Consider the following 143,136-nt stretch of genomic DNA (forward strand, 5'->3'; position numbering starts at 1 on the left):
ATTTCACTTCCTTGCTTCGCACCCAGCAATACTTTGACTCTCAACAGTTGGAGTCTTTCCATTGTGAACAAAGGCAGCTTGTGTGGGAGCAAAGCCAGCTGCTTTGGGTGCAGACCTAGGAGCAGAGTGCAGAGGAGAATGAGGCAAAGAGTTGTGTCTTCAAAAATCACATAATCGGGATTTGCTAAGAGTTTACTTTTCAGTGTGGGAGATTGGAAAAGAGGAACAAATCTTAGGTTTTTTGAATGTTGGGTTTGGGAATAGGAAGGAAAATCGAAAACTGTAGACTTTGTCCATAAATGTTAGTGCTGGAACCCCACTCTCAAAACTTCGTTCATTTGGAAAACACCTCCCTTCGCCCAGAAACACACACACACGATGGGCACCGAGTAGTCTTGAAAGACATGACAATATCACCAGACCTGAGAAGAAGCTAAAGAGCCAGAGGGAAAAAGTCAGAAGTGGACTACCTGGAAGGAGGGATAGACAAGAGACCAAACTAAAGGAAACTAAGGTAGGGGCTGAAAACAAGTACCATTTTCTTTTCTTTTTTTTTTTGAGACCGAGTCTCGCTCTGTCGCCCAGGCTGGAGTGCAGTGATGCAATCTCGGCTCACTGCAAGCTCTGCCTCCTGGGTTCAGGCCATTCTCCTGCCTCAGCCTCCCGAGTTGCTGGGACTACAGACGCCCACCACCACACCCGGCTAATTTTTTGTATTTTTAGTAGAGACAGGGTTTCACTGTGTTAGCCAGGATGGTCTTGATCTCCTGACGTCGTGATCCGCCTGCCTCGGCCTCCCAAAGTGCTGGGATTACAGGCGTGAGCCACCGCGCCCGGCACAAGTACCATTTTCAACATTAACTGATGCCTTGGCTTCATACTATGATGCTATGTTGTGTTTTACTATGACCTCAGAGTGAATGAAAGAGGAAAATGGAGCTAGTTGAAATTTCTGGCCAAACTAGACAGATTTTGAGACACTAAGTTATCTCAAATCAAGAAATCGCCCTAATGAGAATTTCAGTAACCTCAGGAATTGAAGGTACATGCATCCCCACCCCCACCCCCCTTTTTGAGACATAGTCCCGCTCTGTAGCCCAGGCTGCAGTGCAGTGGTGCGATATCGGCTCATCGCAACCTCCGCCTCCCAGGTTCAAGGGATTCTCCCGCCTCAGCTTCCGGAGTAGCTGGGACTGCTGGGGCCCACCACCACGCCCGGCTAATTTTTGTATTTTTAGTAGAGACGGGGTTTCGCCATGTTGGCCAGGCTGGTTTCGAACTCCTGACCTCAGGTGATCCGCCCGCCATGGCCTCCCAAAGTGCTGGGATTACAGGGGTGAGCCACCGCGCCCGGCCTTTTTCTTTATTTTTAAAGTTTTATCCCATTCATGTTGAACCATTCCTGATTTAAAAGTTGGAAACGTGGTGAACCTAGAAGTATTTATTGCTGGGTTTGTCTTCAGGTTCTGTTACCCGGTTTTCTAGTTCCTGACCTTGTCTGGGTTACTCCGCAGCTACTTTTGCATTACAATGGCCTTGGTGAGACTGGCAGACGGGATTAACTGAGAATTCACAAGGGTGGGGGGTGTGCCCGCCAGGAGGGGTGGGTCTAAGGGTGATAGAGCCTTCATTATAAATCTAGAGACTCCAGGATTTTAACGTTTTACTGGACTGAGCTGGTTGCCTCCTGTTATTGTGTAGGCGACTCACTTTATCCTGACTTCTTGATACTTCTGCTTCTGGAGGTCATATTTCTCTAACATCTTCCAGAAAAGTCTTAAAGCTGCCTTAACCTTTTTTCCAGTCCACCTCTTACATTTTTTTCTCCTCTTCCTCAATACTAACATGAGTGTGGATCCAGCTTGTCCCCAAAGCTTGCCTTGCTTGGAAGCATCCGACAGTAAAGAATCTTCACCTATGCCTGTGATTTGTGGGCCTGAAGAAAACTATCCATCCTTGCAAATGTCTTCTGCTGAGATGCCTCACACGGAGACTGGTAAGAAAGACATTTATCCTTGAAAGGCCAAGTTACTTAAGGGAAAAGAGAAGGAGAGAGGGTTAAGGGATCATTTCCCTCTTGAGCAATGATAGACCATTATTATAAGCAAGTGTTATTATCAACTAATCCTCCGGAAACTCCTCTTTCAATTGTAACTTGGTAGCACCTGTCCTTTTCCCATGTCCCAGGTCTCAGGAGTATGCACTGAGTTGAAGGACACAGAATTTGGCAGTTGAACAGTGCAGTAAATTTGAGAACCTACGGGCTTAGGCATGGTGGAAACAAAGTTAAATGAAGGTGATGCGCACACCTTCACATAGCACTGGACACACAGCTATAGAAGATGTTACTGCTAATTAACCAGAAGACCTAACATCATAGCTCAGGGACGAGCATGATGTTTTTGTTTTGCCAACAATGGCATGGCAGATCACGATGAGATTTCTGTAATTAATATATAATTTGTGTAATTCTTTCTACGTCACTAACGGCTGGCTCTTCTCCATTCTCTGGGTTTGTGGATGTTACCGGGCAGCTCTGAGTTTGGGAGCACCTCCCATGTGTACTTCTCCTAAGTCCTGGGAAGTGTTGACTCAACTTTACCGTAAAGATAATTCTAGAAAGTTTAATCTACTGACAGTCAAACAGAACGTAGCTAGAAGTCCAGTTTGCCTCCAAAACCTGTGCTAGTACTCGGGCTTCTGACTGGTAGCTGCAAGGGGTGGGGGATACTCGGGATACTCATTAAGCCACTACCACTTTTTTGAAAAATCAATTTTTCAGTAGTTTTCAAAAACTTAAGAATGAACCAACTTTACCAAGAATGCCATTGGTAACACTGACACTGTAAAATAGCTTAAAAAGTGCATTTACATTATGACTAATGTTGCAAAGAGTAGGTTGTGGAAAAGGAGTAAGTAAACACGATTGCTATATTTGAGCCTTAGATTTGAATGTCACCCTGCTTTTCTCTTTTTGAGAGTCAGGGACTCGCTGTGTTACCCGGGCTGGAGTGCAATGGTATGACCATGGATCACTGTAGCCTCAACCCTGGGCTGAAGTGATCCTCTTGCCTCAGCCTCCCAAGTACTAGGATGAGAGGCGTGTGTCACTATACTCAGCTAATTTAAAAATTCTTTTTGTAGAGACAGGGTCTCACTTTGTAGCTCGGGCTGGTCTTGAACTCCTGACCTCAAGCGATCCTCCACTCTCAGCTTCCAAAGTCGCTGGGATTACAGTCGTTGACCTACCCGCATTACTATTCACCCAGTTTTTCAAAAGTTTGCATTAATGTTCTTGTCTTTATACTTTTTTTCTTTTTTTTTTTTTTGAGACAAGGTCTTACTGTTGCCCAGGCTGGAGTGCAGTGGCGCGATCTCGGCTCACTGCAACCTCCGCCTCCCAGATTCTGGTGATTCTCCTGTCTCAGTCTCTCGAGTAGCAGGATTACAGGCGCCTGCCACCACGCCCGGCTAATTTTTGTATTTATTAGTAGAGACGGGGTTTCGCTATGTTGGCCAGGCTGTTCTCAAACTCCTTACCCCAACTGATCCACCTGCCTCGGCCTCCCAAAGTGCTAGAATTACAGGCATGAGCCACTGCGCCTGGCCACCTTTATAATTTCAGACGTTAAAAATAACAGTGCTGGGTTTGGGAATGAGCAAGTGGGCGTGTTTTCTTTAGCACACATCAAGTGACAGTTTATATAACTAGCTAATATTTAGGATTTTCCCCAATTCTAATCATTAGTTGAAAGGCTTCCTCTGCTTTTCAGATCTCCTTGCAAGACACAAGAGATTGTGAATTTTGCTCTTTTAGAGCCTGTCCATTTGTTCTGTGACTGCAGGTTAGAATTGAGAGATAAACACTGGGAAAACTAGGTATTCATTTCTAGTTATAAAATCAGTATATGCCAGGCCCTATGTTAGAGAATTTCAATTGGTTACCTCATTTAAATAAATAAATAAAAATTTTTGGAGATGAGGTCAGAGCTAGTAAACGGAAGGCCTGGATGGAAACAGAAACTTATGCAAATTCACATATCATGCTGGTCGTAGCATTAAGAACTGGGCAGTCAGTCACGGGTTTTTTATTTTTTGAGACAGTCTCACTCTGTCGCCCAGGCTAGAGTGCAGTGGCAGGATCTCAGCTCACTGCAATCACTGCCTCCCGGGTTCAAGCGATTCCTCTGCCTCAGCCTCCCCAGTAGTTGGGATTACAGGCATGTGCCACCACTCCTGGCTAATTTTTGTAATTTTTAGTAGACATGGGGTTTCACCATGTTGGCACACTGGTCTTGAACTCTTGACCTCAAGTGATCCGCCCAACTTGGCCTCCCAACGTGTTGGGATTACAGGCGTGAGCCATCACACCTGGCCGAGGTGCTGGTTTTATTGAATCCCCAGAATCATGTCATTTAAGCAATCATGAAGGTGTTGATGAAGATCATAAACAGAAAGTGATTTAGGGTGAGATGCAATAGGTGAAAATTGGTGGATATCTATTCTGACCTATTAACACCCAGTGTGGGGACTTTTGAGCATCAGTTTAAAGTAAAAAGTGGTAGCGCCGGCCCGGCGCGGTGGCTCACGCCTGTAATCTCAGCACTTTGGGAGGCCGTGGCAGGCGGATCACGAGGTCAGGAGTTCGAGACCAGCCTGACCAACATTGAGAAACCCTGTCTCTACTAAAAATACAAAATTAGCCGGGCGTGATGGTGCATGCCTGTAATCCCAGCCCCTCCAGAGGCTGAAGCAGGAGAATCGCTTGAACCCGGGAGGTGGAGGTTGTGGTGAGCAGAGACCGCCATTGCACTTCAGCCTGGGCAACAAGAGCGAAACTCCATCTTAAAAAAAAAAATGTGGTATCTTAAAAAAAAAAATGTGGTTAAAAAAACCGCTTAGCAATGCATTGGCCACTCTTGTAGATCTCTCCCAACGCGGTCTATTATATACAAAATGGAGATACTGATGACTTCTTGGATGAATACTGTACAAAGCTTGCCAAAGTGCCAGGGCTGGTTAAGAAGTTGCTTCTTATTACTTAGATCTGGGTCTCTGGGAATTATCAAAGTACTTTGAAAACACTTTTTTTAACAGGGTATTTTAATATTTGAAAAAAGTTTTAGACAAAAGTGTCCTTTTATTTGTTCCCGACAGTCTCTCCTCTTCCTTCCTCCATGGATCTGCTTATTCAGGACAGCCCCGATTCTTCCACCAGTCCCAAAGGCAAACAACCTACTGCTGCAGAGAATAGTGCCACAAAAAAGGAAGACAAGGTCCCGGTCAAGAAACAGAAGGCCAGAACTGTGTTCTCTTCCGCCCAGCTGTGTGTACTCAATGATAGATTTCAGAGACAGAAATACCTCAGCCTCCAGCAGATGCAAGAACTTTCCAACATCCTGAACCTCAGCTACAAACAGGTAGGCTTGTTTTGTTGTTGCAATGAGGTGAACAAAAATTAGACTAATTTGCATGGCTAAGATCTCTGTGGATGCACATAGATTTGTGTTCTATGTGTCAGCACATCGCCTCCTGCAAATAATTTAAGTATGAAGATGAAATGCTTTCGTAACTTTCTTCACCTCTTTCTTTCCTTAAATATTCTATTACGTGAATGTGTCATAATTTGACCACTTTCCTGCACAGACCAATATTGTGAAAATCTTTCCAACGTTTCCTTAATAAAAAAAGAAGTATGTAACTTCACTTTCCATGTTAGGAGGAGAATCCCTAACACACTGGTTCTCATTAAAATACAAACTTTATTTTATTCCTTTTTTTTCTTTCTGCCAGCAACCTCCAGCTTGTTTTGTTTTTTTCTGTGTGCACTTGCTTACTAATAAGTCTAATCATTGTTCATTATTTATTGGCCATTTTCTTTCATTAATTGGCTTATCCTCTTCCAGCCTTTATTTCCTTTTTTTCTCTTGTTTATTTTTGAGATGGAGTCTCATTCTGTCACCCAGACTGGAGTGCAATGGCCTCATAATGAGACATCATAATGACATTAGCATTACTTTGGCTGGTTTAAGTACAAATGAATGAAACCTCCACCTCCTGGGTTCAAGGGATTCTCCTGCCTCAGCCTCCCAAGTAGCTGGGATTACAGGTGTCCGCCACGATGCCTGGCTAATTTTATTGTATTTTTTAGTAGAAATGGGGCTTCACCATGTTGGCCAGGCTGGTTTTCAACTCCTGACCTCAAGTGATCCACCTTCCTCGGCCTCCTAAAGTGCTAGGATTACAGGTGTGAGCCACCACACTTGGCCCTTGCCTTTATTTTCTATCCCAAAATGTTCATTTCTCTGTTTTTTTCTGAGACACTCTGGTTCTGTTGTCGCCCAGCTGGAGTGCAGTGATGCAATCTCGGCTCACTGCAACCTTAACTTCCCAGGTGCAAGTGATCCTCCCACCTCAGCCGCCTGAGAAGCTGGGACCACAGACATGCAGCATTACACCTAGCTAATTTTTTGTATTTTTGCAGAGGTGGTGTTTCCTCATGTTGGCCATCCTGTACTGAACTCCTGGGCTCAAGCAATCTGCCCGTCTTGGCCTTCCAAAATGTTGGGATTACAGGTGTGAGATATGGCGCCTGGCCAGGAATAAAAGTTAGCAATATACTTTGATTCACAGTACATCTGTAGGCCGGGCGCGGTGGCTCAAGCCTGTAATCCCAGCACTTTGGGAGGCCGAGACGGGCGGATCACGAGGTCAGGAGATCGAGACCATCCTGGCTAACACGGTGAAACCCCGTCTCTACTAAAAAATACAAAAAACTAGCCGGGCATGGTGGCGGGCGCCTGTAGTCCCAACTACTCAGGAGGCTGAGGCAGGAGAATGGCGTGAACCCGGGAGGCGGAGCTTGCAGTGAGCTGAGATCCGGCCACTGCACTCCAGCCTGGGCGGCAGAGCAAGACACCGTCTCAAAAAAAAAAAAAAAGCAAAAAAAACAAAAAAAACAAAGTACATCTGTATTACTAATATTTTACAATTTCTGTCATTTTCCCCTGCAGGTGAAGACCTGGTTCCAGAACCAGAGAATGAAATCTAAGAGGTGGCAGAAAAACAACTGGCCAAAGAATAGCAATGGTGTGACTCAGGTAACAGGAAACTTTATTCTGTTCTTTCCTTTCAGTGATCTTTCAATCTTGTCCATCCCTGAAACACACAACCCCTGAAACACACAACGCCAGTCACAGACAGTGCTGGTTGTCCTTGTACCCTTTCTGTTAATCCCTCCTTCTCTTTCAGAAGGCCTCAGCACCTACCTACCCCAGCCTCTACTCTTCCTGCCACCAGGGATGCCTGGTAAACCCGACTGGGAACCTTCCAATGTGGAGCAACCAGACCTGGAACAATTCATCCTGGAGCAACCAGACCCAGAACATCCAGTCCTGGAGCAGCCACTCCTGGAACGCTCAGACCTGGTGCACCCAGTCCTGGAACAATCAGGCCTGGAACAGTCCCTTCTCTAACTGTGGAGAGGAATCTCTGCAGTCCTGCTTGCAGTTCCAGCCAAATTCTCCTGCCAGTGACTTGGAGGCTGCCTTGGAAGCTGCTGGGGAAGGCCTTAATGTAATACAGCAGACGACTAGGTATTTGAGTACTCCACAAACTGTGGATTTACTCCTAAACTACTCCACGAACATGCAACCTGAAGATGTGTGAAGATGAGTGAAATTGATAATTACTCAATTTCAGTCTGGGCACTGGCTGAACCTTCCTCTTCCCTCCTCCCCTCCCTGATAGGATTTTTCTCACTTGGAAACCACGTGTTCCGGTTTCCATTATGCCTATCCAGTCAGTTTGATGGAGGGTGGAGTATGGTTGGAGCCTAATCAGAGAGGTTTCTTTTTTTCCTATTGGATCTTCCTGGAGAAAAGACATTTTAATAACTTTGGCTGCTAAGGACAACATGATAAAAGCTGTCTCTGGCTATAGATAAATAGATCTAATACTAGTTTGGATATCTTTACAGTTTAGAATCTAACCTCAAGAATAAGAAATACAAGTACAAATTGGTGTGATGAAGATATTCCTATTGTTTGGGATTGGGAGGCTTTGCTTATTTTTTAAAAACCATTGAGGTAAAGGGTTCAGCTGTAACATACTTAATTGATTTCCTCACCCTCTTTGGCTCAGTTTTACTATATTCCCTAATTTGTTGGTTATGCTAATCTTTGTAGAAAGAGGTCTTGTATTTGCTGCATCATAATGACATTAGTACTACTTTAGTCGGTTTAAGTACAAATGAATCAAACAACTATTTTTCCTTGAGTTGATTTTACCCTGATTTCACGTAGTGTTTCGATAAGTAAATATATGCTTAAACATAAATCTTTGTTAAAATTTTTGGTTGGGGTGAAGAAGGAAATTAACTGAGGAGATTGTTGTCTTAGAAATAGATAGAAATAGCTGAGCATGGTGGCCCATGCCTGTAGTCCCAGCTACCTGGGAGGCTGAGGCAGGAGAATCACTTGAACCTGGTAGGTGGAGGCTGCAGTGAGCCGGTATCACACCATTGCACTCCAGCTTGGGCGACAAGAGCAAAACTCCATCTCAAAAATAAATAAATAAATAAATAATAAACAAATATGCCAGTTTTAGAAAAAAGGGCACTTACATGCATTGTAGCTAGTCTACAAATACACAATGGGTTATTTCAGCGTATGAATCTATAATTGATGCCAACATTTAAAGTTTCATCAGAGGCCAATATGCAAGTAAATTCTAAGGCTAGTTGAAATAGTTTTATGTTCTCACCTTAAGAGCAGCTACGCGGGCATCAGTGAATTATACTAATAATCCTTTACTGTCCTTTTCCCATCTTGTGCCTGCCCTAAATGTATCTGATCTGATAGCACTTCCCTTCACTCTGAAGCAGCATGATGCAGGTGATGAGAGTGGTTTTTTCCAGTCTTTTCGCTCATTATTTCCCCAATTGTCCAATGTTGCTCTCTAAGACTATCCAATCTGATTATCTAGATATTGGCCAAGAGAAAAGAAGTAAGGTATAGTTGCCAGTGTTTGGTTTTTTTTGTTTTGTTTTTTTGAGACAGAGTCTCTGTTGCTCAGGCTGGAGTGCAGTGGAGCAATCTTGGCTCAGCGCAACCTCCGTCTCGCAGGTTCAAGTGATTCTTCTGCCTCAGCCTTCCAAGTAGCTGGGACTACAGGTGCGAGCCACCACGCCCAGCTAATTTTTGTATTTTTAGTAGAGACGGGGTTTCACTATGTTGGCCAGGCTGGTCTTGAACTCCTGACCTCGTGATCCACTTGCCTTGGCCTCCCAAAGTGTTGGGATTACGGGCATGACCCACTGCACCTGGCCTATTGTTTGTTTTTTATAGACAGTCTCGCTCTATTGTCCAGGCTGGAGTGCAGTGGGGCAACTTTTTTTTGTTTTTTGTTTTTGTTTTTTTTTTGAGACGAAGTCTCGCTCTGTCTCCCAGGCTGGAGTGCAGTGGCACGATCTTGGCTCACTGCAACCTCCGCCTCCTGGGTTCAAACAATTCTCCTGCCCCAGCCTCCTGAGTAGCTAGGATTACAGGCGCCTGCCACCCCGCCTGGCTAATCTTTTTTTTTTTTTTTGGTATTTTTAGTAGAGATAGGGTTTCACCATGCTGGCCAGGCTGATCTTGAACTCCTGACATCGTGATCTGCCCGCCTCAGCCTCCCAAAGTGCTGGGATTACAGGCGTAAGCCGCCATGCCTGGCACAAATTTTTTTTTTTTAAATACAGAGTCTTGCTCTGTCACCAGGCTGGAGTCAGTGGTGCAATCTCAGCTCACTGCAACTTCCACTTCCCAGGTTCAAGCGATTCTCCTGCCTCAGCCTCCTGCATAGCAGGGATTATAGGTGCCCGCCACCATGCCCAGCTTTTTGCTACTTTTAGTAGAGATGGGGTTTCACCATGTTGGCCAGGATGGTCTCGATCTCTTGACCTTGTGATCCACCCACCTTGGCCTCCCAAAGTGCTGGGATTACAGGCATGAGCCACCTTGCCCAGCAGTTTTTTTTTTTTTGAAACGGGCACAGCATGGAGTGCAGTGGCACAATCTGGACTCACTGCAACCTACACCTCCCAGGTTCAAGTGATTCTTTTTCCTGCCTCAGCCTCTCTAGTAGCTGGCAGTAGATATGGGAATTTGCCATGTTGGCTAGGCTGGTCTGGAACTCCTGACCTCAGGTGATCCACCTGCCTTGGCCTCCCAAAGTGCTGGGTTTACATGTGTGAGCCACTGCACCCAGCCTTTTTTTTTTTTCGTTTTTTTTCTAAATGGCTCTTGCTTTGTCCCCAGGCTTTTGAGGACAGTGGTGTGATCATAGCTCGCTGCAGCCTCAACCTTCAGGGCTCAAGCAACCCTTCTGCCTCAGCCTCCCAAGTAGCTGGGATTATTAGGTACCAGCCAGGGCATTTTGCTCAAAGGTAGTTTCTGCTACAACACAAAGGACAATTCATTTCAAGTGTCAGATACTTCAGTTGCGTGCCAAGCCCTGTTTGTTATGGACCGAGGAGATAATAGGAAGTACTGCTTGAGCAACTAAAATAGTATGAAAATTCCATTCTCCAAGTCACTACTTCACACTCTTACGAGTTGAGAAAATTTGAGTATGACTTGTAAAGACCCCGTTGCCTATACTTGGCTTTTTAACTTTAAACACCTTATATTTTAAATATATGAGAAAAGAAAGAATGCCTGTAACAGATTTAAACCAGGACTTTTTGTTGTTGTTGTTGTTTTATTTTCAAGCAGGGTCTCTCTGTTGCCCGTGCTGAAGTGTGCAGTGGCATGTTCTCGGCTCACTGCTACCTCGACTTCCAGGGCCCAGATTGATCTTTCACCTCAGCCTCCCGAATACCTGGGACTATACGCATGCACCGCCACACCTGGCTAATTTTCGCATTTTTAGTAGAGACAAGGTTTCACCATGTTGGCCAGACTGGTCTCAAACTCCTGGGCTCAAGAGATCCAATCACCTCAGCCTCCCGAAGTGCTGGGATTACAGGCATGAGACACAACGTCCAGCCAGAATTTTTTTTAAAGATGGTGTGTAAGTAACTTTTTTTTTTGAGATAGAGTCTAGCTCCGTCACTCAGGCTGGAGTGCAGTGGTGCGATCTTGGCTCGGTGCAACCTCTGCCTCTCTGGTTCAAGCAATTCTCCTGCCTCAGCCTCCCACGTAACTGGGACTACAGGCCCCTACCACCAAGCCCAGCTACTTTTTGTTTTTTTAATTATTTATTTATTTTTTGAGACAGTTTTTGCTCTTTTTGACCAGGCTGGAGTACAATGGTGCGATCTCGGCTCACTGCAACCTCTGCCTCCTGGGTTCAAGCAATTCTGCCTCAGCCTCCTGAGTAGCTGCGATTACAGGCACCCAACACTACACCTGGCTAATTTTTGGTATTTTTAGTAGAGACGGGGTTTCACCATGTTGGCCTGCCTGGTCTTGAACTCCTGACCTCGGGTGATCTGTCTGGTTCGGCCTCCCAAAGTGGTGGGATTACAGGCATGAGCCACCGCGCCTGGGCATCAATTTTTTTTTTTTGAGATGGAACTTTGCTTTTGCTGCCCAGGCTGGAGCACAATGGTGCAGTCTCTACTCACTGCAACCTGCACCTCCCAGGTTCAAACGATTCTCTTGCCTCAGCCTTTAGAGTGGCTGGGATTACAGGCATGTGCCATCACGCCCGGCTAACTTTTTGTATTTAGTAATTAGAGATGGGGTTTCACCATATTGACCAGGCTGGTCTCGAACTCCTGATCTCAGGTGATCCACCCTCCTCAGGCGTGATTACAGGCATGAGGCACCGCGCTGGCCTTATTTTTTATTTTTTTAAGACGGGCTTACTCTGCTGCTCAGAATGGGGCTCCGTGGCACCATTTCACCTCACTGCAGCCTTGTCTTCCGGGATTTAAGCAATCCTCCTACCTGAGTCTCTCAAATAGCCCAGGCTATAAGTGCACACCACCATGCCCAGCTAACTTTTGTGTTTTTAGGAGAGACGGGGTTTCCCCATGTTGGCTAGGCTGGTTTCAAACTCCTGAACTCAAGCAGTCTACCAGCCTTGGCCTCCGAAAGTGCTGAGATTACAGGCATGAGCCACCAGCCCAGCCCTGTATTATGTTTTCTGAAAGTTGTTGTTGTTTTTAATCACCCAGTAGTAATCTTCAACCTCTTGGCATGTAAGAATTTAGAGATCTATTTGGAATAATCTTTAAAGTAACAGTAATAACTACAGTCAAAAGCAGTAAGATTAGTGGGCCAGGTGCTGTGGCTCACACCTGTAATCCCAGCACTTTGGGAAACCAAGGCAGGTGAATCATCTGGGGTCAGGAGTTCGAGATTAGCATGGCCAATATGGTGAAACCCTGTCTCTACTAAAAATACAAAAATTAGCTAGAGGTTTTGCCTCGCGCCTGTAATCTCTTGAACCCAGGAGATGGAGGTTGCAGTGACCCAAGATCATGCCACCCCACTCCAGTCTGGGCGACAGAGTGTCACTGTCTCAAAATAAAAATAAATATAATAGGAGATAAGGCAAAAAGGATAGTAAGTTCATGTGCCGGGCTCTCTGTTTCACATTTCTTCCTTTCCCTTAGAAAATTTTGCTTTTTCTTGTCCCAAAAGGAGGTGTGTATTACTTCTAATACTATATTTTAGTAGCTTTACCATATTTTAGTTTTTAAAATTCATTTTCTTGATTTTTCAGCTTTCATTTCCATTTCAGTTTGTACCCGAAGGAGAGAAGCATGGATTGAGTTTGCCTGGGTTTTCTGAATTTCATAATATAAATTTGAAACTCAGAAGTGGGAGGTATACAGGCCTTGATTAGTGAATTTCAAGCTCGGTTCTCGGGGTGAAGGACAAGGTTAGCTTTACTCCAAATAATCCTACCATTCAGAAAACCTGGTGTGTCTAAGGAAGAAAAAACAAGTTGTGACTACAAACCTAAAAGTAAAGGCAAACAACTGCCAGACCGAGGCAGGAAAGTGGGGGAGAGCCCTTGGTAAATATTGCACGCCTCCTGGGGCCCCCATGGACTTTGACTGAAGGGAGAGATGAAGGGAATTTGTTAAAGAAAGAAGTCACTGGGACAGACAAAAGCTTCTGGCACAGGAAGTTAGTTCGACTAAGGATACTGAAATGTAGGAATTTGAATGGGTTCCTGGGTGTGAGGTTGCAGTGAAACTTGATTGAAAAGAAGCTGCCGGTGGTGAGTCTCTCCTTAAGCTATTCCTGGCTTCTGGATAGTTGGCGTAAACTCAGGTAAACTCAGGTCCTCGAATAAAGTGTCCTTGAGAATTGTAAAAGGCTAAGCACCTGGGAAATTACTTAAATGCAATGGTAGCACTACCTCCAATGATATTACCAAGCAAGCTATTAGGAAACGGAGTAGGCCGGGCGCGGTGGCTCAAGCCTGTAATCCCAGCACTTTGGGAGGCCGAGACGGGCGGATCACGAGGTCAGGAGATCAAGACCATCTTGGCTAACACGGTGAAACCCCGTCTCTACTAAAAAATGCAAAAAACTAGCCGGGCGAGGTGGCTGGCGCCTGTAGTCCCAGCTACTCGGGAGGCTGAGGCAGGAGAATGGCGGGAACCCGGGAGGCAGAGCTTGCAGTGAGCCGAGATCCGGCCACTGCACTCCAACCTTGGCGACAGAGCGAGACTCCGTCTCAAAAAAAAAAAAAAAAAAACAGAGAAGCTCGCCAATCGAATTAGAATACTAGAATCGTATTAAATCAATTAAATACATGCAACAAAACACAGGCAAAAAGATGGGAATCATAAATCCATTTAGGATAAGGTGCATGTAGCGTAGAAAGGGTAGATATGTCCTCTGATACACTGGTGTAGTCACAAGAGCTAAGGACAAGAACCAAGGGTGAGAATTTGAGATTCATTTAGGGCCAGGAATCTGCAGAACAGATGTACCTGGAACATGGGTGTGAATGTGCTCTTATCAGAGAGACAAAGGGGCAGGTATTCCTGGCCACAAAAGTAGCTCTCCTTGGTTCATTGAGCAGCTATGAAATTTATTTGCAGGTGGGTCATGGTGTCTCATGCTTGTAATCTTAACACTTTGGGAGGCCGAGGTGGGTGGGTCACCTGAGGTCAGGAGTTCAAGACCAGCCTGGGCAATGTGGCAAAACCCCATCTCTACTAAAAATACAGAAAGTACCCAGGCATGGTGGCAGGTGCCTATAATCCCAGTTACTCAGGAGGCTGAGGCAGGAGAATTGCTTGAATCTGGGAGGCGGAGGTTGCAGTGAGCTGAGATCGCGCCATTGCACGCCAGTCTGTGAGACTGAGCATGACCCGGTCTTCGGAAAGAAAAAAAACAGTGAAAAGTAAAATGAGTTCCAATTTGGAGGTAAATACCTTTAAGAGTACCTTAGATTTACATAGTACTGGGCCGGGCGCAGTGGCTCACATCTGTAATGCCAGCACTTTGGGAGGCTGAGGCTGGTGGATCACAAGCTCAGGAGTTTGAGATCAGCCTGCCCAACATGGTGAAACCTTGTCTCCACTAAAACACAAAAATTAGCTGGGCATGGTGGCACATGCCTGTAATCTTAACCACTCAGAAGTCTGAGGCAAGGAGAATCACTTGAACCTGGTAGGTGGAGGTTGCAGTGAGCTGAGATTGTGCCACTGCACTCGAGACTGGGCAACAGAGAAAGACTCAAAAAAAAAAAAAATTTCCACAGCACTCAATTACATAGGAACATGTTTATAAACCGTATTTCACTTGAACCTTAAGCTGTACTCTGAGGTTAACGACCATTTGTGGGTTAAGAATCTAAAGCTCTTTTTTTTTTTTTAAGACCAGTCAAGTGCAGTAGGGAGAAGTGGGAAAGAGGTAGAACAAGGATTTCGATCTGTAATTCACTGTGAACAAACAATTGAGGTAACTCACTACCTTCAGACGAGGCTGGAAGTTTTTATTTATTTAGAGACTGAGTTTGGGCTTGTTACCCAGGCTGGAGTGCAATGGCGGGATCTCGGCTCACTGCAGCCTCCATCTTCCGGGTTCAAGTGATTCTCCTCCCTCAGCCTCCTGAATAGCTGGAATTACAGGCGTCCGCCGCCACTCCCAGCTAATTTTTATAATTTTAGTAGAGATGGTGTTTCACCATGTTGGCCAGGCTGGTCTGGAACTCCTGACCTCAGGTGATCCTCCCGCCTCTGCCTCCCAAAGTGCTGGAATTACAGGCATGAGCCACTGCACACAGCCACATTATGTATTTAAATTTTGCTTTAAATTTAAAATTTGAATTTTAACTTTTAAACTAAAATTTAAACATTTAAACTGAAATTTAACTTAAATTAAAAATTAAAAATTAAATTTAAATTAAAAGAATTAAAAACCCTGTTACCCAGACTGTAGTGCAGTGGTACATTCATGACTCACTGCAGCCTCAATCTCCCAGGCTCAAATGATCCTCCTGCCTCAACCACCTCAGTAACTGGGGCTGTAGGTGCACGCCACCACACCCAGCTGATTTTTTTTTTTTTTTTTGAGACGGAGTCTTGCTCTGTCGCCCAGGCTGGAGTGCAGTGGCCGGATCTCAGCTCACTGCAAGCTCCGCCTCCCGAGTTCAGGCCATTCTCCTGCCTCAGCCTCCCGAGTAGCTGGGACTACAGGCGCCTAACACCTCGCCTGGCTAGTTTTTTTTTTTGTATTTTTTAGTAGAGACGGGGTTTCACCATGTTAGCCAGGATGGTCTCGATCTCCTGACCTCGTGATCCGCCCGTCTCGGCCTCCCAAAGTGCTGGGATTACAGGCTTGAGCCACCACGCCTGGCCCAGCTGATTTTTAAAATCTTTTTTTGTAGAGACAGGGCTCTTGCTATGTTGCCCAGGCTGGTCTTGAATTCCTGGGCTCAAGTGATCCTGTCACCTGGGCCTCTCAAAGTGCTGAGATTACAAACATGAGCCACTGCATCTGGCTTCAGTAATAATTTTTATAGAAGAAAAAAGCCAAGAGCTTAAGCAACATGCCAAAGGTAGTACTGGTTGTATGTGGTAAAATCTGGATTCAAGCCCTTAATTGCTTGACTACAAAGCCCCAGATGTTGCTCTCTGTTGCACTATGTTACATAGCTTTGAAGTAACCCCAGAAACTTACATAGTTTTATGTGGAGTGACCTCCCCTCTTCCTTCTAGTCTGATGTCTTATTAGACACCATATGTGAGAACTTGGAGTGAACTCAAGTTTCCCTCAAGAATGTTAACGTCAAATTCAATCAGACCCAACCCCAAAGGTGGACGTTTTGACTTCAACTACTGAACTTCAAAAATACATATAAACTCAAGAGTTTGACAGACGCTTTGAGAGCCTAGGTAGTAACAGGGTTAAACTTTGTTGATCGCTTCTCAGAAAATCAAGAGTGCATGCTATAGGCAGGTGTGGCAGCTCACACCTGTAATCCCAACACTTTGGGAAACTGAGACGGGTGGATTGCTTGAGCCCAGGAGTTTGAGACCAGCCTGGGCAGCATAGTGAGACCCCAGCTCTACAAAAAATACAAAAAAAAAAAAAAAAAAGTGGCCAGTTATGTTCATGCACACCTGTAGTTCTAGCTACTTTGGAGACTGAGGCAGGGTGATCCCTTGAGCCCAGGATTTCGAGGCTGCAGTGAGCCTGTGCGGCACATGAAGACTTCTGGGGTTTTTTTGTTCTTTTGTTTTTGTTTTTTTGACGAGTGTGCTCTCTAATATGCTGCACTTTGCACTCAGCCCTCTTCTAGCCCCTGGGAGCTCAGCCTACAATAGGAAGATACTCTGTTAGCCTTGAAGCTAATCTTTATTTTTCTTTATTTTATTTTATTTTATTTTATTTTTTGAGATGGAGTCTCGCTGTGTCACTCAGGCTGGAGTGCAGTGGCGCAATCTCGGCTCACTGCAACCTCTGCTTCCCAGGTTCAAGCAATTCTGCCTCAGTCTCCCGAGTAGCCGGAGACCACAGGCACACGCCACCATGCCCGGCTAATTTTTGTATGTTCAGTAGAGGCAGGGTTTCACCATGTTGGTCAGGCTGGTCTCCAACTCCTGATCTCGTGATCCGCCTGCCTCAGCCTCCCGAAGTGCTGGGGTTACAGGCATGAACCACCGTGCTCAGCTTTTTTTTTTTTTTTTTTTGAGATGAACTATTTCTCTGTCTCCCAGGCTGGAGTGTAGTGGCTCACTGCAACCTCCATCTCCCGGGTTCAAGCAATTCTCCTACCTTAGCCTCCTGAGTAACTGGGATTACAGGTATGTGCCACCACACCCGGGTAATTTTTGTATTTTTAGTAGAGATGGGGTCTCAAAAAGAGAAAGAGAGAGAGGATGGTAGTATAAGATGGTATACACTAAAGAAACACTAAAATAGGGTAGGCAAATATGAGCCTTTAAAAACTTTAAGGAGTAACATACTTAGATTTGCATTTTAGATTGCTCTCCCTGTACTATGGGAAGGTATCGGAAGGGAGCAAGACCAGAGATTAGTCTATTTAAATGATTATGCCTATTTATAAGGGCCTAGATTAGCATTCATTAGGAAACAGTGTGTTGCGTATGACAGAAGTAAGGAGATGATCAAAGAATGATTTCATAGCTGGATGTGGTGGCTCATGTCTGTAATCCTAGAACTTTGGGAGGTCAAGGCGGGTGGATCACTTGAAGTCAGGAGTCTGAGACCAGCCTGGCCTATATGGTGAAACCCCTTCTCTACTAAAAACACAAAAACATTAGCTGGGCATGGTGGCAGGCACCTGTAATCCCAGCTGGTTTCAAGCAATCCACCTGCCTTGGCCTCCCAAAGTTTTGAGATTACAGGCATAAGCCACTGTTCCTGACTCAAGTATACTACACTAATCAAAATGATTTTTGGAGTTTTTTTTTTTTTTTCTTTCCTTCTTCAACAGCTATGTTAGAGATCGTGGAGTTTTTTTGTTTGCTTGTTTGTTTTGAGACGGAGTCTGGCTCTGTTGCCCAGGCTGGAGTGCAGTGGCGTGATCTCTGCTCACTGCAACCTCCACCTTCCAGGTTCAAGTGATTCTCCTGCCTCAGCCTCCCGAGTAGCTGGGATTACAGGCGTACACCACCACGCCTGGCTAATTTTTGTATTTTCAGTAGAGATGGGGTTTCACCATCTTGGCCAGGCTGGTCTTGAACTCCTGACCTTGTGATCCACCTGCCTTGGCCTCCCAAAGTGCTAGGATTACAGGTGTGAGCCACTGTACCTGGGCTTTTTTTTTTTTTTTTTTTTTCTTTTTAGATGGAGTCTTGCTCCTGTCTTGAAGGCTGGAGTGCAGTGGTATAATCTCGGCACACTGCAACCTCTGTCTCCTGGGTTCAAGTGATTCTCCTGCTTTAGCCTTCCAAGTAGCTGGGATTGCAGGTGCCCTCCACCACACCCTGCTAATTTTGTTTTTGTTCTTATTTTTGTGCAATTGATTGTCAGCCCATTTTACACATTTTTCTAGAATTGGCCATTTCTCCAAGAAGCATTGGTTACTTTTAGCAAGGAAGAATATTTAGAGATCAAATCTGATCGCTGGTGTTGCTATAATTAAGGGTAGTTGCAGATACTGACTTTATGTGCAGGCAATTGGAAAGTCAGAAAAATCTCAGAAGTCTTTCTGTGACTTCTCCTCACACATTATCCAAAATTGACAGAAGCCCGTGGTTAAACTAACAATTTGGCAAAGCAAATGAGATCATTACAATTTGTCTCCCACAACTGGGTATAGTGGCATACATCTGTAATCCCAGTATTTTGGGGGGCTGAGGCTGAAGGATCACTTGAGGCCAGGAGTTTGACACCAGCCTGGTCAACATAGTAAAACTCCCTGTCTACAGAAAAATTTTAAAAATTAGCCAGGTGTGATGGTGCGTGCCTTTGGTCCTAGCCAGTCAGGAGGCTGAGGCTAGAGGATTGCCCGAGCACAGGAGTTTGAGGCTGCAATGAGCTATGATTGTACCACTGCACTCCAGCCAGCCTGAGTGACAGAGGGAGACCCTGTCTCTAAAAAAATAGTAATAAAATAAAAAGATTTACCTCCAAAGTAAAAGACATGGCCTTCAGAAGAAGTTAAGAGAATTGTATGTGAATGGAAAACTAGCAGTTTCTGCTACATAGCAACCAGTGTATATCTGCTCTAGCACAACTACCACTAAATCAATTTTACAAGGTAGAGCGTCCAGGAATACTACCAAATATATATAGAAACTGCATATTTGATTAAGAATTCTAGTTTAGATCACTATATTATTAGTTAGAAAAACAGGCTGGGAACAGTGGCTCACGCCTATAATCCCAGCACTTTGGGAGGCTGAGGTGGGCAGATCATGAGGTCAGGAGTTCAAGACCAGCCTGGCCAACATGGAGAAACCCTGTCTCTATTAAAAATACAAAAATTAGCCGGGCGTGGTGGTGGACACCTGTAATCCCAGCTACTTGGGAGGCTGAGGCAGGAGAATCGCTTCAACCCGGGAGGTAGAGATTGCAGTGAGCAGAAATCATACCACTACACTCCAGCCCAGGTGACAGAGCAGGGCTCTGTCTCAAAAAAAAAAAGGAAAAACAAGGCACAAAACCATATGAATGATTTATTCTATTTGAATTAAAAAATACAAGCCACATAGATACAAACATTTTCTGGGAGGATAAAAATACGCCCCAAATTTATATTTCAGATGAATAGATAAATAATACATTATTTAGGAAATAGAAGTAACAATTCTCAGTTTGGGGGAAAGTTGATAGAGTCCTACTTCATTCTGGGTTACATGAAAGCTGGGTGCCATGGCTCACACCTGTAGTGCCAGCAATTTGAGAGGCTGAGGTGGGAAGATCACTTGAGCCCAGGAGTTCTAGACAAGGCTGGGCAACATAGCAAATTCCCATCTCTACAAAAAATAAAACAAATTAGCTGGACACAGTGGCACTTGCCTGTAGTCCCAGCTGCTTGGGAAGCTGAGGAGGGAGAATCAGTTGAGCCTGATGGTTGAGGCTGCAGCGAGCTGTGATTGTGCCACTGCACTCCAGCCTGAGCGACAGAGGAAGACCCTGTCTCAAAAAACAAACAAAAATAGGCTGTGCGAGGTTGCTCATACCTGTAGTCCCAGTATTTTGGCAGGCCGAGGTGGGTGGATCACTTGAGGCCAGAAGTTCAAGACCAGCCTGGCCAACATGGCAAAATCCCTTCTCTACAAAAAAATACAAAAATTAGCCGGGCGTGGTGGTGCATGCCTGTATTCTCAGCTATTCGGGAGGCTGAGTCAGGAGAATCACTTGATTGAACCCAGGAGGCAGAGGCTGCAATCAGCTGAGATCATGCCACTGCATTCCAGCCGGGGAGACAGGTGTGAAACTCTGTTTCAAAAAAAAAAAAAAAAAAAAAAAAAACCAAAAAGAAAATACACACATTAAAATCCCAGCTCCACCATTATGACCTTGGGCAAATTATTTTGCAGCCTTTCAGGTATTCCCTTTTGTGTAAATAGAAATAATACTTGAAGTGATTTCTGTCATCTAATATGTATTTTGTCTAGCTCACAGAATATGTGCAATTAATGTCAGTTACCTGCATGGAAATGTTAAATGTGATCATCCTTCGATACACCCCTAGGAATGTATGCCAAGGCATTAATTTGACTATGCCAAAGCATTAATCAAACAACCACATGCTCATTACAGCACTGTCGGTAATAGCTAAAAAATGTTTTATTTTTATTTATTTATTTTTTGAGGTGAAGTTTCAATCTGTCGCCAGGCTGGAGTGCAGTGGCGCGATCTCGGCTCACTGTAACCTCCACCTCCCGGGTTCAAGCAATTCTCCTGCCTCAGCTTTGCTAGTAGCTGGGACTACAGTTGGGCACCACCAAGCCCAGCTAATTTTTGTATTTTTAGTAGAGACGGGTTTTCACTATGTTGGCCAGGATGGTCTCGATCTCTTGACCTCGTGAATTGCCCACTTCGGCCTCCCAAAGTGCTGGAATCATAGGTGTGAGCCACCGTGCCCGGCCAAAAAATTTTTTAAAAATCTAAATGTCTATCAATAGGACTTTCCTTAAATGTGTTCTGATACACTGGAGTACTTATGTAGCCTAAAAAACAAAAAAGATGGCCGAGTGCAGTGGCTCACGCCTGTCATCCCAGCACTTTGGGAATCAGAGACTGGTGGAACACAAAGTCGGGAGTTTGAGACCAGACTGACCAACATGGCGAAACCCCGTCTCTACTAAAAATACAAAAATAAGCCCAGCATGCTGACGAGTGCCTGTATCTCAGCTACTTGGCAGGCTGAGGCAGGAAAATTGCTTGAACCCGGGAGGCAGAGGTTGCAGTGAGCTGAGATCGTGCCACTGCACTCCAGCCTGGGCAACAGAGTGAGACTCTGTCTCAAAAAAACAAAACAAAACAAAAACAAAAAGGATGAGGCAGATTTAAATGTATAGGAAAATTCCATTATTAAGGTAGAAAAGCAGATTCATTTATAGGTTAAGGTGATCCCATTCATGTCATATATGGAGATAAATTAAGTGTGGAAAGATGGATACAGATATAGAAATGAAAGTAATAGTTATCTCTAGGAAATAAAATTAGGCATTTTTTGCTTTTTCTCTATTTTTAGAACATATCAGACAAAAATAATATATATATCTATTTGGAAAGCATAAGAGTAGCCTCTATGGAAATAAATAATTGCTAGTAAAAGAAACATTTCCATGAACATTTCTGAAATATGAAAATAACTCAGGTACTTGTACTATTACCTTTAGGCAAGCTAGAATACTGGAACTCTTGCTTTTGAAACACAGATTAGACTGTCTGTCTTTGGGCAAAGCCATAAGTCAATGTCAAGCTCACTTAGAGAGTCACACCCCCCTCTAGTGGTCTATCATGGCGCTGGGCTCACCAATCTCCCAGCTGTTTTACAATGTTAGGGAACTTTCCTTAACCATCACATATTCAGGGGCAAGGGAATGGATGCCCAGACATATTCTTCAATTACATGTGGTTCAAGATAGAAATCAATTGACAATGATGGATTGACAATGATGGGTCAGATATACTCAGATGTACTTGATGAAGTAGGAGGTCCACTAGATGGAATAAACTGGAGGCCCTATGGAAAAAAAAAATAGATCGAAAACCTTAGCAGAATAAGTGACACTGCTTTTACAAGTGATTCATAGTGGTTATAAACCAAGCCAGGAGGCAGACATAGAAATGTTCTTGGAAGAATGTGTTTAGGTATTGTAATGAAGATACAAATTTGCTGAGGACATTGAAAAAAAGAAATCTGTTGCTGTGGAGTTTAACTAAAAGTATATCAGACTCTTTTTTTTTTTTTTTTTTGAGACAGAGTCTTGCTCTGTCATCGAGGCTGGAGTGCAATGGTGTGATCTTGGCTCACTGCAACCTCCGCCTCCTGGGTTCAAGTGATTCTCCTGCCTCGGCCTCCTGAGTAGCTGGGAAGTAGCTGGGATTACAGGCGCCGCCACCACGCCCAGCTAATTTTTAATTTTTGTATTTTTAGTAGAGACGGGGTTTCACCATGTTGACCAGGATGGTCTCGATCTCCTGATCTTGTGATCCGCCCACCTCGGCCTCCCAAAGTGCTGGGATTACAGGTGTAAGCCACTGCGCCCGGCCTCTTTCTCTTTTGTCACCTATTTAGCTTTAGAAAATTGGGTAGCAAGCCCACAGGTGTGTATGAACAGGGCCACGGTTGAATAAAGACAACAGAAGACAAGCTGAACAGAATGTCGGAGTCATAGGATTGGCTTCAGCTTCCCTCACAGTTTACAAGAGATCCTTGTGGAGATTTCATGGTCAAGGTCATGTGTTAGCTGAGGAAAATTCGGAATTTGTTAGAATCAGAACATCTAGCACAGCTATAGTATGGGACAGGTGTGGGGCATCCAGCAAGATGGCACCAAGGAGGTAGGCTCGTGGGATCTACCGCCAGTCTTTAGGAGTAGTTCACAGCCCGACACTTGTGGGGGTGATGTGAGCTAGTCATTTTGGATTGAAAGCTTGATGTTGTAAATATTATGTTGTGGAAATTCTGGATTCTCTTGTGTTCTTCTGCGCACTTTGTATTTTTGCTCTAGTAGGCAAAAACATGATCATCCCAGCAACGAGCAAGAGCTGATCTGTCTATCCTGATCTAGGGTTGTCTTCTGCTGCTTTTTGGCCTGAAGACTTACCTGTGCTTGCAAAATTCACTGGTCAGTCAGGAATTTGGGCAGAAAATATGATCAGACTTTTAGGAATGACTTTCTCTATGGTTTTTTTCCCCTCATTTTTAGTTGTTTTTGGTAGGATTCACTCATAATTTTTTTTTTGAGATGGAGTCTCACTCTGTTGCCCAGGCTGGAGTGCAGTGGCGTGATCTCGGCTCACTGCAAGCTCCACCTCCTGGGTTCACGCTATTCTCCTGCCTCAGCCTCCCAAGTAGCTGGGACTACAGGCGCCCGCCACCACGCCTGGCCAAATTTTTTTTTTTTTTTTTTTTTTTTTTTTTTTTAGTAGAGACGGAGTTTCACTGTGTTAGCCAGGATGGTCTTGGTCTCCTGACCTCATGATCCACCCACCTTGGCCTCCCAAAGTGCTGGGATTACAGGCATGAGCCACCATGTCCAGCCAATTCACTGCTAATTTCAAATTGCTCTGTTGGTCTTGGGCACTTCCAGCCATAAAATTTCAGCTTTCAGCACATGGCCCTGGGTTAACATTCCCCAGCACCATCATCAAAAAAGAAAAAAAATCAAATAATAGATTTCAGTTTTTTGTCACCTGAGCTGTGGAAGAGTGAGGAATACATTCAGTTTTTAAATCATTTTATTTTTAACGTTACTTATTTTTATTACTTTTTTTCAGTTTACATTTGCATGAGCATTTAAATATTTTTTCTGTCTTTCTTTCTTTCTTTTTTTTTTTTTTTGAGACAGGGTCTGGCTCTGTCACCCAGGCCGGAGTGCAGTGACTCGATCATAGCTGACTCCAGCCTCGAACTCCTGGGCTCAAGCTATTGTTCTGCCCTGGCCTTCCAAAGAGCTGGGATTATAGGCATGAGCTACATGAGTCAGTCCAAACTTAGTCTACTCTTTTTTTTTCTTCTCCCGGGCTGGAGTACAGTGGTGCTATCACAGTTCACTGCAGCCTCCAACTCCTGGGTTCAAGCGATCCTCCCACCTCAGCCTCCCGAGTAGCTGGGATTATAGGCGTGCACCACCATGCCCAGCTAATTTTTTTTTTTTTTTTTTGAGATGGAGTCTCGCACTGTTGCCCAGACTGGAGTGCAATGGCGTGATTGGCTCACTGCAACCTCTGCCTCCCAGGTTCAAGCAATTCTCCTGCCTCAGCCTACCAAGTAGCTGGGATTACAGGCGCATGCCACCGCACTCTGCTAATTTTTGTGTTTTTAGTAGAGATGAGGTTTTTCCATGTTAGCTAGGCTGCTCTAGAACTCCTGGTCACAAGTGATCCATCCACGTTGGCCTCTGAAAGTGCTGGGATTACAGGCGCGAGCCACTACTCCTGGCCTGACTGTAGGATTTATGAGGCTTTACCCTGTCTAAATTTATGGGTTTCTGCTCCTACCAGGAAGGTCCTACTCTTTCCCTGCTTTTCTCAGTGTTCCTAGCTTTCAATAATTAAAAAAACAATTGGCCAGGCGCGGTGGCTCACGCCTGTAATCCCAGCACTTTGGGAGGTCAAGGCAGGCAGATCACCTGCAGTCAGGAGTTCAAGACCAGCCTGGCCAACATGGTGAAACCCCATATCTACAAAACTACAAAAAGTAGCCAGGCATGACAGTAGGTGCCTGTAATCCCAGCTACTGGGAAGGCTGAGGCGGGAGAATCACTTGATCCCGGAAGACTGAAGTTGCAGTGAGCCGAGATCACGCCATTGCACTCCAGCCTGGGCGACTGAGAGAGACTCCATCTCAAATAATTAATTAATTAATTAAAAGAAAACAATTGTAATGTGAAGGGCTTGGTGACTTGAACCTGTTGTCCTAGCTACTCAGGAGGCTGAAGCCAGACAATTGCTTGAGCCTAGGAGTATAGCCCGGGCAATATAGTGATATTCTGTTCCCCTCTCCGATAAAAAACAATTATAATCCTTGGGAAGACAAATTTATAGCATAATACTTTTTTTTTTTTTTTTTTTTTTTTTTGGAGACTGGGACCCTGTCACCCAGGCTGGAGTGCAGTGGTACGATTTTGGCTCGTTGTAGACTCGATCTCCTGGACTCAGGTAAAATTCTCCCACCTCAACCTCCCAAGTAGCTGGGAATACAGGCATGTGCCACCATGCATGGCTTGTTTTCTTTTGTTTTTCGAGATGGAGTCTTCCTCTGTAGCCCAGGCTGAAGAGAAATGGCAGGATCTCAGCTCACTGCAAACTCCACCTCCCAGGTTCAAGCAATTTTCCAGCCGCAGCCTCCTGAGTAACTGGGATTACAGGTACCCGCCACCATGCCTGGCTAATTTTTTTTTTTTTTTTTTTTTTTTTGAGAAGGAGTCTCGCTCTGTCCCCCAGGCTGGAGTGCAGTGGCGCGATCTCGGCTCACTGCAAGCTCCGCCTCCCGGGTTTACGCCATTCTCCTGCCTCAGCCTCCCGAGTAGCTGGGACTACAGGCGCCCGCCACCTCGCCCGGCTAGTTTTTTTGTATTTTTTAGTAGAGACGGGGTTTCACTGTGTCAGCCAGGATGGTCTCGATCTCCTGACCTCGTGATCCGCCCGTCTCGGCCTCCCAAAGTGCTAGGATTACAGGCTTGAGCCACCGCGCCCGGCCTCCTGGCTAATTTTTGTACTTTTGGTAGGACAGGGTTTCACCATGTTGACCAGGCTGGCAGTGAACTCCTGACCTCAGACGATGTGCCCGTCTAGGCTTACTAAAGTGCTGGGATTACAGGCATGAGCTACCACATCCAGCCAACCTGGCTTGTTTTTGTATCTTTAGTAGAGACGGGTTTTGCCATGTTGGCCAGGCTGGTCTTGAACTTCTGGGCTCAAGTGATTCTCCCAATTTGGCTTCCCGAAGTGCTGAGATTACAGACATGAGCCACCATGCCGGGCCAGCATAATAGACACTAATGGCTTAGTATGTAAGTGTGGATTTCTATATCCACAGAGAGGGAATGAGGAAAGGAAATCAGATCCTCCATAATCAGAAAAACTCAGCAACTTGTTTTCAGTTTTAAAACAAAGGCCGGGCATAGTGGCTCACGCCTGTAATCCCAGCACTTTGGGAGGCTGAGGTGGGCAAATCATGAGGTCAGGAGATCCAGACCATCCTGGCTAACACGGTGAAACCCCGTCTCTACTAAAAATACGAAAAATTAGCTGGGTGTGGTGGTGGGCGCCTGTAGTCCCAGCTACTTGGGAGGCTGAGGCAGGAGAATGGTGTGAACCTGGGAGGCGGAGCTTGCAGTGAGCCGAGATTGCACCACTGCACTCCAGCACTCCAGCCTGGGCGACAGAGCAAGACTCTGTCTCAAAAAAAAAAAAAAAAAAAAAAAAAAATTAAATAAATAGTTGGGCATGGTGGCTCATGCCTGTAATCCTAGCACTTTGGGAGGCCAAGGTGGGCAGATCACAATGTCAGGAGTTCAAGACCAGCATGGTGAAACCTCGTCTCTACTACAAATACAAAAATTAGCTGGGTGTGGTGGTGGGTGCCTGTAATTCTAGCTACTCAGGAAGCTGAGGCAGGACAATCACTTAAACCCAGGAGGTGAAGGTTGTAATAAACGGATATCATGCCATTGCACTGCAGCCTGGGCGACAGAGCGAGACTCCGTCTCAAAAAAAAAAAAAAAATATATATATATATATATAAATCTAATGTGATAATCTTTTTCTGTTATTTGAAAAGCTTATTCCATTATTTGTTATTGCTTATATAATAAGATTTGTTTCTTTCATTCTATCATCGGTTTTCTATTTTGTACTGCTTTTTCTGTCTTTCTTCTCTTTCTAACCCCTTTCCTCTCTTTTAAAGGTGGTTGATTGTGTGGTATGTGCCTGTAATTCTAGCTACTCAAGAGGCTGAGGCAGGAGGATTGCTTGAGCCCAGAATTCAAGTCCAGCCTTGGCAACATGGCAAGACCCCATTCCCTTTTTTTTTCTTTTTTTGAGACAGAGTCTCAGTCTGTCGCCCAGGCTGGAGTGCAGTTGCACAATCTTGGCTCACTGCAACCTCCGCCTCCTGGGTTCAAGCAATTCTCCTGCCTCAGCCTCTCTAGTAGCTGGGATTACAAGTGCATGCTGCCACACCTGGCTAATTTTTGTATTTTTAGAAGAGACGGGGTTTCACCATGTTGGTCAGGCTGTTCTCGAACTCCTGACCTCATGATCCGCCCACCTTGGTCTCCCAAAGTGCTGGGATTACAGGTGTGAGCCACCATGCCCGGCCAACCCCATCTCTTAATAAGGATGGAGGCCACTACTACTCCTGCTGCCCTCCTCCCCCCACCTTGCCTAGCTCACAAGACAGGAGGCGAGAGAAAGCAAAAAGTTGGAAAAAAAACAAAAGTAAGGTAAATAGCCAGACAACCTTGGCACCACCACCCGGCCCTAGGAGTTAAAAAAAGTAATAATAATAACATCAACCGCTGACCTAAACTACTTGTAGTATCTGTAAATTCCAGATGCTGTATGAAAAAAGCATTGTAAAACTTTTTGTTCTGTTAGCTGATGCGTGTAGCCCCCAGTCACGTTTCCCACACTTGCTCTATTTATCATGACCCTTTCACGTGGACCCCTCAAAGTTGTAAGCCTTTAAAAAGGCCAAGAATTTATTTTTTGGGGAGCTTGATTCTTAAGACGTGAGTCTGCCGATGCTCCCGGCTGAATAAAAACCTTTTCCTTCTTTAATATGATATCTGAGGAGTTTTATCTGAGGCTTGCCCTGCTACATTAAAAAACAAACCAAAAAAAAAAAAAGCTGGTTGGTTTTTCTTTCATAGTTTTTTCCCCCATGTAAAATATTTGGGATTTATCATCTCTAAGGCTTATTCATTAAATAGTGATTGAGTTTAAGCGATTCTCCCGCCTCAGCCTCCTGAGTAGCTGGCATTACAGGTGCACACCACCAACCCCAGCTAATGTTTTTTTCTCTTCTCTTCTCTTTTCTTTTTTTTTCTTTTCTTTTCTTTTCCTCTCTCTCTCTCTCTTTCTTTCTTTCTTTCTTTTTTGAGACAGATCTCCCTCTGTCGCCCAGGCTGGAGTGCAGTGACACAATCTCAGCTCGCTGCAACCTCCTCCTCCCTGGTTCAAGCGATTCTCCTGCCTAAGCCTCCTGAGTAACTGGAATTACAGTTGAATGCCACCACACCCAGCTAATTTTTGATTTTTTGTAGAGATAGTGTTTCACCATGTTGGCCAGACTGGTCTCGAATTTCTAACCTCAAGTGATCCGTCTGCCTTGGCCTCCCAAAATTCTGGGATTACAGATGTGACCCACCGACCCCAGACACATATTTCGTATGTGTGTGTGTGTATATATATATATATATATATTTTTTTTTTTTTGAGATGGATTTTTGATCTTGCCCAGGCTAGAGTGTAATGGCGTGATCTCGGCTAACCACAATCTCTGCCTCCCAAGTTCAAGCAATTCTCCTGCCTCAGCCTCCCAAGTAGCTGGGATTACAGGCATGTGCCATCATGCCCAGCTAATTTTGTATTTTTAGTAGAGATGAGATTTGTCCATATTGGTCAGGCTGGTCTCGAACTCTCAGGTGACCCACCTGCCTCGGCCTCCCAAAGTGCTGGTATTACAGATATGAGCACCCTGCCCAGCCTAATTTTTTGTATTTTTAGTAGAGATGGGGTTTCACCATGTTGGCCAGGCTGGTCTTGAACTCCTGACCTCAGGGGATCTACCCACCTCCGCTTTCTGAAGTGCTGGGATTCCAGACATAAGCCACCAAACCTCGCCTCGTATTTCATAATTTTGACTACTTTGAACTCTGAGTTGGACTGGCATTCCTCCAGAAAAGATTTATGTTTGCTTCTCTCAGTTGTTTAGAACCTGCACTAACCTAGAACCACTTTAAGTTATATTTTCTGTTTGTAGATTTTTAGTCACACAGGTAGCATAAAATCAGACAACAAAACTGCATGGGGACCAATGTGTAGTTAAGAATTCTTGGGCTGGATGCAGTGGCTCATCCTCGTAATCCCAGCAGTTTGGGAGGCCGAGGCAGGTGGATCACGAGGTCAGGAGTTCGAGACCAGCCTGCCCAACATGGTGAAACCCCATCTCTACTAAAAACACAAAAAAATTAGCCGATGTGTTGCCGCATGCCTGTAATCCCAGCTTCTCAAGAGGCTGAGGCAGGAGAATCATTTGAACCCGGGAGGCGGAGGTTGTGGTGAGCTGAGATCAAACCACTGCACTCCAGCCTGAGCTACAGAGCAAGACTCTGTCTCAAAACAACAACAACAACAACAACAACAACAACAAAAGAATTCTTAGCGAGGTTTTTTTTTTTCCTCTTCTGTCCAGCACCAAGGTGAAAAAGCAAAAGACGACTGCTGTCTTCTGAACCATGGTTTTATCTCATGTTCATCCTTTATGCAGGGATCTCCTTTTAAATTACCTAGACTTTATCTTGTGGCCTCCACACTCTGTGACACCTTCCTGGGAAAACTCCAAGATCAATGAAGCTTCCCAAATCTGTGAAGAAGGAAAAAGCTACAATGTTTTAAAAAGAGAGATGATTGAGAATTTTCTAAATTTTTGTTGTGTGTACATATGTTTTTAAAAGTAGCAAAATATTTAAAAAGCAAGATGGAAAAAATTAAAAAGTAAAAGGTCTTCTCAATAAGATCTCTTTGCATTATTCAGAGGTAATTTTTTTTTAAATTTTTTTTTTTTTTTTTTGAGATGGAGTCTTGCTCTGTCACCAGGCTGGAGTGCAGTGGTGCTATCTCGGCTCACTGCAAAGAGTTAATCATTATTAACAATTTATTCAATATCCCTTGAGAAACTCTCTATATTTACATAAGCCTACATAAGTAAGATTCCTTTTCTTGTCTTCCTTCTTTTTTTATTTTAACAAATGGGGACATATTGAAGATGCTGTTCTCTAACTTCTTTTATTTACTCAGTGACACATCATGGATGTTGTAGCACCAAATATCTACCTAATTATGCAGAGTATCTGCATAGTACTACATTCCACGGACATTGCAAAATTTTTTTTTTTTTTTTGAGACGGAGTCTCGCTCTGTCGCCCAGGCTGGAGTGCAGTGGCCGGATCTCAGCTCACTGCAAGCTCCGCCTCCCGGGTTCACGCCATTCTCCGGCCTCAGCCTCCCGAGTAGCTGGGACTACAGGCGCCCGCCACCTCGCCCGGCTAGTTTTTTGTATTTCTTAATAGAGACGGGGTTTCACCGTGTTAGCCAGGATGGTTTCGATCTCCTGACCTCGTGATCCGCCCGTCTCGGCCTCCCAAAGTGCTGGGATTACAGGCTTGAGCCACCGCGCCCGGCCCATTGCAAAATTTATGTTTACCAGTTTCCTATCAGAGGATATTTTGGTTTTATATCTTTTCTTTCCTTTTTCAAGATAGGGTCTCTCTCTGTCACCCAAGCTAGAGTGCAGTGGTGTGACCTGGGCTCACTGCAACCTCGACTTCCAGGCTCAAGTGTTCCTCCTGCCTCAGCCTCTCGAGTAGCTGGGACCACAGGCATGTGCCATCACACCTGGCTAAATTTTTTTTTTTTGAAGCGGAGTCTCGCTGTGTCGTCCAGGCTGGAGTGCAGTGGCGTAATCTCGGCTCACTGCAACTTCCGCCTCCTGGGTACAAACAATTCTCCTGCCTCAGCCTCCTGAGTAGCTGGGAACACAGGTGCATGCCACCATGCCTGGCTAATTTTTTGTCTTTTTAGTAGAGACGGGCTTTCATCATGTTAGCCAGGATGGTTTCAATGTCCTGACCTTGTAATCTGCCCGCCTCAGCCTCCCAAAGTGTTGGGATTACAGGCATGAGCCACTGCGCCCGGCCTACATACCTGGCTAAATTTTAAATTTTTTGTAGAGACTGGGTCTCCCTATATTGCCTAGGCTGGTCTTGAACTCCTGGCTCAAGTGATCCCTCTGCCTCAGCCTCCCAAAGTGCTGGGATTACAGGCATGAGCCACTGCACTCGGCCCTCTCTGTGTTCTTCACCACCTCCTCTTCCCTTCCAAGGCCACCACTAACTCTGTCTTCTTTCTCTCTGTAGAATGGCCTATTTTGGAAATTTCATATAAATTGAGTAATATAATATGTGGTCTTTTATGACTGCCTTCTTTCACTTTTTCTTTTTCTTTTTTTGTTTGTTTGTTTGTTTGTTTGTTTGAGACAGAGTCTTGGTCTGTCGCCCAGGCTGGAGTGCAATGGCACAATCTCCGCTCACTGCAACCTCTGCCTCCCAGGTTCAAGAGATTCTCCCTCCTCAGCTTCCCAAAGTCCTGGGATGACAGGCTTGAGCCACAGCACCTGACCAATTTCCTTATTTTAAAAAATGTCAAATTTGCATGTAATCCCCTGAAACGTATCCTAAAAAAATCAGCATTCAACCCTATCAAACACAGTGAGACTCCGTCTCAAAAAAAAAAAAAAAAAAAAAAAAAGTAACACAGCCTAGAGTAATCCAGAAAGGGCAGCTAAATTCACTTACCTGCATTTGAAGGTAGGTCAAGGTCACTGGGTTCCAGGTATATCCTGGGTCATAGCAAATAATATTAGTGATTATGAGCAAAACCAAGTAAGAATGACAGGGTTAGGCCAGGCATGGTGGCTCACACCTGTAATCTCGGCACTTTGGGAGGCCGAGGCAGGCGGATCACGAGGTCAGGAGTTGGAGACCAGCCTGACAACATAAGGAAACCCCATCTCTACTAAAAATACAAAACTCAGCCAGGCATGGTGGCAGGCACCTGTAGTCCCAGCTACTCAGGAGGCTGAGGCAGGAGAATCGCTTGAACCCCGGAGGCGGAGGTTGTAGTGAGCCGAGATAGCGCCACTGCACTCCAGCCTGGGCGACAAGAGCAAGACTCCATCTCAAAAAAAAAAAAAAAAAAAAAAAAAAAAAAAGGGCCCGGCACGGTGGCTCACACCTGTAATCCCAGCACTTTGGGAGGCCGAGGCGGGTGGATTGTATGAGGTCAAGAGTTCGAGAACAGCCTGGCCAACATAGTGAAACTCTGTCTCTACTGAAAATATAAAATTAGCCAGGCGTGGTGGCAGAAAGAGACTCCGTCTCAAAATAAAAAAAAAGAAATACAAAAATTAGCCAGGCATGGTGGCAGGAGCCTGTAATCCCAGCTACTTGGGAGAATGAGGCAGGAGAATCGCTTGAACCCGGGAGATGGAGGTTGCAGTGAACTGAGATCCTGCCATTGCACTCCAGCCTGGGCGACAGAGCGAGACTCCGTCCAAAAAAAAAAAAAAAAAAAAAAAAAGCCAAAAACGAAAACAGAGTCCCGCAGCTGCCCACGCCTGCGCAGTGAAGGGGACTCGCGGGGAAGACAGCGCGGCCCAGACCCAGCCTTTTGCAGGGTCTCCAGTTTTGCAGCCCTACCCCCAACCCCCCCAGTCCGAGCCTCCTGAGGCGCTGGGGCGGTGGGAAGTGGGTGATCGCGGCCGCAGCGCCAAGTCTGGAGCTGGCGGGCTCGGTGCTCGCTGGGCGCAGGGCGGCGAACTGGAGGAAGAAGGTGGACGTTGCTGAGAACCGCAGTTTCAGCCACGCCAGTGCAGCGAAGGCCCGCGATCAGAAAGACAGATTTGTTACTAGATGATTCATCGGTGCCATTCTTTGGGTATCTGTAGCTCATGATGAGAGAGGACGGCATGATGAAGGCCGACGGCGCAGAGCCTCACCTGCAGCTTGGCTCTTGCATCTTGCAGCTCTGAAGCCCCAGGCCCAGAGACGCTCCCTCCACCTTTTCCTTGTCTCACTTGCCCAACCCTGGGCAGGCGACCCCCTGGCCCAACCTCAACCAACTGGGACCACTTGGAACCTTGGCCAAATTTCTGCAACAAACACTTGATTCCAAAAAGAAGGAAGGGGGGCTTCAGGGTTGGGGACAAGTTTTACCTTGAATTTTCTCTAAAAGCCCAGGTGGCTTTGGGAGGTGTGGAAGGGGGAAATCCCCTCAACCAAATCTCACTATTATCTACGCAGCCATCTGACACTTATTGTGCTAGTTATCAATTTACTGTCTGTCAGCTCCGAATTCATCCCTCAATACCTGCTTTTAAATGGATGGAATTCCTTTAAGCATTTCCTTTTTAGAGTACTAAGAACAATGCTTTCTCAGTAGATGGTGCTGGAAGGATACTCCAGGATGAAGGGGGATTCTCTTGCTGGTTCCAGTGGCTGCACCATAGGTCAGCAGTACAGATGAGAGGAAATTTGGTGGTGACCTGCCCCAGCCATGCCCTGGCCTGGTGGTCACTTTCCACAGGGATGCCACACTCCAGGCCTCCTACCCCTCTGGTGCGACTCCCTCTGCACATCTGCATGTCTGGTCACCAGCTGTGTGTTCCCTGCTTGCCCAGGGCCCGAACACCAGCACTGACCCAGGCAAACCACCACACTTCTCTGCTCTCCCGTGGACTGCAACTCTACATTCTCCAGTAGGGCGTGCACCTCAGTTTTGAGGAGATGGCAGTGGCCTTCCTTCCAAGTATGTCCTTTCTTGGATAATCTCCCTCAGCTCTAGGAAACTGCATTTTATCTTACATCTTACAGTTACTTTTATTGTAGTTTGGTACTCTTTATATTAACCTTTCCCTGTAAAAACAAAACAACAACAACAAAAAAAGTGTGATTTTTGTCTTCTGATAGGACCCAGACTGATACACGTAATAAACATCAATTAGGGCTCACACCTGTAATCCCAGCACTTCCGGAGGCTGAGATAGGTGGATCACCTGAGGTCAGGAGTTTGAGACCAGTCTGGCCAATATGGTGAAACCTCCTCTATACTAAAAATACAAAAATTACCCGGGCATGGTGACCTGCACCTGTAGTCTCAGCTACTCCAGAGACTAAGGCAGGAGAATTTCTTGAATCCGGGAGGCAGAGGTTGCAGTGAGCTGAGATCGCCCCACTGCACTCCATCCTGGGCGACACAATGAGCTCTGTCTCAAAAAAACCCAAAAACCAAAAACACAACAACAAAAACCACACAAAAAAGTCAATTAAATGTTAGATAGTGTTCTAGGCATGAATAAGACAACAAAGTATGCTTCTTATGACACTTATATTCTACAGAAGTTGTTAACTAAGACCTAATTCATATGATAGATTCAGTCATGAAAAACGGAGGCAGAATATTCCAAGCACCAGGGGACAAGTGCAAAAATAACCTAAGTGATAATGAATATGATGTATATGATGACTGGAAAGACAAATGGGGCTTGACTTCAGTATGCAAGGAGGACAATAAGAGGTGAAATTGAAAAGGCAAACCTTTTAGGTAGGGTAACTGTAACAGGGAAGTTTTGAAAATGAATCAAGGCAGGCTGGGTGCGGTGGTTCACCCCTGTAATCCCAGCATTTTGGGAGGCCAAGGCGGGAGGATCACCTGAGGTCAGGAGTTGGAGACCAGCCTGGCCAACATGGCGAAACCCCGTCTCTATTAAAAATACAAAAATTAGCTGGGCGTGGTGGCATGCGCCTGTAATCCCAGTTACTCAGGAGGCTAAGGCAAGAGAGTCACTTGAACTCAGGAGGCAGAGGTTGCACTGAGCTGAGATCATGCCATTGCACTCCAGCCTAGTGAACAAGAGGGAAACTCTGTTTCAGAAAGAAAAAAAAAAAAAGAAAACGAAAATGAATCGAGGAAATTTAAACTGGGACCTAAGGTCACTAGATTTGCTAGTCATGGTGAAGGAGTCTGGATCTTATTTTAAGTGGTAAGGTGTAATTGGAAGGCTTTAAGCAGCAGAGTGACATGATTCAATTCTAAAAGATCACTCTGGGCTGGGCATGGTGGCTCACACCTGAAATCCCAGCAATTTGGGAGGCTGAGGTGGGCGGATCACTTGAGGTAAGGAGTTCCAGACCAGCCTGGCCAACATGGCGAAACCCTGTCTCTACTAAAAACACACAAATTAGATGGACGTGGCCGGGCATGGTGGCTCACACTTGTAATCCCAGCACTTTGGGAGGCTGAGGCGGGTGGATCACCTGAGGTTAGGAGTTCGCGACCAGCCTGACTAACATGGAGAAACCCCGTCTCTATTAAAAATACAAAAAAATTAGCCAGACCTGGTGGTGCATGCCTGTAATCCCAGCTACTCAGGAGGCTGAGGCAGAAGAATCACTTGAACCCAGGAGGCAGAGGTTGCAGTGAGCCGAGATCGCACCATTGCACTCTAGCCTGGGCAACAAGAGCGAAACTCTGTCTCAAAAAAAAAAAAAAAAAAAAAAAAAAAAAAAAATTAGGCGCGTGTGTTGGTGTGTGCCTGTAATCCCAGCTACTTGGGAGGCTGAGGCAGGAGATCACTGGAACCCGGGAGGTGGAGGTTGCAGTGAGCCGAGATCATGCCACTGCACTCCAGCCTAGGCGACACAGCGAGACATCATCTCAAAAAAAAAAAAAAAAAAAATTGGTGATACAGAGAATAAATCATAAGAAAGCAAAGGTGGAAAAGAGGGAGCTATGACAATTGTGGAGAGGTGGGGTGCAGTGGCTCACGCCTGTAATCCCAGCACTTTGGGATGCCAAGGTGGGAGGATCATTTGAGCTCAGGTGGTTGGAGACCAGCCTGTGCAGCATAGCAAGACCTCATCTCTACCAAAAATTAAATTAGCTGGTGATGGGTATGGTGGCACTCCCCTACAGTCCTAGCTACTGGGGAAGCTGAGGTAGAAGGACCCCTTGAGCCCAGGGGGTCAAGGTTGCCAGTGAGCTGTGATTATGCCACTGCACTCCAGCCTTGGTGATAGAATGAGACCTTGCCTCAAAACAAATTAATAATTGTGTACTCACCAGACACTTTTGGGACAGTCAGGGTATTTCATCTTTTCATTCTTTCTAATATGCACAATTTCACGGTGTAAGGAACATTTTGGGAATACGAAGGGCTTTATGGAGCACATGACTGGGGTAAATAGAAATAGAAAAGGTGGCTCCTCAAATATTTTCACTATGTGGAATGTCAGAACTTATAAATGAAGGCATGGAGGTGTGAATGAATGTGGTAATGGGGAAGATGTTTTATATAAATAGGAGCTAAGAAATAAATGGTAAGTCAAACTGAAGAGGTAGCAGGGATCTTGTCTTAGAGGGGTTACATGATCCACTAGGGGGGTTAAGTTTTCTTCTGTAGTTAACTGGAAGCTATGGAAGGATTATTTATTTATTTATTTATTTTTGAGACGGAGTCTCGCTCTGTCGCCCAGGCTGGAGTGCAGTGGCCCGATCTCGGCTCACTGCAAGCTCCGCCTCCCGGGTTCAAGCCACTCTCCTGCCTCAGCCTCCCTAGTAGCTGGGACTACAGGCGCCTGCCGCCACGCCTGGGTAACTGTTTTTGTATTTTTAGTAGAGACGGGGTTTCACTGTGTTAGCCAGGATGGTCTCAATCTCCTGACCTCGTGATCCGCCCGCCTCGGCCTCCCAAAGTGCTGGGATTACAGGCGTGAGCCACCGTGCCAGGCCAAAGGATTTTAAGTAGGATAGTGATATACAGTCCGCCTTCTGTATCTGCAGATGCAAAGAACTACAGATGGAAAATATTTGGAAAGAAAGACAATACAACAATAAAAAACAATACAGTTTAACAATTATTTACATTGTATTAGATATTAAAAGTAATCTAGAGATGATTTAAAGTGCATGAGATGATGTGCATAGATTATTTGCATTTAAATCATCACAATAATAATTACATGCTTTTCTCTTTTTTTTTTTTTGAGATCGAGTCTTGCTCTGTCGCCAGGTTGGAGTGCCACCACGCCCAGCTAAGTTTTGTAATTTTAGTAGAGACGGGGTTTCACCATGTTGGCCAAGATGTTCTGGATCTTTTGACCTCGTGATCCGCCTGCCTTGGCCTCACAAAGTGCTGGGATTACAGGCATAAGCCACCGCGCCCAGACTATGTGCATTTTATGTAAGGGACTTGAGTATCCCTGAATTTTGATATGTAAGAAGGCGTCTAGGAACCAGTCCCCTGGGGACAGCAGGAACTATTGTATGTCACAAGGATGCCCTGACAGCAGTGTGGGATGAATTGTAGAGAGCAAAGACTGGAGGAGGAAGGAAGCGGAAAGGAACACAAGAGAAAAACAGAAAAAACAAAACAAAACTAGTTCTCACTGGGGAAAGAAAGCAACGTAATTCATCAAGTATGAAAAGCAAGGCACAAAGGCTTTTTCACTTAATCTGCATAGTAAACACATATTGCTATTCTCTTTTTTTTTTTTTTTTTTTTTTTTTTGAGACAAAGTCTCACTTTCATCCCCCAGGCTGGAGTCTAATGGCACAATCTCGGCTCACTGCAACCTCCACCTCCTGGGTTCAAGCAATTCTCTTGCCTCAGCCTCCCGAGTACCTGGGAATTACAGGCGCCTGCCACCACGTCTGGCTAATTTTTTTGTATTTTTAGTAGAGACAGGGTTTCACCATATTGGCCAGGCTGGTCCCAAACTCCTAACCTCAGGTGATCCACCTGCCTCGGCCTCCCAAAGTGCTGGGATTACAGGCGTGAGCCACCGGGCCCAGCCAAATATTGCTATTCTCTTATATGTATGAGACTCTAAGAACAGAGTCTCATATGAGTATGAGGGTCTCATACAAGTCTCAAGGTCACAACAGGTACTGAGTAGTCAACTCAGGATTTAAAGCAGATTTTGTTGTCATAGGAACGGCAAATAATAATAATGTGTCCGTGATGTCATGTACACTCAGAATTTTTATTTTAAAACAAAGAATCAAACTAACATTAATAATGGAAAATCCATCTGGAAATATTCACAGTCTTCTCAGTGAGGAATAGGAAAACAACTTCCCTGCCTTACTGCCAACCTGTTTGAAGAGCCAGAAGTTGACGTGAAGTTGGAAGGTCACCTTTCCAGCTAAACCCCACTCCATAGCTAGGTGCATTTTTATTCAAAAGCTCCATGAGCAGAGGCAACAGTGAGAACTGAGAACCAAAATACTGTCATTGGCAAGGGTTTGGCTAAAGGTTCTGAGATGTGTAAACACCAAGAAGGGAAAGGGAGATTGAGCAACATATGAAAATGGGGCTGTAGGAACAAACACAGAGAAAATAAGTCACCAATAACGTACTTGCACCCAGAGCAAAGTGACAGTGCACATACATTCATCCTCTCAAGTGTGGCTACACTGCACATTGACTCATGCTATCTCAAACGTGGTTTATTGGAAAGATTCAAGTCCCCTAAGGGCACTCGGCATCGGACCACAGTGACATGGTAACAGACATATGCAAGCGTGCCGTGACCCTAAAGCCACAACACACTGTAGATAATAATCGCTCAGAAAAAAATCCTCTCCCAGAGCTAAAGTTACAAATTCCAAGTTTGCTGTAAACATTCTTTGGGGAATTCCTTTAAAGGTATGAGTTAAAATAAAACAGAAAATCAACACCTAAAATCTCCTAAAGAACAAAGTAGAGAAATAATGAATCTCTGCCAAGAACCAATTATTTTAGGTTTCTCATTTGGATGGCTCTCCCACAAGATAGGTGGCAGGATTACTTCAAAAGTCATGAGACTACTACAAGAAGAAGGAGTTATTTCGTCCAGTGAGGGGAACAGGCTTTCTAGAAATCACTTTCCCTTCCCTCAACTCTGTCCAAAATTAGAACCCATCAACTGCCATTAACTACAATGCCCATATTAGTTAATAATCCTAGATTTCAAGTACTACTACATGTAAACTATTACCTTAAATTTCCAAAGGAAATCAGTAGCTTTATTAAATAGGCATACAACTTTTCTGAGAAATTAAAGAGTTTCCATCTGAAAGACAGAAACTGGTAGCGGTAACATGCAGACCTCAGGCACCACATCATTTACCCTCCAATAATGAACTACATTTCTCCCTAAATTCTACTTATTGCACCTGAACCTCTCCAGCATCAAATCTTCTACTCTATAACCTCTCTTTAAACACCTCCCTCTAATCTTAATTTCCTTCTGTTTTTATTATTTGGCAAAATTACACTTAAAAAATAAATATTTATGTAATTAAACCAGAGGATGAAATAAATAAGACTCAAGTTAATTTGCCGTGTAGAGCTGTGTGGAAGGGAGGAAGGTGCTCTTACATAAACCCCCTCTGCCTTCCACACTCATATGTGCATCTGCTTCCTGGTTAGTCTGAGCTTGGGGGAACTGCACCTTACTTTTCTTCTCCTGTATCCCCTAATGCGGCAATATTAGAACCCAAGGGAGGAAAAGCTGGCAAAGTTGTCATATGCCAAGTGGCCAATCCCTCCTGAAATGAAGGTAGGTTCACTCGGTCTCTCCTAAGCAGAAGAGAATGTCCAGGAAATAAAATCTTTAGAAAGCCATTGAAAATCCAACAAACCCCAGCCTTGGGGTGCTCATGGAGTGCGTGGGACGAGAAAGGAATCAAGTGGCAGCATTCAGAAGCAATCCTGGGTTCATCCATGAGGTCTCTCCTTGTTCAGGGAGAGATGGCTTTTCCCATGCTGGGAGGGAGGTGGAAGGGGGCATGACTTAGACATTGGTGGTGGTCTCCTTAGGAGGCTGGATGCTGTTCATCTCCATGACGGCGTCCTTCCCAGATCTATTTGCACCTTGCGCCTGCCCTTCAAAGGCCCGTGTGATATCCTCAAAAGTCCTGCCACGGGTCTCAGGGACTTTGAAGAAGGTAAAGATCAAGAAGGTAATGAGGAAGCCGGTGAAGATAATGAAAACGTAGGCTCCTAAATAGTGCTAGTGAGAGGACAGAAGAAAGGAAGGTTTCTATAAAAATCTGGTCATTGACAAACTCAATTTCCTTCACGTTCATATTTCTAATATGCTTCAAGCTATAACCCTTCCATATTTAATAAAAACAGAGGCTGGGCACAGTGGCTTACGCCTGTAGTGAGCTGCACCCGGCCTTGAGTATTATTTTTAAAATCTGTGTTTCTGAGCTGGGTGTAGTGGCTCATGCCTGTAATCGCAGCACTTTTAGAGGCCGAGGCGGGTGGATCACTTGAGGCCAGGAGTTTGAGACCAGCCTGGCCAACGTGACAAAACCCTGTCTCTACTAAAAAGACAAAAAAAAAAAAAAAAAAAAAAAAAAAATTGCTGGGAGTAGTGGCATGCACCTATAATCTCAGTTACTCAGAAGGCTGAGGCAAGAGAACCACTTGATCCCAGGAGGCGGAGGTTGCAGCGAGTCGAGAGTGAGCCACTGCATTCCACCGTGGGCAGCAGAGCAAGACTCCATCTCACATAATAACAAAATGAATAAAGTTCCCAGTTTTGCCATCCCATTTCAATTTTTCCTGCTGTCATTTTTTTTCCTATGTGTTATTGAAAATCTGGTTTACAGCCCTTGATGTCCAATCTTTCATGGCATCAGTAATTACAGTAGTCCCCAGTTACCCACAGGTTTTTTTTTTTTTGAGATGGAGTTTTGCTCTTGTTGCCCAGGCTGGCATGCAATGTCATGAGTTCCATTCACCGCATCCTCCGCCTCCTGGGTTCAAGTGATTCTCCTGCCTCAGCCTCCCGAATATCTGGGATTACAGGCATGTGCCACCACGCCTGGCTAATTTTGTATTTTTAGTAGAGACGGGGTTTCTCCATGTTGGTCAGGCTGGTCTCACACTCCCGACCTCAGGTGATCCTCTCGACTTGGTCTCCCAAAATGCTGGGATTACAGGTGTGAGCCACTGTGCCTGGCCACCTTTTTTTTTTTTTTTTTTTTGAGATGGAGTTTCACTCTTGTTGCCAGGTTGGAGTGCAATGGTGCCATCTCGGCTCACTGCAACCTCTGCCTCCCGTGTTCAAGCAATTATCCTGCCTCAGCCTCTCAAGTACCTGAGATTACAGGCGCCTCCTGCCATCACACCCAGCTAATTTTTTTAATTGTTAATAGAGACAGGGTTTCACGATATTGGCCAGGCCGGTCTCGAACTTCTGACCTCGTGATCCGCCCACCTCAGCCTCCCAAAGTGCTGGAATTACAGGCGTGAGCCACCTCACCCATCCTCTTTTTTCTTCTTCACAATTTTATGGACAAAAAATACATTCTTAGGCTGGGCACAGTGGTGCATGCCTGTAATCCCAGAGCTTTGGGAGGCTGAGGTGGGAGGATCACTTGAACCCAGGAGGTTGAGACCAGCCTGGGCAACATAGCAGGCCCCCGTCTCTATTCGTAAATTTTTTTGTTTTGTTTTGTTTTTGAGATGGAGTCTAGCTCTGTCACCCAGACTGGAGTGTCATGGCAAGATCTTGGCTCACCACAAACTTCACCTCCTGGGTTCAAGTGATTCTCCTGCCTCAGCCTCCCGAGTAGCTAGGACTACAGGTTTGTGCCACCACACCTGGCTAATTTTTGTATTTTTAGTAGAGATGGGGTTTCACCATGATGGTCAGGCTAATCTCGAACTCTTTTTTTTTTTTTTGGAGACAGAGTCTGGCTCTATAGCCCAGGCTGGAGTGCAGTGGCGCGATCTCGACCTCGGCTCACTGCAAGCTCCGCCTCCTGGGTTCACGCCATTCTCCTGCCTCAGCCTCCTGAGTAGCTGGGACTACAGGCGCCCGCCACTGCGCCTGGCTAATTTTTTGTATTTTTAGTAGAGACGGGGTTTCACCATGGTCTCGATCTCCCCACCTCGTGATCTGCCCGCCTCGGCCTCCCAAAGTGCTGGGATTACAAGCGTGAGCCACCGCGCCCGGCCAATCTCGAACTCTTGACCCCAAGTGATCCTCCCGCCTCTGCCTCCCAAAGTCCTGGGATTACCTGCTTGAGCTACTGCGCCCGGGTGCAATTTAAAGCTTATGGATTGAGGCCGGGTGCGGTGGCTCAAGCCTGTAATCCCAGCACTTTGGGAGGCCGAGAGGGGCGGATCACAAGGTCAGGAGATCGAGACCATCCTGGCTAACATGGTGAAACCCTGTCTCTACTAAAAATACAAAAAACTAGCCGGGCGAGGTGGCGGGCGCCTGTAGTCCCAGCTACTCGGGAGGCTGAGGCAGGAGAATGGTGTAAACCCGGGGGGCGGAGCTTGCATTGAGCTGAGATCCGGCCACTGCACTCCAGCCTGGGCGACAGAGCGAGACTCCGTCTCAAAAAAAAAAAAAAAAAAAAAAAAAAAAAACTTATGGATTGTTTATTTGTGGAATTTTCCATTTAATACTTTTACACTCAGGTAACTGAAACTGCAGATGAGGAAGGACTATTGTATTATTATTATCATTATATAGTTTTTGAGACGGAGTTTCACTCTTGTTGCCGAGGCTGGAGTGCAATGGCCCGATCTCGGCTCACCGCAACCTCCGCCTCCTGGGCTCAAGCGATTCTCCTGCCTCAGCCTCCCGAGTAGCTGGGATTATAGGCATGCACCACCACGCCCGGCTAATTTTGTATTTTTAGTAGAGACGGGGTTTCTCCATGTTGGTCAGGGTGGTTTCTATCTCCCGATCTCAGGCGATCCGCCTGCCTCAGCCGCCCAAAGTGCTGGGATTACAGGAGTGAGCCACCTCCCCCAGCCTGACTACTGTATTAATGTGTATCTTCAATATGTCAGCCTAAGTAGGCTGGTTTTAAGACAAGGTGAGTGGGACAGGCGCGGTGGCTCACACCTGTAATCCCAGCACTTTGGGAGGCCAAGGAGAGCAGATCACCAGGTCAAGAGCTGGTGACCATCCTGGCCAACATGGGGAAACCCCCTCTCTACTAAGCATACAAAAATTAGCTGGGGGTGGTGGCGCACGCCTGTAGTCCCAGCTACTCAGGAGGCTTGGGCAGGAGAATTGCTTGATCCCGGGAGGTGGAGTTTGCAGCGAGCTGAGATTGGGCAACTGCACACCAGGGCGAGACTCAGTTTCAAAAAAATATAGATAGATAGATAGATAGATAGATAGATAGATAGATAGATACATAGATAAGTTGAGTTTACTTACAGCAGCAGAGGGGAAGAGCAATCCGACTAGGAAGTTGGAGGTCCAGTTGGAGCAGCCGGCCACTGCCATCGCAGCTGGGCGGGGGCCCTGGCTGAAGAGTTCGGCCACAATAAACCAGGGAATGGGGCCTGGTCCAATTTCAAAAAAGGCCACAAAGACCAAGATAGCCCCAATACAGACAAAGCTCATCCCATTATAGGTATCCTGTAAGAGGAAGGAACAGAGAAAATTAAATTTAAAGACAGTGTAACCCAGAATCTAGGTTCCCAGAGGCAACGAATGGCAAGCTCCTCTAGTCTCTGACGTACAATACAATGAGTGGCTGTGGAATCAATAGGCTTGGATTTATTTCTGTTTTTATTTTTTGAGACAGGGTCTTACTCTGTTGCCCAGGCTAGAGTGCAGTGGTGCTATAACAGCTCATTGCATCATTGATCTCCTGGGCTTAAGCAATCCTTCCACCTCAGCCTCTCAAATAGCTGGGACTTCAGGCATGTGCCACCACACGTGGCTAATTAAAACACAATTTTTTGTTTTTCTTTTGGCTGGGCACTGTGGCTCACGCCTATAGTCCCAGCACTTTGGGAGGGTGAAGTGAGGGATTATTTGAGGTCAGGAGTTGGAGACCAGCCTGGCCAACATGGTGAAACCCTGTCTCTACTAAAAAACACAAAAATTAGCTGGGTGTGGTGGCGCGTGCCTGTAATCCCAGCTACCAGGGAGACTGAGGCAGGAGAATCAATTAAGCCTGGGAGGCAGAGATTGCAGCAAGCTGAGATGGCGACATTGCACTCCAGCCTGGGTGACAGAGCAAGACCCTGTCTCAAGAAACAAACAAACAAAAAATGTACTTTTTTTTTTTAGAGACAGTTTCTTGTCATGTTGCCTAGGCTGGTCTTGAACTTCTGGGCTCAAGCAATCCTCTCACCTTGGCCTCCCAAAGTGTTAAGATGACAGGAATGAAGCACTGCGCCCAGCCCGGCTTGAATTTTTGAATCCCATCTATGTGATCTCATATATATCACTTTGTACTGAGACCCTGTCATCATCTATAAAGTGTGATTACCTTGATATTATTTTAAGAATTAAATTAGGCCAGGCATGGTGGCTCATGCCTGTAATCCCAGCAATTTGGGAGACCGAGGCAGGTGGATCATCTGAGGTCGGGAGCTCGAGACCAGTCTGACCAACATGGAGAAACCCCGTCTCTACTAAAAATACAAAATTAGCTGGGCGTGGTGGCGCATGCCAGTAATCCTAGCTACTGGGGAGGCTGACACAGGAGAATCACTTGAACCCAGGAGGCAGAGGTTGCGGTGAGCCGAGATTGCACCACTGCACTCCAGCCTGGTCAACAAGAGCAAAACTCTGTCTCAAACAAACAAACAAAGAATTAAATTAGATAATTTATTTTATAGACTCTAACAATGTTCTATAAATGTAAGGATTCTAACAGTTTATCTCTAGTTCTCTGAAGACCCACGTTTCTTAAAAACTCTGGGCGTCCTGCTTCTCTCCTCTGACTTTGTTGACAAACTGCAACCTTAACAACCCACCCCTTGTGTCACAGAAGTCAACTGTAACCTCTCCTCCTTTCCCCCTCCCTCGCTTTTCTTCACTCAAAGAGCACTCACCTTTAATAACAAAGAAACAGTCATGAGCAGGGAACAAACAGCCATCCCTCCAAGGCCTATCATATGCAGAGTCCTTCTTCCTGCCCTTTCCACCAGAAATAGCTAGAAGAAGAATATGACATGAAACTTCAGTTTTCCTTTCCATGAAAACAGTGTCTGAGCTACTTGGAATCTGCCTTACCAACAGCAGGACACTTGTTATGGATACACCTCCTGTGATTTATGATTTTATATACATACATATTGTGTTCCATTCACAGGTCCTGGCTCAAAATCCCCCTAGCCGTTGGTAGAGTCTTTTGTCATAATGTTGGGATGCCGCAGGCCTCAGAAAATAGAATTCTTCTCTGACTTTCTCCTGCCCTCCCACTTGGCAGGACGCTAATCTGACTGCGGGTCATAAAACCCTCATTTCAGAGTGGGTCCTGCCCCACCCGAAACGCTACAGAGAGGCCAAAATAATCCAAACAGACAGGCCTGGCTGGGTTCAGATCATTCCCTTTTTGTCCAATCACGTTTCAGAACAGTTGTCCATGCTTCAATCATAGAGAACCAATTAAGTCTGCAGAAAAGGCCCAAAGGCAGGGTGTGGGGAACTTGCAGATATCTGAACCCGTGGAAGCTGACAGGAAGGTCAGCAACAAATCATCTACGCGCTAGGAGTGCACCCCAACTCCACAGAGACAGAGGCTCCCACGCTCGGGGTCCCTCCAGACCTCGTCCTGTGAATCTCTTCATCTGGTTGTTTATTTCTGTGCTTTAAAATATCCTTTAAATCAAACCAGGAAACATTTTTCCTGAGTTTTGTGAGCCACTGTAGCCAATTAATCCAACCCAAAGAGGGCGTGGTGGGAATCCCGATCTATAGCTGATGGGTCAGAAGCACAGGTAAACAACTTGGAGCTTGTGATGGGCATCAGGAGTGGGGGGCAGTCTTGGGAACTGTGCCACCAACCTGTGAGATCCGATGCTATCTCCAGGTAGTGTCAGAATTAAATCACAGGACACCTAGATGGTGTCCACTGCAGAACTGATTGCTTACGTGATGGGGACAAATCCTTAAATATTTTGGGGGTCACAGAAATCTTCTGTTATTATTGTTGTTTCAGTGTAAAAACAGGAAAAACAGTTTGAAAGTTTTTCCAAAAACCTCTCCTCCAATTCCAAGTTCAAAGCATACTGTATAGTCCCTTCTATACTTCCTCTTTTCCCATCCATCCCATATTTGCTTGAAGAGTGAAGACTACATTCAGCATTGAATGTATCTCTTTTTTCCAAAGGAAAATTAAACAATAGTCTGGGCGTGGTGGCTCACACCTGTAATCCCAGCACTTTGGGAGGCCAAGGCAGGCGGATCACCAGAGGTCAGGAGTTCAAGACCAGCCTGGCCAACATAGCAAAACCCCGTCTCTACTAAAAATACAAAAATGAGTTAGGCGTGTTGGCGCATGCCTGTAGTCCGAGCTACTCGGGGAGGCTGAGGCAGGAGAATCACTTGAACCCAGGAGGTGGAGGTTGCAGTGAGCTGAGATCGTGCCACTGTACTCTAGCCTGGGCAACAGAGCAAGACTCTGTCTCAAAAAATTAAAAAAAATTGGCCGGGCGCGGTGGCTCAAGCCTGTAATCCCAGTACTTTGGGAGGCCGAGACAGGTGGATCACTAGGTCAGAAGATCGAGACCATCCTGGCTAACACGGTGAAACCCCGTCTCTACTAAAAAATACAAAAAACTAGCCGGGCGAGGTGGCGGGCGCCTGTAGTCCCAGTCAGGAGGCTGAGGCAGGAGAATGGCCCGACCCGGAGGCGGAGCTTGCAGTGAGCTGAGATCCTCACTGCACTCCAGCCTGGGCGACAGAGCGAGACTACGTCTCCCAAAAAAAAAAAAAAAAAAATAAAAAAAATAAAATAAAATAAAAAATTAAAAAAAATAAAAATAAATAAACAACAAAAAAGGTGTAACTAAATAATGGTGGAACTGTGCAATCCATCTTTGAACATCTGTAGCAAGGATTCTTTTCTCCCCCCAAAATTATCAAACCATCCAACTTACAGAAACTACAGTGAAGACAGTATTAACCACACCCGCGCCAATGGTGGCATAGATGGGCTCTTCAACACCTGCATCCTTGAAGATTCCTGTTGAGTAATAGAACACCTAGTAGAAAAGAAAACATGCAACTTTGATACAAACTTCATACCAGTTACACAGAACCCTCAAAAAATACTTAAGGCTGAGCATGGTTGCGCGGGCCTATAATCCCAGCACTTTGGGAGGCCGAGGCAAGCAGATCGCCTGAGGTCAGGAGTTCAAGATCAGCCTGGCCAATATGGTGGAACCCCGTCTCTACTAAAAATACAAATATTAGCCAGGCATGATGGGGCACACCTGTAGTCCCAGCTTCTCGGGAGGCCAGACAGAACGAGACTCTGTCTCCATAAAATAAAATTTAAAAAATACTTAAAGGTCCCAGGAGGTAAGAAGTCCTTACGGTTTTTGTTCAATCCTAATAACCCTTCTGCAAATGAATTATCTTCTAAATCTTATCTCTTTTCTCTCTTTTTTTTTTTTTTTTTGACAGATTCTCAATCTGTCACCCAGGCTGGAGTGCAGTGGCACGATTTTGGCTCACTGCAACCTCCATCGCCCGGGTTCAAGCGATTCTCCTGCCTCAGCCTCCCGAGTAGCTGGGATTACAGGCTCCTGCCACCACACCTGGCTAATTTTTGTATTTCTTTTTTTTATTTTGAGACGGAGTCTCTTTCTGTTGCCCAGGCTGGAATGCAGCAGCGTGATCTTGGCCACTGCAACCTCCACCTACAGGGTTCAAGCGATTCTCCTGCCTCAGCCTCTCAAGTAGCTGGGACTACAGGCATGTGCCACCAGGCCCGGCTAATTTTTTGTAGAGACAAGGTTTCACCGTGTTAGCCAGGATGGTCTCGATCTCCTGATCGCGTGATCCGCCCACCTCAGCCTCCCAAAGTGCTGGGATTACAGGTGTGAACCACCGTGCCCAGCCAATTTTTGTGTTTTTTTTAGCAGAGACAGGCTTTCGCCATGTTGGTCGGGTTGGTCTTGAGCTCCTGACCTCGTGATCCGCCCACCTCTGCCTCCCAAAGCGCTAGGATTACACGTGTGAGCCACTGCACCTCACTCTCCTTTCTCTTTTTAAATGTTCTCAATGTTAGCTACTAATTTCCATTGTTCCTTCTAACTATGCTTATTCCCACTGTTCCGTTTACTCTTGCTTATGTCCACTTCACCAACTTATATGAAGGTGTAATTCCTACTAACTGATTTCTTTTTTATAAGTTGAGACAGCAACTCTGTTTCCCACACTGTTCTCAAATTCTTGGTCCCAAGTGATCTTCCTGCCTCTCAGACTCCCAAGTTGCTGGGATTATAGGCATGTGCCATCACGCCCAGCTAAATGCTTGTTTAATTGACTCTTCCCCAAACCCTCAAAACATTGATAGGCACATTGATGTCTCAATTTGATAGTGAACTAATTGAATAACCTTATCCTGCTCATTGAATAAGCAGAGTTTGGGCTGTATTTCCTAGGCCTAGGCCCTTTTGAAGTGTTTTATGAAATAATACCAGCTACTATTGTAATTTAATATATATTAAATAAATTACTATGTTTGTTATTTACTAGGCACTGTGCTAAAATGTAAGTTTGCTGGCCGAGCACAGTGTTTCATTCCTGTAATCCCAGCATTTTGGGAGGCCAAGGCAGGCGGATAACCTGAGGTGTTCGAGACCAGCCTAGCCAACATGATGAAATCCTGTCTCTAATAAAAATTTAAAAATTAGCTGGGTGTGGTGGTGGGTACCTGTAATCCCAGCTGCTTGGGAGGCTGACGTAGGAGAATCGCTTGAGCCTGGGTGGTGGAGGTTGCAGTGAACTGAGATTGTGCCACTGCACTCCAGCCTGGGCAATAGAGCGAGACTCTGTATCAAAAAAAAAAGAAAAAAAAAGAAAAAAAAATAAGGTTGCTACAACTACCATAGCTGTGAGAAATTGGCCATGTGCGGTGGCTCACGCCTCTAATCTCAGCACTTTGGGAGGCCAAGGCGGGTAGATCACCTTAAGTTGGGAGTTCAAGAGCACCCTGACAACATGGAGAAACCCCATCTCTACTAAAAATACAACATTAGCAGGGCATGGTTGTGCAAGCCTGTAATCCCAGCTACTCGGGAGGCTGAGGCAGGAGAATCAATTAAACCCAGGAGGTGGAGGTTGCGGTGAGCCGAGATCGCACCAGTGTACCCCAGCCTGGGCAATAAGAGTGAAACTCTGTCTCAAAAAAAAAAAAAAAAAAAAAAGAAAAGAAAGAAATATTAAAATATTGGACTCAGACCACAAGTTAACAAGGGAACATTATCTAGGTTACCTAGGTTCGCTTCAGTTTGTTTCACCCAGAGTATTTGCCTCCATAGCAATATTTATTAGTCTTTTTGATGAATGTGGACCTCTACATTGGGATTTACCTTCTCAAGAAATAACTCTCTAAATCCCTAAGATGTAAGATACAAACTATGTATATTTATATTTTCTAAAACAAGATTATAATTGGCCAGGTGCAGTTGCTCACAACTGTAATCCCAGCACATTGAGAGGCAGAGGCAAGCGGATCATCTGATGTCAGGAGTTCAAGGCCAGCCTGACCAACAAGGTGAAACTCCATCTCTACTAAAAATACAAAAATTAGCCGGGTGTGGTGGCAAGTGCCTGTAGTCCCAGCCACTCAGGAGGCTGAGAGAGGAGAATTGCTTGAACCCGGGAGGCAGAGGTTGCAGTGAGCCGAGATCGAGCTACTGAACTCCAGCCTGGGCAACGGAGCAAGACTCTGTCTCAAAACAAAACAAAACAAAATCCCAACATATTTTATGATGACATCAAGCTTGTGGGGAAAGATATTAGGTTGGTGCAAAAGTCATTACTTGAGCAGTTTAAATAAGCTATAAATAGTTATGACAATTCTCTTTATCATAATGTCTACACATCAAAAACCTAATGTACATGTACACATCTCAATAAAACTTCTTGGGCCAGGCAAGGTGTCTCACGTCTGTAATCCCAGCACTCTGGGAGGCATAGGCGGGCGGATCACTTGAGGTCAGGAGTTAGAGACCTGACTAACCTGGAAAAACCCCGTCTCTACTAAAAACACAAAATTAGCCAGGTGAGGTGGCGCATGCCTGTAATCCCAGCTACTCAAAAGGCTGAGGCAGGAGAATCACTTGAACCCGGGAGGCGGAGGTTGCAGTGAGCCGAGATCGCGCCACTACACTCCAGCCTGGGTGACAGAGTGAGACTCCGTCTCAAAACAACAACAATAACAAAAAAAAAAAAAACCATCGTTTGCACAAAAGTAGGCTGGAAAAGTGATTTTCAAGCCTGCTATGCATCAGATGGATTGACTGATTGATTTTTAGGTGGTGCATACCACCACGCCCGGCTAATTTTTATATTTTTAGTAGAGATGGGCTTTTGCCATGTTGGCCAGGCTGGTCTCTAACTCCTGACCTCAGGTGATCTGCCCACCTCGGCCACCCAAATGCTGGGATTACAGGCATGAGCCACCGCCCCCAGCCCAGATTTATTTTTTTACAGACAATTTCCAGCCCTCTTATACACAGACTTTCCATTCAGCCGACTCAGGAATCCCATCCCCCATAATTCTGGTGCAGCCAGCTTTAGGTGATGATTATATGTGGAGCAAAATCTGCTCATTGACTAAATTGGGAGCCACCTTAGTCCAACAATAATTAATGTACAGGCCGGGCGTGGTGGCTCATGCCTGTAATCCCAGCACTTTGGAGGCTGAGGTGGGTGGATCACTTGAGGCCAGGAGTTCAAGACCAGACTGGCCAACATGGTGAAACCCCATCTCTACTAAAAACACAAAATTAGCTGTGAGTTGTGTCGGCTGCCTGTAATTCCAGCTACTTGAGAGGTTGAGGCAGGAGAATCACTTGAACCCGGGAGGCAGAGGTTGCTATGAGCTGAGATTGCGCTACTGCTCTCTAGCCTGGGTGACAGAGCAAGACTACCTCTCAAAAAAAAAGAAAGAGCCAGGTGTGGTGGCTCACACCTGTAATCCCAGCACTTTGGGAGGCCAAGGCAGGCAGATCACAAAGTCAGGAGATAGAGACCATCTTGGCTAACACGGTAAAACACTGCCTCTACTAAAAATACAAAAAATTAGCCGGGCGTGGTAGCACGTGCCTGTAGTCCCAGCTAATGGGGAGGCTGAGGCAGGAGAATCACTTGAACCAGGGAGGCAGAGGTTGCAGTGAGCTGAGATTGCACCACTGCACTCCAGCCTGGGTGACAGAGCGAGAAAGAAAAGAAAAGAAAAAAAGAAAAGAAAAGAAAAAAAAAAAAAAAAGAAAAGAAAAGAGAAAAGAAAGAGAAAGAAAGGAAGGAGGGAGGGAGGGAGGAAAAGAAAGAGCAAGCAAGCAAGCACACACCATACTCTGAAGTGGGAGGAGTCTGTCTCTCAGAGTGCTCATGGATCATCTGTAATTTCCCACAGGTGATTTTTTTTCTAATCCTGTTTTGCAGGGCCAGGACTGTCTTGAGGCAGGTAGGGAGTTGCCTCAGGCACAATCTTTTTTTTTCTTTTTTTTTTCTTTCTTTCTTTTTTTTGTAATAGGCACAGAATTAATGCAAGGTACATTCTTTAAAGAGGTGCTCATTCTCAGGGCTACACTTGCACGTAGCTGCCTCACCTGCCGAGTCCCAGCTCTGCTGCTCTGGAAGGTCTCGGGAGCACATTTTTCTCCAGTAACACGTGTGGCCTACATTATCATTTCCAAATGAGGAATTTGAGACTGGGATTCATCAAAATCACCAATCACCTAGGAGGCTTTTTCTAACTACTGTGTATTTCCTTCCAAGTTTTTTTTGTTTTGTTTTGTTTTTAAGACAGGGTCATGCTATATTGCCCAGGCTTGACTCCTGGACATAAGTGATATTCCCACCTCAACCTCTGAGTAGCAGCCACCACATCTGGCTCCTTGTACGTTCTGATAAAACAGCCTCTAACCCCTCACAAGAAGCACTGCCACTTCAAATACAAATATCCTGGTGTGCTAGGAAGGAGAAAAGGCCAAGAACCAACTTGGATCAGGTGGATCAGGAGTTGGAGACCAGCCTGGCCAAGATGGTGAAACCCCATCTCTACTAATTTTGAGCATTTTGATGCTCACAATAGTAAGTTTTGCAAAATGCTTTGTTACAAAATTATTTAATCTCATTGATCAAAGACTAATGGAAAACCCTCAGGGGATGAAGCACAAGGGTGCTCTTCATATCCATATTTTATCCACGATCCACTAGAAGGCATAGGAATACTCTCTTCCCGCAACCCACATTCAATAGCAGGAAGCTGATATTTGCATGGAATACAAGGGCTACCTGCCAAATGCTAGCTCTTTAAACAATCATTGCCTATTCTAGTTGTAAACACATACAGACTGGTAAAGTCAGCTCAGTCTGAAGTTGCCAGTGTCCTTCCAGGCTCTTTTTTCTTTTCTTTTCTTTTCTTTCTTTTTTTCTTTCTTTCTTTCTTTCTCTCTTTCTTTCTTGTTTTCCTTCCTTCCTTCCCTCTCTTTCTTTCCTTTCTTCTCTCTCTTTTTTCTTTCTCCCTTCCTTTCCTTCCTTTCTTTCTTCCTTCCTTCTTTCCTTCCTTCCTTCCTTCCTGCCTGCCTTTCTTTCTTCTTTCTTTCTTTCTTTCTTTCTTTCTTTCTTTCTTTCTTTCTTTCTTTCTTTCTTTCTTTTTTCTTTCTTTTTCTTTCTTTCTTTCTTTCTTTCTTTCTTTCTTTCTTTCTTTCTTTCTTTCTTTTTCTTTCTTTCTTTCTTTCTGTCTTTTCTTTCTGTCTTTCTTTTCTTTCTGTCTGTCTTTCTTTTCTTCTTTCTAGAAGGAGTTCTGCTCTGGTTGCTCTGGCTGGAGTGCAGTGGCTCAATCTCCACTCACTGCAACCTCCACCTCCCAGGTCCAAGCGATTGTCCGGCCTCAGCCTCCCGAGTAGAGCACTACCTCGCCCAGCTAATTTTTGTCTTTTTTTTTTTTTTTTTTTTTTTAGATGAAGACTCCCAGTCTGTCACCCAGGCTAGAGTGCAGTGGTGCAATCTCAGCTCACTGCAATCTTCACCTCCCGGGTTCAAGTGATTCTCCTGCCTCAGCCTCCTGAGTAGCTGGGACTACAGAGGCACATCGCCACCATGCCCGGCATTTTAAGTGAAATTTTGTAAGACACCTTTGACCCTAAAGTATCATACTCACAGCATTGATCCCAGACAGCTGCTGAGAGAGCTGGAGCACAATGGAAATGATGATGGGCTGTCGGTAGCTGGACACTCTAAAGAGCTCCAGCACGGTGACTTGCTTTTCTTGTGACATCCTTACACTCTCATCTTTCATCTCCTGGATGTCTTGAAATACATCCTGGGTGCCCCACAACCACTGGAGGACTGGTGAAAAGAAGAAAGAGGAAAGGATAAAGACAATGTGCTGCCCCAAATTCATTCTTCCTGTAAGGCAGCCAGGAAAGGGCCGCATGAGATGAGGTGATCGATAGCATGCATTCCTGAACCTGCCTTCTCACCTCATTCTTTAGGGGCTGAAAATTTTACTCAAGAGTAATCAGAGCCCAGCGCGGTGGCTCATGCCTGTAATCCCAGCACTTTGGGAGGCCAAGGCGTGTGGATCACCTGAGGTCAGGAGTTCGAGACCAGCCTGGCCAACATGGTGAAACCCCATCTCTAATAAAAATACAAATTAGATGGGCCAGGCATGGTGGCTCACACCTGTAATCCCATCACTTTGGGAGGCCGAGGCAGGCGAATCACAAGGTGAGGAGTTCGAGACCAGCCTGGTCAACATGGTGAAACCCCATCTCTAATAAAAATTAGATGGCGTGGTGGCACACACAAAAAAATTAGCTGGCGTGGTGGCACACGCACCTGTAGTCCCAGTTACTTGGGAGGCTAAGGCAGGAGAATCACTTGAAACTGGGAGGCAGAGGTTGCAGTCAGCCGAGATTGCACCACCGCACTGCAGCCTGGGCAACAGAGCAAGACTGCGTCTCAAAAAAAAAAAAAAAAGTTGCCCAGGCGCGGTGGGTCATGCCTGTAATGCCACCACTTTGGGAGGCCAACGCGGGTGGATCACGAGGTCAGGAGACTGAGACCATCCTGGCTAACACGGTGAAACTCCATCTCTACTAAAAATACAAAAAATTAGCCAAGCATGGTGGTGGGTGCCTGTAATCCCCGCTACTCAGGAGGCTGAGGCAGGAGAATGGTGTGAACTTGGGAGGCAGAGCTTGCAGTGAGCCGAGAGCATGCCACTGCACTCCAGCCTGGGCGACAGAGGGAGACTCTGTCTCCAAAAAAAAAAAAAAAAAAGCACAAAATTAGCTGGGCGTGGTGGTGGTGGCACACGCCTATAATCCCACCTACTCCGGAGGCTGAGACAGGAGAATTGCTTAGAACCCAGGAGGCGAAGGTTGCAGTGAGCCGAGATCACACTACTGCACTCCAGGCTGGGCAACAGAGCAAGATTCTGTCTCAAAAAAAGAAAAAACAAGGAAGAGTAATCAGAACCGTCTTCACTTGGATTCTGATGGTCAGGGAAAGGGTACGACAGAAAATAGGTCCAGTACCCTCATCCTTAAAACAAACCACAACCATATACTTCGTATACTAAAGAGTGAAAGATACTCACTCCGCTTAGCATTCTCCTCTTCTTTTCTGTTAATGAGCAAAAATCTGGGACTTTCAGGGCAACATGGAAGGGTTGCACTTTGTAGGATAGCAGGAAGGATGGTGAAGCCCAATAGCACGGGCCATAGCTCTTCAGACCCAAGGATGAATTCCAGACCAAAGATCTAGAAACCACACAAAGATAATGCTATAAACCCCATACTTCATAGGCCACAAGTTCATTAAAAAACAAGTTGGCTGGGTGCAGTAGCTGACACCTGTAATTCCAGGAAGGCTGAGTCAGGTGGATCAGGAGTTCAAGACCAGCCTGGCCAAGATGGTGAAACCCCGTCTCTACTAAAAATACAAAAATTAGCCAGGCGTGATGGTGGGCACCTGTAATCCTAGCTACTCAGGAGGCTGAGGCAGAGAATTACTTGAACCCAGGAGGTGGAGGTTGCAGTGAGCCGAGATCATGCCACTGCCCTCCAGACTGGGCGACAGAGTGAGACTCCGTCTCCAAAACAAAACAAAACAAAAGTTCAGAAAATCATACATTATTTTACCATTGGAAAAAATAAAAAAATTGCCAGGCACAGTGGCTCACGCCCGTAACCCAGCATTTTGGGAGGCCGAGGTGGGTGGATCACCTGAGGTCAGGAGTTTGAGAACAGCTGGGCCAACATGGTGAAATTCTGTCTCTACTAAAAATACAAAAATTAGCTGGACGTGGTGGTACGCACCTGTAATCCCAGCCACTCGGGAAGCTGAAGCATGAGAATAACTAACCCAGGAGGCAGAGGTTGAGCCGAGATGGTGCCACTGCACTCTAGCCTGGGGGACAGAGTGACACTCCGTCTCAAAAAAAAATAAATAAAAAATAAAAAAGGAAAAAAGAGGCCGGGCGCGGTGGCTCAAGCCTGTAATCCCAGCACTTTGGGAGGCCGAGACGGGCGGATCACGAGGTCAGGAGATCGAGACCATCCTGGCTAACACGGTGAAACCCCGTCTCTACTAAAAAATACAAAAAACTAGCCGGGCGAGGTGGCGGGCGCCTGTAGTCCCAGCTACTCGGGAGGCTGAGGCAGGAGAATGGCGTAAACCCGGGAGGCGGAGCTTGCAGTGAGCCGAGATCGCGCCACTGCACTCCAGCCTGGGTGACAGAGCCAGACTCCATCTCAAAAAAAAAAAAAAAAAGGAAAAAAGAAATTGTGTTTCTTTTCCTTTCTCTACTCAACCTGCTTCTTGAGCTACTATCTATGAGCTATAGTAACAATATCTAAAACTTCCAATATATAATTGAACATATGCCAGATATTCTTCAGTGCTTTATCTATGTTAACTTTTTTAATGACCCATGAAACTAACACTCATTAAGTGTGAGAAGTTCTAGAGTACCTGGGCCACCAGAATTCCAATTACGATGCCCAGCTGGTTGAGAGTGCCAAAGGCACCCCGCAGGGCAGTAGGCGAGATCTCTCCAATGTACATAGGCACAAAACCTGTGCACAGTCCACAGAAGAGGCCAATAACTAAGCGGCCCAAGATCAGCATTTCAACCGACTCAGCTATTTTACACAGTCCCATAAGGCAGCCACCAGCGACAGCCAACAGGTTGACAATCAGCATTGAATTACGCCTGTAAGGTTAATCAAAGACAAAGTGGAATTAGCAAAGTGAGAGGCTCCTAACCTCTCTTCTGTCCTCATTATTCTGCTCTTCTCCAGGCTCATATCAACTCCTTTCTTGGTCTAACTTTTCTTTTTCACTTTCTTTCTTTTCTTTTCTTTTTTTTTTTTTTTTGAGACAGAGTCTCGCTCTGTTGCCCAGGCTGGAGTGCAGTGGCGTGATCTCGGCTCACTGCAACCTCTGACTCCCGTGTTCAAGCAATTCTCTGCCTCACGCTCCTGAGTAGCTGGGATAACAGGCACCTGCCACCATGCCCAGCTAATTTTTTTTGTGTTTTAATAGAGATGGGGTTTCACCATCTTGGCCAGGCTGGTCTTTAACTCCTGACCTCATGATCCACCCGCCTCGGCCTCCCAAAGTGTTGGGATTGCAGGTGTGAGCCACCACACCCAGACCTTTTTTACTTTCTATTATCAGAACATTTCTAGTTGGGAGTTAGGCATGATGGTGCCCACCGGTAGTCCCAGCTACTCAGGGAGCTGAGGTGGGAGGATTGCTTGAGACTGGGAGGTCGAGGCTATAGTGAGCTATGATCGGGCCACTTCACTCCAGCCTGGGTGACAGAGCAAGACCCTACTTCTTGGGCAGAGGGAGGGCACAGGGGGAAGAACATTAGCAAGTAAATTAGGTTGCCTTATCAGTTTTTAAACGTGAGTTCCACTCAATTTCTAGAATATCTAATTGGCAAATTAAAACAGTTCCTTCGTCAGTCATAACTGAAAATATATTCTACCTTCTAAAATAGGTTACTACGCTAGTATAAAATAAGAAGATTCCGTTTTCAGCCAGGTGCGGCGGCTCATGCCTGTAAGCTTAGCACTGTGGGAGGCTGAGGTGGGCGGATCACCTGGGGTCAGGAGTTCGAGACTAGCCTGGCCAACATGGTGAAACCCCATCTCTACTAAAAATACAAAAATTAGCCGAGTGTGGTGGTGGGTGCCCGTAATTCCAGCTACTCAGGAGGCTGAGGCAGGAGAATTACTTGAACCAGGGAGGCAGAGGTTGCAGTGAGCCAAGATTGCACCATTGCACTCCAGCCTGGGTGACAAGAACGAGACTCCGTCTCAAAAAAAAAAAGAAGATTCAGTTTTCTTTTTTTGGCCATTATCTACATTTGCCAGAGACTAAAGATAATTCCTACCAATCCTGTGTAAGATAACAACAACATTTATATGAGACCCCATTTTTTTTTTTTTTTTTTTTTTTTTTTTTTAGAAAAGTAGTCAACTTTGGACCTTGTAAATTAAGTATGTTTCTGGAAACCCCATAGTTGAGCTTACTAGGGAATAATTCTGAACTAGCCCTAGCTGGACTGCAAAGGCCAATCACTCACACAGTTCATCTCTTGCGTAGCTGGGCGGGAGCTATGGAGGGTAGAAGAGCAGTCATATTCGGGGCCAGTTGGACTAGGTTTCCCTTGATTAGAATTCAAGGTGTTCTTATTCAAAGGCATCATCATCTCCCTGCTCTAACTCTCCACACTTGTCCTCAGTGCAGCTGTAGAGCCCACTTCCTTGCCCAGTTTCTAGTCAATACCTGCCAAAGCGGTTGACGAAGAGTCCGACGGAAAAGGAGCCGATCATACCCCCGACGGAGAATATGGCCACAGACAAGGACCAGAGAGACGTGAGCAGCACCTCAGAGGGAAGGGCATTTGCCTTCTCCGCCAAACTTTTATTGATAAATTCCTTTATGATCTGCAAAATAAAAGGGTTGGTGGGAGGACACACTATTACAATTGTATGAGAACAAAAGATACAAATATGCTGGGCGCAGGGGTTCACACCTGTAATCCCAGTACTTTGGGAGGCTGAGGCGGATGGATCACCTGAGGTCAGGCGTTGGAGACCAACCTGACGAACATGGTGAAACCCCGTCTCTACTAAAAGTACAAAATTAGCGGGTTGTGGTGGCAGGCGCCTGTAATCCCAGCTGTTCGGGAGGCTGAGGTGGGAGAATCGCTTGAACCTGTGGGGCGGAGTTTTGCGGTGAGCCGAGATAGCGCCATTGCACTCAGGCCTGGGTGACAGAGCGAGACTGCGTCTCAAAACAAACAAACAAAACAAATATTAGGGATCATTTCCTCCCTAGAGAATCAAGGGAATAAATAGACGGGAATGGAAGAGGCAGACAACATACTGGAGTTAATGTTAACTCTCCCTGGAATAGTAATTTTTCATTTGTCCTGCATATCCCAGTAGGTGGCAGCACTGATGTTCACCTCGGCCCTCTGCAAAGCGAATCCAGCTTCTTTGTACCTAACCCCTAAGGGATAATACAGGAAGCCTATCACTGTGGGTGAAAGAGTGGGAGGAAGAACAGCACCGCCCAGGGTTCAGGGAGTAAATGAGCTTTTTGCTTTGATTAAATGAACCCACTAATTTTCCCCACCAATATTGTCTCCATCTTCAGTCTTGGACAGGATAGATATAAAGTTTGTCTTAAAATCCCCTAGTTTGGGGAGGGACCCTCACTAACTGTGTTGCCCAGGATGGTGTTTAACTCCTGGGCTCAAGTGATCTTTAGGCCTCAGCCTCCGGAGTAGCTGGGACTCCAGACAGGTGCCACCGTGCCTGGCCTTAAATTCTGATTTCTTGAAACTCTGCTTAAAGGAGTAACTTCCCTATTCCAGATTCTAATTCTTGTGGCCTGGTACTCACTCTCTCAGGAGCATTGATGACCCCAGTGTTGTAGCCAAACTGGAAAGAGCCGATTGTAGCAACTGTGATGGCAAAGATCAGAGCTGGGGTGACCTGGAGGGAGGGAAGACAGGGAGGAGAGAGTGGTCCTTAAAACTTGTGATTGGTGACTGTTTCTTATTAATTATGGAGCTGTATTAGGAGAATTTGACCTGTGAGTGGTATGAAAAGGACAAACATCAAATGAGATTTAGGTAATTAATGGGGAAGACAAAGGAATAGATTATACTAAAGAACTTATCTGGAGATAAGAATGTGAAGTTAACTTGGTGAAAGTGGAAAGAAAATTGGGGAAGGAAGAAGTTAAGAGAAACTGGGTTGGTCAGTTTGGAAATATTTAAAAACTTGCATCAGGTAAAGGTAGGCAAAGAATTCCACTCAAGAACTGGGAAGGCAGAGGACAACACAGCCTTGGGTAGGATCACTAAGAATTGATCATTTTGGAAACAAACACAGTGCAGTCTGATCTGTACCCAGACTCCACAGAAGCCCAGGGGTGGTGGTGGGGGAGGGTGGTGGTAGTTTGTGTCTTCACTGCTGGGCAGCTCTTTGAGTCTCTTATCTCTCAGGGCCATGTAACCTACTGGATCTACCCACTGCATCCTGTTCCCATTTGAGTCTTCTGGTTTATTAAATACTGTTCTGCTATCCCTAACCTAACCCCTGGATGGGGGAAGAAAGAACACTTGGCTCACTACAAACCTAACAAATAAGACATTTCTGGCCAGGCGTGGCGGCTCATGCCTGTCATCCCAGCACTTTGGGAGGCCGAGGCAGGTGGATCACCTGAAGTCAGGAGTTCGAGACCACCCTGGCCAACATGGTGAAACCCCATCTCTACTAAAGATACAAAAATTAGCCGGGCATGATGGTGTGTGTCTGTAATCCCAGCTACTAGGAGGGGCTGAAGCAGGAGGATCGCTTGAACCTGGGAGGCGGAGATTGCAGTGAGCCGAGACCGTGCCACTGCACTCCAGCCTGGGCAACAGAGCAAGACTCTATCTCAAAAAAAAGTGAAAATAAAAAAAAGAGAGACATTTCTTAGTGGGGGGAACCAGTCATCTTCACCTTGCCTGGAATAATTCAGCTGGGGAAGTGGATATTATTTTAGATTGCCACCTTGGGGCAGCTCAATTTGTATACCTAAAGCCATCTTCTATGTCCTTTCCCGCAACCCCACCAATCCCTTCAAACTTTCCTATCTTAAATTCCTTTCCTTTCAGGTCGACAGGGTAGATAGCAGGCTGGAAGCTTCAGTAGGAGAACTGACCTTGCCTGCAGCCTCCCAGATGTCTCAGTCACAACTAAGCATCGATACCCTGGAGGACCCTGCCAGTACAATGCTGTTACATCTTTTCCCTTTAGTAAAAGTCCCTTCTTTCTCCCCTCATCATTCACTATCTTTGAGAGATTAACTGGGATTACAGGCACCCGCCACCACACCCACACCCGGCTAATTTTTGTATTTTTAGTAGAGACAGGGTTTTACCATGTTGGTCAGGCTGGTCTCAAACTCGTAACCTCAGGTGATCCACCCACCTGGGCCTCCCAAGATGCTGGGATTACAGGCATGAGGCACTGCACCCGGCCTGTGTTGTTTTGTTTTGTTTTGTTATAGCAGCATGAACAGACTTAGATTACCCTCTAAGTCTGGTTAGAATGGAAACATTTCAAGAAAAAAAAAATTGTCTTCTAGTGGTGACAGAATTGAGGGTGAGTTTCTCCCTTCTTTATTTATGTCTTTTCCTTTATTTTTTCTTCTTTACTGAAGTACACATACAATAAAGCAGATAAAAATGCACTAATCTGGAGTTTACAGTTGGGTGAATATTTACATCTGTATTCACAGATACAACCATTACCCTGATCAAGATCTAGATTCTTTAACATTTCTTGCTCCTCAAAAAGTTTCCTTGTGCTGGTTCCAGTCTATAGCCTCCCCTCCAGAAGAAACCACTATTTTTACTTCTGCCATCATCAATGAATTTTATTTTTCTTGACCTTTAAATGGAACCATAGAGTATGTACTCTTTTGTGCTCAGATGTTTTTTTCACTGAGTGTAGTGTCTATGAGTACTATGTGGTGGTGTTGGCAGTTCATTCCTTCTTACCGCTGAGTAGTATTCCACTTTTGGCTATGCCAACATTTATTTATCTATTCTCCCACTGATGTACGCATCATTGTTTCTAGTTCGAGCTATTATAAACATTCCTGATATTTGCTCAATGTATGAATTCTTTTCTCTCGGGTATATACTTAGGAATGAGATTGCTGGGTTGCTATTTTTTTTTTGGCGGTAAATAATAAATTCCTTTTTTTTTTTTTTTTTTTTAAAGACAGGGTCTCACTCTGTCGCCCAGGCTGGAGTTCAGTGGCACACTCTCAGCTCATTGCAGCCTCTACCTCCCAGGTTCAAGAAATTTTTGTGCCTCAGCCTCCCAAGTAGCTGGGATTACAGGCGCATGCCACCACGCCCAACTAATTTTTACATTTTCAGTAATGAGGGGGTTTCACCATATTAGCCAGGCTGGTCTCGAACCCCTGACCCTCAGTTGATCCACCCGCCTCAGCCTCCCAAAGTGCTGGGATTACAGGTGTGAGCCACCACACCTGGCTATAAATCGTAAATTCTAAGCAAAAACAAGTGAGCTACATCTTTGTCTTAATATGCATATGGTATTTTAATAATGTTTTTATACATTATTTCAATTGATCCTCAAAACTTTTGTGGGAAGTAAGTAGTTAATCTTATCACCATTTTATGGGTATAAAAACTGAAAGATAATTTAAATGACCAATTTAAGGTCAGAATATTAATAAGTTGTGAATTATGATTAGAAACTGCATTTTCTGGCCGTGCACGGTGGCTCACACCTGTAATCCCAGCACTTTGGGAGGCCAAGGCGGGCGGGTAATCTCAGCAGTTTGGGGTACCAAGGAGGGCGGATCTCCTGATCTCAGGAGTTCCAGACCAGTCTGGGCAACCTGGCAAAACCCCATCTCTACTAAAAATTAAAAAATTAGCTGGGCATGGTGGTGCACGCCTGTAAACCCAGCTACCCAGGAAGCTAAGGCAGAAGAATAGCTTGAGCCTGGGAGGTCAAGGTGCCCCTGCACTCCAGCCAGGGTGACAAAGGCAGACCTTGTCAAAAAGAAAGAAAGAAAGAAAGAGCCGGGCGCGGTGGCTCACGCCTGTAATCCCAGCACTTTGGGAGGCCGAGATAGGCGGATCACAAGGTCAGGAGATCGAGATCATCCTGGCTAACACATTGAAACCCTGTCTCTACTAAAAATACAAAAAACTAGCCGGGCGTGGTGCCGGGCGCCTGCAGTCCCAGCTACTCGGGAGGCTGAGGCAGGAGAATGGCGTGAACCCAGGAGGTGGAGCTTGCAGTGAGCCCAGATCACGCACCGAACTCCAGCCTGGGCGACAGAGTGAGACTCTGTCTCAAAAAAAAAAAAAAAAAAAAAAAAAAAAGGAAGGAAGGAAGGGAGAAAGAGAAAGAGAGAAAGAAAAGAAAGAAAAAGAAGAAATAGAAATGCAAACTCAAGCCCCTCCTATCCCCTCAGACCTACAGAATCAGAATTACTGAGAGCAGAGCTCAGGAATTTGTGTCTTAACAGGCTCTCCAGGTGGAGGTCAAAGGAAACAGTGGAAAAAGGGAGCTAAAGTTTGAGGGAAAACTGATCTAACCAATTTTATTTACAGATATATGAGTATATAGTTTAAAGATCTCTGAGCAGAATTATTCCATTGCTTTAACTCACTCGGTAACCCTTCCCTACATGAAACAAATCCCATTATTGGTTTAAAAAAAAAATATATACATATATATATATATTTTTATCCTTATTAAGTCTCTTATCTAACATTCTGGTGCTAAACGACGGTGAATAATATCATTTCAAGTTGTTTTTTTTCTTTACTGGTCTTTTTTAAAGGCCATTCCAAGTGTATTTCATGTACCACTTAAAGTATGGTGTCCAGAACTAATCTTCGTGAAAAAACTATAGTATATCAAAAGAAAGACCTTGTGGTTACAATGTGAATATTCATAATTATATATATATTTTTGAAACGGAGTCTTGCTCTGTCACCCAGGCTGGAGTGTAATGGCGTGATCTTGGCTCACTCCAACCTCTGCCTCCTGGATTCAAGCAGCTGCAGACAGAATCTAGCTAAACATAGAGACCGTTTCAAGGCAGTGTTTGTTTATCCTCATCTGCCTCCCTGAGTCATTTCTATCTCCAAGGAATGAACCAGTGGGAGGTTATAAAGGGGTTACCTTCACTTCTTTATTAGTTCCCACTTTCCTTTCTTGCCTGTCATCTTCTGACGTGCACAGAACGTAACCTCCCTAGGACAATCAAAACCTAGAAATATTTCCCTTAGACACAACTCTTATGTCTTGACTGTTCTTCTTCCAGCTCTTCAATATTTGTATCTCAGTTTGTCTTTTTTTTTTTTTTAAACAATTCCCTTTCTTGTTCTTTTTTTCCTTTTTCCATTTGCCCCAGGTAGCCACCAACTTAATGCTCCTATGTCTATTCCATCCTCTTTTCCAGTCTCTATTACCTAAGCATCCTTGTCCCTGCCCATCCTAGCCAAACATTTTGCTTTTTCCAATTCCATTATTTTTTTTGAGACAGAGTCTTGCTCTGTTCTCCAGGTTGGAGTGCAGTGGCACAATCTGGGCTCACTGCAAACTCTGCCTCCCAGGCTCAAGTGATTCTCCTGCCTCCGCCTGCAAGTAGCTGGGACTACAGGAACCCGCCACCTCACCTGGCTAATTTTTGTATTTTCAGTAGAGACAGGGTTTCGCCATGTTGGCCAGGCTGGTCTTGCACTCCTGACTTCAGGGTGATCAGTCCGCCTCTGTTTCCCAAAGTGCTGGGATTACTGGCCTGAGACACTGCACCCGCTTTAACTGAGTTCTTATTTGGACCTCTCAATCTTCGGACAATATAACATCTTGATAAAAACATCCATAGGCTGGGCGCAGTGTCTCATGCCTGTGATCCCAGCACTTTGGAAGGCTGAGGTGGGAGGATTGCTTGAGTCCAGGAGTTCAAGACCAGCCTGGGCAACATGGCAAAACTTCATCACTACAAACAATACAAATAATTAGCCAGGCATGGTGGCGCTCACCTGTGGTCCTAGCTACTTGGTAGGCTGACATGGGAGGATCAGTCAAGCCCTGGAGGTTGAGGTTGCAGTGAGCTGTGATCATGCCACTACACTCCAGCCTGGGCAAGACAGCAAGACTGTTACGTACGTACACATAAGTCAATCAAGAAATAACAGCTTTCTAATCCCAGAAAGAATTGAATGAGCTTTTTTTTAAAGGTGATTAAAAAAATTAAAATATATATGGATATATACTGAAAAAGTCTGGGCCAGGTACAGTGGCTCACGCCTGTAATCCCAACAGTTTGGGAGGCCAAGGTGGGAAGATCACGAGGTCAGGAGATTGAGACCAGCCTGGCCAACCTGGTAAAACCCCACCTCTACTAAAAATACAAAAAAAAAAAAAAAAAAAAAAGCCGGGCGTAGTGGTGTGAGCCTGTAGTCCTAGCTACTCAGGAGGCTGAGGCAGGAGAATCGCTTGAACCTGGGAGGCGGAGGTCACAGCGAGCCGAGAACAGGCCACTGCACTCCAGCCTAGGTGACAGAGCGAGACTCTGTCTCAAAAAAAAAAGAAAAGCAGAAAGCCTACAAAATGCACAACACTCTGCTGTACGATGCAGGGAACCCAAAGTCTCTGACCTCAAGTTATAATCTGGTGCTGGAGGGGACAAGACAAGAAAGTGCTAAAAAAAAGAGCCAAGAATCATGAGATTTTATTCACGTGGAAACACCGAGAAAGGCTTCTTGAAGTTGGTATTTGGAATGGATCTTGAAAGACGGGTAGACTAAGAAAGAAGAGAGAAAGATTAGAAAAGAGCATTTCAGTAAGGCGGAATGGCCTGGGCACATGTCTGGTGGTGGGCAGTCTGTGGGAAGGCTGGGGAATGGTGCTTAGTCCAGTTTAGCTGAGGAATAAGGCACTTACGGGAGTCTAGTAAAGGATAATGCTGGAAAAACAAGTTTGAGGATGCTGCCGCTGTCTTTGAATACCAGTAGTGCTACTTCAAGTGTAAGCCCTCAGGCAAGGAATGAACTAATTTATTGATTTATTTATTATTTCTTTCTTTCTTTACTTTTTGAGACAGAGTCTCGCTCTGTCACCAGGCTTGGAGTGCAGTGGCATGATCTTGGCTCACTGCAACATCCGTCTCCTGGGTTCAAGCAATTCTCCTGCCTCAGCCTCCCAAGTAGCTGGGATTACAGGCACGTGCCACCACACCGGGCTAATTTTTGTATTTTTAGTAGAGACAGGGTTTCACCATGTTGGCCAGGATGGTCTCAATCTTTTGACCTCATGATCCACCCACCGTGGCCTCCCAAAGTCCTAGGATTACAGGAGTGAGCCACCAGGCCAGGCCATTTATTTATTATTTATTTATTTATAAGGCTAGTCAAGTGAAGCTGTGAGAGTGGAGAAGGAACAAAGAAATTTGTTACTGGTTGTGATCAATTAGTTGTAAAGACCACTGCATTCAGACCAGCTACGAAGTAAACTCTTTTTTTTTTTTTTTTTTTTTTTTTTGAGACGGAGTTTCGCTCTGTCGCCCAGGCTGGAGTGCAGTGGCGTGATCTCGGCTCACTGCAAGCTCCGCCTCCCGGGTTCACGCCATTCTCCTGCCTCAGCCTCCCGAGTAGCTGGGACTACAGGCGCCCACAACCGCGCCCGGCTAATTTTTTGTATTTTTAGTAGAGACGGGGTTTCACCGTGGTCTCGATCTCCTGACCTTGTGATCCGCCCGCCTCGGCCTCCCAAAGTGCTGGGATTACAGGCGTGAGCCACCGCGCCCGGCGAAGTAAACTCTTAGGGCGTATTTTTCTCTGTCACAGCACCTACATACTACTTGTATTCCAGATACATCAAATATGTCTCTTTTATCCTAGATGCTTTGCCTCAATTAAAATGTTTTTTCTTGGTCTGTGCTTTTTTTACTTTTGCTTTTCCATTGCTTTCCTCGACCTCAACCCTGAACCCCAACTTGGTTGCTTCAGAGGCTTTCTGGAGAGAAACACACTTGGTACAATGGTGGAAAGCATTTTCTGCAAACAGTCTTCTCTCACCTCTGTTTTTAGAACAAAGACAAGGTTAGAAGTGAGAAAACGTAAGTATCAGCACAGACTGTGGTACAGACTATCCTACAGACTGTGCTGAAAACTTAAGTCATTAAACCTGTGTCTCAGTTCTCTAATTCTAGAAGGTGGTCTTATGGCCGAAGAAAGATACTAGCTATTTTATTCTGTGCAGTCTCAAGGGTTCTACAAATACACTGCCCTAACAAATACTTCGTGATTCATGCATCTGAAGTAGTCATTACCCCAGAAGAAAGGTGAAAAATTATATAAATATTTCAACTACTAATCAGGTATTCACTTATCAATCCTCTTTCAAATATATACTTGAAACTGCCAAGTTTTTGGAGCCTTTCCTTCGTTCATGTTTGGGTCTGGAACATACAGACATAGCCAATATATAATTTAATAAATGACTAGCTGATTGAATAAATCTCTAGCTCTAAATATAAAAGCATTGAGATTAGGAAACATTATTGTTCTCTATCTTAAAAAATAATAAAAACGTAATAAGTAAAAAAGCATTAGGAAAAGATCATTTTTGCCACTAGATTCTTTTTTTTTTTTTTTTTTTTTGAGACGGAGTCTCACTCTGTCGCCCGGGTTGGAGTGCAGTGGCCAGACCTCAGCTCACTGCAAGCTCCGCCTCCCGGGTTCCCACCATTCTCCTGCCTCAGCCTCCCGAGTAGCTGGGACCACAGGCGCCCGCCACCTCGCCCGGCTAGTTTTTTTTGTATTTTTAGTAGAGACGGGTTTCACCGTATTAGCCAGGATGGTCTCGATCTCCTGACCTCGTGATCCGCCCGTCTCGGCCTCCCAAAGTGCTGGGATTACAGGCTTGAGCCACCGCGCCCGGCCTTTGCCACTAGATTCTAAGTGGTAACGTAGAATTTGAAAAATCAGAAGCATGTGAAAAGAGTGACTTAGTTGTATCTGGGTACGGCTGAGAAAATCTGTTTCTCCCCTTTCATCTTTTAATCTCCATCAGACCATACTCCTCTCAGGTAGCCTGAGAATGAAGCTATTTACTTTTGTCTCATTAGTTCTTCTTTGATCCTGACAGCTACAGTCAATACAAAAGAAATACCACAGCCCCAGGAAAAGATTCCAATGTCCCCACGTGGAGGACATGCAGAGAACAGCATCATTCTTTGTCTCCCACATTCTTATCTACCTGGTGACAGGACAGTGACTTCTGCCCCCGTCTCTCTCACTAATAAGTAACCAGTCAACATGATTAGTATAGCCTCGTTCCAAAATAGCTACATGTCTCACTAGGGTTCCTAAAAGATAAGAACAGAGCTTCTAGTTTAAGTTGTATTGTATTTACGTAGTTTTTAGAGATGACAGAAGAAAAGCAGGATTACTTACCTCCTCAAGAAAAACCTTACAACTGCGACAAATGAATAAACATGGGGAAGAGAAACAAAAGGCCAGAAAGGAAAATGAGATATGGTGAGAGTATAATTTTTCTTTAAATAACAGTATATGAACATAGTGTCCAAATTTAATCACTGGGCACTGTTAATATTTTAAAAATTATGGAGATTGAAAATGGTGACAGAAAAATGTAAACTTTTCCATTTTACAAAAGTGGAAAAAAGCAGCGCTTCATTTTTTTCCCACTAAAGTCTAGAAAGATTATTCAGAGATGATTTGTATGTACTAAAAGAAGAGGGCAGTGGAAGTGGAATTATTTCATTAAGTTTAAAACTTATCTAACTTTTTGCCATAAAGTTAATAAAATCAGAGAAATATCATAGTCCTAAACATAAGTATTACTGACATTTGGGGCCAGACCATTACTTGTCACAGAGGCTTGTCCCATGCATTGCGGAATGTTTAGCAGAATCCCTGGCCTCTCCCCACTAGACGGATGTAATCCTTTTCCTACAATCATGACGACAAAAATATCTCCAGACATTGCCAGATGTCCACTGGGAACAAATCACCGCTGTTTGAGAACCACCGCCTCAGACACCATGCACCTTGATTTCAGCAAGACATCTCAGAAAATCTCCAGTGAGATCCTCTGCAAAAGGCTGAAATACCTCACCCATCTGACACTCAACTGTCTGGGAAACTCATTTATTTTATATATAGTCTAGAGGAAACAAAGAAAAAAGAAAGGTTTTCTCGCTAAAATTCAAAGCATAACTCATAGAAAGGCTTTGGTCTCCTCAGGAAGCACTTACTCTCTCTCTCCTTTTAAATTATTACAAAATATCCTAAACACACAAAGCAAAATGTTAACATCTGATAGCTTCAATTGGTTATTTGATTTCCAAATCCAACAACGGATTAGACGAAAATAAGAAGAGACAGGTAGGAACACTGACACACTAATGACAATAAAAAAGAAAACAGGGCCGGGCACGGTGGCTCATGCCTGTAATCCCAGCACTTTGGGCGGCCGAGGTGGGCGGATCATGAGGTTAGGAGTTCGAGACCAGCCTGACCAACATGGTGAAACCTGTCTCTCCTAAAATTACAAATATTAGCCAGGCATGGTGGCGCGCGCCTGTAATCCCAGCTATTCAGGAGACTGAGGCAGGAGAATCGCTTGAACCTGGGAGGTGGAGGTTGCAGTGAGCCCAGATCGTGCCATTGCATTCCAGCCAGGGCAACAGAGAGACTCCATTTCAAAAAAAAAAAAAGTTAGCCAGGCATGGCGGCATGCCTGTAGTCCCAGCTACTTGGGAGGCTGAGGCAGGAGAATCTCTTGAACCCAGGAGACGGAGGTTGCAGTGAGCCAAGATCTCACCACTGCACTGAAGCCTGGGTGACAGAGCAAGATGCTGTCTTAAAAAAAGAAAAAGAAAGAAAACAGATAAACTATAAAAGGCAAACATATTTCTGAAAGAATGGCAAATCTGAGGGATGATAGTCCTACATTTTGTGTATGATTATTCTGGTCACGTTAGTCCTTGGCATCCTACCTTATATGGCATATGACCAACCAGAATGATAACATGTCTGGAAATAGGTCATGAAGGACAGCTGGAGAAACTAGAATTGTTTGTTTAGCTCAGAAAATAGAAGATGTTGGGAGAGAATGTGATAACTATCTTCCAATATTTAATGTACTTAGAAAAGTGTGTACTTTTCAGGAACCCCAAATGGAAATGGGCATCAAATCTATATAACATTTATAGTTACCTTAGTGTAACAGCAAGAACTTTCTGATAACTAGAGCTATCCAAAATATAATGGGCTGTCTTGTAAGTTAGTTAACTTTTTCACTGATGGCTTTTCCCCTGACTTCCAGAGTCATATATCACTTGATCTTGGCCAAAAGGCTAAGAAGCGATTAGAGTCATATATCTATAGCCTGTCTTATTTGTACCTGGGTGGTCAAAAAGCCTCTCAAATTACGCATAGCCAAAGGAGAAGTCCTGTTTATCTTTCAAACCCCCAAATCTTTCCTTCTCTAGTCTTTTACATCTCAGTAAATATTTTATCACTATTCACCAAATTGCAAAAGCTAGGAGTTATTCAGGATTTTTCTCTTTCCCACATCTTCCATATCTAATCCACCAACAAAAACTGTTACTTTTATCTCCACAATACTCTTAGATTCCTTCCACTCATTCATGCCTGCTACACCATACTTGTCAAAACCATTATAGACTGTCCCTTGATGTATTGAAGTAGTCTCCTAATGAGTCTCACTGATTCCTCTCTCTTCTTCTGTTTTTTGTTTTTTTGTTTTTTGAGATGGAGTTTCGCTCTTGTTGCCCAGGCTGGAGTGCAATGGCCCATGAGTGCAATGGCTCACAAGGGAGTGACATCTCTGCTCATGGCAACCTCCGCCTCCCAGGTTCAAGTGATTCTCCTGCCTCGGCTTCCCGAGTAGCTGGGATTACAGGCATGTACCACCACACTCAGCCAATTTTGTATTTTTAGTAAAGATGGGGTTTCTCCATGTTGGCCAGGCTGGTCTCGAACTCCCGACCTCAGGTGATCCGCCCACCTCAGCCTCCCAAATGTGCTGGGATTACAGGTGTGAGCCACTGCACCCGGCCACTAGTTAATGATCTTCAGCAATAACTTCCAAAGGAAACATGATTTTTGCTCAAAGGTTAAAGCACTCTTACCCACATTCCATTGCAACCACTCTACTGAAGCTTCACCTGCAAAAGACACTGCCCACTATAAATCTCAACATGGATATCTTGTAAGCACTTCAAACTCAGTATGTCCAAAACTGATCTTCCAAAAAAAGGCCTGGTGCGGTGGCTCATGCCTGTAATGCCAGCACTTTGGTTGGCCAGGGCAAGCAAATCACGAGGTCAGGAGTTCGAGACCAGCCTGACCAACATGGTGAAACCCTGTCTCTATTAAAAACACAAAAATTAGCTGGGCATAGTGGCACACGCCTGTAATCCCAGCTACGTGGGAGGCTGAGGCTGGAGAATTGCTTGAACCCAGGAGGCAGAGGTTGCAGTGAGCCGAGATCAAGCCACTGCATTCCAGCCTGGGCAACAGAGTAACACTCCGGCTTGGGAGGTGGGGGGAGGGTGGGGGAGGGGAGGGGAATTGTTATCTAACCTCTCATCTTGAACTTTCACTTCTTCCTATTTGCTAGTTCCAACTGCATTGATACTTTCTCAGTTCCTCAGGCACACCAAGCTCTTTTGTATCTCAGGGCCCTATATATATGTTCCCTCTGCCGAAAATGTTATTTTCTCCCATGGCTAGCATATTATTTTAGACCCCAACTTCAATGTCACTACTTAAAAAGACCTTCCCTAAACACTCTTTCTTTCTTTCTTTCTTTTTCTTGAGATGAAGTGTCGCTCTGTCTCACTGGGGTGCAGTGGTGCGATCTCGGCTCACTGCACTGCAGCCTCCGCCTCCCAGGTTCAAGCAATTCTCCTGTCTCAGCCTCCTGAATAGCTGGGACTACTGGTGTGTGCCACCACATCCGGCTAATTTTGTATTTTTAGTAGAGACGGGGTTTCACCATGTTGGCCAGGGTGGTCTCCAACTCTTGACCTCAGGTAATCCTCCCGCCTTGGACTCCCAAAGTGCTGGGATTGCAGGCGTGAGCCACCGTGCCTGACCTCCCTAACCACTCTTTCTAAAGAAGCTCCCTCTCTGTCAATTTCTTTTTATTTTTTATATATATATATATATGTATATATATATATATATATATGTGTGTGTATATATATATATATATATATATTTTTTTTTTTTTTTTGAGACAGAGTCTTGCTTGGTCTCCCAGGCAGCAGTGCAGTGACACAATCTCAGCCCGCTGCAACCTCCACCTACTAGGTTCAAGCAATTCTCATGTCTCAGCCTTCTAAGTAACTATGATTGCGCCAGAACACCTGGCCCATTTTAGTATTTTTAGTAGAGACGAGGTTTCGCCATGTTGGCTAGGCTGGTCTCGAATGCCTGGCCTCAAGTGATCTGCCCACCTTGGCATCCCAAAGTGCTGGGATTACAGACATGAGCCACTGAACCTGGCCCCTCTGTCAATTTCTATTTTAAGTTCTTTGTTCCTTCAATCCAGCCTGGTGCCTGTTATAGAGTAGCCTCTCAATAAGTGTAGAATGAATCAATGGTGTTGTCATACAATGAAATACTATGTAGCCATTAAAAAGAATGATGTATCGCAATATATATTGATGTGAAAACATCTAGGTATATATTTATTATTATTATTATTATTTTTTGAGACGGAGTTTCACTCTTGTTGCCCAGGCTGGAGTGCAGTGGCACAATCTCAGCTCACTGCAACCTCTGCCTCCCAGGTTCAAGCGATTCTTCTGCTTCAGGCTCCCAAGTAGCTGGGATTACAGGCGCGCACCACCACGCCTGGCTAATTTTTTGTATTTTTAGTAGACATGGGGTTTCATCATGTTGGCCAGGCTGGTCTCGAACTCCTAACCTCAGGTGATCCACCCACCTCAGCCTCCGAAAGTGCTGGGATTACAGGCACGAGCACCATGCCTGGCCTATTCATTGTGTGTGTGTGTGTGTGTGTGTGTGTATACATATACATATACATATACATATACATATACGGTTTTTTTTGTTTTTTTTTTGAGATGGAGTCTCGCTCTGTTGCCCAGGCTGGAGTGCAGTGATGCGATCTTGGCTCACTGAAAGTTCTGCCTCCCAGGTTCACACCATTCTCCTGTCTCAGCCTCCCGAGTAGCTGGGACTACATGTGCCCGCCACCACACCCAGCTAATTTTTTTGTATTTTTTTAGTAGAGACGGGGTTTCACCGTGTTAGCCAGGATGGTCTTGATCTCCTGACCTCGTGATCCATGCCCCTGGCCTCCCAAAGGGGCTGAGATTACAGGTGTGAGCCACTGCACCCGGCTTATTCATTGTATATTTTTAAAAAATAATGTTGGCTGGGCGCAGTGGTTGATGCCTGTAATCTCAGCACTTTCGGAGGCTGAGGCGGGCGGATCACAAGGTCAAGAGATTGAGATCATCTTGGCTAACAGTGAAACCTTGTCTCTACTAAAAATACAAAAAATTAGCCGGGTGTGGTGGCGGACTCTGTAGTCTCAGCTACTCGGGAGGCCGAGGCAGGAGAATGGCGTGAACCCAGGAAGCGGAGCTTGCGGTGAGCGGAAATCACACCACTGCACTCCAGTCTGGGCGACAGAGCAAGACTCAATCTCAAAAAAAAAAAAAAAAAAAAAAAAAATAATAATAATAATAATTGGCCGAGTGAGGTGTTTCACATCTGTAATCCCAGCACTTTGGGAGGCCAAGGTGGGCGGGTCACCTGAGGTCAAGAGTTCGAGACCAGCCTGGCCAACATGGTGAAACCCCATGTCTACTAAAAATACAAAAACTAGCCGGGTGTGGAGGCAGGTGCTTGTAATCTACTCAGGAAACTGAGGCAAGAGAATCGTTTGAACCCAGGAGGCGGAGGTTACAGTGAGCCAAGATCACGCCATTGCATTCCAGCCTGGATGACAAGAGCAAAACTCCATTTCCAAATAATAATAATAATAATGTTTATTATAAAAAAAATCAGGCCGGGCACGGTGGCTCACACCTGTAATCCCAGCACTTTAGTAGGCCGAGGCAGGTGGATCACGAGGTCAAGAGATAGAGACCATCCTGGCCAACATGGTGAAACCCTGTCTCTACTAAAAATACAAAAAATTAGCTGGGTGTGGTTGTGTGAGCTTGTAGTCCCAGCTACTTGGGTGGCTGAGGCAGTAAAATGGCTTGAACCTGAGAGGCAGAGGTTGCAGTGAGCCGAGATCGCACAACTGCACTCCAGTCTGACGACAGAGTGAGACTCCGTCTTAAAAAAAAAAAAAAATTAGAATGACACAAATGGAAAAAATATATAAAATTAAAGATATTCTCAGCATGCCTATTCAATATCAAGTTTAATTGTGACTAACAAGTTTGAGAACAGGCTGGGCACAGTAGCTCACGCCTGTAATCCCAGTACTTTGGAAGAGGCAGGAGGATCACTTGATGCCAGGAGTTAGAGAACAGCCCGGGCAGTAAGCAAAATTTCATCTCAGGTGTCGTGATGCATGCCTGTAGTCTCAGCTACTAGGGAGGCTGAGATGGGAGGATGGCTTGAGCCTAGGAATTTGAGGTTTTAGTAAGCTATGATTGCAGCACTGCACTCGAGCCTAGGCAACAGAGAAAGATCTTATCTCAAAACAAAACAAAAACAGAAAAAACTTTTGAGTATGTGTATACACATGTATTAGCACACATATTATGTAATGTACCTATATATAGATGAATATAGACACATATTCTCTTCTTGTATACATGTATAATTTTTTTTTTTCTTTTGGAGACGGAGTCTTGCTCTGTTGCCCAGACTGGAATGCAGTGGTGTGATCTCAGCTCACTCCAGCACTGCAACCTCTGCCTCCCCAGTTCAAGCAATTCTCCTGCCTCAGCCTCCCGAGTACCTGGGACTACAGGCGCGTGCCACCATGCCCGGCTAATTTTTTGTATTTTTAGTACAGACGGGGTTTCACCAGGTTAGCCAGGATGGTCTCGATCTCTTGACCTCGTGATCCGCCCACCTTGGCTTCCCAAAGTGCTTGGGATTACAAGTTTGAGCCACAGCGCCCAGCCCTACGTGTGTAATTTTACAAAAATGACATTATATAAATATATATATCATTTCAACATTTTTACATTTTTCTCACCCAATAATATATTATGGACATTATTTACATCAGTACATTCAGATATGCTGCACAATGGTATGTGATATGGTAGGGAACACTATAATTTACCATCCATTTAGGTTGCTTTGCTATTACAAATAATGCTGCAATAAACATATTTGTGCATTTATCCTTGTGAATTTCTTTTATTTATTTATTTGTTTATGTATTTTGAGATGGAGTCTCACTCTGTCGCCCAGGCTGAAGTCCAGTGGTGCAATCTCGGCTCACTGCAACCTTCGCCTCCCAGGTTCAAGTGATTCTCCTGCCTCAGCCTCCAGTGTAGCTGGGATTACAGGTGTGCGTCCTCACACTCCGCTAATTGTTCTACTTTTAGTAGACATAGGGTCTCACCGTATTTTCCAGGGTAGTCTCAAACCTTTAGGCTCAAGTGATCCTCCCGTCTCACCCTCCCAAAATGCTGACATCACAAGTATGAGCCGCTGCGCCTAGCCTCCATATCCTTGTGAGTTTCTGAGGTCATTTTGTAGAAAAAACTTGTAGATATGGAATTGCTAGTTCAAAGGTAGGTGTATTTTAAATTTCAGAAAGAATTGCTAGATTGCCCTCTTTTAACGAGGGCAATTTTTATTCCTGCTATTATAATTATATAAAGTGCTTTTTTTGTTATAGCCCTGCCAAAACTGATATTAATCTTTTTTTAATTGTGCAAGCTCATAGGTGATATAGAATATTACTTCTATGTTGATTATCAGCAAAGTATATTCACACATGTTCATGTTTTTGCTGTGATTGTTAACATTTGCGTGGTTTGCTTCCTCATACAAGATACTCACCATTACTTCAAAAAAAGGCAGTGGCAAAAAGTATGTTTAGAATGGTCTAACTTTTTTTCTTCTTTTTCTTTTTTTTTTTTTTTTTGAGACAAGGTCTCAGTCTGTCACCCTGGCTGGAATGCAATGGCACAATCTCGGCTCACTGCAACCTCCACCTCCCAGGTTCAAGCGATTCTCCTGCCTCAGCCTCCCGAATAACTGGGATTATAGGCTCCCACCATCATGCCCGGCTAATTATGTATTTTTTTGTAGAGACAGGGTTTCACCTTGCTGCTCAGACTGATCTCAAACTCCTGAACTCAAGTGATAGACACGCCTTGGCCTCTCTAAGTGCTAGGGTTCCAGGTGTGAGCCGCTGTGCCTGGCCCTAAATTTTTTTTTTTTTTTTGAGACAAAGTATCTTGCTCTGTCACCTAGGCTGGAGTGTAAGGGCACGATCTCAGCTCACTGCAACCTCTGCCTCCCGGGTTCAAGCAATTCTCGTGCCTCAGCCTCCCAAGTAGCTGGGACTACAGGCGCCCACCACCATGCTCGGCTAATTTTTTTTCTTTTTGTAAAGAGGTGGTTTCGCCATGTTGGTCAGGCTGGTCTCAAACTCCTGGCCTCAGTTGATCTGCCCACCTTGACCTCCCAAAATGCTGGGATTACAGGATTTCATTTCTTCGTTTCATTTCACTTATTTCATTTCATTTCTTTCAGATGGAGTCTTGGTCTGTTGTCCAGGCTGGAGTGCAGTGGCGTGATCTCAGCTCAATGCAACCTCCGCTTCCCGTGTTCAAGCAATTATCTGCCTCAGTCTCCCGAGTAGCTGGGATTACAGGTGCTCACCACCACGACCGGCTTATTTTTGTATTTTTAGTAGAAATGGGGTTTCACCACATTGACCAGGCTGGTCTTGAATTCCTGACCTTGTGATCCACCCGCCTCGGCCTCCCAAAGTGCTGAGATTACAGGCATGAACCACCGCATCCAGCCAAGCATCTCCCTTTATATATAGCTTGGGAAATCAATGAGCATCATCCGCCCAGTAAGATGTCTTCATCACTTCCCAGAGTAACCCTTTGATTCCCACTCTGGACATAAGGCATTTCATCTTTACATCCTCTTGAGACAGTTATGTCAATTTCAATTTCTTTTCGGGGGGCAGATAAAACAAAAGCATGCTTCCTCCATTTGTTTTCATTTTTTATTTCTTGGAGATGGGGTCTCCCTATGTTGCCCATAGTCTGGTCTCGAACTCCTGAGCTCAAGCCATCTTCCTGCCTCAGACTCCAAGAGTGCTGGGATTACAAGCATGAGCCACTGTGCCCAACTCTCTGTTTTTTGATGACCACCCCCTTGCTCCCCAAATGGCTGTATCAGCAAGTTGGGAGCTTAAGAAGAAATTTAAATAGGCTATTACTACCCCTGCAGCCGCCTATTCTCCTCAACCAGTGTGACGCCCCCCTTATCCTAAACGTGTCTCACTCTGATGTCCAGGCTGGAGTGCAGTAGCACGATTTCAGCTCACTGCAATCTCCACCTCCCAGGTGTCGACACTAAGTCTGGCATCAATATGATAATCTCCCATGAGCGGGGGACCACAAGGTTACCTAAGGAGAAGTGAACTAGCTTCTCCACAGAGCATGGCCCATATAAGTCCCGTGCTGATCCATAGTGGGATGGCGCCTGTGAATAGCCAGTTATTGCACTCCCACCAGAACAATATAGCAAGACCCTGTCTCAAAAAATAATGTGTGTGGTTTGCTCATTTTTCTTTTCTACTTTTCATTACTTTCTTCTACTTTGCAAAAGAAAAGCTATCTCTAACCCACGTTAAACTTTTACTGTGGTGCAAGATGCACAATTTAAGAACGCGTAGCCACTGTGGAAGAGCACCATTGACAGCATCGATGGAAATTATTAAATGGAGCAGCACCCTACGTTAGCCAAGTGTGATTGTCTGTGGACGAATGACATCAGCATCTTTAGGGAGTCTGTTAGACACATAAATTCTCAGCCCCACCCCGGGCCTGCTGAGTCAGAATTTCAGCAGAGTGGGAACAGGAAATCGGTATTGACAAGCCTTTGCAGTGGGTATTAATGAGGGCTAAATTTTTTTTTTTTTTTTTTTGAGATGGAGTGTCGCCCTGTCACTCAGGCTGGAATGCAAAATTTTAGAAGGATCAGATGGTAAACAAACCCTAAGTAAAGTTCCAGAGTATATCTGTCTTAGAATTAAGAAGATGGTTGGGCCAGGCAAGGTGGCTCATGCCTGTAATCCCAGCACTTTGGGAGGCCAAGGCAGGTGGATCATGAGGTCAAGAGATCAAGACCATCCTGGCCAACATGGTGAAACCCCATCTCTACGAAAAATACAAAAATTAGCTGGGTGTGGTAGCACATGCCTGTAGTCCCAGCTACCTGGGAGGCTGAGGCAGGAGAATCACTTGAACCCAGGAGGTGGAGGTTGCAGTGAGCCGAAATCTCACTACTATACTCCAGCCTGGGCAATAGAGCAAGATTCTGTCTCAAAAAACAAAAACAAAAACAAAAAAACCATAAACAAAAACCATTCGTAAAACACATATAGGCCAGACACAGTGACTCATGCCTATAATCCTAGCACTTTGGGAGGCCGAGGTGGGTGGATGACTTGAGGTCAGGAGTTTGACACCAGCCTGGCCAACATGGTGAAACCCCATCTCAACTAAAAATACAAAATTACCCGAATGTGGTGATGCACACCTGTAATCCCAGCTACTTGGGAGGCTGAGGCAGGAGAATCACTTGAACCTGGGAGGTGGAGGTTGTAGTGAGCTGAGATCGCACCATTGCACTCCAGCCTGGGTGACAAGAATGAAACTCCATCTCAAAACAAAACAAAACAAACACATATATTCTTTTCTAAAAGTTAAATAGTTCTCTTAATCTTATCTTTAGCTTCAGAGGATAGAATAGTACCCTGTATCTGTGATCCCTTTTATTTATTTTTGACAGAGAGTCTCCCTATGTTGCCCAGGCTGGTCTTGAACTCCTGGGCTCAAGCAATTCTCCTGCCTCAGCTTCCCAAGTAGCTGGGATTACAGGCAGGCACTGCTGGACCTGGCCCATATAGTCCTTTTTAAAGCAAAATTCCAGGCCAGGCGTGGTGGCTCATGCCTGTAATCCCAACAATTTGGGAGGCCAAGGCAGGAGGATCACTTGAGGCCAGGAGGTTGAGATCAGCCTGGCCAATATGGTGATACCCTGTCTTTACTAAAAACAAACAAACAAAAATAAATTAAAATTAGCCTGGTGTGGTGGCTTACACCTTTAATCCCACCTACTTGGGAGACTGAGGCATGAGAATTGTTTGACCCCAGGAAGTGGAGGCTAGAATGAGCTGAGATCATGCCACTGCACTCCAGCCTGGGTGACAGAGCAAAACTCTTTTCCAAAAAAAAAAAAAGTGAAATTTCTTCATTTCCTTAAATAATTCCCTATTGAACCTATACCAGTAAGGCATTTGCCCCATTTCTCTATTTGAACCATTCCTGTCAGTCATCAACAAACACCATCTTATGAAATCCAATGGTCCATTCTCAAGCCTTCTTACTCAACCACTCAGCATCTGACAAAACCAATCATTCTCTCCTTGTTCAAATAAATGGGTGGTACTTTATTACTGAGTTGCAATAGGACTTTACATATTCTAGATACAAGCCCCTTATCATACACATGATTTGCTATAATTGTCTCCCATTCTGTGGGTTGTTTTTTCACTTTCTTGGGTATCCTTTGAAACACAAAAATTTTAATTTTCTTTTCTTTTTTTAAATTATACTTTAAGTTCTAGGGTACATGTGCACAACATGCAGGTTTGTTACATATGTATACATGTGCCATGTTGGTGTGCTGCACCCGTTAACTCGTCATTTACATTAGGTATATCTCCTAATGCTATCCCTCCCCACTCCCCCGCTTGTTTTTTTTTTTTTTTTTTTTTTTTTTTTTTTTTTTTGAGACGGAGTTTTTCTTCTGTTGCCAAGGCTGGAGTGCAATGGCACAATCTCAGCCCACCACAACCTCTGGCTCCTGGGTTCAAGCGATTCTCCTGCCTCAGCCTCCCAAGTAGCTGGGATTCCAGGCGCACACCACCACGCCTGGCTAATTTTTTGTATTTTTATAGAGATGGGGTTTCTCCATGTTGGTCAGGCTGATCTCGAATTCCCAACCTCAGGCGATCCGCCTGCCTCAGCCTCCCAAAGTGCTGGGATTACAGGTGTAAGCCACCCTGCCCAGCCCAAAATTTTAAATTTTGAATATATCCAATATATCCAGTTTTTCATTTGGTCATGCTTTGGTTGTCATAGCTGAGAAATCATTAGCCAATCCAAGATCACAAAGATTAACATTTATGTTTTCTTCTAAGAGTTTTATGGTTGTAGCACTTTTCATCCATTTTGAGTTAATTTTTATATATCGTGTGAGGTAAAGGTCCAATTGCATTCTTTGGCATACGGTTATCCTCTTGTCCCTTTACCATTTGTTGAAAAGACTATTCTTTACCCCATTGAATAATCTTGGTGCCCTTGTCAAAAATCAGTTGAACAGGCTGGGCGTGATGGCTGGTGCCTATAATCCCAGCACTTTGAAAGGCCGAGGAGGGCGGATCACCTGAGGTCAGGAGTTTGAGATCAGCCTGACCAACATGGTGAAACCCTGTCTCTACTAAAAATACAAAAAGTTAGCCAGGCGTTGTGGCGCACACCTGTAATCCCAGCTACTCAGGAGGCTGAGGCAGGAGAATCACTTGAACCCAGGAGGCAGCGGTGGCGATAAGCCAAGATCGTGCCACTGCACTCAAGCCTAGGTGACAGAGAAAGACTCCGCTGTCTCAAAAAGAAAGAAAGAAAGAAAGAAAAAGGCCGGGCGCGGTGGCTCAAGCCTGTAATCCCAGCACTTTGGGAGGCCGAGACGGGCGGATCACGAGGTCAGGAGATCGAGACCATCCTGGCTAACACGGTGAAACCCCGTCTCTACTAAAAAATACAAAAAACTAGCCGGGCGAGGTGGCGGGCGCCTGTAGTCCCAGCTACTCGGGAGGCTGAGACAGGAGAATGGCGTAAACCCGGGAGGCGGAGCTTGCAGTGAGCCGAGATCGCACCACTGCACTCCAGCCTGGGTGACAGAGCCAGACTCCGTCTCAAAAAAAAAAAAAAAAAAAAAGAAAGAAAAAAATTTTGGAAAGGAGTGATAGTCAATGTGAGGTGCAAAATATACAGGTTTTGCAAGGAGCCCGTTTATTATAAATGACCAGGGCTAGGGTATTAACCATGGGAATAAATGACTGGGGTGGACTGGAAAACGAGATGATTGGAAATGAGTGGACAAGAAACTGAGGGCCAGCCATCTCCATGCATCATGGAATAGCCCGGACTGATGACAGTAGGAGTGGTGTAAACCAAGAAAATCAATCAGGCTTCTAAATTTTCAGGGAATGTGGGGAAAATGACCCAGGAGATCAGCAGATTATTACAACATCCTGATGCCATGCACTTAAAAGGAGCTGAGTTTTTAGGGGGTCAGCAACAGTTTGAAGTAGGCAAAGAGCAGCATCATAAGAGTTACAAGCGAAATGCTGAACCTACCCTATAGTACTTTCAGAGAAGTGAGATCCTCTAACTTGAAAGTTCAGGAAGGCGATCATGGGAAACGTGGCATTTATATGGACCATGAAAGATGAAAAGAATTTTGAGAGAAATAGACTAGGAAAGATAATTACAGGCAGAGAGATGCTATTACCAACCAAAGAGCTGACACTGCTCCGCGCACGCCTAGTGGTTTTGCAAATCCGCCTCCAGAGCCCATTGCTGTGGTGCTAATAGCATCCTTGGTATTACCAGAGCTGGTTAGCAGTTGGCCACCAGGTGGCAGTGTATATCTTTGCGCCATCCCTCCCAGTACCGCCCCTGGAGAAAAACTGGAAGTGAGAATTAGCATAAGTACAGCTGAGGTGGCTTGTGGATGGTGTTATTTAGTTAGGCCTGAAGAAGCAAGGCCCTCAGGGAAGAGGATAAATTTGGGAACATTTAGGGAAAAGATCATGGAGAAGATAAAAGGAAAGGAAATTGCCTCAGGGCGAGAGTATAATGAGGTCTAAAAGGTAGTAGAGGGCTCTTGGAGGGAGAGCCATGTCCTCCTGGCCATTCCTTGAGGAACTAGTTGGTCAGGATAGCCACACCGCCCTAGGCTTTACAAAACTCCGGAAATACACTCTTGGATCCAGAGGTGACAATTCACTGAATGAGGATTACCCCAACCAGCCACAGTGTGAAATCCTTGGAGAAGGTGTGTGCTGACTTGATCAGAGGCACAAAGGGAAAGAATCCCAGCTTGAAGGACCAGTTCGAATGCCAAGACTCCATAAATCACTGCAAGAAAAACGCCTTGCGGTGAGGGTTCTAGGATTTGGGATCATTTCCAGATGAGAACCCACAAATGACTCACTGCCTTACACAGGCCTTCTGAGGTTGTTAAACAGATTGCTTCCATCAGTATTGAGTCAGGAATTGAGGCCGCTCACCACCGCACTTACTTGTTAACTCTTTTTTTTTTTTTTTTTTTCTGAGACGGAGTTTCACTCTTGTTGCTCAGGCTGGAGTGCAACGGCGCATTCTCGGCTCACTGCAACCTCCGCTTAAACCTCCTGGGTTTAAGCAATTCTCCTGCCTCAGCATCCCGAGTAGCTGGGATTACAGACATGCACCACCATGCCCAGCTAATTTTTTACTTTTAGTAGAGACGGGGTTTCTCCATGTTGGTCAGGCGGGTCTCGAACTCCAGACCACAAGTGATCCACCCGCCTCGGTCTCTCAAAGTGCTGGGATTACAGGCATGAGCCACTGCGCCCAGCATCAACTGTTTTCATAAATTAATTATCAGTTGTTTAAAGAAAGAAGCAGCCAAAAGGAAGAACCAAAGAGAGAGGGGAGATGTGAAGATACGCAGTGCAAGGTGAGGAACAGGCACCAGAGCAACATTGGAAGAGAGTTTGGAGCAACAGTCTTTTTTATTTGGGGGGGGGTGCTTGTTTACTCCCCATAATAATTTTCAAAAACTATGTATTTCCCCTACACATTTTTAAGTTGACATCTAGGAAATTTTTTTTTTATGTTTAAGTAGCTTCCAGGGATTAATTTCTGCTGTTTATTATCTGGTATACATGCTTTCAGTGCCACTGCTAGCTTCTCCAGTGCTTTTGTGCAGATTAGGCAAAGGTGCCCTTCTGGGAAAAAGCAGGTTTTCTAGAATGGTACTCTTGTGTAAAGAAAAATGTGCCCCTGCCGGGCGCAGTGGCTCACACCTGTAATCCCAGCACTTTGGGAGGCCAAGGCGGGCGGATCACAAGGTCAGCAGATCGAGACCATCTTGGCTAACATGGTGAAACCCCGTCTCTACTAAAAATACAAAAAATTAGCCGGGTGTGGTGGCGGGCGCCTGTAGTCCCAGCTACTCGGGAGGCTGAGGCAGGAGAATGGCGTGAACCCGGGAGGCGGAGCTTGCAGTGAGCAGAGATCACGCCACGGCACTCCAGCCCGGGTGACACAGCGAGACTCCGTCTCAAAAAAAAAAAAAAAAAGAAAGAAAAATGTGCCTCTTCCTCTGGATGAGGAGGAGAGCCTGGCCAGTGGATTGCAGGTTGTATTTCAGCCTCTACTTATCCTACGAAACTGCACAACTAAGTTTCAGGCCTCTACTTGTCCCCAAAACTATACAAACCATACATAAAAGCTTTGTCAACTTTAACTTAAAAAACAGGCCATGCGCAGTGGCTCACACCTGTAATCCTAGCACTTTGGGAGGCCGAGGCAGCAGATCTCCTGAGGTCAAGAGTTTGAGACCAGCCTGGCCAACATGGTGAATCCCCGGCTATACTAAAAATACAAAAATTAGCCAGATATGGTGGTGCATGCCTGTAATCCCAGCTACTCAGGAGGCTGAGGCAGGAGAAATGCTAGAACCCGGGAGGGAGAGGTTGCAATGAGCCGAGATTGCACCATTGCACTCCAGCCTGGGCGACAGAGCGAGACTCCATCTCAAAAAAAACAAAAACAAAGGCCAGTGCGGTGACTCAGGCCTGCGATCCCAGCACTTTGGGAGGCTGAGTCAGGCAGATCATGAGGTGAGGAGCTTGAGACCAGCTTGACCAACATGGTGAAACCCCACATCTACTAAAAATACAAAAATTAGCTGGGCATGGTGGCGCATGCCTGTAATTCCAGCTACTCAGGAGGCTGAGGCAGCAGAATTGCTTGAACCCAGGAGGCAGAGGTTGTGGTGAGCCGAGATCACATACTGTACTCCAGACTGGGCTGCAGAGCCAGACTTCATCTCAGAAAAAAAAAAAAAAAAAAAAAAAAAAAAGAGACACCAAACCACATGCAGTGGCACATGTCTGTAATACCAGTACTTTGGGAGGCCGAGACAGGCAGATCACCTGAGGTCAGGAATTTGAGACCTGCCTGGCCACCATTGTGAAACCCCATCTCTACTAAAAATACAAAAAAATTAGCTAAGCATGCTGGTGCATACCTGTAGTCCCAGCTACCTGGGAGACTGAGGCAGGAGAATGAACCCGGGAGACAGAGGTTGCAGTGTGCTGAGACTGCGCCACTGCACTCCTGCCTGGGTGACAGAGCGACTCCGTCTCAAAAAAAATAAAAAAGAAAGAAAGAAAAAAAAGAATAAACAAACAAAAACCTTGGAATACAGACATAGCTTACTCAGTTTATGGACATATAAACTAAATGACAAATCCGTTTATGGAGAAACCCGTAAGCCACATCTTTTGGCTTTGGAAGCCAAAAGCCTAACTTCCTTTTTTTATTTCAAATGAAAACTTTAATATATGTCCCTATATCAACTGTCTTCCTTTCTTTCTTTTTTTTTTTTTGAGACGGAGTCTCGCTCTGTCGCCCAGGCTGGAGTGCAGTGGCATCATCTCGGCTCACTGCAAACTCCATCTCCTGGGTTCACGCCATTCTTCTACCTCAGGCTACCAAGTAGCTGGGACTACAGGCGCCCGCCACAATGCCCGGCTAATTTTTTTGTATTTTTAGTGGAGACGGGGTTTCACCGTGTTAGCCAGGATGGTCTCGATCTCCTGACCTCGTGATCCGCCCGCCTCAGCCTCCCAAAGTGCTGGGGTTACAGGCGTGAGCCACCGTGCCCGGCCTTTTTTTTTTTGAGACAGAGTCTCACTCTGTTGCCCAGCCTGGAGTGCAGTGGCGTGATCTCAGCTAACTACAACCTCCACCACCTGGGTTCAAGTGATTCTCCTGCCTCAGCCTCCCAAGTAGCTGGCACTACAGGTATGTGCCACCACGCCTGGCTAATTTTTTGTGTTTTTAGTAGAGACAGTGTTTCACTGTGGTAGCCAGCATGGTCTCAATCTCCTGACCTTGTGATCTGCAAGCCTCAGCCTCACAAAGTGCTGGGATTACAGGCGTGAACCACCGCGCTTGGCCACCACGTTGTTTTGATTACAGCTTACTGTTGAATTCTGAGAGTGCTTTACATTCTCTAGAAACAAGTCTTTTGGGATGTGTGGTTTACAAATATCTTCTCTGAATGTAGCCCGTCTTTTCACCATATACATGGGATCTTTTTCAGAGCAAAAGCTTTTCATTTTGATAAGCCCAAATTTATCAATTTTTCCCCTTGTGGCTTGAGCTTTTACTATTTTTTGTTGTTGTTGTTGTTTTCTTGAGATGGAGTCTCCCTCTGTCACCCAGGCTGAGTGCAGTGGTGCAATCTCAGCTCACTGCAACCTCTGCCTCCCGGATTCAAGCCATTCTTCTGCCTCAGCCTTCCAAGTAGCTGGGACTACAGGCACGTACCACCAGGCCCGGCTAATTTTTTGTATTTTTAGTAGAGATGGGGTTTCACCATGTTAGCCAGGATGGTCTAGATCTCCTGACATCATGATACAATGGCCTCAGCCTCCCAAAGTGTTGGGATTACAGGTGTGAGTCACGGCGCCCGGCTGAGCTTTTACTGTTAAGTCTCTTTTACTATAACATAGACATGCTCACTTGTTTATGTAATGAACCTGGCTGCTTAAATGCTATAACATTTGAACTGAGTAACTGGTGACTGAGCCGCTATGGCCCACAAAGCCTCTATCTGTACAAAAAGAGTCAGCTGACCCAGGCTCTACTCGGATAAGCCTTCAAACTCTAGGGTATTTTCATATGCTGTTTCCTCTACCTGAAACACTCTTTCTCCAGATCTCCTCATGGCCGGCTCTTTATGTATTCTGGTTTCTGCTTAAATTTACCGTACAGAGGCCCTCCTGACCACACCACAGGCATATCTCACTGTATTGCACTTCGCTTCATTGCATTTTGCCCCTATTGTGCTTTTTTACAAATTGAAGGTTTGCGGCAATCCTGTGTTAAGCAAGTCTATTGGCCTCAGTTTTCCAACAGCATGAGCTCACTTTGAGTCTCTGTGCCACATTCTGGTAATTCTTGCAATATTTCAAACATTTCCTTATTATTATATCCCTTATGGTGATCTGTGATCAGTGATCTTTGATATTACTATTGTCTTTGTTTTGGCATGAACCACAGCCACACAAGACAATGAATGTGGGCCGGGCGCGGTGGCTCCCACCTGTAATCCCAGCACTTTGGGAGGCCGAGTCGGGCGGATCAGGAAGTCAGGAGATCGAGACCATCCTGGCTAACACGGTGAAACCCTATCTCTATTAAAAATACAAAATATTAGCTGGGCTTGGTGGCACATGCCTGTAGTCCCAGCTACTCGTGAGGCTGAGGCAGGAGAATCTCTTGAACCTGGGAGGCGGAGGTTACAGTGAGCCGAGATTGTGCCACTGCACTCCAACCTGGAAAGCAGAGTGAGACTCTGTCTCAAAAATAATAAAAATAAAAATAAAAATAAAAATACAATAAATCTAATCAATAAATACTGTATGCATTCTGACTGCTCCGCTAACTGGACATTCCCCGTTTCTCTCTCCTTCTCTCTCTTCTCAGGCCTCCCTATTTCCAGAGACAATAATATTGAAAATTAGGCCAATTAAAAACCCTAAATGGCATATAATTATTGAAGTGAAAGAGTCAAACATATCTCACTTTAAATCAAAAGCTAGAAATGAGTAAGCTTAGTGATAAAGGCATGTCAAAAGCCAAGATGAGCCAAAAGCAAGGCCTGTTGCACCAAACAGGTAGCCAAGCTATAAACACAAAGGAAAAGTTCTTGAGGAAAATTAAAAGTGCTACTCCAGTGAACACACAAATGATAAGAAAGTGAAACAGGGGCCAGGCATGGTGGCTCACACCTGTAATCCCAACACTTTGGGAGGCCCTGGTGGGTGGATCATGTGAGGTCAGGAGTCTGAGACCAGCCTGGCCAACATGGCGAAATCCCATCTCTACCAAAAATACAAAAATTAGCCAGGCATGGTGGCGTGTGCCTGTACCCACTTAATCCCAGCTACCCAGAAGGCTGAGGCAGGAGACTCGCTGGAACCCAGTGGGCAGAGGCTGCAGTGAGCCGAGATTGCGCCACTGCCTCCAGCCTGGGCAACAGACCAAGACTCTGTCTCAAAAAAAAAAAAAAAAAATAAAAGAAAGAAAAGAAAGTGAAACAGATGTTTGCTGATATGGAGAAAGTTTTCGTGGTCTAAATATAAATAGACCACTAAACATTTTCTTAAGCCAACGCCTAATCCAGAGCAAGGTCCTAACTTTCTTTAATTTTTTTTTTCTTTGAGACGGAGTCTTGCTCTGTCGCCTAGGCTAGAATGAGTGCAGTCGCGTGATCTTGGCTCACTGCAACCTCCGCCTCCCAGGTTCAAGCTATTCTCCTGCCTCTACCTCCCAAGTAGCTGGAACTACAGGCACCCACCACCACACCCAGCTAATTTTTGTATTTTTTAGTAGAGACAGGGTTTCACCATGTTGGCCAAGCTGATCTAGAACTCCTGGCCTCAGGTGATCCACCCGCCTCAGCCTCCCAAAATGCTGGGATTATAGGCATAAGCCACTGGGCCCAGCCAAATATCTTTCATTTTATGAAGGCTGAGAGAGGTAAGGAAGCTGTAGAAGAAAAGTTAGAAGGTAGCAAAAGTTGGTTCATGAGGTTTAAGGAAAAAAGCTGTCCCTATAACCTAAAAGTACCAGGTAGGTGATGCAGCAAATGCTGATATAGAAGCTACAACAAGTTATCCAGATCTAGCTAAGATAATTGATAAAAGTGGCAACACTATACAACAGATTTTCAGTGTAGATGAAACAGCCTTATATTGGAAGAAGATGCCATCTAGGACTTTCGTGGGGTTTTTTTGTTTGGTTTTTTGTTATTTTTTTTTTGTGAGACAGAGTTTTACTCTTGTTGCCCAGGCTGGAGTGCAACGGCTCGATCTCGGCTCACTACAACCTCTGCCTACTGGGTTCAAGCAATTCTCCTGCCTCAGCCTCCTGAGTAGCTGGGACTACAGGCGCGCAACACCAAGTCAGGCTAATTTCTGGATTTTTAGTAGAGACGGGGTTTGACGATGTTGGCCAGGCTGGTCTCAAACTCCTGACCTCATGATCTGCACACCTCGGCCTCCCAAAGTGCTGGGATTATAAGCGTGAGCCACCGTGCCTGGTCTATGCCATCTAGGACTTTTATGGCCAGAAAGGAGAAGTCAATCCCTGGTTTCAAAGCTTCAAAAGACAGGCTGACTCTCTTTTCAGGGGCATTAGTTTCATTATGTAAATCTGCTGTGCTTATACCATATAAACGGAAGAACTTAGCCTGGATGACAGCATATCTCTTTATAGCATGGTTTACTGAATTTTTTTTTTTTTTAACTTTTTGGCTGGGCATGGAGGCGTATATCTGTAATCCTAGCACTTTGTGAGGCTGAGGCGGGAGGACTGCTTGAGCCCAGGAGTTCAATACCAGCCTGGGCAATGGAACAAGACCCCATCTCTTAAAAAAATTAATTTTTGACTGGGCGTGATGGCTCACACCTGTAATGCCAGCACTTTGGGAGGCAGAGGCGGGGGGATCAACTGAGGTCAGGAGTTGGATACCAGCCTGCCCAACATGGCAAAACCCAGTCTTTACTAAAAATACAAAAAAATTACCCAGGCATGGTGGTGGGTGCCTGTAATCCCAGCTACTCAGGAAACTGAGGCAGAAGAATCGTTTGAACCCTGGAGGCGGTGGTTGCAGTGAGCCAAGATCAGGCCACTGCACTCCAGCCTGGGTGACAAGAGTGAAACTCCATCTCTCTCAAAAAAAAAAAAAAAAAAAAAATGCTATGGGTATATACTAGGTGTATATATTTATGGGACACAAGAAATGTTTTGCCGGGCGCGGTGGCTCACGCCTGTAATCCCAGCACTTTGGGAGGCCGAGGCGGGCGGATCACAAGGTCAGGAGATCGAGACCACGGTGAAACCCCATCTCTACTAAAAATACAAAAAATTAGCCGGGCGCAGTTGTGGGCGCCTGTAGTCCCAGCTACTCGGGAGGCTGAGGCAGGAGAATGGCGTGAACCCGGGAGGCGGAGCTTGCAGTGAGCCGAGATCGCGCCACTGCACTCCAGCCTGGGCAACAGAGCGAGACTCCGTCTCAAAAAAAAAAAAAAAAAAAAAAAAAAAAAAAAAAAAAGAAATGTTTTGATACCAGTACACAATGTGTAATAATCACATCAGGGTAAATGGGGTATCTATCACATCAAGCATTTATGATTTCTTTGTGTTACAAACTTTCAAATTATACTTTTTACGTTTCTTTTTTTTTTGAGACAGACTTTCCCTCTTGTTACCCAGGCTGGAGTGTAATGGTGCGACCTAGGCTCACTGCAACCTCTGCCTCCTGGCTTCAAGTGATTCTCCTGTCTCAGCCTCCCAAGTAGCTGGGATTACAGGGATGTGCCACCATGCCTGGCTAATTTTGTATTTTTAGTAGAGACAGGGTTTCTCCATGTTGGTCAGGCTGGTCTCGAACTCCTGACTTCAGGTGACCCACCCGCCTTGGCCTCCCAAAGTACTGGGATTACAGGGTGAGCCACTGCACCCAGCCTATATATATATGTATTTTGAGACAGAGTCTCACTCTGTCGCCCAGGCTGGAGTGCAGTGATGCAATCTTGGCTCACTGCAACCTCCACCTCCCAGGTTCAAGCAATTCTCATGCCTCAGCATTCCTACTAGCTGGGACTACAGGCGTCACCACCAAGCCAGGCTAATTTTGGTATTTTTAGTAGAGATGGAGTTTTGCCGTGTTGGCCAGGCTTAACTGTATCTTTGTACCCATGAGCCATCCCTACTCCTCCCACCTCCATTACTCATCTCAGCCTCTAGTAATCATTATAGGCTGGGTGTGGTGGCTCACACCTGTAATCCTAGCACTTTGGGAGGCCAAGGTGGGTGGATCACCTGAGGTCAGGAGTTCAAAATCAACCTGACCAACATGGTGAAACTCTGTCTCTACTAAAGCTACTAGGGAGGCTGAGTCAGGAGAATTGCTTGAACACGGGAGGCGGAAGTTGCAGTGAGCCGAGATGGCGCCATTGTACTCCAGTCTGAGTGACACAGTGGGACCTTCTCAAACAAACAAACAAAACAAAACAAAAAATCATTATATACCCTTATCTCCATAAGTTCAATTGTTTTAATGTTTAGCTCCCACAAATGCATAAGAACACGTAAAGTTTGTCTTTTTGTGCCTGGCTTATTTCACTTAACATCATGGCCTCTAGTTTCATCCACGTTGTTGCCAATGACAGGATCTCAGTGTTTTTTGCGGTTGAATAGTACTCCATTGTGTACGTGTACCACATTTTCCTTACCCATTCAACTGTTGATGGACACTTAGGTTGATTCCAAATCTTGACTGTTGTGAATAGTGCTGCAATAAAAATGGGAGTCCTCATATCTCTTCAATATACTGATTTTCCTTCTTTTGGGTACGTACCTAGAAGTGGGATTGCTGGATCATATGATAGTTGTAGTGGCTGTATTAATATCTACATTCCCACCAAGAGTATAGGAGGGTTCCCCCTTCTTCACATCCTTGCCACCATTTGTTATTACCTCTTTTTCGGATAAAAGCCATTTTAACTGCAGTGAGATGGTATCTCATTATAGTTTTGATTTGTATATCTCTGATGATCAGTGATGTGGAACACCCTTTCATATAACTGTCTGTCATTTGTATGTCTTCTCTGAGAAATGTCTATTTAGATCTTTTGCCATTTTTAAGTGGGAATTTACTGATTTTTTTATTCTTTTTTTTTGAGAAAGAGTCTCACTCTGTGGACCAGGCTGAAGTGCAGTGGTGCGATCTCGGCTCACTGCAACCTCAGCCTCCTGGGTTCAAATGATTCTCCTACCTCAGCCTCCTGAGTAGCTGGGACTACAGGCACGTGCCACCACACTCAGCCTAATTTTTGTATTTTTCAGCAGAGAGGAGGTTTCACCATATTGTCCAGGCTGGTCTTGAACTCCTGACCTTGTGATCCGCCCACCTCGGCTGCCCAAAGTGCTGGCATTACAGGCACGAGTCATCGCACCTGGCCCGTTGTTGTTTTTTGAGACGACTCTCGCTCTGTCACCCAGGCTGGAGTGCAACGGCAGGATCTCGGCTCACTGCAACCTCCACCTCCCAGGCTCAAGAGATTCTCCTGCCTCAGCCTGCTGAGTAGCTAGGATTACAGATGCCCGCCACCATACCCAGCTAATTTTTTTGTATTTTTAGTAGAGACAGACTTTCACCATGTTGGTCAGGCTGGTCTTGAACCCCTGACCTCAGGTGATCCACTGGCCTCAGCCTCCCAAAGTGCTGGGATTACAGATGTGAGTCACTACACCCAGCCCTACGAAATATTTTTTAAGACTAATGTTGAGACTTACAGATCAGAGAAAAAGTTTCTTTTCAAAATATTACTGCTTATTGGCAACACCCATACTCACCCACGAGCTTTGATGGAGACATACAAGACTGATGTTTTGTTTTCGTACCTGTTAACACTGCATCCATGCGGCAGCCCACAGATCAAGGAGTAATTCTGACTTTCAAGTCTTATTATTTTAAATATATATTTAATATGGCTTATAACCACCATATATAGTGACTTCTTGGATGGGTCTGGGAAAAATAAATTGAAAATCTTCTGGAAAGGATTCACCACTCTAGATGCCATTAAGAACGTTAGTGGCAGGGCGTGGTGGCTCATGCCTGTAATCCCAACACTGGGAGGCAGAGGCAGGTGGACTGCTTTCTTGAGTCCAAGCTGGGCTTAAGCCCAGGAGTTTGAGACCAGCTTGGGCAACATGGTGAAACCCGGTCTCCACTAAAAATAGAAAAAATCAGGTCAGGGGAGGGGTGGGACACAGTGGCAGACGCCTGTAGTCCCAACTACTTGGGAGGCTGAGGTAGGAGGATCACCTGAGCCTGGAAAGTTGAGGTTGCACTAATCTGTGATCGTGCTACTGCACTCCAGCCTGGGCGACGGGAGTGAGACTCTGCCTCAAAAATAAATAAATAAAAATAAAAATAAAAAGAATGTCCTATCTCTAAATAAATAAAAAAAAAGAACATTCATGCCGAGTACAGTGGCTCACACCTGTAGTCCCAGCACTTTGGGAGGCCGAGGCTGGTAGATCACAAGGTCAGGAGATCGAGACCATCCCGGCTAACACGGTGAAACCCCGTCTCTGCTAAAAACACAAAAAATTAGCTGGGCGTGGTGGTGGTGCCTGTAGTCCCAGCTACTCTGGAGGCTGAAGCAGGAGAATGGCTTGAACTCGGGAGGCAGAGCTCGCAGTGAGCCGAGATCGCGCCATCGCACTCCAGCCTGGGTGACAGAGCAAGACTCCGTCTCAAAATAAAAAAAAAAGAACATTCGTGATTCATGGGAGGAGCTGAAAATGTCAACATTAACAGGAGTTTGGAAGAAGTTGATTTCAACCCTCATGGATGACTTTGAGGGGTTCAAGACTTGAGTGGAGGAAGTAACTGCAGATGTGGTAGAAATAGCAAGAGAACTTGAATTAGAAGTGGAACCTGAAGATAAGACTGAATTGTTGCAATCTCATGAGAAAACTTGAATGGGTGAGGAGTTGCTGCTTATGGATAAGCAAAGAAAGTGGTTCTTGGCCGGGTGCAGTGGCTCACACCTGTAAAACCAGGACATTGGGAAGCTGAGGCAGGTGGATCACAAGATCAAGAGTTTGAGACCAGCCTGGCCAATATGGTGAAACCCCATTTCTACTAAAAATACAAAAATTAGCCAGGTGTGGTGGTAGGTGCCTGTAGTCCCAGCTACTCGAGAGGCTGAGACAGAAGAATTGCTTGAACCTGGGAGGTGGAGGTTGCAGTGAGCTGAGATCGTTCCACTGCACTGCATTCCAGCCTGGGCTACAGAGTGAGACTCTGTCTCAAAAAAAAAAAAAAAAAAAAAAAAAAAGAAAGTGGTTCTTGACAAAGAATCTACTCCTAGGAAACATGTTGTGACTACTGAAATGACAGCAAAGGATTTTGAATATTACATAAATTTAGTTAATAAAGCAGTAACAAGGTGTGAGAGAACTGACTCCAATTATGAAATAAATTCTACTATGACTAAAATGCTATCAAACAGCATCACATGCTACAGAGAACTCCTTAGTGAAAATAAGAGTCTATAATAGATGCAGTAAACCTTACTGCTGTCTTACTTAAATAAATTGCTACAGCCATCCCAGCCTTTAGTAACCACAACCCTAATCAGTCAGCAGCCATCAATGCTGAGGCAAGACCCTCCAGAGGCAAAAAGACTATGACATGTTGAAGGCTCAGATGATTGTTAGCATTTTTTAGCAAGAAGGTATTTTTAAATTAAAGTATATACATTTTTTTTTTTTTTGAGACGGAGTCTCGTTCTGTCACCCAGGCTGGAGTGCAATGGTGCAATCTCGGCTCACTGCAAGCTCTGCCTCCCAGGTTCATGTGATTCTCCTGCCTCAGCCTCCCGAGTAGCTGGGACGACAGGTGCCCGCCACCACACCTGGCTAATTTTTTGTATTTTTAGTAGAGACGGGGTTTCACCCTGTTAGCCAAGATGGTCTCGAGCTCCTGACCTCGTGATCCTAAAGTATATACATCTTTTTAGACACAAGGATATTGTACAGGAAACACACAACAGTATAGTGTAAACATAACTTTTATATGCACTGGGAAGCCAAAATATTTCTGCGACTTGCTTTATTGGATATTAGCTTTATTTCAGTAGTCTGGAACCAAACCTGCACTATCTCTGAGGTATGCCTGCACTTAGAATAATCAAAATCCTCCCTGCCCATTCCAACATTTTCTATCCCCTTATCTTGCTTTATTTTTCTTCTTGGAATTTATCACTTCCTTCTCTATCAGGGCAGTCCCAGGCACCAACAGTGCCTGTAGTATAATAGCTACTTGAGAAATAGTTCAGTGAATAAATGAACTATATAAATAAAGAACTACTACATCTTCCCAGAAAAATTACAGGCTGCATATTAGCCTGTAAATTGTTTTGCTAGAGAAAAAATACTTGAATAAAAGAATATGTCTGGTCAGGCACAGTGGCTCATGCCTGTAATCCCAGCATTTTGGGAGGGCGAGGCGGGTGGATCACCAGAGGTCAGGATTTCAAGAATAGTCTGGCCAACATGGTGAAACCCTATTTCTACAAAAATACAAAAACAGCATGCCGGGCTCACTGGCTCAAGCCTGTAATCCCAGCACTTTGGGAGGCCAAGGTGGGCGGATCACCTGAGGTCGGGAGTTTGAGACCAGCCTGATCAACATGGAGAAACTCCATCTCTACTAAAAATACAAAATTAGCCGGTGGTGGTGGCTCATGCCTGTAATCCCATCTACTTGGGAGGCTGGGGCAGAAGAATCGTTTGAACCTGGGAGGTGGAGGTTGTGGTGAGCCGAGATTGCACCATTGCACTCCAGCCTGGGCAACAAGAGTGAAACTCCATCTCAAAAAAAAAGTGTTGACTAAGTATGCTCTGCCTCTCTAAGCGTGACTACTAAAATGTTCAGAAAAAATCTGAGAGTCAGAGATGCAAGGCATTCAAGATGTGAGTGAGTTCCCAGAAAACAAGCTTAGTGAAAGTGTTTCCAGAGGTGAGCACATGCGACAAATTAGGCATTATATAATTTAAATACCAGATGCTACCTATCCTATCCTCCAGCCCAATCCAAAGGCTCATATATTGCTGAATACATTTTCTGGATCTTTATCACAGTATGCAAGTACAATGACTCAGTTACACTCTATGGTCTGCTCTATAAAGTTATTATTATTGTGTACATTCATATATTACTCTACGTTACTCTTCACACCTATATAGCCATGGTTCTTTACAAGGAAATTCCCTCAAAACCAGTTGCGTATGATTATTACTGAGGCCTGTTTGCAATTACAATGCTGATCATAAATATTTTATCATTCGTCTTGTTCTTGATAATATTAAAGCACAAAAGGCTGCAAATGGCAAATAGTAATTACTTATGAATAAAAAGATTTTGGGAATGTACCAAGTCTACTGGCTGCAATAGTCTCTCCCACCACCACTTACATCTATTACACATCAAGACAAGAAAAGTTTAGGCAGATGGGAGGTATTGGGATTATCAACATAACCCTGACCAACCAATTTGATATCTGACATCAGTTTTAATACTCACATGCGGTCTGTTGTCCATCTCTCTGCTATCCTAGGAATTGACTCCCTCTCCAATTTCTCTCCAAGGTACTGCTTCCTGTAAATTGTAATTGTCTAGTTATTCATTTACTCCATCTACTTAAGCTCCTTGAGGGAAGAGGCTGTGGTTTAGCCCCCTCGCCAATGGACACTCCAATAAATACTTCTGGAAGAAAGTGAAAATTTATATAATACTAGTGATGTTTTAGATTAACTCAATTCTGGGATCCTCAACAAAGCTGATTCTACTCATTCAGAAGCCATTGAGAAGCATTTTATCAAATAAGGGTTCTGGGGAGAGACAGCTGAAGGTAAGGCAAAAATGTCTCTCCTATATTTTGAGTTGTTTCTCTGTCACCAACTAGCAGTTTCCCCATCTGCAAAATGAGCAACGATTGGATTAGGTAATCTTGCTGTCATAAAATTCTGTGATTTGTGGTTTACCTTGCCACATAAAATTTAAAACACTTAGAACAAGCCACCTCTCCTCATAGCATCACCTTAGCCTAAACTGCTTCAGTGAGCCACAGGGAAGTTGGAAATCACGATTCTGCTTAACCAGTTATCAAATGTGACTCTGTTTCCTCCTCTACCAGCTCTCCTGACTTGGATTGATAGTTCTGAAGGTCTGCTGAGATACGTTATGTTGAACCTGTATTATTTCCTATTAGGAGGAGGAGGAGAATTAGGACAGACTGTCCCTTCCACTATTCCACAGCCTCCTTATTTCATTTTCATTTCTCTCTGCTATCTTCCCCACCCTGTGCCTCACTCTTTTTGTTCCTGTATCTAGAGTTCTTATCTTCTAGATCATTCACACTTGGGAAAAACAAAGTCAAACAAACAAACAAAAAAACCTCAGAAGCCTTTTAACTCAAATAAATATACTTTTCGGAAAAAGTAAAGTCGTATGGTCAGCCCAGCTCCAAGCACCCAGTGAAGCCCCACCCACCTGAAGCCAAAATGTCCAGCAAGTGGACCAAAGTCAAGACCACCAAGAAGCGACTACAGCGGGCCACATCCAATGTCTTCACGATGTTCGACCAGTTCCACAGCCAGGAGTTTAAGGAGGCTTTCAACATGATTGACCAGAATCATGATGGCTTCAATGACAAGGGGGACAGCACAACAAGCTGGCCTCGCAGGGGAAGAACCCCAAACATAAATACCTGCAGGGCATGATGAGGGAGGCCCCAGGGCCCATCACCTTCCACCACTTCCCTCACCATGTTTGGGGAGAAGCTGAATGGAACAGAGCCCCAGGATGTGATCCAAAACGCCTTCACCTGCTTCAATGAGGAATCCTCAGGTTTCATTCATGAGGACCACCTCCAGGAGCTGCTCACCACCATGGGTGACAGCTTCACAGATGAGGAAGTGGATGAGATGTACTGGGAGGCGCCCATTGATAAGAAAGGCAAGTTCAACTAGGTGGAGTTCACCTGCATCCTCAAACATGGCGCCAAGGACAAAGATGACTGGGCCACCCCAGCCCTCCTGATGCTCTGGGCCCCCAGCCAGTCACCCCTCCCTGCGGACACTGGTCTGTACCAGCTCTCTGCCCACGACCCTCTCTCCGGGGATCCTCCCTTTGAGGGCTTCGGGTCCCAGCTCCCAGTGGAGAAATCAGGCCAAGAGAAGTGCAGTGCAGGACTGAGGCAGGTGTTCTCACCGTGACTCTAGAGCCCTGGGCAGGAGTCTCTGACCCCTCCAAGGAAAGACGACCTTTTGAAGAGATGGGACTCCAGGTCCTGGAGGCACTAAGGGAAGACTCCAAGACAGCCATTCCTGGGCTGCTCCCCAAGGAGGAAGGGAACCTGTGTGCCCCCAGGAGGAAGGGGCCCCGAGTCCTGGGATCCAATACCACTTCACGTGCATCCCTACCGAAACGCAAGTTCACCAAAGTTCCCTCTCAGAGGACAGGACACTAGACCCCTACTCTACACCCTGTTGAGCCACCAGCGCACACCCACCCGGGGCAGCCACCCACCGTGGGAGTGTGCTCAAGAGGACATCAGTCCCAGGGGAGGCAGAATCTCCAATAGAGGGCTGAGCATGGAAAAAAAAGAAAAGAAAAAGAAAAAAAAGTGAGGTACTGTTTACTTATATGTAAAATTAACTCAGATTAGCTCTTCTTGAAAATCAATGGAAATTCTAAATTTAGTTTGTGTATTAAACTGGGACAAAACTAGTAACAGTATTTTGCCAAGGGCACTTGGCCTTACTCCCATTCTCTCACGCTTCAGATATAAATCACTGAATGAATCCAGCACTGAATAAATGAATGATCGATCCATAATTTTCTAAGACAATTCCAATTTTCATCTCGCACAAATCTACAAAGCTGAGCCACCCGCACAGCACTTAAACTCCTGGTAGGTATCTTTCAAGGCCAAGGAAGTTCCGCCTCCGGAATCCAGTTCCCTCCGCCTGGATAATGCTCCCAAGGCTCCCTCACTTCATTTCAGGTCTCCTGCCAAAAGACTTCCTCACAAAGGCCTCTCAGACCGACCCCTTCCCCACTCCCAACTTTACAGTCCACTCCCTTAGCCCTACTACATTTTTATTCATGAAAATTTACGGCATTTTGTTACATATCTATACATTTTCTTGTCTTGTCTATATATATACATATACAGTCTAGGAGGGCAAGGGCTGGGGTGGCTTCGTTTGCTATGGGATCCCAGCACCTAGAGTGGAGCCCAGGACATAGTAGGTGCTCAGTAAATCACAAATCGCTTCTCCAAGGGTCCAAGGCTAGTTTCCCAGAGCCGCAGGACACTTCTCCCTTAGCCCGGCCCACCTCCGAGTAGCCGCCCACCTCGACTCCAGCTCAGCCACCTCTACCCCAGTTCAGGTCCTCATTCCCGCAGCCCCCGGCCTCAGGGACGGCGCGGCGCACCCACCTCCCAGACCCCGTGACTGCGGTTGGGCCCCGCGGCTTCGCTCAGCGCTCACCTCCCGGGCTGCTGCGCCTCTGCGCTGGCCCCAGGCCGCCGCCGCGCCGGGCAGTAACAGCGACCGCCCCACTGCGCTCCCGCCGGCCCCGCCCGCAGCCGTTGGCACCCACTAACTGCCTCGAAAAGCCTAGGATTCGACTTTGAATGGTCCGTTAATGTGGTCGCAAAACGTGACTCGGTTCATCGGGCGCCCTCCGTAAGCAAGACAAGCACCCACCTGCGCTCGGGGTGGTCCGGCCCCTCCCGGCTTTTCAACTGCGCACCGCAAGGTCCAGCCCTGGAGGCCGCTTGGGATCCCTCCGAGCGCCCCCCTCAGGCGTCTTCCTGCGACCGGGGCAGGGGAACTCTTGACGGGGAAACAGTTTTGGGCCCCACCACCCTTGGCGCCGCTGTTAGGAGGGTGTGAGCGTATCTACATTGAAAGATACCCGAGCCCCTCACCGCCTGCGGCCGGGAGGTAGTGCCTCGGCTATTCCCGCGGGCGGGCCCGCTCGGCTGGGAAGGCCCAGGGCGAGATCCGGTGAAGAGTTCTTTAAGGCCGCGCACGGTGGCTCACACCTGTATTCCCAGCACTTTTGGAGGCCGAGGAGGGCGGATAACTTGAGGTCAGGAGTTCTAGACCAGGCTGGCCAACATGGCGAAACCTCGTCTTTACTAAAAATACCAAAATTAGCGGGCGTGGTAGTGGGCTCCTGTAGTCCCAGCTTCTTGGGAGGCTGAGACAGGAGAATAGCTTGAACCCAGGAGGCAGAGGTTATAGTGAGCCGAACTCCACCATTGCATTCCAGCCTGGGTAACAGATCAAGATTACGTTTCAAAAAACAAAGAAAAGAAAAGAAAAAGAAAAAAGAGTCAATTCGGACTCAGGGGGTCTTTTTGGTTGAAAAGCCCCGTGGTCCTTCTCTCCACCTCCTGGAAAAGACTTTCTAGGGTTTTGGGATTTGGAGTAATAAAGGTCATCCTCTGCTGCCTCATTGGTGCTATCCAGGGTAAGGCCCCTACGGACAGCACAAAGGTGTTTTGGAGAGATTGTTCTCCCCCACCCCAAGCATGAGGCTTACCTTGGAGTTACCTGGAGCCTCACCATGACAGTGTGGCCTTTAGTAAAGGGTTGATAAGTCAATGGCAAATAAGGGCCATTAAAAGGGTCTATACTGTACTTCTCAATATTCCAGTCAACAATAAACATGTCAAAAGGTGTGCAACTGAATTGTTGATCAGGGAACTTGACATTTAAACTACATGAGATACCAATTCGTGCCCACTAGAATGGCTAAAACAAAGATAGGAATTGCGGTGTGGAGAAAAAAGGAAGTGAATGCCAAACCTGGGGAATGTGGAACATTCAGAACTTCTCACACATTTGTCAATGGGGTACAAATTGATAAATTGTTTGGCAATATTTATTAGAATATATGCCTATCCCATGATCCAAGGATTCCACTGTTAAGTATACACTCAACAGAAATGCATACATATATTCACCAAAAAGTAGGTACTAAAATGTTCATCTCAGCCTGGCCTTTGAGTTGAGTATTTTAAAAGTGTATTTAGGCAGGATGTGGTGGCTTATGCCAGCACTTTGGGAGGCCAACACAGGCAGATCATGAGCTCAGGAATTCAAGACCAGCCTGGCCAACAGGGTGAAACCCCATCTCTACTGAAAATACAAATATTAGGTGGGCGTGGTGGTATGTGCCTGTAATCCCAGCTACTCCGGAGGCTGAAGCAAGAGAATCACTTGAACCCGGGAGGGGGAGGTTGCAGTGAGCTGAGATTGTGCCACTGCACTCTAGCCTGAGCAACAGAGCAAGACTCCATCTTAAAAAAAGAAAAAGAAATATGTCCATTCAAGTACAATAAACTTATATTTCCTTCATGGTAATATTATTTATGCGTGCATTCTTTTTACTTGGTCAGTCTTTGCAGATGATTTTATTAATCTCATCAAAGAACCAACTTTTGGCTTTATTGATTATCATTTTACTATGGAGTTTTTTGTAAATTTTATTGGGGGAACCAGCCCCCAGTATTTCAATGTAGGTTCTTTCTATTTTCCATAAGTGTCAGCCAGCTGAGAAATAAAGAGAAAGAGTACAAAGAGGAATTTTACAGCTGGGCCTCCGGGGGTGACATCACATATCTGTAGGACCATGATGCCCATCTGAGCCACAAAACCAGCAAGTTTTTATTAAGGATTTCAAAAGGGGAGGGGTGTACGAACAGGGAGTAGGTCACAAAGATCACATGCTTCAAAGGGCAAAAGGCAGAACAAAGATCACATGCTTTTGAGGAAACAGGATAAGGGCAAAATCAGAACTACTGATAAGGGTCTGTGTTCACCTGTGCAGATATTGTCTTGATAAACATCTTAAACAAAAGAAAACAGGGTTCGAGAGCAGAGAACCGGTCTGACCACAAATCTACCAGGGTGGAGTTTCCCAATCCTAGTAAGCCTGAGGGTACTACAGGAGACCAGGGCGAATTTCAGTCCTTATCTCAACCACATAAGATAGACACCCCCAGAGTGGCTGTTTATAGACTCCCCCACCAGGAATGCATTCCTTCCCCAGGGTATTATTAATATTCCTTGCTAGGAAAAGAATTTAGCAATATCTTCCCTACTTGCACATCCGTTTATAGGCTCTCTGCAAGAAGAAAAATATGACTCTTATTTTGCCCGACCCCACAGGCAGTCAGACCTTATGGTTTTCTTCCCTTGTTCCCTGAAAATTGCTGTTATTCTGTTCTTTTTCAAGGTGCACTGATTTCTATTGTTCAAACACACGTTTTATAATCAGTTTGTACAGTTAACACAACAGTGGTCCTGAGGTGACGTACATCGTCAGCTTACAAAGATAACAGGATTAAGAGATTAAAGTAAGATAGGCATAAGAAATTATAAAAGTATTATTTGGGAACTGAAAAATGTCCATGAAATCTTCACAATTTATGTTCCTCTGCTGCAGCTCTAGCGGGTCCCTCCGTTCAGGGTCCCTGACTTCCTGCAACAAAATTTGTTGCATCTCATGATTTATTCATTTCAATGTCATTTATTTTTGACTAATATCACAAGGAAATTTATTAATTTCAACAGATAGCTCCTTTCTTTCCTTTGTCTTTCTTTCCTTTTTGGAGATACAGTCTCACTCGGGCACCCAGACTGGAGTGCAGTGGCGTGATCATAACTCACTGCAACCTCAACCTTCTGAGCTCACACAAACCTCCCATCTCATGTGGTCCCATGTAGCTGGGACCACAAGTGAATGCCACAATACTCAGCTAATTTTTTTATTTTAGTAGAGATGAGGTCTTGCTATATTGCCAAGGTTGGTCTCAAACTCCTGAACTCAAGCAATCCACCTGCCTTGGCCTCTAAAGTGCTTGGATTACAGGCAGAAGCCACCGTGCCCAGCAGGAAACTATTATTTATTTATTTATTTATTTATTTATTTGAGACACAGTTTTGCTCCTGTTGCCCAGGCTGGAATGCAATGGCACAATCTCGGCTCACTACAACCTCTTCCTCCCAGGTTCAAGTGATTCTCCTGCCTCAGCCCCCCGAATAGCTGGGATTACAGGCACTTACCACCACACCTGACTAATTTTTGTATTTCATTTATTTATTTTTGAGATGGAGTCTGGCTCTGTCACCTAGGCTGGAGTACAATGGCGCAATATCAGCTCACTGCAACCTCTGCCTCCCAGGTTTAGGCAATTCTCTGCCTCAGCCTCCCAAGTAGTTGGAATTACAGCTGCCCGCCACCACACCTGGCTAATTTTGTATTTTTAGTAGAGATGGGGTTTCACCATTGTGGCCAGGCTGGTCTTGAACCCCTGACCTCAGGCGATCCATCCACTTCAGCCTCCCAAAGTGCTGGGATTACTGGCATGAGCCACCATGCCTGGCCTGGGAAATTATTTTTAATTTTCTGTTCTTTTTATGAAAATCTTCACTAAGTTTTGGTAAGTTTACTTTTTCTTTGCTCTATGTTTTCCACCAATGTACAACATTGCTAATTTAGGAAAATCAAAATATTCTCATATGAAAAATTGTTGACTATGATCTGAAAGTCAAATTTAGCTGCAGCTTGATCTTATTCCACAGATCTTTTTATACAGAAACAACCAGCTATGCCTTGGGATCAAAATCCAGAACAATCAAATGGAAATTACAGTGAAAATGAACAAAAGGGAGAGCAGAAATGGAGAGAAGGAGGAGGAGAAGCAGGCGGAAAGAGAGAGCGAGAAAAAGAAGAGGAAAATGAAAAGGAGCTGGAAGATGAACTGGAAAAAAGGAAAAGGGAAAATAAGAAACAATATTCCAAGGGTAGATTAGTCAGCAAATCCCTCATGGACACTCTCTGGGCAAAGTTTAAGTTAAACAGGTGCCCCACAATACAAGAGAGTCTATCACTCTCGTTTGAATTTGGCATGACACATAAACAGGTATGACGACATTAATAGACATTTCTTCATTGATAGACAAAGTCACTTCTATAGTACTGTTACTCACATAGACCAATATCCTTATTCCTTTATTAATCACCTCCCTCACCTCATTTTTTGCAGATAAGTCAATGGTTTTGTAAAAAGAGGAAGAAATACAATAGAGAAATGTCCAAGAGAAAGCATAAGGAAAAACAAACTAGGTAAGAAAGTGTTTCTTGTAAAATAACAGGAAGTAGAAGGAATATATTGACTTCCGGAGATGATTTGTGTTTCCATTGTTGTTGGGTGTGCCTATAAACTTTTTCGTGTTCCAGCCAGGGGTAGAAAAACCATTTACTGCCTTATTTTTCACTCCACTCAAAACACACACAGGCACACACACACAGGCACACACTCACATATACATGCCACCATTTAACACGTAATCATATTACCAAATGTACAAATACAGACATTAGCTTTTTATTGATTGTGGTACAGAATTAATAATTTTGTCCTTTTTGTTCCTTCGATGCTAAATATATCTGATGATTGTCCTTCCGCTCTAGTTATTGGCAGAAGCTCACGTGAGTTTTGGAAGGAATTAAGGATAATATCAAGTCTTTTTGTTTGTTTCTTTTTGTTGTTGTTGTTTTTCTTTGTTTTTTAGACAGAGTTTCGTTCTTGATGCCCCAGGCTGGAGTATAATGGCAGAGCTCAGCTCAGTGCAACCTCCGCCTCCAGGGTTCAAGCGACTCTCCTGCCTCAGCCTCCTGAGTAGCTGGGATTACAGGCATGTACCACCATGCCCGGCTAATACTGTGTTTTTAGTAGAGACCGGGTTTCTCTGTGTTGGTCAGGCAGGTCTCGAACTCCCTGCCTCAGGTGATCCACCTGCCTTGGCCTCCCAAAGTGCTGGAATTACAGGTGTGAGCCACTGCACCCAGCCCAATATCAACATTTTTAACATCACTAGACTGTATATAGAATTTTAATATATTGTGTATATTTATGTAGAAATGTTTAAATATTATCTCACTTGATCATTGTTTTTTGTTTGTTTTTTGAGATAGAGTCTCACTCTGTCACCCAGGCTGGAGTGCAATGGCACGATCTCTGCTCACTGCAACCTCTACCTCCTGGGTTCAAGCAATTCTCCTGCCTCAGTCTCCCGAGTAGCTGGGGTTACAGGCACCAGCTAATTTTTACTATGCTTAGCTAATTTTTGCATTTTTAGTAAAGACCGGATTTGACCATGTTGGCCAGGCTAGTCTCAAACTCCTAACCCGAGATGGTCCGCCTGCCTTGGCCTCCCAAAGTGCTGGGATTCCAGGTGTGAGCCACCACGCCCAGCCTCACTTGATCATTAAGCAAAATATGGTGCCCCCGGTTGTCAATCCCAGGAGAGCAGAACACTGAACGCTGGTTACCAACACCAAGGGAATGACTCCTACCACATGGAGGATTGCAAAGATCATCACTGTGCCAACCAACAAGAATAGAAGTCCAGCCGGGCGTGGTGGCTCACGCCTGTAATCCCAGCACTTTGGGAGGCGGAGATGGGCGGATCATGAGGTCAGGAGATCGAGACCATCCTGGCTAACATGGTGAAACCCCGTCTCTACTAAAAAATAAAAAAAATTAGCCGGCCATAGTGGCAGGTGCCTGTAGTCTCAGCTACTTGGGAGGCTGAGGCAGGAGAATGGCGTAAACCCGGGAGGCGGAGGAGCTTGCAGTGAGCAGAGATCGCTGCCACCGCACTCCAGCCTGGGCGACTGAGCAAGACTCCGTCTCAAAAAAAAAAAAAAAAAAAAAAAAAAAGTCCAAATGTTTCCACTCAATGCACCTCGCCATCAGAGTTGTGCAAAACAATGCAATCAAGCCATGGGTGGAGCAACAGTTTACTTACAGAGCAGGATCAGCTTCCTGGCAGCCAGTGCAGGAAATTGGTTATGCGTACCCCTCTGGCGCATTGGGCTTGCCACAGGGAAAGACAGTCTCACAGAGGCAATAAACCAGCACAGGTCACTTGGGCTCTTTTTTCTTTTCTTTTTTTTTTTTTTTTTTTTTTTTTGAGATGGAGTCTTGCTCTGTTGCCCAACTGGAGTGAAATGGCACAATCTCGGCTGATTGCAACCTCCACCTCCTGGGTTCAAGCGGTTCTCCTGCCTGAGCTTCCTGAGTACCTGGGATTACAAGCACCTGCCACCATGCCCAGCTAATTGTTGTATTTTTAATAGAGACAGTGTTTCACCATGCTGACCATACTGGTCTCAAACCCCAACCTCAGGCGATCTGCCTGCCTGGGCTTCCCAAAGTGCTGGGATTAGAGGCATGAGCCACCATGCCCGGCCTCTTGTTTTGAAATTTGTGACAGGGTCTTGCTGTGTCACCCAGGCTGGAGAACAGTGGTGCAATCTCAGCTCTCTGCAACCTCCATCACCCAGGTTCAAGCAATTATCGTGCCTCAGCCTCCTGAGTAGCTGGGACTACAGATGTGTACCACTAAACCGGGCTAATTTTTGTATTTTTAGTGTAGATGACGTTTCACTGTGTTGGCCAGGCTGGTCTTGTACTCCTGGCCTCAAGTGATCCACCTGCCCCACAAAGTGCTGGGATTACAGGCGTGAGCCACTGCACCCGACTGGGCTCTTTTATCTCTTGGTAAAGAAGTATTCCAGGCCCACGGTCTATTCTTATGAGGCCAAGTCAGGATTGAAAGACTACATGCATGAGACTGCATTTCCCAGCAATCATCACTCTAAATTATAAATGAGGAAGCTAAATTGCTGGGAAATAACGTGATTTCATCAATAAATAACAATTACTGACTGTCTGAGCCTGAATTTGTACTCTCATCTCTTAGTTTCATAAGCTGTATATTTTCAGTTATAACTTGAGACATAGTCTAGGCTCTATCAATTTGTTTCTTTTTTTTTTTTTTTTTTTTTTTTTTTTTTTTTTTTTGAGACGGAGTCTCGCTTTGTCGCCCAGGCTGGAGTGCAGTGGCCGGATCTCAGCTCACTGCAAGCTCCGCCTCCCGGGTTTACGCCATTCTCCTGCCTCAGCCTCCCGAGTAGCTGGGACTACAGGCGCCCACCACCTCGCCCGGCTAGTTTTTTGTATTTTTAGTAGAGACGGGGTTTCACCATATTAGCCAGGATGGTCTCGATCTCCTGACCTCGTGATCCGCCCGTCTCGGCCTCCCAAAGTGCTGGGATTACAGGCTTGAGCCACCGCGCCCGGCTCAATTTGTTTCATAAGTAGTGTTTGGATGCTCTTAGTGTCCTCTGTTAAAATCCCACTGTGACAGTTTTTTGGTTTTTGTTGTTGTTTGAGACAAGTTTTGCTCTGTCACCCAGGCTAGAGTGCAATGGCGCGATCTTGGCTCACTGCAACCTCTGCCTCCAGGGTTGAAGTAATTCTGCCTCAACTTCCGAGTAGCTGGGACTACAGGCACGTGCCATCACACCTGGCTGATTTTTTTGTTTTGTTTTGTATTTTTAGTAGAGACAGGGTTTTACCGTGTTAGCCAGGATGGTCTCGATCTCCTAACCTCATGATCTGCCCACCTCGTCCTCCCAAAGTGCTGGGATTACAGGCATGAGCCACTGCGCCCAGCCAATTTTGTATTTTTAGTAGAGACGGGGTTTCACCATGTTGGTCAGGCTGGTCTCGAACTGCTGACCTCAGATGATCCGCCCACCTCGGCCTCCCAAAGTGCTGGGATTACAGACATGAGCCACGACGCCCGGCTGTTTTTTGTTTGTTTGCTTTTAAGAGACGGGGGTCTCACTGTGCCGCCCATGCTGGTCTCAAACTGCCGGGTTACAGGGATCTTCCTACCTCAGCCTCCCGAGTAGCTGGGATTGCAAGTGTATATTACCATACCCAGCTGGTGTGATGGTGTTTCTAATGGTCTTGCACCATTTCTGCCTCTACAACTTTCTTACCCCTATGAAATTTTAAAATGTATGTTGGAAAGATTACCTTGCCCTTCAATAAAAATTGCTTTCCAGATTTAACATATTTTGATGTATATTAAATAAGTAGACTGTGTTGTGAAGCTTTTCTTTACATTTTTTTTACAGACGGGGTCTCTACGAGTTGCCAAGGCTGGTCTCGAACTCCTGCCCTCAAGGGATCCTCCCACCTTGGCCTCCGGAAGTGCTGTGATTACTCGCATGAGCCATTGTGCCTGGCTAAGATGTTTTTTCTTTTTTCTTTTCTTTTTTTGAAACAGAGTCTCACTCGGTTGCAGAGGCTGGAGTGCAGTGGCTGGATCTCAACTCACTGCAACTGCCGTCTCCCGGGTACAAGCAATTCTCCTGCCTCAGCTTCCTGACTGTGACTAAGACATTTATATAAAACCATTCTCACCAATAAATGGAGTTCTGAAAGGATAAACAAGAAAATATTAACAATCATTAATTCCGTGGAGTAGAACTAAATGAGAGGAGTGCAAAGAAGTTCCTATATATCCTTTTTTTTTTTTTTTTTTTTTTTAAGATGGAGTCTCGCTCTGTCGCCCAGGCTGGAGTGCAGTGGCTGGATCTCAGCTCACTGCAAGCTCCGCCTCCCGGGTTCACGCCATTCTCCTGCCTCAGCCTCCTGAGTAGCTGGGACTACAGGCGCCCACCACCTCGCCCGGCTAGTTTTTTGTATTTTTTTAGTAGAGACGGTGTTTCACCGTGTTAGCCAGGATGGTCTCGATCTCCCGACCTCGTGATCCGCCCGTCTCGGCCTCCCAAAGTGCTGGGATTACAGGCTTGAGCCACCGCGCCCGGCAATATATCCTATTTTTATACTACTGTGGTTTTAAATTTTTACAGTGGACGTTGATTTTATTTCAGAAAAAAAGTAAATAAATAAATTACCAACCTCTGGAAATGTCTTGAGACTGAAAGGGAAATCCATTGTAGAAGCTAATGAGTTCAGAACATTCTGCAGTTTGTCAATATATCTCTAAATATCCCTTCCACGCCTGGTACGGTGGCTCACGCCTGTAATCCCATCACTTTGAGAGGACGAGGCAGGAAGATAACTTGAGGTCAGGAGTTCCAGACCAGCCTGACCAACATGGTGAAGCCCCATCTCTACTAAAAATACAAGATTAGCTGGGTGTGGTAGCGCATGCCTGTTATCCCAGCTACTTAGGAGTCTGAGGCAGGACAATTGCTTGAACCTGGGAGGCAGAGGTTGCAGTGAGCTGAAATCATGCCATTGCACTCCAGTGTGAACAACAAGAAAGAAACTTCGTATCAAAATAAATACATAAAATAAAATAACCATCCCCTCCAAACATGGCATTTCTCTATAAACCTGATTATGCTCCGGGAAAGTTGATTTTTTTTTTTTTTTTGGAGACAGTCTTGCTCTGTCACCCAGGCTGCAGTGCAATGGCGCAATCTCAGCTAACCACAACCTCCAACTTTCGGGTGCAAGCAATTTTCCCTGCCTCAGCCTCCGAGTAGCTGGAATTACAGGCACCTGGCACCACGCCTGGCTAATTTTTGCATTTTTAGTAGAAACGGGGTTTTGCCATGTTGGCCAGGTTGGTCTTGAACTCCCGACTTCAGGTGATCCACCTGCCTCAGCCTCCCAAAGTGCTGGAATTACACGCTCAGCCAAAGCCTTCTATTTATACTTCCCTGACAACATCCCTCTTCCCATAAGAATAAACTTACCTTGCGTTTTGCATTTAGCATTTCCACACACTTAATATTTTACTATGCCTGCATGCCTCCTAAAGCAATATATAATACTGTATTGCATGTCTTGAAATGTATATGAATGTTATATCTCATTCCTTTGACTTTATACATAAATACTGGTTTTTTTGTTTTGTTTTGTTTTTTTCTGAGATGGAGTTTTGCTCTTGTTGCCTAGACTGGAGTGCAATGGCGCGATCTCGGCTCACTGTAACCTCCCCCTCCCAGGTTCAAGCAATTCTCCTGCCTCAGCCTCCCAAGTAGCTGGGATTACAGGAGCCTTCCACCATGCCTAGCTAATTTTGTATTTTTAGTAGAGATGGGGTTTCACCATGTTAGCCAGGCTGGTCTCAAAGTGCTGACCTCAGGTGATCCTCCCTCCTCGACTTCCCAAAGTGCTGAGATTACAAGCATGAGCCCGTGTGCCCAGCCTTTTCATTTATTTGTTTGTTTTTAAGACAAAGTCTTGCTCTGTTGCCCAGACTGGAGTGCAGTGGCACAAACACAGCTCACTGTGGCCTCAAACTCCTGGACTCAAGCGATCCTCCCACCTCAGCCTCCCCAGTAGCTGGTACCATGGGCACAAGCCACTATGCCTGTTGGTTTTTTTGTTTGTTTGTTTATTCAGAGACAAAGTCTCATCATGTTGCCCGGGCTGATCTTGAACTCCTGGGTTCAAGCAATCCTTTCAACTTGGCCTCCCAAAGTGCTGGGTTTATAGGCATGAGCCACCACTCCCTGCCTGAAATCTAACTTTAAAAAGAGCTTTATTGAGATATAATTCAAATACATAAAATTCACCCATTTAAAGTGTATAATTCAATAGCGTTTGAACATTTCATTATGTTGTGGGGAATCTAAATTTTTTTTTTCTTTTTTGAGATGGAGTCTCACTCTGTCTCCCAGGCCGGAGTGCAGTGGCATGATTTTGGCTCACTGCAACCTCTGCTCCCCAGGTCCAAGAGATTCTCCCGCCTAAGCCTCCCAAGTAGCTGGGATTACAGGCCCCACAGTGGCTAACGCCCATAATCCCAGAATTTTGGGAGGCCGAGGCAGGCGGATCATAAAGTCAGGAGATTGAGACCATCCTGGCTAACACAGTGAAACCTCGTCCCTACTAAAAATACAAAAAAATTAGTTGGGCGTGGTGGCGGGCACCTGTAGTCCCAGCTACTCGGAAGGCTGAGGCAGGAGAATGGCCTGAACCTAGGAGGTGGAGCTTGCAGTGAGCAGAGATTGCGCCACCGCACTCCAGAGCCTGGGCGACAGAGCGTGACTCCGTCTCAAAAAAAAAAAAAAAAAAAAAAAAAGAAAAAAAAATATTTTCTTCACGGGATGGTTTCCTTTTACATAGCCTACTATGAAAATTTCTTTTCTTTTTTTTTTTTTTTTGAGACAGTCTCGCTCTGTCCCCCAGGCTGGAGTGCAGTGGTGCGATCCTGGATCATTGCAACCTCTACCTCCTGGGTTTAAGTTATTCTCCTGCCTCAGCCTCCCAAGTAGCTGAGACTACAAGCGTCTGCCATGAATCCAGGGTAATTTTTGTATTTTTAGTAGAGGCAGGGTTTCACCATGTTGGCCAGGCTGATCTCAATCTCCTGATCTGAAATGATCCACCCACCTCACTGTCCCAAAGTGCTGGGATTACAGGCGTGGACCATGGCGCTGGGCCAAAAATTTATCTTATGCAGTCCATGGCCCCTCTTCCTCAAACACTGCATTAAGAATATTGTTACTGTGGGCTGGGCACGGTGGCTCACGCCTGTAATCCCAGCACTTTGGGAGGCCGAGGCAGGTGGATCATGAGGTCAAGAGTTCGAGACCAGCCTAGCCAACATGGTGAAACCCCGTCTCTACTGAAAAGACAAAAATTAACCGGGCATGGTGGGGGGCGCCTGTAATCCCAGCTACTGCAGAGGCTGAGGCAGAAGAATCGCTTGAACCCGGGAGATGGAGGTTGCAGTGAGCTGAGATCATGCCTCTGTACTCCAGCCTAGGCCACAGAGCAAGATTCCATCTCAAAAATAAATAAAATATATATATATGTATATATATATATGTATATATATATGTATATATATGTGTATATATATGTATATATATGTATATATATGTGTATATATATGTATATATATGTATATATATGTGTATATATATGTGTGTGTATATATATATGTATATATATATGTGTGTGTATATATATATATGTATATATAGTTACTTTGGGAGGCCAAGGCAGGTGGATTACCTGAGGCTAGGAGTTCAAGACCAGCCTGGGCAACATGGCAAAACCCCATTTTTACTAAAAATACAAAAATTAGCGAGGCATGGTGATGCATGCCTGTAATCCCAGCTACTTGGGAGAATGAGGCCTGAGAACTGCATGAATCTCGAAGGCAGAAATTGCAGTCAGCCAAGATCATGGCACTACACTCCAGCCTGTGTGACAGAGTGAGACTCCCTTTCAAAAAAAAAAAATTTTTTTTTTAAATTATTGTTACAAATTGAATGTTTCTACCCCCTCAATATTAATATGTTGAAATCCTAAACCCCAATGTGATGGTAATAGGATATAGGACCTTTGGAATGTGATTAGGTAATAAGAGTGATGTCTCATAAATGAGATTAGTATACTTCTAAAAGAGACACCAGGTCCAGGCTCCATGGCTCAAGTCTGTAATCCTAACACTTTGAGAGGCCAAGGCAGGCAGATTACCTGAGGTCAGGAGTTCAAGACCAGCCGGGCCAACATGGTGGAAAACCCCGTCTCTACTAAAAATACAAAAACTTAGCCGGGTGCAATGGTGCGTGCCTGTAATTCCAGGTGATCTGGAGGCTGAGGCAGGAGAATCTCTTGAACCCAGGAGGCGGAGGTTGCACTGAGCCGAGATCATGCCACTGCACTCCAGCCTGAGGAAGCCTTCGTCTCAGAAAAAAAAAGAGACGCTAAGCCGGGTGCGGTGGCTCATGTCTGTAATCCTAGCACTTTGGGAGGCCGAGGTGGGCAGATCATTTGAGGTCAAGAGTTTGAGACCTGCCTGGCCAGCATTGTGAAACCCATCTCTCCTAAAAATACAAAAAAAATTAGCCGGGCGTGCTGGCGCATGCCTGTAGTTCCAGCTACCTGGGAGGTTGAGGCAGGAGAATGGCTTGAACCTGGGAGGCGGAGGTTGCAGTGAGCTGAGATCGTGCCATTGCACTCCAGCCTGGGTGATAGAGCAAAACTCCATCTCAAAAAAAAGAAAAAAAAAGAGAGAGACAACAGAGAGCTCTCTCCTGGACTTTTTCCTTGTGAGGATGCAGCAAGAATACAGATACCTGTGAACCAGGAAGCATGCCATCCCCAGACAGTGAATTTGCTGGGGCCTTGGTCTTGGACTTTCCAGCCACCCAAATCAAGTGTTGGTGCTAAGTGGAGAAAAGAAGAAGTGTTTACATTGGTGGGAATGTAAATTGGTGCAGCCATTATGGAAAGCAGTATGGAGATTCCTCAAAAAATTAAAACAGAACTACCCTGTGATCCACTTCTGGGTATATATCCAAAGGAAATGAAACCAGCCCTTGTAAAAATAACTGCATCCCATATTCATTGCGGCATTATTCACAATAGCCAAGATATGGAAACAATCTAAACGTCCGTGAAGAGATGAATGGTAGCCCAGCCAACTTAATGAGACCTAAGCTCTGTCAAAAAATTTTAAAACTCACTGATGCCAGGAAAGTTCTGGGTACAAAGAAAAAAAAAATTAGGCGAGTATGGTGGCATACTCCTGTAATTCCAGCTACTCAGGAGGCTGATGTATTTGACTATTCCTATATCCCATATATGAGAGAGATCATGTAATATATTCTTTTTCTGTCTGGCTTATTTCAATTATCATGATATCCTCCATGCTGCTGTGAATGGCAAGATCTTGTTTTTTAAAGCCGAATAATATTTTTTCTTTTCTTTCTTTCTTTTTTTTTTGATCCGGAGTCTCGCTTTGTCACCCAGACAGTAGTGCAGTGGCGCAATCTCGGCTCACGGCAACATCCGCCTCCCGAATTCAAGCGATTCTCCAGCCTCAGCCTCGCAAGAGCTGGGATTACAGGCACATGCCACTCGGCTAATTTTTGTATTTTTAGTAGAGGCAGGGTTTTACAATGTTGGCCAGGCTGGTCTTGAACTCCTGACCGCAGGTGATCCACCCGCCTCGGTCTCCCAAAGTGCTAAGATTATGGGCATGAGCCACCATGTCTGGCCAAAGCTGAATAATATTTTAAAATTTTGTTGACACAAAGTCTTGCTCTGTTACCTAGGCTGGAGTACAGCAGCATGATCATAGGTCACTGCAGCCTCAACCTCCTGGGCTTAGGAGAGAGAGTACGAAAAAAAAATTTTTTTTTTTTGAGATGGAGTTTTACTCTTGTTGCCCAGGATAGAGTGCAATGGTGCAATCTTGGCTCACTGCAACCTCCACCTTCCAAGTTCAAGCGATTATCTCACCTCAGCCTCTGGAGTAGCTGGGAATACAAGCACGGGACATCACGTCCAGCTAATTTTTGTATTTTTTTTTTTTTTTTTTGAGACGGAGTCTCGCTCTGTCGCCCAGGCTGGAGTGCAGTGGCCGGATCTCAGCTCACTGCAAGCTCCGCCTCCCGGGTTTACGCCATTCTCCTGCCTCAGCCTCCCGAGTAGCTGGGACTACAGGCGCCCGCCACCTCGCCCGGCTAGTTTTTTGTATTTTTTTAGTAGAGATGGGGTTTCACCGTGTTAGCCAGGATGGTCTCGATCTCCTGACCTCGTGATCCGCCCGTCTCGGCCTCGCAAAGTGCTGGGATTACAGGCTTGAGCCACCGCGCCCGGCCTAATTTTTGTATTTTTAGTAGAGGTGGAGTTTCACCATGTTGGCCAGTCTGGTCTGAAATTCCTGACCTCAGGTGATCCACCCCACTCGGCCTCCCAAAGTGGTAGGATTACAGGCGTGAGTCACCACACCCAGCAAAAAAATGTTTTAAATTTTTGTTTTAACTTATATTTATTTATTTAGAGATGAAGTCTCACTCAGTTGCCCAAGCTGGAGTGCAGTGGCGCCATCTCACCTCACTACAACCTCCATCTCCCGGGTTCAAGCAATTCTCCTGCATCAGCCTTCCGAGTAGCTGGGATTACAGGCACATGACATCATGCCCAGCTAATTTTTGTATTTTTAGTAGACAAGGGGCTTCACTATGTTGGTCAGGCTGGTCTCGAACTCCTGAGCTCATGATCTGCCTGCCTCAGCCTCCCAAAGTGCTGGGATTACAGGTGTGAGCCACCGCGCCCGGACTTATTGGTTTTTTTTTTTTTTGAGACAGAGTTTTGCTCTTATTGCCCAAGCTGGAGTGAAATGGTGTGATCTTGGCTCATTGCAACCTCTGCCTCTTGGGTTCAAGGAATCCTCTTGCCTCAGCCTCCCAGGTTGCTGGGAGTACAGGTGGCAGCCACCACACCTGGCTAAGTTTTGTATTTTTAATACAGACGGGGTTTCACCATGTTGGCCAGGCTGGTGTCAAACTCCTGACCTCAGGTAATCTACCCGCCTCAGCCTCCCAAAGTGCTGGGATCACAGGTGTCAGCCACTGCACCCAGCCCTGGGTTCAAGCGACTCTCCTGCCTCAGCCTTCCGAGTAGCTGGGACTACAGGCACCCACCACCATGCCTAGCAAATTTTTGTATTTTTAGTAGAGACAGAGTTTCACCATGTTGGCCAGGCTGGTCTTGAACTCCTAACGTCAAGTGATCTACCCACCTAGGCCTCCCAAACTGCTAGGATTATAGGCATGAGCCACCCTGCCCAGCCAGTTATAAAGATTTTTAGACGGTTAAAGTATATACTGTGGATGAATATTTGTACTCTTGCAAACATCTTACCAGAAAAAAATAAAAACATAGTTAAATATCTTTCTCAAGTAAAATGAATGTATTAATATGGAAATTGGGCCAGGCAGGGTGGCTCAGGGTCATAATCCTAGCACTTTGGGAGGCCAAGGTGGGCGGATTACAAAGTCAGGAGATTGAGACCATCCTGGCCAACACGGTGAAACCCCGTCGCTAATAAAAATGCAAAAATTAGCTGGGCATGGTGGCACATGCCTGTAATCCCAGCTACTCGGGAGACTGAGGCAGAAGAATCACTTGAACCAGGGAGTTGGAGGTTGCAGTAAGCCGAGACCCTGCCGCTGTACTCCAGCCTGGTGACAGATAGAGACTCCGTCTAAAAAAAAAAAAGTGGAAAAAAAATCAATTCCCAATACCTTACAGTTCCCAGTAACACTAAGTAGGAATAAAGACAGATTAGAGCACAGCACATTTAAGGATTTGAGAATTTACTTGGAACCATGGATAACTCCTATTTTAAACATTTCTAGCCGAGACATGGAGCCTCACATCTGTATTCACAATACTTTGGGAGGCCTAGGCAGGAGGATCACTTTGTTGCGGCAAACTGAGGAATAGAGAGACCAGTACAGGGCAATAAAAGAGGATTGTTCATGTAAGGTACACACCGGCTCAGTGGATTCAAGTCCAAAAAGCTAAGCCTTGAACAAAGACAGAGCGGGAGTTTTTATAAATAGGCTTACAAAAGCAAAACAAATGCAGTTAATCATATAGTGTATAACTTACGGCCTTGCTTAGCTGGTGGTCTTGTAGATATTTGGAAAGGAAAACAAGAACTGGCTAAATACAGACATTTGTAAAACATAGTCATGCTTAAGAGACCAAGGAAAGGAGTGTCAGTAAGAAGAATTTATCTTTCTCGGCCGGGCACGGTGGCTGACGCCTGTAATCCCAGAACTTTCGGAGACCAAGGCGGGTGGATCACGAGGTCAGGAGATCGAGACCATCTGGGCTAACACGGTGAAACCCCTGTCTCTACTAAAAATACAAATAAATTAGCCGAGCGAGGTGGCGGGCGCCTGTAGTCCCAGCTACTCAGGAGGCTGAAGCAGGAGAATGGCGTGAACCTGGGAGGTGGAGCTTGCAGTGAGCCGAGATTGTGCCACTGCACTCCAGCCTGGGCAACACAGCAAGACTCCGTCTCAAAAAAAAAAAGAAAAGAATTTGTCTTTCTTTTTTTTCCTCAACCTTGCCCTAGAAGGCAGGGTTATCTAGAGCCCATTCCTTTGGCCTTGGCTTTTCGGACAATGTTATCTTATAACTGTCCTTGAAGTGAGCTGCTAACAGAGGAAAACTTGTTCTTCTTTTCTTTTTAACCCTTGCCTTGCCACATTCTAGGCCTTAGCTCTTTTCTTGGAGTGAATAAATGCAGTACTTATTATTATTATTTTAACGTCTGCCTCAGCTTGAGTCCAGGAGTTTCAGACAGCCTGGAAAACCTAGCAAGACCTCAACTCTGCAAAAAAAAAAAAAAAAAAAAAAAAAAAAAAAAAAAAAGTTGCACTCCAGCCTGGATGACAGAGCAAGGCCCTGTCCCAAAAACAAAAAAAGAGGCCGAGTGCCATGGCTCACGCCTGTAATCTCAGCACTTTGGGAGGCCAAGCAGGGTGGATCAACTGAGGTCAGGAGTTCAAGGCCAGCCTGCCCAACATAGCGAAACTACATCTCTACTGAAAATGAAAAAAAAAAAAAAAAAGCCAGGCGTGCTGGCGGGTGCCTGTAATCCCAGCTGCTTGGGAGGCTAAGGCAGGAGAATCGCTTGAACCTGGGAGGTGGAGGTTGCAGTGAGCCAAGATCATGCCACTGTACTCCAGCCTGGGCAACAAGAGTGAAACTCTGTCTCAAAAAATAAATACACAAAAATATAAGAACAAGTTTTTAGGCCAGGCACAGTGGCTCATGCCTGTAATCCCAACACTTTGGAAGGGCAAAGCAGGAGGAACACATGAGCCCAAGAGTTCAAGACCAGCCTTGCCAACATGGTGAAACCTCATCTCTACTAAAAATATAAAAAATTAGCCAGACGTTGTGGCTCCTGCCTGTAATCCCAGCTACTAGGGAGGCAGAGACAGGAGAATTTGAACCTGGAAGGTGGAGGTTGCAGTGACCCAAAATGGCACCACTGCACTCCAGCCTGGGCCTCGGAGTGACATCTCCAAAAAAAATAAGAAACAACAGCCTGGGCATGGTGGCTCACACCTATAATCCCAGCACTTTGGGAGGCGAGGCGGGTGGATCACTTGACGCTGGGAGTTCAAGACATTCTGACCAACATGGAGAAACCCCGTCTCTACTAAAAATACAAAATTAGCCAAGCGTGGTGGCACATGCCTGTAATCCCAACTACTTAGGACGCTGAGGCAGGAGAATAACTTGAACCCGGTAGGCAGAGGTTGCGGTGAGCCAAGATCGCGCCATTGCACTCCAGTCTGGGCAACAAGAGCAAAACTCCATCTCAAAAATAAATAAATAAATAAAAATTTTTAAAAAGAAACAACAACAACAACAAAAAATATCAAGGCTGAGGCAGGAGAATCACTTCTGGAGGTTACAGTGAGCCGAGATCACACCACTGCACGTCAGCTTGGGCAACAAAGCAAGACTCTGTCTCAAAAAAAAAAAAAAAAAAAAAAAAGCTGATTAATCAATATTAACCAATATTGATAACAGAATTCCATAAAAATTACTATTGAGGCCGTGCGGGGTGGCTCACGCCTGTAATCCCAACACTTTAGGAGGCCGAGGCGGAAGGATTATGAGGTCAGGAGATCGAGACCATCCTAGCCAACATGGAGAAACCCTGTCTCTACTAAAAATACAAAAATTAGCTGGGAGTGGTGGTGTGTGCCTGTCATCCCAGTCTCTACTAATAATACAAAAATTAGCTGGGTCTCAAAAAAAAAAAAAAAAAAAAAATAGGCCGGACATGGTGGCTCATGCTTGTAATCCCTGCACTTTGGGAGGCCGAGGCAGGTGGATCACGAGGTCAGGAGTTCGACACCAGCCTGGCCAACACAGTGAAACCCTGTCTCTACTAAAAATACAAAAATTAGCTGGGAGTGGTGGTGGGTGCCTGTCATCCCAGCTACTCAGGAGGCTGAGGCAGGAGAATCCCTTGAATCCAGGAGTGGGAGGTTGCAGTGAGCCGAGATTGGGCCATTGTACTCCTGCCTGGGCAACAGAGCTAGATTCCGCCTCAACAACAGCAAAATGAGCTGGGCGTGATGACACATGCCTGTAATCCCAGCTACTTGGCAGGCTGAGACAGGAAAATCGCTTGAACCAGGAAGTCAGAGGTTGCAGTGAGCGTAGATCGCACCACTGCACTTCAGTCTGGCAACAGAGCAAGACTTCGTCTCAAAAACAAAAAGATTAATATTGATTAATCAATTGTGACAAATGTACGATGCCTATGTAAATATTAACAATGACAGAACAAGGTATGAGGAGTATGAGAATTCTGTGTACCATCTTCTTAATTCATCTATCAATCTAAAATAAAGAGCTTATTTTAAAAATTATCAGCCTGGGCTGGGTGAGGTGGCTCACACCTGTAATCCCAGCACTTTGGGAGGCCGAGGCAGGCGGATCACTTGAGATCAGGGGTTCAAGACCAGCCTGGCCAACATGGCGAAACCCCATCTCTACTAAAAATACTAAAATTAGCTCGGCATAGTGGCGCACACCTGTAATCCCAGCTATTCGGGAAGCTGAGGATGGAGAATAACTTGAACCCAGGAGGCAGAGGCTGCAGTGAGCTGAGATCCAGCCACTGCAGTCCAGCCTGGGTGATGAGTGAGGCTATCTCAAAAAAACAATATTTACTTCAGACTTGTTCACCATATGGGGGTTGTTTCTCAATTCAAATTAAAAAAAAAAAAACAAAACTAGTACCCTTAACAAATGCTTTCTTAGCTAGGAGCAGTGGCTCATGCCTGTAATCCCAGCACTGTGGGAGGCTAAGGCGGGTGGATCACCTGAGGTCAACAGTTTGAGCCCAGCCTAGCCAACATGGTGAAACCCTGTCTCCACTAAAAATACAAAAATTAGCCGGCCATGGTGGCGTAAACCTGTAATCCCAGCTACTTGGGACGCTGAGGCAGAATTGCTTGAACCCGGGAGGCAGAGGTTGCAGTGAGCCAAGACTGTGCCACTGCACTCTAGCCCTGTCAACAGAGTGAGAGTTCGTCTAAAACAAAACAAAACAAAACAAAACAAACAAACAAACAAACAAACAAAAAACAGGGCTGGGAGCAGTAGCGCCTGTAATTCCAGCACTTTGGGAGGCTGAGGAGGGCAGATCACGAGGTCAGGAATTCCAGACCATCCTGGCCAACATGGCAAAACCCCTGTCTCTACTAAAAATACAAAAATTAGCTGGGCATGGTGGCCAGCGCCTGTAATCCCAGCTACTGGATAGGCTGAGTGGGGAGAATCGCTGGAACCCAAGAGTCGCAGGTTGCAGTGAGCCAAGATCATGCCATTGCACTCCGGCCTGGGTGACAAGAGCACGTCTCAGTCTCAAAAAACAGACAAACAAAAAAACCCAAAACCAACCAAACAAAAAAACCCACAAATGCTTTCTTTTTCTTTTTTTTTTGAGATGTAGTCTTGCTCTGTCTCCCAGGCTGGAGTGCAGTGGGGTGATCTCAGCTCACTGTAAGCTCCGCCTCCCGGGTTCACGCCACTTTCCTGCCTCAGCCTCCGGAGTAGCTGGGACTACAGGCGCCCACCACCACGCCCGACTAATTTTTTGTATTTTTAGTAGAGACGGGGTTTTACCATGTTAGCCAGGATGGTCTCGATTTGCTGACCTCGTGATCCGCCTGTCTCGGCCTCCCAAAGTGCTGGGATTACAGGCGTGAGCCACCACACTCGGCCCACAAACGCTTTCTTAAATCTGAATTTCCTTTTCAACATCACACTGTGTGCCACAAGTTTAAGCTCTTTCTTTCACATAATTAAACTCATTTACTCCTGGAGGCTGGGACCTCTTACTCCCTCTTCCTCCAATCCCTTTACAGTAACTGAAATACTCTGATGTCCTGTCATATTTTAAGTATAATATTTATTTATTTTTGTAAAAAGCTTTTAATACTAGTCAAGTGCAGTAGTTGAAGGGGAGGGGGGAAGAATAGAACAAGCAGTTTGATCTGTAACTGACCCTGAACAATTTTTTTTTTTTTTTTTGATAGGGAGTCTCGCTGTGTCGCCCAGGCTGGAGTGCAGTGGCCAGATCTCAGCTCACTGCAAGCTCCGCCTCCCGGGTTCACGCCATTCTCCTGCCTCAGCCTCCCCAGTAGCTGGGACTACAGGCGCCCGCCACCTCGCCCGGCTAGTTTTTTTGTATTTTTTAGTAGAGACAGGGTTTCACCGTGTTAGCCAGGATGGTCTCGATCTCCTGACCTCATGATCCGCCCGTCTCGGTCTCCCAAAGTGCTGGGATTACAGGCTTGAGCCACCGCGCCCGGCCGGGATAACTCACTATTTAGATAATTCACTCTTTGGATGCTGTATGATTAGGGTCAACAGCTTTATTTTATCCCACATCAGCTAACTGAGGCGACACCTAAGGTCAAGATAAGAGAATTGTCATATTCTCTCCCCAGGAACATCATCACCACTTCACTTTCTTCAGCTCCACCCACACGTTCTTCTTCCTCCTTCTCTAACACCTACTGAGAAATTGAGGAGGCGACTGTCTTCGGGGTCAGTAACATCTGTTCCAGAGCAACGTTCTATTTTTGTTTGCTAAACTTTGGAACGCATTCTTAGATATTCCTCCTTCCCATGCGGGCTAGACTTACCAGGGGTTCAACAGAAATCCCTTTTTATATTGGGTCAAAGATCCCCTGAGGGTAGAGTGGGAAAGAGGAAGTCAGAAATACCTTGGCAACACTAGTATTCAAGGTCAGGACATTTTTTTTTCCTCATATTTTTCAGGAAGCAAAAACAGGACAATTTTTGACAATGCGGTTTGATGGTTTAGTCTTCCGAACTCTCCAGTAGATCTTAGAATTTGGTATAAATAATAATTCAGTCCTTGAGTATTAAAAAGCCTTTAGTTAGAGTACAATCTGACAAATCCAAAGCTGAACCATGAGTCAGAAATTTTTTTTCTAGCACCATAGGAAAGAAAAAATAATAATTAAAAAAAACCAGGTGCGGTGGCTCAAGCCTGTACACCATTTCAGGAAGCTGAGGCGGGCGGATCACGAGGTCAGGCATTGGAAACCAGCCTGGCCAACATGGCAAAACCCCATCTCTACTAAAAATACAAAAATTAGCCGGGTGTGGTGGCAGGCATCAGTAGTCCCAGCTACTTGGGACGCTGAGGTGGGAGAATCACTTGAATCCAGGAGAGGGAAGTTGCTGTGAGCCGAGATGGTGCCATGGCACTCCAGCCTGGACAATAGGAGCAAAACTTCATCTCAAAAAAAAAAAAGTTATTGTAACTCTGCAATTTTCTGAATGTCAATGTTTTAGCTATTGGAAATGATTCATTAATTTGATAAATTGGTAAGTTTTTTTTTTTTTTTTTTTTTTTTTAATGCTGCCAAGCACTGTAGTTTGAGCAGTGCTTCTCTAATTTAGTATATGCAAAAATCAGAGATTCTTTCAAGCTCTACATCATGGGGCAGGAAAAAAGAAAAGTAAACATACAAACAAATAAAAATCAGAGATTCGTAAAGAACAGATTTCTGGGCCCACCTACAGAGATCTCATTCCATAGGTCTCAGTGATGCCTAGCCCAATAAGAGATGCTCATCGTGGAAAAAGGAGTTGGTGGTGTCTCACATATTTTTCTGTTAGTTGAATCTTTTATTCAGCTTCAAAATTTCTTCTCATGGTAAGGTCATTGATGAAACAGCCACGAGCAAGTTAATTAAAACTAGATGATGGATACATATGTTAACATATGTTAAGATTTATTATATTGTTCACTATGTAAGTGTGAAATTTTTCTTTCTTTCTTTCTTGTTCACTATGTAAGTGTGAAATTTTTCTTTTCTTTCTTTCTTTCTTTCTTTTTTTTTTTTTAAGATGGAGTCTCGCTCTGTTGCCCAGGCTGGAGTGCAGTGGTGCAATCTCAGTTCACTGCAACCCCCGCCTCCCAGATTCAAGCAATTCTCTGCCTCAGCATCCCAAAGTGCTGAGATTATAGGCCTGAGCTACCTCCCCCAGCATTTTTTTTTTTTTTTCCATTCTCACAGGCTGGAGTGCAGTGGCGCGATTTCGCTCACTGCAACCTCCACCTCCCAGGTTCAAGGGATTCTCCTTCCTCAGCCTCCTGAGTAGCTGGGATTACAGGTGTGCACCACCACGCCCAGACAGCCCCCCTTTTTTTTTTTTTGAGACAAGGTCAGGCTGTCACTGAGGCTGGAGTGCAGCGAAGCAACCACAGCTCACTGAAGCCTTGACCTTCTGGGCTCAAAGGATCCTTCCACCTCAGCCTCTCAAGTAGGTGGGACCACAGGCATGTGCCGCCTAGCCCAGCTAATTGATTTTTTGTTTTGTTTTGTTTTTGTTTTCGAGGCAGTGTTTTTCTTTGTTGCCCAGGCTGGCCTCAAATACCTGGGCTCAAAGCAGTCCTCTTGCTTTAGTATCCCAAAGTGCTGGGACTACTGGCGTGAAGCACCACAGCTAGCTACAATTTTTCATAATAAAATCGTTCTTTTAGGGAAAAAAGTATGCTTGTGTTTTTATAGGTATAATAGGCAAAATAAGTGAAGAATATGCCGTATAATTCCATTTGTTATTTCTAAACTAAGTAGTTTCAGTAGCTGTGGGGTTCATATTTCCATCATTGGTAATTGGAGAGTAACTCTACCTCCCAGAGGAAGGATGACTGTTTATCAGAAATTAAAGACTCATTGTTCAAGGCTCATTGAATTGTCAGTGTAGGGGACCTGAGGCAAAGAGCATTGTTGTTTTTAAGAGTTATTTTGCATATCACATTGATGTACAGTTCAATATTTAAATGTAAGAAAATGACTCCTACCCTCTATTTGTTTACAAACCTTAGTTCTCATTTATGCCCCTTCCTTCATCAACAAACAACGATTTTCTACTTTTTGCCTGGTTCTCTAAAAGAGTAGTTCTTAGCATTCAGAGTATTCAATAGCATTCAGAAAAATCACCTGGTTTCAATGGTAGGCTGTCATGAAAATAAAAAAAAAAATCACAGGGAGAACTTTAAAACACAGATTCCTGGTCCCTACCACCAAAGATTCCTGTTCTGTGGTGAAGCCCATCAATCAGCATCTCTAACAAGCTCCCAGGTGGTGCTGAGGATGCTGGTGAATGAACCATACATACTCTTCTAGGGTTGCAGACAAGGCAATAAATAAAACAGGCAAAAAATGAAAATAATTGCCCTCACAGAGCTTATATTCCAGTGATAGTAGGGAGATAAATCAGATAGGTAGGTAGATAGATGGGTAGATACATAGATGGATACATAGACAGAATGTGTATTACTTACCTGTGTTGCCTGGCCAAAGGGTAGGTTCATATTTGGCATGTATGTCAACCCAAGCTGCACTTGACCTTTTCTAATCATCTCCAAGGCTACCTATTGCGCTATCCAAATCCTATCACTTGAGTTATTCAAAAAGTCTCCCAACTGTCATCTCTGTTGGCACCCATGCCCTCCTATAATCTAGTCCCAATGTATCGGTCAGAATGATTTTTCGTTGTTGTTTTTTAAAGATGGTCATATCAAGATACTCCTTAGATCAAAATCTTCCTTTGGCTTTTTCTCATTCAGAGTCACAAGTCAAACTGCTGAATCACAGAATCCTTCCTCTAGTCCTGTACTTTACACTCTGTCTTTGTCTCCTTGGGTTCTCCCATAGCACCATTAAGTTGGCCCCTTAGTGATCTGGGAAGAAGGCAGGAAATCTCCAGAATCAGGGCTTTTGCCACCAATGTTTTGTCTCTGGTTCTTCCTCCAGAAATCTACCTAGCTTTAATATGACCTCCTTAATGAAGTGTCCCCCTCCCTATCCTACACTTGATTCTTCATTATAGCACTTAGGAAAGGTCAGCTGCAGCTTGGGTTGGCACACATGCCAAATATGAACCTACTCTTTTGGCAAGAGAAACAGGTCATCTCCAGCCCAGCAGTCCTGTGATACAAGCAGTAATGAAAGAAATAAAGAAATGCATGTTTTTAAAAAGCATAATCATTTTTTGACACTCTGCTGGTTCACCAAGCCCTTTTGTTCATGTGATGATCAAAAACTCACTCAACAGTGGAAAACAGAAGCATATGAAAGAAATCAAATTACAAGAAAGATGCCATTGAATTCTAGATATATTTTGAAGGCATAGTTGACAAAGATGGCTTTAAGATTTTGGACTGGCCGGGCACAGTGGCTCATGCCTGTAATCCTAACACTTTGGGAGACCGAGGCTGGTGGATCACAAGGTCAAGAGATCGAGACCATCCTGGCCAACATGGTGAAACCCTGTCTCTACTAAAAGTACAAAAATTAGCTGGGTGTGGTGACGCACGCCTGTAGTCCCAGCTGCTCTGGAGGCTGAGGCAGGAGAATCGCTTGAACCTGGAAGGTGGAGGTTGCAGCGAGCCGAGATAGTAGGAGAAATACCAGGAGAGGCCAGACGTGGTGGCTCACACTTATAATCACAGCACTTTGGGAGGCCGAGGTGGGTGGATCACGAGGTCAGGAGTTTGAGACCAGCCTGGCCAAGATAGTGAAACCCCATGTCTACTAAAAATACAAAAAAATTAGCCGGGCACGGTTGCGGGCACCTGTAATACCAGCTACTCAGGAGGCTGAGGCAGGAGAATCGCTTGAACCCGGGAGGTGGAGGTTGCAGTGAGCTGAGATCGTGCCACTGTACTCTAGCCTGGGCAACAGAGCAAGACTCCGTCTCCAAAAAAAAAAAAGAAAAGAAAAGAAAAGAAAAGAAATACCAGGAGAATATAGACTAATTAGAAAATACTTAATTTAAAGTGTACAGTCTTTTTCTACCTGTGGTCACCTATTACTTCTCAGGTCTCTGGACTCTAATTTCCAATGACCAATTTGACATCTCCATCTCCATATAAACCAACATGATCAAATATATACATACACAGGTATCAGGCCCTGGGCTAGATATAATTAAGATGGCTACAATATGGACAAGACAGTGCCTCATGCATATTAATATTACAGGAAAAGGATCCCGATCCAGACCCCAAGACAGGGTTCTTGGATCTAGCGCAAGAAAGAATTCAGGGCAAGTCTGCAAGGCAAAGTAAAAGCAACTTAAGAAAATAAAGCAAAATTAAGAAAGTAAAGGAATAAAAGAAAGGTTACTCCATAGACAGAGCAGCTCAGAGCGTTGCTGGTTGTCTTTTTTTTTTTTTCTTTTTAAGACTGAGTTTCGCTTTTGTTGCCTAGGCTGGGGTGCAATGGTGTGGGCTCACTCCAACCTCTGCCTCCCCAGTTGAATTGACACTCCTGCCTCAGCCTCCCGAGTAGCTGGGATTATAGGTGTGCACCACCACACCCGGCTAATTTAGTATTTTTAGTAGAGATGGGTTTCTCCATGTTGGTCAGGCTGGTCTCGAACTCCTGACCTCAGGTGATATACCTTGGCCTCACAAAGTGCTGGGATTATAGGTGTGAGCTACCGTGCCTGACCTGGTTCCCCCACTTTTTTTTTTTTTTTTTTTTGAGACGGAGTTTCGCTCTTGTTGCTCAGGCTGGAGTACAGGAGCGTGATTTCTGCTCACTGCAACCTCTGCCTCCCAGGTTCAAGCGATTCTCCTGCTTCAGCCTCCTGATGGGATTACAGGTGTGTGCCACCACGCCCAGCTAATTTTTGTATTTTTAGTAGAGACAGGGTTCCATCATATTGGTCAGGCTGGTCTCGAACTCCTGACCTCAGATGATCCACCCGCCTTGACCTCCCAAAGTGCTGGGATTACAGGCATGAGCCTGGTCGTCTGGTTCCCCTTTTTTATGGCTATTACTTGATGATACGCTAAACAAGGGGTGGATTATTCATGCCTCCCCTTTACAGACCATATAGGATAACTTCCTTAGGTTGACTTGGCATTCCTAAACTGTTGTGGCGCTGATGGAAGTGTAGTAATGAGGATGAACAGAGGTCACTCTCTCTGCCATTTTGATTTTGGTAAGTTTTGGCTGGCTCCTTTACTGCAACCTGTTTTATCAGAAGGTCTTTATGACCTGTATTTTGTGCTGACCTCCTGTCTCATCCTGTGATTTAGAATGCCTTCACCATCTGGGAATGCAGCCCAGTAGGTCTCAGCTTCATTTTCCCCAGCTCCTATTTAAGATGGAGTCGTTCTGGTTCACAAGACTCTGATAGTAATCTGCTCACTAAGTGTTAGTTGCCGTGTTCTCTCCCACAACTCCCTCCTGTTGCCCCCCTGCCTTTGAGTCCTGCTAAACAACAGTATTGGAACCCATCATTTTCTCTGGTGCCTTTACCCAAACTGTTAATTTTCTGGAATTCTCTTCTCTCCACGTTTTTCCTTCTCAGATCACTGAAGATTGTCCAGTCTTCCCTGCCCATCCCTCCCCCACCCCAACCTCTATTATTTGTACTCTCTTAGCATCCAGTGCACTTTTTTCAGTACTTATCACACAAGATTATAATTGCCTTTTTGGTCTGTTTTGATCTACTCTACTAAGTTGCTAGCTCATTTTAACACATCCTTACGCCAGCCTGTTCCAACAAATCTGAAGTCAGACAGCTTCCTAAACCTCAACTGTATTCAAATGGCTTTCCTTGGCAAAGAACTAGTAAGTTGGCCTTCCAGCCACCAGCCCCCTTCCCTTTGATCTTTCACTCCCTAGACTCTTACCCTAGACACAATGGGACAGGGAGCAGGGGATGGGGGAATTCAGCTCAGACTTTTATGCAAAGTCCCCCTTCAGCAAAGAACAAAGCTTCTGGTACCTGCCCTTTGGAGAGCTGCGGGCAAGCTCAGCCTTGGTGAATCTTGATGGTCTTGACAGCCCCCACTTACCAAACTGTGTTAATTAAGAAAGACAGGAGGGCATGTTTTTCCCTTTTAAAATAAATCTTCCTATTTCTAATGAGACATGGACTACCTGCCTGAAGCATGATAAACCTAGTTCCACTTACCTGCTCCCCGATGACCCTGTTCTGACTGTTCTCCAGAATGGAGGTCTGAGAAGAAAAAAGATTACGCCACATTTCATCTTCTTGCTTCTCACCCAGCAATACTTTTACTCTCAACAGTCAGAGTCTTTGCATGACAAAAGTCAGCTTGTGTGGGAGCAAAGCCAACTGCTCCGGGTACAGACCTTAGGGGCAGAGTGCAGAGGAGAATGAGTCAGAGTTGTGTCTTCAAAAATTACATAATTGAGACTTGCTAACAGTTTACATTTCTGGGTGGGAGATTGGAAAAGAGAAAGAAATCTTAGGTTTCTTTTTCTTTTCTCGCTCTCTTTTTTTTTTTTTTTTTTGAGACAGGGTCTCACTCTGTCACCCGGACTGGAGTGCAGTGGCACGATCTTGGCTGACTGCAACCTCCGCCTCCTGGGTTCAAGCAATTCTCCTGCCTCAGCCTCCTGAGTAGCTGGGATTACAGGCACCCACCACTACAGTCCAGTTAATTTTTTTGTGTGTTTTAGTAGAAATGAGGTTGCACCATGTTGGCCAGGCTGATCTTGAACTCCTGACCTCAGGTGATTCACCTACCTCGGCCTCCCAAAGTGCTGGTATTACAGGCGTGAACCTCCGTACCTGGCCAGGTTTCTTGAATGTTGGGTTTGGGAATAGAAAGGACAATGGAAAACTTTAGACTTTTTTTTTGAGACAGAGTCTCACTCTGTCACCCAGGCTGGAGTGCAGTGTCACGATCTCAGCTCACTGCAACCTTCACTTCCCGGCTTCAAGTGATTCTCCTGCCTCAGCCCCCTGAGTAGCTGGGACTACAGATGCATGCCACCATGCTCAACTAATTTTTTGTATTTTTAGTACAGACGGGGTTTCACCATGTTAGCCAGGATGGTCTCGATCTCCTGACCTAATGATCTGCTCACCTCAGCCTTCCAAAGTGCTGGGATTACAGGCATGAGCCACTGCACCCGGCCACTTTAGACTATTTATGACCGTAAATGTTAGTGCTGGAATCCAACTCTAAAAACTTTATTCCTTTGGAAAACACACCTCCCTCCCACCTCAAAAAAACTCCCCAAACACACAAGATGGGCATGAGGTAATATTGAAAGACATGACAATATCATCATTCCTGATTTAAAAGTTGGAAACGTGGTGAACCTAGAAGTATTTATTGCTGGATTTGTCTTCAGGTTCTGTTGTCCAGTTTTCTAGTACCCGACCTCGTCTGGGTTACTCCACAGCTACTTGCATTACAATGGCCTTGGTGAGACTGGCAGACGGGATTAACTGAGAATTCACAAGGGTGGGGGTGTGCCCGCCAGGAGGGGTGGGTCGAAGGGTGATAGAGCTTTCTTTATAAATCTAGAGACTCCAGGCTTTTAACATTTTGCTGGACTGAGCTGGTTGCCTCCTGTTGCTGTGAAGGCGACTCACTTCATCCCAAATTCTTGATACTTTCGCTCCTGGAGGTCATATTTCTCTAAGATCTTCCAGAAAAAAGTCTTAAAGCCATCTTAGCCTTTTTTCCAGTCCACTTCTTAAATTTTTCCTACTCTTCTCCAATAATGACATGAGTGTGAATCCAGCTTGTCCATAAAACCTGCCTTGCTCCGAAGCATCCGACTGTAAAGACTGGTCACCTCCACCTGCAGTTTGTGGGTCTGAAGAAAACCATCCATCCTTGCAAATGTCTTCTGCTGAGATGCCTCACACAGAGACTGGTAAGAAAGAAATTTATCCTTGAAAGGCCAAGTTCCTTAAGAGAAAAGGGAAGTAGAGAGGGTTAAGGGATCATTTCCCTCTTGAGCATTAATACCCTATTACTATAAGCAAGTGGTTAATATCAACTAATCCTCTGGAGAAAAAACCCATTTCAATTGTAACTTGGTGGCACCTGCCCTTTTAACTGTGTCCCAGGTCTCAGGAGTATGCACTGAGTTGAAGGACACAGAATTTGGCAGTTGAACAGTGCAGTAAATTTGAGAACCTACGGGCTTAGGCATGGTAGAAACAAAGTTAAATGAAGGTGATGCGTACACCTTCACATAGCACTGGACACACAGCTATAGAAGATGTTACTGCTAATTAACCAGAAGACCTAACATCATAGCTCAGGGACGAGCATGATGTTTTTGTTTTGCCAAAAATGGCATGGCAGATCACGATGAGATTTCTGTAATTAATATATAATTTGTGTAATTCTTTCTACGTCACTAACGGCTGGCTCTTCTCCATTCTCTGGGTTTGTGGATGTTACTGGGCAGCTCTGATTTTGGGAGCACCTCCCATGTTTACTTCTCCTAAGTCCTGGGAAGTGTTGACCCAACTTTACCGTAAAGATAATTCCAGAAAGTTTAGTCTACTGACAGTCAAATAGAACGTAGCTAGAAGTCCAGTTTGCCTTCAAAACCTGTGCTAGTACTCGGGCTTCTGACTGGTAGCTGCAAGGGGTGGGGGATACTCGGGATACTCATTAAGCCACTACCACTTTTTTGAAAATCAATTTTTCAGTAGTTTTCAAAAACTTAAGAATGAACCAACTTTACCAAGAATGCCATTGGTAACACTGACACTGTAAAATAGCTTAAAAAGTGCATTTACATTATGACTAATGTTGCAAAGAGTAGGTTGTGGAAAAGGAGTAAGTAAACACGATTGCTATATTTGAGCCTTAGATTTGAATGTCACCCTGCTTTTCTCTTTTTGAGAATCAGGGACTCGCTCTGCCACCCAGGCTGGAGTGCAATGGTGTGATCATGGATCACTGCAGCCTCAACTCTGGGGTCAGTGATCCTCTTGCCTCAGCCTACCAAGTACTAGGAAGAGAGGCGTGCTTCACTGTGCCCAGCTAATTTAAAAATTCTTTTTGTAGAGATGGGGTCTCACTTGGTAGCCCAAGCTGGCCTCGAACTCCTGACCTCAAGTGCTTCTCCAGCTGGGATTACAGATATTGAGCCACTGCACCAGGCTATTCACTCAGTTTTTCTAAACTTCGTGTTAATATTCTTGCCTTTATAATTTCAAATGTTAAAAATACAGTGCTGGGTTTGGGAATGAGCATGTTTTCTTTAGCACACTTCAAGTGTCAGTTTGGATAGCTAGCTAATATTTAAGATTTCCCCCAATTCTAATCAATAGTTGACAACTTCCTTTGCTTTTCAGGTCTACTTGCAAGAAGCAGGAGACTGAATTTTTGCTGCTTTAGAGCTTTTTCATTTGTTCTGTGACTGCAGGGTAGAATTGAGAGTTGAACACTGGGGTCACCGCAGACCAAATACATATTTAAGTGACAACTGAAACTAGGTAGTATAGAAAATTCATTTCTAGTTACAAAATCAGTATATGCCAGGCCCTATGCTAGACCATTTTAATTGGTTACCTCATTTTAATAAACGAAGGAATAATTTTGGAGATGAGGTCAGAGGGCTGGTAAAGGAAAATCCTGGATTGAAACAGAAGCCTATCAAAATTCACATATCCTGCTGGTTCTAGCATTGAGAGCTGGGCAGTGAGTTGCTGGCTTTATTTTTTATTTTTTGAGACAACAGTCTCATTCTATTGCCCAGGCTGGAGTGCAGTGATGCAACATTGGCTCACTGCAACCCCCGTCTCTACGGTTCAAGTGATTCTCCTGCCTCAGCCTTCCTAGTAGCTGGGATTACAGGCTAGTGCCACCACTCCTGGCTAATTTTTGTAATTTGTAGTAGAGCTGGGATTTCACCATGTTGGCCATGCTGGTCTTGAACTCCTGACCTCAAGTGATCTGCCCGCCTCCACCTTCCAAAGTGCTGGGATTACAGGTGTGAGCCACCACGCCCAGCCAAGATACTGGTAATATAGGATCCCCAGATTCATGTCATTTAAAAAATCACTTAGGTGGCAATGAAGATCATAAACAGAAAGTGATTTAAGGTGAGATGCAATAGGCGGGAATTGGTGGATCTCCATTCTGACCGATTAACAGCCAGTGTGTGGGCTTTTGAGCATCAATTTAAAGCAAAAAGTGGTATCCCTGCTTAGCAATGATATTGGCCATGCCGTTACAGATCTCTCCCAACTCGGTCCACTATGTGCAAAATACCGATAAGACTTCTTGGCTCAATACGGTAGAAAGCTTGCCGAAGTGTCCAGGGTTGGTTAAGAAGGTGCTTATCGGCCGGGCATGGTGGCTCACACTTGCAATCCTAGCACTTTGGGAGGCTGAGGTGAGCGGATTACCTGAGTTCAGGAGTTCAAGACCAGCCTGGGCAACACGGCGAAACCCCCATCTCAACTAAAATACAAAAAATTAGCCAGGCGTGGTGGCGTGCACCTATAGTCCCAGCTACTCGGGAGGCTGAGGCAAGAAAATTGCTTGAATCCTGGAGGCAGAGGTTCAGCGAGCTGAGATTGCACCAATGTACTCCAGTCTGAGCGACAGAGTGAGATTCTGTCTCAAAAAAAGAAAAAAAAAATGCTTATCATGGGCCGGGTGCGGTGGCTCACGCCTCTAATCCCAGCACTTTGGGAGGCCTAGGTGGGCAGATCACGAGGTCAGGAGTTCAAGACCAGCCAGGCCAACATAGTGAAACCGTGTCTCTACTTAAAATACAAGCAAATTAGCCAGATACGGTGGTGCGAGCCTGTAGTCCCAGCTACTCGGGAGGCTGAGGCAGGAGAATCGCTTGAACCTGGGAAGTGGAGGTTACAGCCAGCTGAGATTGCGCCACTACACTCCAGCTTGGGCAACAGAGTGAGACTTTGTCTCAAAAAAAAAAAAAAAAAAAGGTGCTGTGGCCGGGTGCAGTGTCTTACGCCTGTAATCCCTGCACTTTGGGATGCCAAGGCGACTAGATCACTTGAGGTCAGGAGTTCAGGACTAGCCTGCCCAACATGGTGAAACCCTGTCTCTACTATGAGAATCTCTCTCTCTTTTTTTTTTTTGTTTTTTTTGAGACAGTTTTGCTGTTGTTGCCCAGGCTGGAGTGCAATGGCACGATCTTGGCTCACCGCAGCCTCCACCTCCCAGGTTCAAGCGATTCTCCTGCCTCAGCCTCCAGAGTAGCTGGGATTACAGGCATGTGTCACCACACCCGGCTAATTTTGTATTTTTAGTAGAGACGGGGTTTCTCCATGTTGCTTAGGCTGCTCTTGAACTCCTGACCTCAGGTGATCCACCTGCCTTGGCCTCCCAAAGTGCTGGAATTACAGGTGTGAGCCACCGCGCCTGGCGAGAATCTCTTGAACCTGGGAAGGGGAGGTTGCAGTGAGCCGAGATCACCGCACTGCACTCCAGCCTGGGCGTCAGAGCCAGACTTTGTCTCTAAATAAATAAATAAATAAGAAGGTGCTTATTACCTAGAACTCGGGTTGTGGGAATTATTAAAGTACTTTGAAAACAATTTTTTTACCAGGATATTTTAATATTTGAAGAAAGTTTTAGAGAAGAGCATCCTTTTATTTGTTCCCAACAGTCTCTCCTCTTCCTTCCTCCACGGATCTGCTTATTCAGGACAGCCCCGATTCTTCCACCAGTCCCGAAGGCAAACAATCCGCTTCTGCAGAGAATAGTGCCACAAAAAAGGAAGACAAGGTCCTGGTCAAGAAACCGAAGGCCAGAACTGTGTTCTCTTCCCCCCAGCTGTGTGTATTCAATGATAGATTTCAGAGACAGAAATACCTCAGCCTCCAGCAGATGCAAGAACTTTCCAACATCCTGAACCTTAGCTACAAACAGGTAGGCTTGTTTTGTCATTGCAATAAGGTGAACAAAAATCAGACTAATTTGCATGGCTAAGATGTCTGTGGATGCACATAGATATGTGTGGTATGTGTTAGCACACCCTCTCTTGCAATAATTTAAGTATGAAGATGATGTATGTTACAGCTTAACCCTTCGCCTTTCACCTTAATAGAGTTTTTTTATTTTATTTTATTTTATTTTATTTTATTTTATTTTGAGATGGAGTCTGGCTCTGTCATCCGGGCTGGATTGCTGTGGCACTATCTGGGCTCACTGCCTCAGCCTCCCAAGTAGCTGGGATTACATGGTCCTGCCACCACGCCCAGTTGATTTTTGTATTTTAGTAGAGACAGGGTTTCACCATGTTGGCCAGACTGGTCTCAAACTCCTAACCTGAGGTGATCTGCCTCCCTTGCCCTCCCAAAGTGCTGGGATTACAGGCATGAGCCACCATGCCTGACTTCAACAGTTTTTTTAAAAAATGAGCAATGCCTCCCAATCCCAAACAATAGGAATATATCTTCATCACACCAATTTGTACTTTTATTTCTTATCCTTGAGGTTAGATTCTAAGCCCTAAAGATATCCAAACTAGTATTAGATCCAGTTATCTATAGCCAGAGACAGCTTCTATCAAGTTGTCCTTAGCAGCCAAGGTTTTTAAAATGTCTTTTCTCAGGGAAGATCCAATAGGAAAAAAGAAAGAAACCTCTCTGATTAGGCTCCAACCATTACCCCACCCTTCATCAAACTGACTGGATAGGCATAATGGAACCCAGAACATGTGGTTTCCAAACGAGAAACATCCTATCAGGGAGGGGAGGAGGGAAAAGGAAGGTTCAGCCAGTGCCCAGACTGAAATTGAGTAATTATCAATTTCACTCATCTTCACACTTCTTCAGGTTGCATGTTCGTGGAGTAGTTTAGGAATAAATCCACAGTTTGTGGAGTACTACAATACCTAGTCGTCTGCTGTATTACATTAAGGCCTTCCCCAGCAGCTTCCAGGGCAGCCTCCAAGTCACTGGCAGGAGAATTTGGCTGGAACTGCAAGCAGGACTGCAGAGATTCCTCTCCACAGTTAGAGAAGGGACTGTTCCAGGCCTGATTGTTCCAGGACTGGGTGCACCAGGTCTGAGCGTTCCAGGAGTGGCTGCTCCAGGACTGGATGTTCTGGGTCTGGTTGCTCCAGGATGAATTGTTCCAGGTCTGGTTGCTCCACATCGGAAGGTTCTTCACCTCTTTCTTTCATTATATATCTATTATGTGAATGTGATATAACTTAACCAGTTTCTTTTCTTGCACAGACCAATATTGTGAAAATCTTTCCAACATTCCCTTTATCAAAAAGAATTATGGACTGGGCACGGTGGTTCACACCTGTAATCCCAGCACTTTGGGAGGCCAAGGCAGGCAGATCACCTGAGGTCAGGAGTTCAAAACCAGCCTGGCCGACATGATGAAACCCCCGTCTCTACTAAAAATACAAAAAATTGCTCGGCGTGGTGGTGGCTGCCTGTAATCCCAACTACTCAGGAGGCTGAGGCAGGAGAATTGTTTGAACCCAGGAGGCGGAGGTTGCAGTGAGCCGAGATCTTGCCACTGCACTCTAGCCTGGGCAAAAGGGCAAGACTCCGTCTCAAAAAAAAAAAAAAAAGACGTAACTCCACTTTTCAGGTTAGGACAATTCCTAACTTACACTGGTTCTCATTAAAATAAAAACTGTCTCTTCTTTTTCCTTTTTTTCTTTCTGCCAGCAGCCTCCAGTTTCTTTTGTTTTTAACCTTTATTTTTTTATCGAAAATGGTCATTTCTCTTTTTTCTTCTTTTTTTTAAGACAGTCTTTCTCTGTTGCCCAGGCTGGAATGCAGCTGTGCAATCTCGGCTCACTGCACCTTCCACCTCCAAGGTGCAAGTGATCCTTCCATCTCTGTGCCTGAGTAACTGGGACCACAGGCACACACCATTATGCCTGGCTAATTTTTTTTTTTTGAGAGGGAGTCTGGCTTTGTCGCCCAGACTGGAGTGCAGTGGCGTGATCTCAGCTCACTGCAAGCTCCGCCTCCCGGGTTCAGGCCATTATCTTGCCTCAGCCTCCTGAGTAGCTGGGACTACAGGCGCCCGCCACCACGCCTGGCTAGTTTTTTTTTTTTGTATAATTAGTAGAGACAGAGTTTCACCGAGTTAGCCAGGATGGTCTCGATCTCCTGACCTCGTGATCCGCCCGCGTCGGCCTCCCAAAGTGCTGGGATTACAGGCGTGAGCCACCAAGTATGCCAGACTAATTTTTTAAATTTTTGTAGAGACCGGGTTTCACCATTTTGATGAGGCTGGCCCGAACTCCTAGGCTTAAGCAATTCGCCCAGCTTGGCTTCTCGAAGTGTTGGGATTACAGGTGTGAGACATGGCGCCTCGCCAGGAATAAAAGTTAGTGATATTCTTTGATTCAAGGAACATCTGTATTACTAATATTTTGTAATTTCTGTCACTTTTTCCTGCAGGTGAAGACCTGGTTCCAGAACCAGAGAATGAAATCTAAGAGGTGGCAGAGAAACAACTGGCCAAAGAATAGCAATGGTGTGACTCAGGTAACAGGAAACTTTATTCTGTTCTTTCCCTTCAGTGATCTTTCAATCTTGTCCATCCCTGAAACACACAACTCCAGTCACAGACAGTTGTGGTTGTCCTTGTACCCTTTCCGTTAATCCCTCCCTCTCTTTCAGAAGGCCTCAGCACCTACCTACCCCAGCCTCTACTCTTCCTGCCACCAGGGATGCCTGGTAAACCCGACTGGGAACCTTCCAATGTGGAGCAACCAGACCTGGAACAATTCATCCTGGAGCAACCAGACCCAGAACATCCAGTCCTGGAGCAACCACTCCTGGAACGCTCAGACCTGGTGCACCCAGTCCTGGAACAATCAGGCCTGGAACAGTCCCTTCTCTAACTGTGGAGAGGAATCTCTGCAGTCCTGCTTGCAGTTCCAGCCAAATTCTCCTGCCAGTGACTTGGAGGCTGCCCTGGAAGCTGCTGGGGAAGGCCTTAATGTAATACAGCAGACGACTAGGTATTGTAGTACTCCACAAACTGTGGATTTATTCCTAAACTACTCCACGAACATGCAACCTGAAGATGTGTGAAGATGAGTGAAATTGATAATTACTCAATTTCAGTCTGGGCACTGGCTGAACCTTCCTTTTCCCTCCTCCCCTCCCTGATAGGATTTTTCTTGTTTGGAAACCACGTGTTCTGGCTTCCATTATGCCTATCCAGTCAGTTTGATGGAGGGTGGAGTATGGTTGGAGCCTAATCAGAGAGGTTTCTTTCTTTTTTTTTTTCCTATTGGATCTTCCTGGAGAAAAGGCATTTTAATAACCTTGGCTGCTAAAGACAACTTGATAGAAGCTGTCTCTGGCTATAGATAACTGGATCTAATACTAGTTTGGGTACCTTTAGGGTTTAGAATCTAACCTCAAGAATAAGGAAAAAAATAAGAATAAGAAATAGAAGTACAAATTGGTGTGATGAAAATATATTCCTATTGTTTGGAATTGGGAGGCTTTGCTTATTTTTTTAAAAACTCTACTGAGGCCGGGCGCGGTGGCTCATTCCTGTAATCCCAGCTATTTGGGAGGCCAAGGGAGGCAGATCACCTCCGGTTAGGAGTTCGAGACCAGTCTGGCCAACATGGTGAAACCTTGTCTCTACTAAAATACGAAGATTAGCTGGGCGTGGTGGCAGGCACCTGTAATCCCAGCTACTCAGGAGGCTGAGCCCAGATGGTGCCACAGCAATCCAGCCTGGATAACAGAGCCAGACTCCATGTCAAAATAAAATAAAATAAAATAAAATAAAATAAAATAAAATAAAATAAAATAAAAACCTTATTGAGGCGAAGGGTGAAGGGTTAAGCTGTAACATACTTCATTGATTTCCTCAGCCCTTTTTGGCTCTGTTTTACTATAGCCCCTATTTTGTTGATTATGCTAATATTTGTGGAAGAGGTCTTGTGTTTGCTGCATTATGACATCAGTACTACTTTGGCTGGTTTAAGCACTAATGAATAAAACAACAATTTTTCCTTTAGTTGACTTTGGCCTGAATTCTCCTAGTGTTTCAATCAGTAAAAATACAGCTTAAACAAAAATCTTTGTTAAGTTTTTGGTTGGGGTGAGGGAGTAAATTAGCTGAGAAGATGGCTATCTTAGAAGTAAATAGAAAAAGCTGAACGTGGAGGCCCATGGTAGTCCCAGCTACTTGGGAGGCAGGAATATCGCTTGAGTCCTGGAGGGCTCACTCCAGCCTGGGCAGCAGTGAGTCCCCTGCCTCAAAAAATGGATAGAATTGAGTAAGTGGCTGGGCAAGGTGGCTCATGCCTATAATCCCAGCACTTTGGGAGGCTGAGCTGGGTGGATCACACGAGGTCAGGAGTTCGAGACCAGCCTGGCCAACATGGCAAAACACCGTCTCTACTAAAAATACAACAATTTGTTGCAGGAGGTTGCAGTGAGCTGAGATCACAACAGATTGAGATTCCTGACTTCGAGTGATCTGCCTGCCATGGCCTCCCAAAGTGCTGGGATTACAGGTGTGAGCCACTGCACTCCACCTTTTTTGTTTTTTAAGATGGTGTGTCACTAACATTTTAATAAAATTATTGATTCTTACAAAGGACAGATAATGAAGCTCTAATAAATTTGAGGAAATATTAAATGGTAATTCAGAGCCTAGAAATTTTGGAAAAAAATTTGAAAAAAAAATAGAAATATCTTCTCTTTGCTTCAGATTGTTCAGCTACAAAACATGGGAGTAGTTTATATTTCTATTATCCTGATGAGAAATCTGATGTGGCAGATACCACCCTCCATCTGCTGAAAGGATAATCTTTTTTTTTTTTTTTTGAGACGGAGTTTCACTCTGTTGCCAGGCTGGAGTGCAGTGGTGCAATCTCGGCTCACTGCAAGCTCCGCCTCCCGGGTTCACGCCATTTTCCTGCCTCAGCCTCCTGAGTAGCTAGGACTACAGGCGCCGGCCACCTCGCCCGGCTAATTTTTTGTATTTTTGGTACAGACGAGGTTTCACCATGGTCTCGATCTCCTGACCTTGTAATCCACCTGCCTCTGCCTCCCAAAGTGCTGGGATTACAGGCATGAGCCACTGCCCCCGGCCGAAAGGATAACCTTGAGTAGATAATGGAGCCAGTTTTACTGACCTAATGAGCACAGGAATTGTTCAGGGACCCGGTGGGAGTTAACACGTGTGTGATGGCTGTGTGGGCAGCACTGATGGAATCTACAGGGCCTTCCCTGGTTTGGGGGATATTAAGTATGACTGTAGGGTTACTGAGAGGCTGAGGAAAGATACCTGGCTTGAGGTCTGAGATCTGAGAGAGGGAAGATTTTGAGTTGCACATAGGCTTGAAGCATCTCTTATGATGAAAGCATCAAGCTGGGGGCTGAAGAAAGGAAGTGAGAGATGAGCGAAAAAAAAGAGATTGGTGTCTGGTTTTCACTGTTTAATTTGCTTTTGGAAATTAACTATTAGTGGAAATAACGACTTGTTTTCTATATCCAATAGGTCAATATTCAAGTTGAGGTGAAGACCTAGGGAAGAAGGTAGTAAAACCCACAGTCACCAAGAAACCAAAGAAAGGCTGTGTGCAGCAGTTGACACCTGCAATCCCAGCACTTCGGGAGACTGAGGTAGGCGGATCACTTGAGGTCAGGAGTTCAAGACCAGCCTGGCCAAACATGGCAAAACCCCATTTCTGCTAAAAATACAAAAATTAGCCGGATGTGGTAGCTCACACCTGTAATCTCAGCTACTTAGGAGGCAAAGGCAGGAGAATCACTTAAACTCTGGAGGTGGAAATGGCAGTTAGCCGAAATGGCACCACTGCACTCCAGCCTGGTGGAGAGTGAGACTCCTTAGAAAAAGAAAAAAGAAACCAAAGAAAATCTTGATTTTCTTTCTTTATTATTATTATTTTTTTTCTGAGATGGACTATTGTTCTGTCACCCAGGCTGGAGTGCAGTGGCACGATCTTGGCTCACTGCAACCTCCACCTCCCGGGTTCCAGGGATTCTCCTGCCTCAGCCTCCTGAGTAGCTGAGATTACAGGCGCGAGCCACCAGGCCCGGCTAATTTTTGTATTTTTGGTGGAGACAGGGTTTCACCATGTTGGCCAGGATGGACTCCATCTCTTGACCTAGTGATCTGCCCACCTCAGCCTCCCAAGGTGCTGCGATTACAGGCGTGAGCCACCACGCTCTGCCCCGATTTTCTTTTTTTTGAAGAATCTTGGCTTTTGGTTGCAAGTCCAAAATAAATTTGCTCTTAAAAACGAATTTAAGCAATAGAAAAATATATGATGAAGTTGATCTAGTAATTACACCTACTCAGATATAAACACTAAATAATTCAGCATATGTTCTTACAGATTTTCTTTTTTTTTTTTTTTTTTTTGAGACGGAGTCTCGCTCTGTCACCCAGGCTGGAGTGCAGTGGCGGGATCTCGGCTCACTGCAAGCTCCACCTCCCGGGTTTACGCCATTCTCCTGCCTTAGCCTCCCGAGTAGCTGGGACTACAGGCGCCGGCCACCTCGCCTGGCTAGGTTTTTTTGTATTTTTTTAGTAGAGACGGTGTTTCACCGCTTTAGCCAGGATGGTCTCGATCTCCTGACCTCGTGATCCGCCCGTCTCGGCCTCCCAAAGTGCTGGGATTACAGGCTTGAGCCACCGCGCCCGGCCTTCTTACAGATTTTCAAAGATATTTTAGTACATATAGTGTAGATGTTAATGGGTAGTTTTGTAAATTATAACACTATTATATTTTCTGGGGGTTTTTTTGAGATGGAGTTTCACACTTGTTGCCCAGTGTAATGGCGCAGTCTTGGCTCACTCCAACCTCCGTCTCCCAGGTTCAAGCGATTTTCCTGACTCAGCCTCTGGAAAGCCGGGATTATAGACATGCGCCACCATGCCCAGATAATACTGTATTTTTAGTAGACACGGAGTTTCTCTGGATAATACTGTGTTTTTAGTAGACACGGAGCTTCTCCATGTTGGTCAGGCTGGTCTCAAACTCCCGACCTCAGGTGATCTGCCTGCCTTGGCCTCCCAAAGTGCTAGGATTATAGGCGTGAGCCACTGAGCCCGGCCTTCTTTTTTTTTCTTTTTTTTTCTTTTTTTTTTTTGAGACGACGTTTTCCTCTGTCGCCCAGATGGCTGGAGTGTACTGTGCGATCTCATCTCACTGTAACCTTCGCATCCCCGGTTGAAGCCAATTCTCCTGCCTAAGCCTCCCAAGTAGCTGGGATTATAGGTGCCCACCACCACACCCGGCTAATTTTTGTAATTTTAGTAGACACAAGGTTTCACCATGTTGGCCTGGCTGGTCTTGAACTCCTGACCTCAGGTGATCCACCCACTTCAGCCTCCCAAAGCACTGGGATTACAGGTGTGAACCACCATACCCAGCCTGACTAGTCTATAAAAAAAAAAAAAAAACTTACAGAGCTTTAGAGTCTTAACACACAAATGGTAACCTCAGAGTATAGCTTACAGTTCAAGTGAAGGACAGTTTATTTTCTATTTATTTATTTATTTATTTTGTGAAGTGCAGTTTATAAATATTTTCTATGTAATTGTGTGCTGTGTAAATCTAAAGTACTCTTAAAGGTATTTACCTCCAAATTGGAACTCACTTTATTTTTCACTGTTCTTTTTGTCTTTTTTTTAGAGACAGAGTCTTGCTCTGTCACCCAGGCTGGAGTGCAGTGGTAGGATCTTGGCTCACTGCAAACTCTGCCTCCCAGGTTCAAGTGATTCTCCTGTCTCAGCCTCCAGAGTAGTTGGGATTACAGGCACATGCCACCACACCCAGCTAATGTTTGTATTTATTTATTTATTTATTTATTATTTTTTGGAACAGAGTCTCACTCTGTTGCCCAGGCTGGAGTGCAGTGGCACCATCTTGGCTTACTGCAACCTCTGCTTCTCAGGTTCAAGCGATTCTCCTCCTGCCTCAGCCTCTCAAATATCTGGGATTACAGTCATGTGCCACCACACCCAGCTAATGTTTGTATTTTTAGTAGACACGGGGTTTCTTCATGTTGGCCAGGCTGGTCTCAAACACTTGACCTCAGGTGATCCGCCCACCTTGGCCTCCCAAAGGACTGGGATTACAGGTGTGAGCCAATGCACCCGGCCTGTTTTTCATCATTCTTTTGGAAGATGTGAGTGACATAAGAGACAGAGTAGGCCTGCTGTGGTGGCTCACGCCTGTAATCCCAGCACTTTAGGAGGCTGAGGCAGGTGGATCACCTGAGGTCAGGAGTTGGGGAGCAGCCTGGCCAACATGGCGAAACCCCATCTCTACTAAAAATACAAAAATTAGCTGGGAGTGGTGGCAGGTGCGTATAATTCCAGCTGCTCAGAAAGCTGAGGAAGAAGAATCTCTTGAACCCAGGAGGCAGAGGTTTCAGTGAGCCGAGATTGTGCCACTGCACTCCATCCTGGGCGACAAGGCAAGACTCTGTCTCAAAAAAAAAATAAAAAGAGGCAGATTATTCTGACCTATAGAACTGTAAGAAAAAAAAGGAAAAAACATGTTTTTTTTTAAAAAGACATAATAAAAAGACGTTGCTAAGTTAAGAATAATGATCATCTCTCTTATCCTGGCAAAGACTGATGTGGCCAGGAGTGGTGGGTCATGCTTGTAACCCCAGAACTTTGGGAGGCCGAGACAGGTGGATCACAAGGTCAGGAGTCTGAGACCAGCCTGATCAACATGGTGAAACCCCATCTCTACTAAAAATACAAAATACAAAAAATTAGCTGGGTATGGTGGGCAGGTGCCTGTAATCCCAGCACTCTCTTGCTGAAGCAAGAGAACTGCTTGAACCCGGGAGGCAGAGGTTGCAGTGAGCTGGGTGACAGAGGGAGACTCCAACTCAAAAACAAACAAACAAAACTGATATGGCAGATACTTAAAACATAGTCTTTTTCCCCCGATAGAGGGACAGCAACTCTGAATAAAAAGGAGTCATTTTTATTGTCCTAGTGAGATAGGAATTGACCAGGAAGCAACTGAGCAGGATCCATGTGTGACAGTTGTGTGGATGGCACTGAAGGAACCTACAGAGGCTTACATAGCTTGAGGGCTAAGTATGGTTGCTGGCCTGGCGCAGGGGCTCACACCTGCAATCCCAGCACTTTTGCAGGCCAAGGTGGGAGGATCCCTTGAGCCCAGGAGTTCGAGACCAACCTAGGCAACATAGTGAGAGCCTGTTTCTACAAAAAATAGAAAAAAAAAAAATTAGCGTGTGATCCCAGCAACTAGGGAGGCTGAAGTGGGAGGATCTGTTGGACCCAGAAGGTCAAAGTAGCAGTGAGCAATGATCGTGCCACTACACTCCAGCCTGAGCAACACAGCAAAATGTTGTCTCAAAACAAAAGAAAAGTATGACTGTAGGATTAGTGAAAGGCTGAGAAAGGACGAGACTGAAGAAATGAGATTTGGGGATGGGCTCAGTGGCTCACACCTGTAATCGCAGCACTTTGGGAGGCCAAGGCGGGCAGATCACGAGGTCGGGAGTTCAAGACCAGCATGGCCAGTATGGTGAAACCCCGTCTCTACTAAAAAAACAAAAATTAGCCTGGTGTGGTGCGCGCCTGTAGTCGTAGCCTCTCAGGAGGCTGAGCAGGTGAATCGCTTGAACCCGGGAGGCAGAGGTTGCAGTGAGCTGAGATTGCGCCACTGCACTCCAGCCTGAGTGACAGAGTGAGACTCTGTCTTAAAAAAACAAACAAAACAAAACAAAAAAACCAAAATGAGATTTGGGATGTAGGAGAGGCTAAGAATTAGGAGATTCGATTTACAGAAAGGACATAGATTGTATGGCTAATGTGGTGTGATGCACGTTGGCTGTATTGCCTGAAAATGTTCACCTTGACTATGGAAGAAAAAACAAATGAAATTTGTATAACTCATAAGACATACTAATTATACATAATTGATAAATGGTAAGACAGACTAGATTTAGCTAAGCAGAGCACATGTACACAGAACACAAAAAGGGTGGAAGAAGCAAGAGGAACCTAATACTGTTATTTAGCCTAATGCAAAATATCCTATGGTTACCAGAGGGCATACAACAGGGTAACTCTTGAACTGGCCACCATTGAAGACACCCACTCCAGCCTTACATGTATGCTGCCCAAAAAATGCAAATAAATTTCAAAGCTGCTCAGTAAGGCCGGGCCTGGTGGCTCAAGCCTGTAATGCTAGCAGTTTGGGAGGCTGAGGCAGACAGATCACAAGGTCAGGAGTTCAAGACCAGCCTGGCCAATATGGTGAAACCCCGTCTCTACTAAAAACACAAAAATTAGCCAGATGTGGTGGCGTGCGCCTGTAGTCCCAGCTACTCGGGATGCTGAAGCAGAAGAATGGCTTGAACCCAGAAGGAGGAGGTTGCAGTGGACCAAGATCATGCCACTGCATTCCAGCCTGGGCGACAGAGTGTGACTCCACCTCAAAAATAACAACAACAAAACCAAAAAACTGCTTAATTAGCCAAGGAGAACTATTTCGGGGCCAGGAATACCTACCCCTTTGTCCCTCTGATAAGAGCACATTCACACCCATGTTCCAGGTACATCTGTTCTGCAGATCCCTGGCCCTAAATGAATCTCAACTTCTCACCCTTGGTTCTTGTCCTTAGCTCTCGTGACTACACCAGTGTATCAGAGGACATATAAACACTGCTACCCTTTCTACTCTGCATGCACCTTATCCTAAATAGATTAACATATCCCATCTTTTTTGACTGTGTTTTGTGCCATGTATTTAATTGATTTAATACGCTTCTAGCATCTCAATTTGATCGGTGAGCTTTTCTGTTTCTTAATAGCTTGCTTGTTAGCGTCATCGGAGGTAGTGCTACTATTCATTACATTGAAGTGATTTTCCAGGTGCTTAACCTTACAAAATTCTCAAGGACGTTTTATTTGAGGACCACAGAGTTTATACCAACTATCCAGAAGCCAGGAACACTTAAGGAGAGACTCACCACCAGCAGCTTCTTTTCAGTCAAGTTTCACTTCAACCTCACACCCAGGAATTCCTACATTCAAATTCCCTACATTTCAGTATCCTTAGTCAAACTAACTTCCTGTGCCAGAAGCTTTTGTGACATCTTTAACAAATACCCTTCATCTCCCCCTTGAGTTAAAGCCCATGGGGGCCCCAGAAGGCGTGCGATATTTACCAAGGGTCCTCCCCCATTTTCCTGCCTCTATCTGGCAGTTGTTTGCCTTTACTTTCAGGTTTGTAGTCACAGCCTGTTTTTTTTTCCTGTAGACACACCAGGTTTTCTGAATGGTAGGATTATTTAGAGTAGAATTAACATTGTCCTTCACCCTGAGAAATGGGTGCTTGAAATTCACTAATCAAAGCCTGCATTCCTACCACTTCT

General features: G+C 45.2%; 3 protein-coding genes and 2 pseudogenes across 8 annotated transcripts; 4 read left to right on the forward strand and 1 right to left on the reverse strand.

Moving 5' to 3' along the window:
* The first annotated feature begins 1,660 nt into the window (after positions 1–1,660).
* Positions 1,661–8,053, forward strand: LOC126931379 (homeobox protein NANOG). 2 transcript variants are annotated; one of them, XM_050749560.1, is made up of 4 exons: positions 1,661–1,996; positions 5,158–5,420; positions 7,014–7,100; positions 7,252–8,053. In XM_050749560.1, the coding sequence occupies exons 1-4, from the start codon at positions 1,846–1,848 to the stop codon at positions 7,666–7,668; spliced, it is 918 nt and encodes a 305-aa protein (XP_050605517.1). In that variant the 5' UTR covers positions 1,661–1,845; the 3' UTR covers positions 7,669–8,053. The 2 variants fall into 2 exon arrangements, with proteins under 2 accessions (XP_050605517.1, XP_050605518.1); XM_050749561.1 differs by having other exon boundaries at positions 1,846–1,996; positions 7,300–7,725.
* Positions 8,054–37,917: 29,864 nt separating this feature from the next.
* LOC126931374 (solute carrier family 2, facilitated glucose transporter member 3-like) lies at positions 37,918–98,293 on the reverse strand. 5 transcript variants are annotated; one of them, XM_050749544.1, is made up of 11 exons: positions 97,955–98,293; positions 94,761–94,835; positions 58,834–58,926; positions 57,710–57,870; positions 55,883–56,123; positions 54,507–54,669; positions 53,064–53,251; positions 46,819–46,923; positions 44,770–44,871; positions 43,136–43,339; positions 37,918–39,949 (listed from the first exon to the last, which is right to left on the reverse strand). In XM_050749544.1, exons 2-11 carry the CDS (start codon positions 94,776–94,778, stop codon positions 39,731–39,733), a joined length of 1,494 nt encoding a protein of 497 aa, XP_050605501.1. In that variant the 5' UTR covers positions 94,779–94,835; positions 97,955–98,293; the 3' UTR covers positions 37,918–39,730. The 5 variants fall into 5 exon arrangements, with proteins under 5 accessions (XP_050605501.1, XP_050605500.1, XP_050605498.1 ...); XM_050749543.1 differs by lacking the exon at positions 97,955–98,293 and adding an exon at positions 97,736–97,816; XM_050749541.1 differs by lacking the exon at positions 97,955–98,293 and adding an exon at positions 97,684–97,805.
* On the forward strand, positions 95,274–96,454 carry LOC126930489 (myosin regulatory light chain 2, smooth muscle major isoform-like; annotated as a pseudogene).
* Positions 97,815–106,665, forward strand: LOC126931393 (NANOG neighbor homeobox-like). The gene is made up of 4 exons (XM_050749579.1): positions 97,815–97,933; positions 101,860–102,186; positions 102,310–102,389; positions 106,260–106,665. The coding sequence occupies exons 2-4, from the start codon at positions 101,872–101,874 to the stop codon at positions 106,342–106,344; spliced, it is 480 nt and encodes a 159-aa protein (XP_050605536.1). The 5' UTR covers positions 97,815–97,933; positions 101,860–101,871; the 3' UTR covers positions 106,345–106,665.
* A 20,842-nt stretch (positions 106,666–127,507) lies between these two features.
* On the forward strand, positions 127,508–134,799 carry LOC126931380 (homeobox protein NANOG-like; annotated as a pseudogene).
* The last annotated feature ends 8,337 nt before the right edge of the window (positions 134,800–143,136 follow it).

The sequence above is a fragment of the Macaca thibetana genome, chromosome 11 (assembly GCF_024542745.1).
Source record: "Macaca thibetana thibetana isolate TM-01 chromosome 11, ASM2454274v1, whole genome shotgun sequence".
NCBI classification, from domain to species: Eukaryota; Metazoa; Chordata; class Mammalia; order Primates; family Cercopithecidae; genus Macaca; species Macaca thibetana.

Excerpts from the sequence above, each read along its gene's own strand:
- LOC126931379 (XM_050749560.1), top strand. The coding sequence starts at position 1,846 with ATGAGTGTGGATCCAGCTTGTCCCCAAAGCTTGCCTTGCTTGGAAGCA. Across the intron at positions 5,421-7,013 it reads TGAACCTCAGCTACAAACAG|GTGAAGACCTGGTTCCAGAA; the intron begins GTAGGCTTGTTT and ends TTTCCCCTGCAG. Across the intron at positions 7,101-7,251 it reads ATAGCAATGGTGTGACTCAG|AAGGCCTCAGCACCTACCTA; the intron begins GTAACAGGAAAC and ends CTTCTCTTTCAG.
- LOC126931374 (XM_050749544.1), bottom strand. Across the intron at positions 57,871-58,833 it reads TCATCAATGCTCCTGAGAGA|ATCATAAAGGAATTTATCAA; the intron begins GTGAGTACCAGG and ends TTTATTTTGCAG. Across the intron at positions 46,924-53,063 it reads AGCTGTCTGGGATCAATGCT|GTGTTCTATTACTCAACAGG; the intron begins GTGAGTATGATA and ends CTTTTCTACTAG.
- LOC126931393 (XM_050749579.1), top strand. The coding sequence starts at position 101,872 with ATGCCTTGGGATCAAAATCCAGAACAATCAAATGGAAATTACAGTGAA. Across the intron at positions 102,187-102,309 it reads TTGGCATGACACATAAACAG|ATAAGTCAATGGTTTTGTAA; the intron begins GTATGACGACAT and ends CATTTTTTGCAG. Across the intron at positions 102,390-106,259 it reads CATAAGGAAAAACAAACTAG|ACGGGGTCTCTACGAGTTGC; the intron begins GTAAGAAAGTGT and ends TTTTTTTTACAG.